This window comes from Falco biarmicus, chromosome W (genome assembly GCF_023638135.1).
Source record: "Falco biarmicus isolate bFalBia1 chromosome W, bFalBia1.pri, whole genome shotgun sequence".
In the NCBI taxonomy this organism is placed as follows: Eukaryota; Metazoa; Chordata; class Aves; order Falconiformes; family Falconidae; genus Falco; species Falco biarmicus.
Window position 1 is genome coordinate 21,344,394 of NC_079310.1, and position 122,727 is coordinate 21,467,120.

Genomic DNA, 122,727 nt, shown 5'->3' on the forward strand with positions numbered 1-122,727 from the left:
ACAAATAGTATGATGTGCAAGACAAGGTGATAGAGCTGAAGAATTTAAACCTAAAAGCCTGATTATGCTGTGCTGATTTTCAGGGCAGTACTTACTTATTCTGTTTTCAGTATGATGGTTCTGGTATTGACAGGTATTGAGAACCCTGTAATGATGTTGAAACTTGAATCAAAAAGGAAAACTACTACATGCAAAACTTAGCCTGCTGCTTAAGTGCGTGAGGATCACCAGAGCTGATCTGGCTTACTTCTGGCACCAGTTACATTTTGGAGAAGGAGGTGGAGCATGTAACATGTTCATGATTGAAAACAAGGAGGCAGGCAGTAAAAGTACCAAAAGTGATGGCCAAACACAATGTTGTACAACCCAATGCTCAGGCAAGGATATTTAATTCCCATCTACTCACCTAACAAATATTTTTGTCATTGCTTCCCTCAACTAACACAGTCTTTTCAAGGTGAAGAGTTCATCTTCGCAAGGCTCAGTGTTAGGCTTTACTCAATGACTAACAGATCTTCACTTCTCATTCAGCAAGATTAATGAGCAAAGACTGCCAGTAGTCTGAGAGATCACATCTAGATTGCTGGTTTGAAATACTCAAAATGAAATTCACTAAGGAGAACAGGTATAAGATAATTTTATCATATTGATGTTTTAATAATTATTAGTCTCAAACTCCCACCCAACTTGTCTGTCTCATGGCATATAGATAAAAATGAACAGAAACGAGTTAGGTCTCTCTGCTGATACACAAGACCATAATAAGATGGGGAGAATACTACCAGGGCAGGATAGGGCTGATCTGAGGATCTGTATAGCCATCCCACACTGCCTAGTCCCTGGTTCAAAAATGGAAAAATATTTGGGAGAAGACAAGACCTCAAAGTATGTCCCCAAATAAGCAAACATTAAGCTTTTGCTGAATAATCTTGAGATTATAAGCCTACATTGCTCATTTTGTTCTGTTTTGATGAAAGAGTAACCCAAGTCAGAGAAATTACACAGCAACTAAACTATCTGAGTTTGGCTGAGCAAAGATGATATCCACCTGTCACATGAAAGGGGGTGGGGGGAGAATTTCTCGACCCCTAGTGTTTGATCTGTCTATCAGCACCCCAGGAAAGCCAAGACCCTTGTGGTCAACCAGTCTGTCAGTGTCCCATTATAGGGACCCTTCACTGAACAGTCCCTGCTGGATCGGAGGACAATTCAACTGCCTTGTTCAGGGAAACGCACCAACAGCATAAGGGGGACCCCTCAGCGGGTTTGCCCACTTTATTCAAATATGTTACCCGCTGCAGGCGACTGCTAACGCCCACAAAGGACTAAAACTAACAACTTATAGAATAACACTCTTTATCAGTATAAAATCATGACAAATTAAGGTTTGTGAATGCCGGTGATAGGGATTGTCTGAAAAAACAAGCTTGAAGTGATATACGACCAAACTATAATCACTAATAACAGCTAGCATGAGTTAGTTATTTAGTGCTTATAAGATACATTTCTTACCCAATAGGCGTCCCTATGGGGGAGAAGACAGGTTCAGCCCGTTGACTGATCACAGAAGTTATGATAGAGTCTTCCCTGACTTCTCCCCTCATCTGTCCACTTTTTATACTTTGTATTACATTGCACATTCATTTGTCATACACAGGATTGGTTACAAGTTTCTCAATTCTAATGCAAATTAGTACGCATCCTCAGATAGCACTACTGAAGTTCTCTACTGACTACACATGCTCCTCAAGCGGGGTTTTGCCCTCTTTTGGGGGGCTATTTGAGTCGGAGGTTGTGATCTCCCACTACCACAATTATCTTTGTCCTATTTTCCACTAATTTTCTGTTGCTGTCAATGGACTGCAATACCTTATCATCCTGCTTCCTCTCATAGCCAGAACTTCTCTCACTTGAAGGCTTCTTTCTGTGTAACTTAGATAATGGTGTTCTTTTCACCATCTGTTCTTTGTTTCTCATCCTTCCCAAGGCTGGCTACCTTGATTAGAAGTCCCTTCATTCAGAATAACTTAGAGAGTGGGTCAGTTTGACCTAGCTTTGTGAACATTAAAGCAGAGTTGGGTAATCCGCGAGTTTAGACAACAATTCCCCCCTGTCTGGACTTATTTCAGTCCAGGACTAGTCCATTTCCATCACATTTAGGTGGAGCTTGAGTGATTCTAGTCATACCTATTGTTGTTACTAACTGGTATCGTGTGCCCAGTTGAGGTGTAGTAGTACCTTGGAGGCAGGTAACTTTGAGATGGAGGTGTGTGTTAGTATTACAATGAGTTTATTTCATCTGAGGAAAGTCATTTCGCCACAATGGTTGGCTCAGCCACGGACATCTCATGGATTCCTCATGTGACAAGTGGTATGCAGTTTATCAGCTGTGTGGTGCCATCAAGTTCCCATTCCTGCAGGGAGCACAACAGAGCATGGCTGTGGAGTGGGGTGTCTCCACTCTGCTCCATCCTCCGTTACTCCTATCACATTGTGCTGGGCTGGCAGGATGTGTTGCTTAGGGAACTGTGGTGATGTAGATTCCGTGCATGCCAACCATCCTGAAAGCGATAGCTGTATTTTACCCTAAAAAGCTTTTTGTAATACTATGCTTCTATTAGGCCCCAGTTTTCTCTAATCCCCCCCCCCCCCAAGTGATTTTCCCACACCACCTCTGAATTTCTTTCATAGTGTGCCCAGAGCAGCAAAGAACATGCCTGGGAAGGACGGGCCTGGTGTATTGGCTAGGGGAATAAAACTGCTTTCCCTTTTCCAGTGGAGGTACAGTGATCTGAAGAAGGGATGGAAGCTTCTTGTCTCAATTTTCTTGGCTCAGTTTTGGTGTAGCACGCAATTGATGTGTGTGAAACCTTGGCAGGTCATGAACTGCATACTGACACAGGTGGGAGCAAAACTTGCACTTGTCCTTGCATGCAAGGTGGCCATGGAGGCTGCGGGAGGAGGCGGGTGCTGGGAGCAGCCACAGGCAGGGGAATGGGAGAGCCAGCAGGCAGGTGCAGAGTTGCAGGTCTGTAAGTGACTGCGTCGGTGAGAACCACCATTGCCACAGCAGATGTTTGTCTCAACATTGTTATGGCAGGAAACCCACTGACTGACACCATGGAGCAACAGAGGGAGCTAATCCTGAGAAACTTAACTAAAGCCCTGTGCATGCACCCAAACCCAGGCTTGGGGGGATCGAGGGGCCTGGAGACCTCTGAGGACCACCTGATGGTATTGGGCATGCACACCACCGCCAGGTGGAAGGTGTGGTTAAGCAGAACAGCTCGTGAAAACCCTATAAAAGAACAGAACCAACCATAATCGGATGGAATGTTCCCCAACTGGACTTAGAAATGAATTGGACTGTCGGGATGCTGCAGCTCCGGGCTGGTAGCTATTGCTGTGAGCTCTTTCATTCTTTCCTTCTTTCTTTCCTTCCTTTCTGACTTTCTCTCTCGCTCTCTCCTTTGCATTTGCAAACCTGTTGTTGAGCAAATAAAGTTCCTTGGCTCTTGACTCCATTTTGAGTCTTAATTCTGTTCCCAAGAATACAAGCAGAACCTCACTCTGGTCTTGGACTGGCATGTGACAAGGGCCCTGCACCATCAGCAGCACGAGGCAAGAGCAAGCCCTTAATTCTTCGCTGGAAGAGACCAAACAATGTGGCCACATCACTCAGGTCTGTGTACGCATTCACAGTCCAGTCTGCAGCTGTATGACTCTGGCTGGCTTGGTCAAAAGGCACAACGTGGTTCATCTCATCACACTGAGTGATGAGAGGTTTTGCTTTTTACCAACAAGTTAACTTGCACTCAGTTTCAAATAGTTTCTCTGAGTGTGTCCATCAGTCGCTGGGGAAGAGCAGAAGTGTAGATGTGCCTCAGTGGCACTCCCCCACACTACCACTAACTGCCTTGGGAGTATTTTCAGGCAAGAGCCTTGTGGCTGCTTGGCAGGCACTCTGCCTCCTGCAGCACTGGGGGGGGGGGGCAGCATAGGCTCAAAACCTTAGAGGACAAACTGAGGGGTTTTCCTGGTAAAGGGATGTGCTGATTTTGGCTGGGATAGAGTTAATTTTCTTCACAGTAGCTGGTATGGGGCTATGTTTTGTATTTGTGCTGAAAACAGTGTTGATAACACAGGGATGTTTTCATTATTGCTGAGCAGTGCTTGCACAAAGTCAAGGCCTTTTCTGCTTCTCATACTACACCCCCAGTGAGTAGGCTGGGGGTGCACAAGAAGTTGGGAGGGGACACAGCTAGGACAGGTGACCCAAACTAGCCAAAGGGATATTCCGTACCATATGATGTCATGCTCAGTGCATATAAAGCTGGGGGAAGAAGGAAGGGGAGGACGTTCAGAGTAACGGCATTTGTCTTCCCAAGTAACTGTTACACGTGATGGAGCCCTGCTTTCCTGGAGATAGATGAACATCTGCCTGCCTGTGGAAAGTGGTGAATTAATTCCTTGTTTTGCTTTGCTTGAGTGCGTGGCTTTTGCTTTACCTATAAAACTGTCTTTATCTCAACCCATGATTTTTCTCACTTTTACTTTTCTGATTCCCTTCCCCATCCCACCGTAAAGGGAATGAGTTGCTGGCTGGGGATAAACTGCAACAAGGACCCACCTCCATATCTGAGAGAGCAGCACTCGGGTTGAATTCCTTCTTCACCCTGAAAAGCCTTATTTAAGCCTTATCTCCTAACCACTACAGACTCACCCTCTCTTCCGTAAATTCTTGGACTTAATTGTATTTTCAGCTCTTGGATCCAGCTTCAGCCAGAAAGCAGGACAATGTCTTCCTGCCCTCCAACGCTCTGGTGTTTGGGGCACTACTTAGGAAAACAGGAAACAGCCAGTAAACATCCCTGGGCTGAAGATGGAGCTGAAAATGTGTCTCCTATTTCAGGAGTTTTTAAATTAGAGAGGGAACATCTACCACCTGCACACAGAAGTAAGAGGGACTGCTTGATGTGTATCAGATCTGGACACCTGAAGGAGCAGAGTTTGAAATACCTTGGGAGAATAGGAACTTTTTGGATTGCAATTTTGTTCCAAGACATTGCAATTCCATTTAAGCCTTCCTTTAGGTGAGTCCTCCCCTTACTGAGACTTAAGCACCCTCCTTAATGGTAGATGACCATGGATGCCACAGCAGCAGACAGAGGGGAGTTCTGAAAGCTCTCACCCAGGGTCAGTTCTGAACTGTGTTGCAAACCCATTTGGTAGCTCTTGTGTGAATGGGCCCTTTGTTAGTGACTGATGAGTAGCATGTTCAGAGATCTTGGGAAAGTATGCTTGGCAAGTAAACTCACCTAACTAATAATAAAATGGTCTTCAAATTTGCCAGGCTTATTTGTCCAAGGTGAGCACAATTAAAGTCAATGAATTGTTTGATGTGAGGAAATAATGAGAGGGAAGAAAAAAAGCGTACTCTTCCCTGATGCTGTTTTGGAATTTCTCTTGCATAGATCCTTCTCTGGGTTTATGAAAAAAGCCTTTGGCATGCATCCTGAAGAGAAATCAAAAAGCATAACAGAGATGTGTATCTGTTGAGAGCTATATCCTACCTTAGCATGGAGACAGACTCTCTGATTTAAGGCATTTTTCATCTTTATCTGGGATGATCCTCTGTCTGGCAGACACATATTTAATTTTGGATGTTTTAACAAGCTAGAATACTTTTATGGGAGTGTTACCAAAAATCATAACCTCAAAAACTCTCCAAACCAAATTATAGTTTAGAAAGCTGACATTGATTTATTGCAGTGCTGGGTGCATGGGGGATTTTTCCTCCTAACACGCTCACCAAGTTACTCAAGGGTACACATTATATACAATAGAGTACTTGCATATTCATAGTACATTGAATATTCATTTTCATTCACACACAAGATTGGTTACAGGTTTCTCGATTCTAATGCAAATTAGTGTGTGCAATCTCATATAGCACTACTGAAGTTTTTTACTAACTATGCATGCTCCCCAAGCTGGGTTTTGCCCTCTTGGGTGTGTGTGTGGCTATTTGCATTGCAGGTTGCCATCTCCCATTACCACAATTACCTTTGTCCTACTTTCAACTAATTTTCTGTTGATTGCAACACCTTATCAGCCTGTCTCCTCTTGCAGTCAGAAGTTTCATACTTGGAGGCTTCTGTCTGCATAATTTAGACTAGGGGTCCTCAAACTTTTTAAACAGGGGGCCGGTGTGCGGATGAAGTGGCAGGAGGTCATCTGAGGCTGCTTGGTTTCCCCCCCCAACCCCCGGCGGGGGGGGTGGTGTCTGTAAATACAGGGGGCCGGATTGAGGACCCTGGGGGGCCATATCCGGCCCGTGGGCCATAGTTTGAGGACCCCTGATTTAAGTAATGATGTTCTTTTCCCCATCTCTTCTTTTTTTCCCAAGGTTGACTCCCTTCATTAGAAGTCCTTTCATTCATCAGTTTTGATGACGTTAGAGAGTGGGTCAGCTTCACTAAACTATGTGCACATATTTGTTTAACATAGTTAGACACTAAATCAGAGTTCTATAATTCAGGAGTTTAGACAACAGGAGCACTCCCAATGACATGGAGAGCTGTTTCAAATATGCTGGCAAACTGCAATCCTCCTCCAGAAGAGGCCCAGAGGAGGCACTAATTATGGGACATACCTGCCTCTGGTGGGAAAGTACCAAGCCTGAGAACTGCATCTCTGCAGATCCAACCAACGTTCTCTCTGTAAAACCAGGAGGGAGAAAATAATTTTGACACTTGAGAAGAGACATAATCTCTGCAGATAAGGCAGGAACTTGTTTTATAAACTGTCCTTCTGACCCAGACAACATTTCCACCATTTTTCCATCGCTTTTCACCATCTCCTATCATTTTAAGGCACAGCAGCCGTAAGCATTTTTAAGAGGCATATTATCCCAAATCTGGGTTCTTCACCCAGTGTGCAAGAGCTGATCCACACATAGAGCCCAGATATTTGTTTATTGCATGTCTGCACAGAGATGGGTGCTAGGTGGTAAATCCACAAAGCTAGCACACCTCTTAACACATGGTAAAATGTTCACAATTACGTTTAGTCACACTTAATTCTCATTTGGTCTTACAAGCCTTGTCTCCATTTAAAGGTACAGTGTTCTCTTTTTTCACTTTGTTAGTAGGGGGCTTTGAGGGTGGATCTTTTAGTATGCTAATTAGGATAGTTTACCCATAGTTCCAGTAATTTTCTGTTTGGTCTCATAAACCATTTGGTTTTCCTTGAGCTTATCTTGTTATTTCTTAGCTTGAGGTATTTATGGTATCTATTCCTTCTCCCAAGGCCATGTCTTGTTAACTGTTTGTAAGGATTGATTAACATCCTCTCTTTTACAAATTCTTTCTTGATAACTTTAAAGTAGATAATTCTTGTATCAAATTGCCCCTTTGAGACTGTATAAGGGAAGATGTCCTGGTTTCAGCTGGGATAGTTTTCTTTTCAGTAGCTAGTATGGTGCTGTGTTTTGGCTCTGATGTGAGAAAAATGTTGATAACCACACTGATGTTTTTAGTTGTTGCTGGGTAATGTTTATACTAAGAAAAGAACTTTTCAGTTTCTTGGGCCCTGCCAGCCAGAGGGCTGGAGGGGCACAGGAAATTGGGAGGGGACACAGCCAGGACAGGTGACCCAAGCTAGCCAAAGAGGTGTTCCATACCATATGACATCATGCTGAGTATATAAACTGGGGGAAGAAGGAAGGTGGGGACATTTGGCATTATGGCGTTTGTCTTCCCGAGTAATCATTATGTGTGATGGAGCCCTGCTTTCCTGGGGATGGCTGAACACCTGCCTGCCCATGGAAAGTAGTGAATGAATTTCTTGTTTGCTTTGCTTGCATGCGCAGCTTTTGCATTACCTATTAAATTGTTCTTATCTCAACCCTTGAGTTTTACATTCCTTTCTGATCCTCTTCCCCATCCCTCTGGGTGGGGGAGTGAGTGAGCAGCTGCATGGTGCTTGGCTGCCGGCCATGACAGAAGAATTTATATTTTCCCCTTGTATTAGTCTTTTTGCCATTGTCACCGAAATTGGGAATAAAACCTCTTAACACCAATGTAGTATTAAGAAGCAGGCACTCCTTTATTGCAGTGCTGGGTGCTCGGTGGAATCTCCACAAATCAAGCACACCTATGCTGATTTCACCATCACATTTATACAGAAAAATTACAAGGTGTACACTCCCAGTTACAATGATTGTTTGGTAATTTGCATATAATTATAATATCTGCTGTGTCATCCTCTTCTGTTACTACGCTTGTGCAGAGGAAGGGTCTTCACCTGGTCAAGGGTCTTCTTGACCTGTGGGTGTGATTTTTAGTATTATAATGAAGGTAGTTCACTTTGGGACACCTTAAAGGTAAAATTTGTTGCCAAGTTGGATGGCTGGATATCTGCCTTGCCAAGCTGTCCAATAACTCATCCTATATACAATAGAACCTAGGTGCTCTGGTTATGGTCTAGAGAATAAGGGCTTCAAGTAACACAGCTTCAAATGACAAGTAGCACAACAACCCATACATCATTGGTTAATAAGTGTTAATATAATGCTAACGCAGAGGCTGGCTTCTTAAAATCAAGATGTTCCTATAGTTAACTGTTTCACAAACAAACACAAAATACAGAAAGATTCAGTAAAACTTTAAGACAATCTGCAACACGATGTATTGTTTGTTTCAGTATAATCACTATGGAAAATTACCATCAAACAGTAGTTGTGCAACATTATATTGTTAAGGGAAGGTTAATCAATAATTCCAAGAAGGAACTAAAACAAAAGATCTTCTTGCAAAGCCGGATCTGAAACCAAACTTTCCAAAAGAAGTTGAACTGTGGTCAAGAGAAGTTCATATAGGGAAAGCAAACTGAGGTTCAATTCTTGGACAGCTGTAACTAGAGGGACAACTATTGTTTGAGACCCCCAGAAGTTGTCTTAAATACCTCTAAGGAGCATGGGTGATGCTTAATTCACATAGTACAACCTATTCTTGGGAAATTAATTAATATATATAACTCTTCCAAGAAATGTAACGAAGAGGGTCCCCCAGGGAGAGTTGGCCAAGTCACGACAAACACACCAATACGGCTACATGCCGTGCTCACTTTATTAAACAAACAGGTCATATTTATAACTTAAACCGACTGCTCACCCGACTCTACACACAGGTGATTGGATAAAAGTTTCTGGGCACGCGGGCTTCCGTGTCGCCGATTGGTGGGCATGCTGCAGGCGCCTGATCAGAGTGTGCTTATCAGAGTGTGTTGATTCCGTGGTTCCCAGGACTTGCTCTGCACCTGGCTTCTTGTTTGTGCATAGCTTGTTTTCTTTCTCACCCTGCTTGTTCCCTGGACAAGTTAAAGTTGCTCTGCAGCTTCAACTAACAGGCCTGGGTTGTCCAACCCGGACAATGGTAACATATGTCCTCGGTCCTTTAAAAATCCCTCTACATATCCCCCTTTTTCTTTTTGGACAACCCATATCTGTTTCACAATAGATGTTAAACCTTTCTTCAAACAAGAAAATAAACAGCCAAAAATTAAAAACATTACAGCAATGTTTATAACAAAGCGTATTCCTTCCATCAATAACGTCTTTAACCAACCTGTTATCCCCAATCCTCTCAACCATTCATCGAAGGGATTATCATCAGCAAGAATATGCTTCGTGTTTCCCTGCAGTTGTGACAACATCTTGTGCATCGATATGGAATGATCGGAAAGGTTCATACAACACATCCCTTCAAAATCCTCACGCCTGTGTCCATGTGCTAATAACAAAAAATCTATTGCAGCTCTATTTTGTAACGTAGCATGCCTAACACTACCTACATCAAGCAATAACGAACTTAAAATCTGCGATGTAAGATTAAATTGTTTCTCTCCCCAGCACGCTAACCTTCGTATATTCTTATTCATCAAGACCATAAACCAAGTCCACCACTCAAACATGTTTACTCCTGCAATTTCCACATATTTTTTTTTTTTTGGCTATACTCCACACCACATATCTGTGCTTTCACAGATTCTGATGATGTATACTGTCTCCAATCAGCATGGTATTGCACTAGCCGTATGCTTTCTCTTGCTTCATGCCCAGTTACTAATCAAACACATACACTTTTTACACCATTTACATTTTAGCTTTGGCTTACAGAACCATTTTACCCCACATAGCATACATTGGCACAATACCCGCGGGTTACATCCCTTACAACATAGACAGTTCATTCCGTCTGCTTGCTCTGAGTCTTCTCTTCTGTCTTCTGATCTTGACATACAGGTCGCACAAACTTGCTAGGGACCCATATAGGTCCTTTATCCGTGGAGATACAAAAATAACCTCTACCGATAAATAACACCGGATTAGGTCCTTCCCATACGCCTGAAGCCATATTTTTATACAAAACATTCAAACCAGGAACTGTAGTTGTTTGGTTCCCTCGTGCTGTTTGGTGATGTATAACAACAGGTGGTCCCTCTCTATCCTCCATAAGGGAGAGATAGTTTAAGGTAAACAACACCTTAGTCAAATGTTTAGTTACATCGATGTCGTGCGATACTTTCTGTCTCTGAAGATAATCCTTCAGGGTATGGTTTGCCCTTTCAACAACTGCTTGCCCCGTTGGGGAGTGAGGAATCCCTTTGACGTGTTTAATTCCCCATGTTGTCCTAAACCTAGCGACTCGTTGGCTACTATACGCTGGACCATTGTCTGTCTTTATTTCTACAGGTACTCCCATGACAGCAAAACAAGACATTAAGTGTCTCTCCACATGTAATGCCTTTTCACCGGTTTGTGCCGTGGCCCATATAAAATGAGAATAGGTGTCAATTGTGACATGCACATACTTAAGCTTCCCAAAGTCAGGTACATGTGTTACATCCATTTGCCAAACCTGAAGTGCCTTCAGACCTTTTGGGTTAGTGCCCACCCCTAAACCAGGTCCATGATGACTACATGGAGGACAGGAGCAGACAATACCCTTTGCATCTGCTATTAGTATTTGATACTGTCGATGTAAAGACTTTGCATTCTGATGAAACATCTCGTGGCTGTTACGAGCTTCTTCAAACTTCTTTGTTGGAGGAGTTATTGCCAGACAGCTGACTGCTTCATCAGCTCTAGCATAACCTTCTCCCAACCGAGTGGTCCACTGATGACTTCTAATATGCATAATACAAAATTCATGTTTTCTCTGTCAAAGAGTACTACGCAGTTGTATAAACATTTCACCAAGATGTTGGTTCTTTGTCTCTCTCAACAAGGCATCTTCTATGCGCTGTACTACACCAATTACGTACAATAAGTCTGATACTATGTTTACAGGTGTGTTGTTCCAGCTTCCCAATGCCCAACACGCTGCTTTCAGTTCTAAGGTCTGAAGGTTGTCCCGTGGTTGACCGGTGATCACGTGCGGCGAATGAAGAGACGGGACGCAGCTTGATGCAAGCAAATGTCAATTTATTGTACAGAAGCACGAGTTTTTATACACTTTCAGAAGCTGCGCGTTTTAAACAGATTGGTTCTTGAAGCTAAGCATTGCATACTAGGCAATCCCTGATTGGTGGTTAACTACCAGTAATTAACCGCAAGGTGTTACCTTTCCTTGGCGTCATCCTTGGCGCCATCCGTCTCCCACTCCCCTGTGCTCTGTAAACACGTCTGGTGTTAATTGTTGTCTAGACAAGCTGGAGCACATTCCCCTCAGCTAACTGATTGCCGCGCATGGTCCTAGTTTCCAGCCCGCTCCTACAATCACGTGTTTCTGCCACTGATTATTGGATTGCCATACACACGCAGCCTTCTTCATCTTTCGTCCTGCATCTGTGAACACCGCTGGCCCTTCAGCTGGTCTTTTTGAGCACAGCCGTCTTGCAATCCACTGGTAATGTTCTAACATCTTCCAGAGAGGTTCTTTTGGCCGGTTGTTGTGTACAACACCTGTATACCCCATCAAGGCTTCCTTTATGGCTGTTGAATGTCTCAGGAACCACTCATAATCATCCCCACGGACTGGAATACTGATATCTGCTGGTTCAGTCCCATCAATTCCAACAAACCTGTCTCTTCCTTTTCTCACCAAGGCCGCTACTGTTCAGGATGACTTAAAATACAATGTCTGGGTTGCAATGGCAAAAACAACCACTCTAAAACGATCGCTGTATTTTCCCCCTTTTTCTTTTGCCATTGCAAAATAAGGGCAAAAGGTGAAGTGGCAACATTACAAACCAAAAAGGATAACGGATGATTCGCCATTTCGCGACCACACCAGCCAGTCTGAATCTTGTGGGACGCAACTTCCAGGGCAGCCTGCTCTTCTGGTGAACAAGTTCGAGGACTGCTGGCTTCGGTGCCATGCAACCAGGATTGTAACAGTTGCAAATCATCATTTACACAGAATATAAGGAACATGTATTCGAGAAGGTGAGCATGTTAGGAGATATCTCCCATACTCCTGGCACCGTAATAAAGAATGCCTGCTTTCTAATCTTCAAAACAAGTCTTAGAAAGTTTCTTTGGCTGATCTTCCAGTAACATTTTGTCACCCCAGATGGGACCTCACTCCTAACAATTGGTGATTCAGGGAATCATGGACCCTCCAGCCGGCATCAAGATGCTTTCTCAAGGAGACTCCCTGTTTCCCAACCCAACCATCTCAGAGCCAAGCATATTGGTAAAATGTAAGGCATTCTTTTCCATATTTATTTTGGATTTATTCTGGTTCTGCCTGCCTGTAAGACTGTGGTGAAAGCCCTGCAAGGTTGGGCTAAAGAGTACCCAAGGGGTTAGATCCCTCCTGGCTGAATCACGTGGCAAAAGCCTGATGTTCTTTATTTGGTTTGAGGATTTTCAGATTATTGTTCTGGTTTTAAACCTTTAGCTCTGTTATTTTGTCTAAGATTAAGATTGTGTTCTCATATTAAACTTTTGGCTCTGTTATTTTGACTAAAGACTGTGCTAAATAATTTGGTAACATGGGGGTGGGCTCATCTCAAGGGAGTATTATGAAGTCACCTTTGGAAAGAAATTGGTGGGCCCCCAGGAGGGTCAGTAGATCGAGGAATGTTAATTAAGTATTGTAATCAGTGGTGGCCTCTATATAAACTGGATGATGGGGAGAAATGGCCCATGAATGGATCTTTAAAGTATAATACTTTGTTGCAATTAATGCTGGTTTTGATATGGAGAAATAATGTGAAATGGGGAAAATGGACATGGATTGTGATTGTATGTGTCTGCTTAAGGAATGTGGGTATGGTGACTAGTCATGGGTGCGGTGACAACTACAGTTTTGAGGAGAGGCCTGCCCCTCTTCCTCTAACAAAGGGGAGACGCCTGCCCTTCTTCCTCTAACAAAGGGGCTATTTAAAAGAGAATAAGAAAAGATGAGAGACAGTCAAATGCTATCTAGAGGGAGGGAGTGCTAAGTCTCCTTGCTGGAGAAGATTGGATGGTCACAAGGACATGAATCACCTGAAGAAGATCGAATGGTCACAAGGACATGAATCACCTACAAACCTGCAAGACCACCACATTCCAGGCAAAGGACTGATAAGCTAATTAACATACGAAGCGGGGTTTAGGTAACGAATATGTATAGGCGTTAATTGAATATTCATTTGTTCATTGTATAAATGTGAGATGGTTGGTCACTTCGGGCATGCACGCTTGTGGAGGAGCGATCCCCCGTGCATCTGCGCGCAATAAACATACCTACTTTATAACTTTCGAGTTATAGAGTCTAATTCCGCACGTCAGAGGGACTCCTGATGCTATACTATCGGTTGAAATTGAGGATTGAAAGGAACCGGAGTAATCCTTCCCAGCAGAACCTCTGGTCAAGGCAGAGCTGGGAAACAAGGAAATTAAATTTCTAGTAGATATTGGGGCTACATATTCTGTGTTAAATACATCGGAAGGGGAATTAACTACTAAAAGTGTAAATACTGTTGGTGCGAAAGGGTCAAGTGAATCTCTGCGGCGAATGAAGAGACGGGACGCAGCTTGATGCAAGCAAATGTCCATTTATTGTACAGAAACACGAGTTTATATATACTTTCAGAAGCTGCGCGTTTTAAACAGATTGGTTCTTTAAGCTAAGCTTTGCATACTAGGCAATCACTGATATATATTATCAATGTCAAAATAACCCACTGTCTCTGTTCCGTACAATTTTACAATTTCCCCTTTTTGTTTTTGAACACCTAGTACCAGGTTTGCCATGTTCTGCAGGGCCCTTGCAAACATGACAGCAACCAAGGCAATAGCAAACAAACAATACTGCCAATTGAGTGAATGGATGCCCAAATGGCTGACATTTTCTCAGATTTTGATAACATGTTGCTGCAATGGGGCGCCTAAAATCCACGCAGCACATACCATCAAAATCCTCACAGCCATGTCCTTGAACCAACAACAAAAGCAGTGGCAATTTTGACTCACATTCTTAACTGCCTACCAAACAAGGTGATTTAACTCTTTAATGCTTTCCTGCTGTTGCTCCAGATAAGAGAAGAACTGCTGCAATACGTTCCCATCATAGCCTCCTACTACATTAGCATCTACAGAAAGACAATTATCGACATTCAAAGTGTAAACAATATCAACTTCTTTTGGATTAACATTATACATAGGTGGAAGGTCACACCAAACAAGAACTGGTTCAGTCAAAAAGTTCGAAACATAGCATGCTTTCTCTGAACATACCTCTGGGGTCATTCCCTTCATTCCCTCTTTTTTTATGCAACCAGGCACATTTTACCATAACAGAGAAGCCCCTATTTACATCTCTGAGCCCGGACACAAACAGCAGCTGTACACACCACCAGGCTCAGGGCAAAAATCACTCCTGTAGTTACATAGCTATATATCTCTACGAGCATGCAGACACCTATTAAACACTAGATAACCATGTTTATCTTTCCTATTCTCCTTCACAATACCTAGTTGTTCTCTCATTATGAATCCTCCCTTCCCGCACTGCTTTGCTTAACTCTTTAACAGCCTCGTATTGCACAGGCTGCCACTCTGCAGGTTGATCTGTCTGACAAAATACTGAACATGCCATAGCGACTCCCCAAACCCATCACTTAAGTGCTTCCCACTTGCATTCCTGCCACCAATCCCTCAGACCCCCTTTCACCCTCCCCAAAAATACAATCAATGCATCGGGAGAGACGAGGGGGTGGGGTGGGGGAAAGGTCTAGCTTCTTTTCCAGATCTATAGGACCTGGATCAAAAGGTTTATCAGTGTCAATGGAATCATTGTCCGAGTTGTCCTGTTCCCGTGCTTGGTCCTGTGTTGTGAGGGTCGCTGCAGTCAGTGACAGAAGCTTTGGGGGCAGAGGAGGTGTGGAAGGAATCACCATCGCTGACGGTGTCTTGAGAAGAGTCGCGCTGTCGGTGGAATTTACAACTTCCTCTGGTTTAGCACCGTTAGTAGAATTAGTCCACACTTGGCAAAGAGTAGTCAGAATTTGCCACCAAGGTGCTAAATGCATTCCCGACACGGAGTTCCCCTCCGCGGTCTTTCAAAGTCTCAGGTTTCTTGGCTGCTCACCTGTCACCAGAAGGCAGAAAACGACCCCCTAACAACAACTGAAGCATGCGCAGAGTACCTCCACTACCTCATGAACACGGGAGTAAAGATGTATAAAAAGGGACTGTTTGAACTGCTCAGGACGGCAGTTGGCGGAGCGCAGACTCCCCTGTCGTCCAGCGCTGTTTTTGCTCATATTCTACTTGCTATAATTAATAAAATTTTAATTGGATTATGATCCGTTGTGGTCTCAATTTATAACAATTTCTGGTGCCGTGACTCGGATAAGGAACGGTGGGCTTTGGTCCTCCGGGGAGGCGCCCCGCGACATTTCGTGGCCCCGCGACCAACAGCTTACTCCAACCTTACCGACGAACCTAAATTCTAGAATAATGAGCAAAGGAGAAACCGGTAAAATCCCATAAAAATTCTGTGCACGGGAGTCTGGACGAAGACGCAGGACGCGTAAGTATATTGCGAATTTGTTCGCGGGTTTGCCGTTCGGGCGGGATTGGGTTTCCTGGGATATAACGAGTGAGAGGTTCGATATACTGAACCAAGCGAGTGTGGACTCTTAAGTACTGCGTTTCCCATCTCCCGCGAGGGACTGGGCCAGGAACAAGGGGAGCGAGTGAGTGTATGTTTGTGGATATTCCAGAAGATGGGGGTGAAGGGCAGCAAGCCTTCGACTCCCATGGGAAGGGTACCCACTGTACCTAAGAATACCCCTCTGGCATATATCTTAGACAATTGGAGATATTTCCCTGGAACCCTAGGGAAAGATAAGCAGAAGATGATAGAATATTGTACTAAGATATGGGGAGGGAAGAAGATTTCTAAAAATGTCTTTTGGCCAGTCTATGGGTCAGAAGAAGATTGGGTAAGACAGCAATTAAACCTCTGGGTTAATAATAAAAAACCCCTTAACCCGGAGGAGAGTCGATATGCGGAAGTGTGGCTAGAAAGACCGGGAGCTAGACTTTACCCGCTGAATGAAATGAAAACTAAACAAAAGAAAAAGCAGGAAGAGTTAGACGAAACCCTTCTAACCCCCCCTCCTTACATTCCTCCTCCTGCTCCCGCAGAGGTCCCCAGAGCGCCCACTCCCCCACCAGAGTCGGAACAAGGGTCTCCCCCTCTTCCTAGACGCATAACTAGAAGTCAGAAAGGGGCAGCTCAAATGTACCCCCTAAGGGAAATACCCATGGGGGGACCTCAACCTGTGATCGGATATATTTCCGTACCCCTAAACTCGGCTGACCTATGAGATTTTAAAAGAACCGAGATGGGAAACTTAATTGAAGACCCACTCGGAGTGGCAGAAAGATTAAATCAATTTTTGGGACCAAACCTTTATACTTGGGATGAGATGCAATCTATCCTTGGTCAATTATTTACTACCGAGGAAAGAGATATGATTAGACGAGCAGGAATGAGACTGTGGGATGCTCAGCATGCCCAGGGACCCCAAGCAGATATTAAATGGCCACTCCAAAGACCTAATTGGGATAATCAGGATCCAGTGCATAGAACTCATATGCAGGACCTGAGAACTATAGTAATTCAGGGGATTAGGGAAGCAGTACCCCGTGGCCAGAATATCAATAAAGCATTTAATGAAATGCAAAAGAAAGATGAAAGCCCTACTGAGTGGCTGGAACGACTGAGGAAAGCCCTTCAGCTGTACTCTGGGGTAAATCCAGACGACCCTTTAGGGCAAGCGCTCCTCAAAACTCAGTTTGTGGCAAAATCATGGGAAGATATCAGAAAGAAGATTGAAAAGTTAGAAGACTGGCAGAATAGAGGGTTGGATGAATTATTGAGGGAAGCTCAGAAAGTCTACGTAAGGCGGGAAGAAGAGAGCAGCAAGCGACAAGTAAAAATGATGGTAGCAGCGGTCAGAGAGGATCGCAAAGGGCGAACTGGTGAACACAGATCTGCTGGAATGAAACAAGGGAACGTAGTAGTAAAGAAGGAACAGAGATGTTGTTTTTACTGTGGAAAAAGGGGACATATAAAACAGAATTGCAGAGAAAGGATCAGGGATGAGGAAATATTGAAAACGGAATAGGAGAGTCAGGGGCTCTATATCTTAGGGGACCGGAGTCATCATGAGCCCTTGATAAAATTAAAAATAGGTCCCCATAAACAAGAGTTCACCTTTTTAGTAGACACTGGGGCTGAAAAATCAACTATTAAGCAAATACTTGAGGGATGTAAAGTTTCCCCTGAAAAAGTACGAGTAATTGGGGCAAAAGGAGAACCCTTTAAAGTAAGCAAAATCAAAAATGTGGTATTCGAAACTGAAAATAAATTTGGAATGGGTGAACTCTTGCTCGTCCCTGAAGCAGAATTTAATCTGTTAGGACGAGATTTAATTGTTGAATTGCAATTAGAAATTAAAGTAAAAAATCAAGAGCTAACAGTGTCTGCTTATCCTTTGACCGTGGATGATCAAAAACAAATTAACCCCGATGTCTGGTACTCTCCGAACACAATTAGTAGACTGGAAATCCCACCGATTAAAATCCAAATTTCCGAACCCCACATACCTGTGAGGGTAAGGCAATATCCCATATCCCTAGAAGGACGGAGGGGATTAAAACCAGAAATCGATCGATTGTTAGCACAAGGAATCTTAGAGCCTTGTATGTCACCCTTTAACACCCCCATTCTGCCTGTAAAGAAACCAAATGGGAAATATCGGCTCGTACATGATCTAAGGGAAATAAACAAAAGAACTATCACCCGGTTCCCTGTAGTAGCAAATCCATACACACTGCTAAGCAAGCTAGGACCCCATAACTCCTGGTATAGTGTGGCTGATTTAAAGGATGCCTTTTGGGCCTGTCCACTGGCAGAAGAATGCCATGATTATTTTGCCTTTGAATGGGAAGACATAGAGACAGGCCGTAGACAGCAATTGAGATGGACCGTGCTTCCTCAAGGGTTCACTGAGTCCCCTAATCTGTTTGGACAGGCCCTGGAAGAGCTCTTAAAAGAATACCAAGTACAAACAGGAAACGTACTGTTACAGTATGTAGATGATCTGCTCATAGCAGGGAATAATAAGGAGGATGTAAGAAAAGAAAGCATTCGACTCCTAAACTTTCTTGCACAAAAGGGACTACGGGTATCACAAGAAAAGTTACAATTTGTGGAGGAAAAAGTGAAATATTTGGGGCATTATTTGTTTAACGGCAAGAAGATATTGGATCCAGAGCGCATTAAAGGAATTCTGGAATTACCTATGCCTGTCACTAAGAGGCAAATTTGGCAGGCATTAGGGCTATTTGGGTATTGTAGGCAATGGATAGAGAACTACAGCTTTAAAGTTAAATTCTTATATGAACAACTGTCTAAAGACAAAATGCCCAAGTGGACCCCTCAGGATCAAGAGCAGTTTGCCAGTCTCAAAAGGGAGCTAAGCCAAGCACCGGTTTTAAGCCTACCAGATTTAAAGCGGCCATTCCATTTATTTGTTAACATATATGAAGGAACGGCATTCGGAGTATTAACTCAGGAATGGGCCGGACAAAAGAAACCGGTGGCATACTTATCAAAGCTGTTGGACCCTGTGAGCAGGGGTTGGCCGAGTTGTTTACAAATCATTGTTGCTGCTGCCTTATTACTTGAGAAAACGAATCGCATTACCTTTAATGGAGAAGTTGTCTTATATGCGCCTCATAATATCAGGGGAGTGTTACAACAAAAGGCAGAAAAATGGCTTACAGATAGCCGATTATTAAAGTATGAGGGAATGCTTATAGAATCCCCTAAACTATCTTTGAAAACTATTGGAGCAGTTAACCCCGCTGAATTTTTGTACCCAGGAGAAGGTAATGAACTATTGCACAATTGTTTTCAAACAATTGAACAGCAGACACGCATTAGGCCAGACTTAGAAGAAGAAGAACTACAATGTGGAGAAGTATTATTTATAGATGGGTCATCACGAATAGTGGAAGGTAAACGATTGTCCGGATATGCCATCGTTAAGTTGGAAAAAAGAGAATTTAAGACAATAGAATCAGGCCCCCTGAGTGCCAGCTGGTCGGCTCAAGCCTGTGAGCTGTATGCATTGTGGAAAGCATTAGTGTCACTGAAGGGAAAGGATGGAACTATATATACAGACTCACGCTATGCGTTCGGAGTAGTGCACACTTTTGGGAAAATATGGGAAGAAAGAGGATTCGTTAACTCACAGGGAAAAGAACTGATACACCTGGAATTAATTTGGCGAGTTCTGGAGGCATTAAAAATGCCGAATAAAATAGCAGTTGTACATATAAAGGGACACCAGCGAGGTACAAGTTACCAAGTTAGGGGAAATAATGCAGCTGATACAGAAGCAAAACGAGTGGCAGGCAATTATAGTATGATTTTAACTATACAACAAATACCTGTTAGTAAAAATTTGAGTTTTGAGTCTGCAGAAAAGGAAAAACTAGAACAAATGGGAGCTAAGGAACAGGATGGTAAGTACATATTGCCAGATGGGAGAGAAGTTTTGCCGAAGGGCATAGCACTTGAAATATTTTCAAAAATACATAGTAAAACACACTGGGGAACCCAGGCGTTAGTTGATCATTTCAATCAACAGTTTGCCTGTATAGGCGTATATAACATAGCAAAGACAGTCACGGCAGCCTGCGAGACCTGTAAAAAGGTTAATCGAAACAACATGAGACAAAAGCCTCTTGGAGGACGTTCCCCAGCATACAGACCTTTCTCACACATACAAGTGGATTTTACTGAACTACCCAGGGTAGGGCGTTACAAATATTTATTAGTAATGGTGGATCATTTAACACATTATGTTGAGGCTTTTCCTACCTCCAAGGCAACTGCTAACCAAGTTACTAAAGTGTTACTTGAACACATTATACCTCGATATGGAGTACCTGAAGTAATCGACTCGGACAGAGGAACACACTTTGTGTCAAAAATTGTTAGAGATCTAACAGAAAGCTTGGGTATTAAGTGGGAATACCATACGCCATGGCATCCACAAAGTTCGGGAAAAGTTGAAAGGATGAATGGAGAAATCAAAACTATTTTGACTAAATTAATGATAGAAACCAAATTATCATGGATTAAGTGCCTACCCATGGCGCTATTAATTCTCAGAACCAGACCCCGAGCAGATGTAGGAATATCAGCGTTTGAAATGGTGTATGGAATGTCCTATAGAATTGAAAGTCCACAAACAAATGTTTTAATTCGAGACCGTGTGATTAATGAATATGTTTCACAATTAGCAGAACATCGTAACAAGCTTTGGGAACATGGACTGATTGTACAACGACCACCGTTGGACTTAAAAATTCATAATCTTAAACCTGGGGACTGGGTATTGGTTAAAACGTGGAAAGAAGAAACCCTAAAACCCAATTGGGAGGGACCTTATCTTGTTCTGCTTACAACAGAAACGGCTGTCCGGACTGCTGAGCGTGGATGGACTCATGCTAGTCGCATTAAAGGCCCAGTGACGAGACCCCACTGGAAAGTAATCAGTACTCCAGGTGACACCAAGATAACCCTGAAAAGATAACATAATGATAGAGACTTTATTTGATTATTTTGCCGCATTACCTTTTGGTATAAAGTGTGTATTGTTGTTTATATTTGCTATAATTATTTCTTTTTTTATCTATTATATATGGAAGCGTACAAAGTGTGTTGAAGGAAATTGCTAAACTTATGCAACCACACAATATCAAGTATAAGAAGATATGCTGATGCAAATAATATATGCACTCTAGATATATGAATTAGATGTAATAATTTGAACTGCAATTGTTATCCATTTGCTTGTTTCAGGTGTAAGGTATGCCAGAATAAATGGTGGACACACTGTGAATGTGGATACCCTCCAATAGGAGTTTGCACACAGTGTTGGAAAATCCAAAGAACTCTTACTGAGTGGAAATTAAAACAATTAGAGTCTAAACAAGAAATTATTCGAGAATCCCATGAGTGGTGGGAAATTTTTGCCAAAGGAATAAACCCTCAATATTATTGTTACCACTCCACCGAACCAGTCCCCTTTGTAGCTGAAATCTTGGCTATAAAGTGCAGGAGGGAAGTACTAACCGTGTCTTGCTTGGCCCCATTAATTAAAGCTGCGAAGTAGGAAGCCTATGTAAACAGGCAAAAAGCCCGGAACAGCTATTCTCCTGAAGAATTCCCTTGCTGCCGAGAAGATGGTACACCCCGTGGCTCGAAGCAACCGAGTCGACGGGCGAGGCAGAGGAGAAACAAACCGTGGAGAAAAGAGCCAGAAAAATGGGATGCAAAAGCAGCCATGGCCGAACTTCCCCAGGACTGGTAAGAATATACTTAAATTAACAAAATTAACAAACACCCTTTTTCCTGGTATACCATTAATTGTGCTATTGATAATAACCCAAGCAAAAGGGGGAAACCCACATGAACCATTTAAGTGGGAACTAATATCTTGGGAAGGAACGAAAACAATAGCCACTTTTAGCAACCCAGGGCCACCTGAATTTGTAGTGAAACTTTGTAATTTAGTACCAATACCTTGTGAAAAAGGACCTCCATTTTATTTATGCCCGGCCTCTGGACAGCCTTACTGTAATTATCCCGGACACTATTATTGTGGTTATTGGGGATGTGAGACAATAGCCTCGGGCTGGACAGTAAAGGCTCCTGATAAATATATAAAAGCAACCTGGACTCCTAACGGATGTGTACCTGAACAAACGGGTGTAGATCTTACAGGTCTGCTTGACGTGGATTATGTAGCTCCACGTAACAAAAAAGTCTGTACCCACATCAAATTTCAAGTATTGCATCCCCTAGAAGACGAGTGGTTAGTAGGACGAACATGGGGAATACGTGTCTATGCAGGAATTCCTAAAGATTGGGGAGGGCACTTTCTCATAAGAAAAATTAAAATACCATATGATTCACTCCCTGTTGGGCCGAATAAAGTATTGAATTCACCCACTTTCCCTAAGAAAAAGATTGTCCCCACAAGTGTTACAACCACTCGTCCAAACTCCCTATCAGTAACAGATAAAACAACTAATGACACGGTGACTGAGTTCTCTTTAGTTAAGGATTCAGGAGTGTCAGAGTCTAAAGACCCCTTATGGGATTTAATGCAAGCCTCTTATCGTACCCTTAATGAAAGCAAACCAAATTTAACTAAGGAATGCTGGTTATGTTACAATGTTAGACCACCATATTTTGAGGCAATCGGAATACCAGATAGGATTCAATGGTCTAGTGGTTCAAACCCACAAGAATGCCCATGGGATGACCAGAGGAACCATACGCAAGGAATTACTATTCAATTGGTAACAGGTCAAGGAAAATGTATAGGTACAGTGCCCGAACAATATCAGCCCTTGTGTAATCAAACAATCACTAAAGCTAACATAAAGAAACACAAGAATCAAAATGACAAATGGGCTATCCCGACACCAGGAGCTAAATGGGTTTGTTCAGACTTCGGAGTAACGCCTTGCCTATCCCTAAACGTGTTTAATCAATCTCAGTTTTGTGTACAGGTGATTATTGTTCCTCGTCTGATCTATCACACCTCTGAGGAGGTGTTACGCCACTTTGAAGGAGACCTGAATAGGCAAAAACGAGAGCCAATTACAGTGGTAACCCTAGCTACACTGCTGATAGCGGGCGGAGTTGGAGCAGGTACAGGCATAGCCTCCCTAGTAAAAGGTCAGGAATTACAAAGTTTGCAGATGGCTGTAAATGAGGATTTAACAAGAATAGAACAATCTATCCAAAATTTAGCCACTTCAGTAAAGTCTCTATCAGAAGTAGTGCTGCAAAATAGAAGAGGATTAGATCTATTGTTCTTAAAAGAAGGAGGGTTATGTGTAGCTCTCAAAGAGGAATGTTGCTCTTTTGCTGATCATACGGGAGTAGTCCTGGATGCCATGTCTGAACTCCGGAAAAGGTTGGAACAACATAAAAAGAATCTTGAGGCGGGCAGGTCATGGTATGAAAACTGGTTTAATATTTCACCTTGGCTAACCACTTTGTTGTCTGCTTTAGCAGGACCACTTATTATGTTGATTCTAGGACTTATATTTGGGCCTTGTATATTACGCTATATTTTACATTTTATTAAAGAACGGTTTGACATAGCTAAATTGCTTATTTTAACTACGAGGTCTGGGGCAAAGTATAAGAGTGTATCTATTAATGAGGATGAAGATTGTTGCGAATGCGTTATGCCACGTGAGAACTATGCCTATTGTAATTGTGAGGTATTACCTTGTGAGTGTTATGATAAATGTTGGGATTGTGGAAAAAGGTTTGTTCGCAGTGCCGAGAATGAAAGTAGTGTTTAATAAACAATAATAGGATAAAAAGAAAAAGGGGGGATTGTGAGAAACTATGGACTAGAGTATTGTTTATTAAGATTTATGTTAAGCCCAATGTAAAGGTCAGACAGTGTGAGAAACTATGGACTAGGGTATTGTTTATAAAGATTTATGTTAGGCCCAATGTAAAGGTCAGACAGCAAAAGATATAAACAGCCACAAGATACCGCTTGTGCAAGATAAGATAACCACCAGATGTCCAGGAACCGACAGAAACAGGACAAACTACCCCATATAAGGACATATGAGTGAGGGGTCAACTATGGGACAAAGGAGGAAGACTTCTTACTTCGGCCTCAACGACCACCAGAAGGCAGAAAACGACCCCCTAACAACAACTGAAGCATGCGCAGAGTACCTCCACTACCTCATGAACACGGGAGTAAAGATGTATAAAAAGGGACTGTTTGAACTGCTCAGGACGGCAGTTGGCGGAGCGCAGACTCCCCTGTCGTCCAGCGCTGGTTTTGCTCATATTCTACTTGCTATAATTAATAAAATTTTAATTGGATTATGATCCGTTGTGGTCTCAATTTATAACAATCACTCATCAATTTCTATACTTGCCAAATTCACTCAAACCTCTATTAGGAAGAGAGATACTAGAAAGGCTGGGAGCAGAAATTAAATTTTAAAAAGGAGAAGTCAAAATCCTAATTCCTGAAACTAAAAGTGTTGAAGTGGCAGGCTTTTTATTACAGAATATAACCTCCAAGGAAATACCAATACCTTCCAAAGTAGAGGATGCTGTAATTCCCATTGTGTGGGCAGTATAAATTCCTGGAAGATCCAAGAGAGCAAAACTGGTGAGAATTTAATTGAAACCAGGATCGACTCCGGTCAGAATTAAACACTATCCCCTGAAAATAGAAGGAAAGCAAGGACTAGCACCTATAATACAAAAGTTCATAAAATACAAGTTACTGAAGGAATGTGAGTCAAAATATAATACCCCCACTTTGCCAGTTAGAAAGGCTGATGGCAAGAGCTTCCGGCTAGTTCAGGACTTAAGGGCAATAAATCAGATAGACCAAAATATTCACCCTATGGTGGCAAACCCATATACACATCTAAAGTCACTTACTGGAGAACAGGGTTGGTTTACAGTGTTAGATTTAAAAGATGCCTTTTTCTGCATTCCTCTTAATACTGAAAGTCAAGAGCTTTTTGCATTTGAATGGGAAAATCCTGAAACAGGAAGGAAAACACAATATACCTGGAAAGTTCTACCTCAGGGCTTTAAAAATAGCCAATAGCCCCACTATCCCCACTATTTTTGGAAACTAATTAGCAGAAGAATTAGAAATTTGGAGAAAAGAAAACAATCAAAGAATTGTGTTGCAATATGTAGATATTTTAATTGCAGCAGAGACTAAGAAGCAATGTACTGATTAGACCATAAGCCTTCTGAATTTTGGGGGAATTATTGGATATCAACAGGAAAAAAAAAAGGCTCAAATAATTCAAGAATCAGTTATTTATTTGGGATTCGAAATTTTAAAAGGTCAGAGACAATTAGGGTCCAAAAGAAAAGAAGCTATTTGCCGTCTCCCTGAACCAAAGATCATAAGGGAGCTGCAAGCCTTTCTGGGAATAACAGGATGGTGTCATTTATGGATTATGGATTATTGGTAAAGCCTCTATATGAGTTACTCAAGACCTCTCAGAATGGATATCTAAATTGGACTGAGGAAAACAGGACTGCATTCAAGCAACTGAAACAAGCTTTTATGAAAGCTCCTGCCCTGGGACTGCCCAATCTTATAAAACCTTTGAACTTTTTACACATGAGAGGAGAGGAGTAGCTCTTGGGGTATTGGCACAATATTTCAGACTTCAGCGGAGAGCAGTTGCTTATTTCTCTTAACAATTAGATAATGTAAGCCAAGGATGGCCAGGCTGTTTAAGAGCAGTAGCAGCAACAGTACTATTGATTGAAGAAGCCTGTAAATTCACTATGGGAAATAAAATTACTGTATATGTTCCACATATGGTAGCTACTGTTTTGGAGCAAAAAGGAAACCACTGGTTATCTCCTAGTCGTATGCTGAAGTATCAAGTAGCATTGTTGGAACATGATGATATACAACTTAAAACCACAACAGTTGTCAGTCCTGCTATGTTTCTTTCCACTGAACAAGTAGAAGGGACGCCTGAACACGACTGCTTACAGATGATTGAAGAAGTCTATTTTAGCAGGCCTGACCTCAAGGACACTCCCTTGGAGAACTCAGACTGGGAATTATACACAGATGGCAGCAGTTTTGTCCAGGACGGGAAGCGGATGTCTGGATATGCCGTAACTACCATTGACAAGGTATTTGAATCTCAGGCATTATCTTCAAAGGTATCTGCGTAGAAAGCTGAATTGATAGCTCTTACACAAGCCTTGGACTTGAGCAAAGGAAAACAGGTTAATATATGGACTGATTCAAAATACGCCTTTGGAATAGTCCGTGTCCATGGAGCCATTCGGAAAGAAAGAGGACTGTTGTCATCACAGGGGACTATGATCAAATGTGCCACACAGATACAAGAACTATTGGAGAGTATCCAGAAACCAGTGGAAGTTGCAGTAATGCACTGCAAAGCACATCAAACAGGTAAAACTGTTCCAGAATTGGGAAATAAGCTAGCAGAAAAAGTCACAAAAGAGACAGCAGAAAAAGGTCTCTTGACCCTAGTTCCTGAAAGAGAAATAATCTTGCCTGACAGATCACCAAAATATGATGAAAAGGATATTAAGCTAATTAAAAAATTACAAGCCAAAGAAGGAAACTGAGGATGGGCAGTCATGCCCACAGGCCAAATAATAATCGCACTGGTATTGATGAAGGAAATAGCCCAAAAGGAGCATAATAAGTCACAATGGGGAACAGAGAATTTAGTAAAGCCGTTATGAGAAGAGCAATGACTGAAGTTGTTGTCTGTCACAGGAAGGTGTGAAATTTGTCTCAGAAACAATCCAAATACTAACAATAGATTGGTTCTTGGAGTGACTAAAAGAGGAAATTCACCTGGGGACTATTGGCAAATAGATTTTACTGAGTTACCCAGAAAAGAAGGATTTAGATATATTCTGGTACTGGTCAATACCTTTTCTGGGTGGCCTGAAGCCACACCAACACCAACAAAGCGAGAGCAGTGCCTAAAATTTTATTGAAAGAGATAATTCCCCAGTATGGAATTCCTTTAGGTATGTCATCTGACAACGGACCACATTTTATTGCTAGAATTATAAAGCAATTGAGTAAAACTCTATCCATAACCTGGGATTGTCATACCTTGTACAGACCACAATCCAGTGGTAAGGTGGAACAGATTAATTATACACTCAAACAGCAACTTGACAAAATTTGTCAGGAGATGTCAATGACCTGGATATGGGTGTTGACTGTGGCATTATTAAGAAACAGCATTCAACCCAGAGGAAAAGGTAAATTAATCTCATAGGAATTAGTGTATGGGTGACCTTATCAGGTTCCACACATTCCATGTTCCACACATATAATTGGAGATTTGGATCTTAAAGCTAATCTTATTTCTTTAGAGAAACCTTTACAAGAACTGAAGAATGAAGATTTTACTGAATCTTTCTATATTTTGTGTTTATGTAACAGTTAGTTATAAGAACATTTTAATTCTAAGGAATTAACCTTCATGATGGAATTATGTTAGCACTTATTAACTAATGATGCATGAATCGCTGTACTGCTTGTTATCTGAGACTGTTACTTGAAGTCCCTATGCTATAGACCATAATACCCTTAGTCTTTACTCTCTAGACCATAACCAGAACACCTAGGTTCTATTGTGTATAGGATGAGTTATTGGACAACTTGGCAAGGCTGATATCCAGCCATCCAACTTGGCAACAAAACTTACTTTTAAGGTGTCCTGAAGTGAACTATCTTCTTTATAATACTAAAAATCACGCCCACAGGTCAAGAAGACCCTTGCCCGGATGAAGACCCTTCCCCTGCGCAAGCGTAGTAACAGAAAAGGACGACACAGCAAATATTACAATTATATGCAAATTTCTAACCAATCATTGTAATTGGGAGTGTACGACCTTGTAATTTAGTGTATAAATGTAACAGTAAAATCTACACAGGTGTGCTTGATTTGTGGAGATGCCACCGAGCAACCAGCACTGCAATAAAGGAGTGCCTGCTTCTTAATACTACATTGGTGTTAAGAGGTTTGATTCCTGATTTCAGTGACACAAACAGAAGACTGGATTTATATAAAATAATGGAATGCAGGATCTCTGACTGAAAAGTGGAAGGGACCTTTTCAAGAAATAATTGAATATATATGGAACTTTGGGGAAACAATGCATATATAGGATTATACAGAATATAAGGGACATGTATTCAAGGATAAGGTGAGCACGTTAGGAGGAGAAATCCCCTGTGCTCCTGGCTCTGAAATAAAGAACACCTGCTTTCTAAACTTCAAAACAAGTCTTAGAAAGTTTCTTTAGCTGATCTTTCAGTAACATTGCCAATACCTAAAATCCAGACTCCAGACATCCCCTTAATGGCATATGGGTTTACAGTTGTTCACTTCAAATATCCCGGTGGGACTCTAACTCTCAATGCCAATAGCTCAACAATGCATATATAATTTGGATATTCCAGGGAAACCCTAACCTGTAGAAGAATGGCTGCAGAAGCATGGCCACGGAACCCCTGAGGCTCTGCACAATCCAGGCCTGGAGTGCACAATCCAGGCCTGGAATTAGAATAGACCTGGAATTAGAATTGTGCTGAAGTTGTTGTGCTGAAGTTAACAAGAAAGTGGCCTTGATCTATTCTTGAATCCTGAGACCAAGTAACTTTGTTGTGCTAACAGGCCGTGGCTGTAACAAGCTGCAGCTGTTAGGGAAGACAGGCGCAAGGCCAAGGGAGATAGGGAGCGGAATGGGAATAAAGGGAGTAGCAAGCTGCAAGGCTAAAACATAGCTAACGCAAACAGCTGCATGGATAGAATGCTTGTTCCAATCATGATAAATAGTGGTGTGTGAGCAGCGTGTGCTTAGGGGCTAATAACCAATCATATGTTTGCTTTGGGAGCATGCTTGTGTATCGAGGCTATATAAGAAATGTTAGAAGCCAATAAAATTGAGCAAGATGCATAACTCATATTGAGTAATTTCTTGACTCCGGCGGAACCCCTCTCCCAACATCAAGAATTTTACTAACTTGATAATTCTACAAGAGCTCATCCATTCTCATGCTTTTTCAGATACTACAAGCCAATCCAAATGTAAGATCCATTGCATTCACATCATGTTTAAAATCACAGGACTGGTGAAATGCTGTTTGGGAGGGCTCTCTTGAGGTTATCTAGTCCAGTCTCCTGATCAAAGCAGGACTATTGCCAGCATTAATTTAGGTCAGTTGTGGTGGTGTCTAACTGAGCCTTGGAAACCTCCAAGGATGGAGATGTCACTACATCCCTTTAGTTATCTGTTCCAGTAGCAGCCCACGACCTGACAGCTCAGTGTTAGAACAGCTTCACTGGAAGCGTAAGCTAAGCTTATCTATGCATTCTGAAGGCTGGATGGAAAATGAGGTGATGTTTCAATACAATAATTTTTATTGCTCCTTGCTCCTTGTTAAGTTTGTTGTATGCTCATACTTTGGCTGATTTATATTCTGCTATAGCACTGTATTTTGGATGTTAGATCATTTATTTATCATCAGAACATAACTTTGGAGAGAATTTTCTGTGGCCTGACTGATGGGAGAAGAGAGACTCTAGACATTTTACAGGTGCTTCCAACATTTTTTGCATTGGCAAAAAGTAAGTTCTAAGAGATGAAGGCTCTGTTAGGAGCTAGCATTATATAAAACCCACTTTAAATTAGACCAAATAATTATTTTGTATTTTTTTCAAGTTGATTGTGATTATTATGAAATCACTGATACATCATTACAAGGTGTTGTGGTTTAACTCCAGTTTAACCACACAGCTCACTACCCCCTCATCCAGGGGAATGGGGAGAAGAATTGGAAAGGAATGTAAAACTCAAGGCTTGAGATAAGAACAATTTACTAACTGAGATAAAATAAAAACAAAAGAACAATAGTAATGATAACAATAACAGTTATAATGAAAAGGAGGGAGAAGGGAGAGGTATGAAATCCAAAGGGAAGGGAGGAAGGAAAACAAATAATGCACAATACAACTGCTCAGCACCCACTGACCAATGCCCAGCCAGTCCCCAAGCAATGATTGGCAGCTCCGGCCAACCTCTCCCAGTTTATCTAGCAAGCATGAAGTCCCATTTTTGTCTGGTTCAGGTCATCTGACCTGGATGTGTTCCCTCTCAATTTCCTGTGGCCCTCTAGTCCTCCTGCTGGCAAGGCCTCAGAAACCAAGAAGTCCCAGACCACACTGTTCCCACACCAAATCCAAAACACAGCACTGCACTAGCCACCAAGAAGAAAATTAACTCTATTCCAGCTGAAACCAGGACACAAAGTTAACAGAAATGTGATCCTCAAAGCACATTCATGGCAGGAAAACTTGGAAAACCTATGTGGGTTTGTGGCTGAAACACTGAATTGGGTAGATGCAGGTTTTTATTCCCAGCCTTCTACTGATACCAGTGAAGCCAGAAGTTTAATATCTAACCTTAGTATATATAAAGCCTTAGTATAATTATTAGATTGTAACCAAGAAGTCCTTGTATCAGTATAATTATTAGATTGTGATCAAGAAGAGCTGGTATTGTATGGACGAGATTTATGATCCAACTTGAAAGGAACAGCTGGGATGAAAGAGAATAACTAATTGAATCTCATGGAGACCTAGCAGGTTTTGCCAAGAAAACATCGTAAGAGAGGACTAAGATGATTGGGTCGGGTCATGAAGTATCTAGAAATGGATTTGGGTCAGTGGTTGCAAAAGCAGCCTTTTGACTCAATTCAGAAGAAAACTATTCATATGCAAAAGAAGGAGGGAGTAATGTAAATGAATTATGGAAAATAATCAAATATGTATGGGAATTTGGAGAAACAATGCATATGTATGATTATGCAGAATGTAAGGGACATGTATTCAAGGATAAGGTGAGTACGAGGAGATATCCCCTGTGCTCCCGACACCATAATAAAGAATGCCTGGTTTCTAAACTTCAAAACAAGTCTTAGAAAGTTTCTTCGACCAATCTTTCGGTAACACTACTTGCCCACAGTAGGCAAATCATTTAATCTGTTCCCCATCTGCAAAACAGTAAATGGCAGTGACCTACTTTATAAAGTACTTTGAGGTCTATTAATGGAAAAAATTAAACAAGATACTTTGCTGATATTAAATAAAAGGTCTTATCTCTGGGAATTATTTGGGGTGCTCCGAGTGTTCATACAAGAGAATTGCTCTGATTTAAATATGTACCTTTAGAAACTGATTCAGTTAAATCATTGCAACTTCTGTCATACATACAAGACCAAAGAAAAAGCCTGAAGCAATAAGCATGTGGAAAGGGAATGTATTTGCAGGTCAAGCAGTTCAGAGCAAATTTCTCTGAAGTGAGCACTTCAGTCACAACCAGTTCCCACTGGCTTTCACCTCCTTCTGTTTTAACTTGGGATCATGCTATACAAATGCATGTAATAGCAAATGAGATTCAGCCTTTTTACCTAAAGTTCAACCACATGTTATTCTGTGCTGCAATATTAACCATACTTGCAACTTTCAAGTTTCAAGATCATATAGCCATGGAGGACAATTAAAAAGAACTAAGGAACAATCTGTGTCAGGCATGGATTTCCTAGTATATTTAAAAATAGAGATGATTAATTTTGACAGCAGTCCAAAGCCTGTGGGAGGACTTAGCCTGAAGGATAGATGGTGGTGTTGTCCTTCCTCATAGTTTTGTCTGGAAGAGCTTAAGAGCCTTTTCATCAGAGCATGCTGAATCAACTTATTCTTGGCCAGCTCAGTTTGCTTTTTGCTGAGCCCAGCACAGGCAAAGAGGAGGGCATGACCACTGCAGTCTCTTTATTCTGCAGACTTCCTAGCCCCTTTGTCATGGTTTCTGCTACCTGGACCTAGTGAAAATTGAATTGTGACCATTGTCCAATATGTATTGTGACAGGAGTTGTAATTTTTGTGCGTGTTCTTGAAGTGCAAAAAAGCTATGTGATTCTTTATGACACTGTCACAAACCCCCTGATCTGACTCATGTTATCAAAAGATTTTTAGAGCTTAAAAATATTAATGTGTTTTTTTCTGACTGTAACAAGAACATTGAGTAAATGAAATAGAATGCAATGGTCTAGATGAATTAATTTAATCCTGGATGATTTTTTTTAATTTTTTGGGGAAGTACATGTGTTTACAGCAAAGAGAGTTAAACATATTCTGCTTTACATGAGTCTGTAAGGATTCCAGTATGAGTATGTTGATGCTTGAATCCAAGAGAAACAGTATCTAGCCAACCTGCTATTTTAACTGCAGTCAATAGCATTTTGACTAAGAAGCATTGAACAGCACTAGATCTCTCTCTTCAAAACACTCATTGCTGAGGCAGAGAGGCAGCCCAAGCCATGACATGGAAGCCCCATAACTCTTTTCTCTGCCCACAAGGAGATTAGCCTGTGCCTGGTGACCAGAGTAGATGGTCTCATCCAATTTAAGTTCCAGCTTAGGTCATGATTTTTCTGTGTGATGGTAAGTTGTTTCACTTGTCTATGCTTTAGGAATTGCTATTGTAGAAATAAAGCCTGGATATTCAGAGAATGACAGTGTTAAAGGTGTGGGGCAACCTTAATACTTTCCCTTGCAATTAATGCTTTGCTTAAGTAGATCTTCATATCAGTATTATTACAATATGGCTCACACCTTTCATTAGACCCATGGGATGACACATAATAATTTGATTTATCTTTACTTCATTTGGAAAAATACCTTCCATTTTAAAAAATATTCTTCTAAGCTTGAACTTCTTAATAGGGACAAGATCCAGAACCCTTAAAGTTGGGTTCTGGGCAAAAGAGGACTTTTGGCAGATGTTGCCTTCACTGGACCAAGAGACCTTAGCAGGAAAGGTAACAAGATACTTCCCTGGTTACTAGAGTTGAACCACCTGGACCATGACTGGTGCCCTACAAAAGCTTAGTTGAGATTGAAGTGCTAAAGAGAAGTAGACAGATTTTGTCTTCTCTGTAATTTCAGAGCCTCCATATATCCTCTTCTAGACCAATGAATGCCAAAATACTCAGTAAATCATATGGTAAGCTTGGGCTTACTAGTAAAATTTTCATTCATACTTTCCCATCTTCTGCAGAAAGACTAGAATGCAAGAAATCAGTGGAATTCAGACCTATGACCTTCTGAATGTTCACAATAAATTAACTTTGAAAGCATCATACACTTCAATCTCAAGACAGCTTTTATTGTCTTTGGTGTGGTACAATTACAAAAATAAAATGGTTGGAATGCCTTTCCATGTACCAACATAGACTACAAACACCCTCACGCAGTTCTGTAACATGCATCTGACATCAAATCCACTTTTGGTTATGGTTTTAAACAAATTAATTTGCAGGGTTATAAAGCTAGTTGTCATGGTTTCACCCCAGCTGCAACTAAGTACCATGCAGCCACTGACTCACTCCTCCCCCCCCCCCCCCCCCATGGGATGGGGAGGATAATCAGAAAAAGCTAAAAGCCATAGGTTGAGATAAGAAGAGTTTAATAATTGAAATAAAGTAAAATATACTACTACAACTAATAATAATTGTAATGAAAAGAGAGATAACAAAAAGAGAAAGATAAATAAAACTCAAGGAAAAAAAACCAAAACAAGTGGAGCACAATGCGATTGCCCAGCCAGTCCCTGAGCAGTGTTCTACCCCATCCCCCTGTCCAACTCGCCCCAGTTTATATACTGAACATGATGTCATATACTATGGAATATCCCGTAGGCCAGTTTGGGTCAGCTGCCCTGGCTGTGTTCCCTACCAACTTCTTGTGCCCCTCTATCACAGTTTAACTCCAGCTGGTAACTAAAGTACCACGCAGATGCTCATTCACTCCCCCCTCACCCAGAGGGATGGGGGAGGGGAATCAGAAAAGAATGTAAAACTCAAGAGTTGAGACAAGAACAATTTAAGAAGTAAAGCAAAAGCCATGCATGCAAGCAAAGCAGAACAAGGAATTCATTCACAACTTCCTCTCAGCAGGCAGGTGCTCAGCCATCTCCAGAAAAGCAGGGCTCCATCATGCATAACAGTTACTTGGGAAGACAAATGCCATAATGCCAAATGTCCCTCCCTTCCTCCTCCTTCCCCCAGCTTATACACTCAGCATGACAGCCTATGGTATGGAATATCCCTTGGGGTAGTTTGGGTCACCTGTCCTGGCTGTGTCCCCTCCCAATTTCCTGTGCCCCTCCAGCCCTCTGGCTGGCAGGGCCCAAGAAACCAAAAAATACTTGACTTAGTATAAACATTACCTAGCAACAACTAAAAACATCAGTGTCCTATCAACATTGTTCTCACATCAGAGCCAAAACACAGCACTGTACCAGCTACTAAGAAGAAAATTAATTCTATCCCAGCTGAAACCAGGACACCCTCCACCCTTCTCACTGGCAAGGCCTAAGAAACTGAAAAATACTTGACTTAGTATAAACACTGTCGACAACAACTAAAAACATCAGTGTGTTATCAACATTATTCTCATACTAAATCCAAAACGCAGCACTGCACCAGCTAGTAGGAAGAAAATTAACTCTATTCCAGCCGAAACCAGGACACTAGGTCTCATATATGAGTATTTTTCCAAATAGTAGGTATTTATCTCATGCTTTTTTGGGGGCAGGGGAAATAGAAATGTTTTCTTTTTATAACTACAACTTTGGCTTTCATGACATCATCAAAATGCATTGGAATTTAGCTTCTCTTCTTTCAGTAATTAAAAAAAAGAGGGAAGGAGACAGGAGTTTATGTTATATATCTTTTTAATATGCTGCCATTAGTAATAGTTTTAGAATGAAAAAAATTGAACAAAATATAGTTTTAAGGGGAACATAATTATGTACAATGAACTTTGCATTTATTGACTGATTAACACACATGTTCACATGAATTAGGGAAATACTCCTGATTTATTTCAGACATAAATAAGTTGTTTTATACCACTCATATTAGGGGAAATGTTGGGTTTATAAAAATAGGATTTTTGTTTTCCTGCTGGCATTCCCAGTTGGTTACATTCTTCCTTCATAATTTTCTGAAGTGATACTTTTCTGATGCTTTTCAGCTTCCTTCAAACTTTTGAGAATTTAGAATAGTGAAAAGGTGATCTGTGATGTTCTTTTATATCTAGATTCTCATGTAGTAATGCATGCACTACCCCAAATCTTTCAAAATCTTAAAGATAATCTTCTGGTGGACATGTATAGTGCTCTATAGAAGTATATATCTGACCATTGCGTTGAGACTGAAGATTCCCAAAAGGAAAGTTGAGTTTTACAAATTTGTGAGGATTTTTGGAAATATGGAAAAGAACAGGGACCCTATTAGTCTGGGAGAGAAAATGATTATCTACTGATTAATGATGCAGTGAATGGCAATCTGCTCTATTAAAATCTAATTGGCGAGATAAAATAATAAAGGATTAATCTGAACTATGAAGCTGTTTTAATATATGAAAGATACCTTTTCTTAGGGTTTAAGGAGTCTAATGTCTGCCCGTGACTTAGCTGACATGGATAGTTGGGCTTTCCTCATACTTAAAAATGTTGCTGCAATTATGTGTAAGTGCTTTCACTGAACTAAAATCAAAGAAATCTGTTCTCTGTGAAAAAGGAGAAGGAATATATATTGTCACAATTCATAGTAAACATGGGGAGTTAGAATATGCAAAGGAATTTGGGAATAACTCAGAAACTTTTGCGTTTAGAAATTTAAAAATAAGAGGAGGTGCTATTTTCTTTATTTAGCTTCTTCATCACACATTTTATTTTTACATTTGGTATCTCTCCATACTTAAAATATACATGGGTATGATCCACAAGGTGCAAGAAGTTATTAGAAAGGGGTCTACAGTAGTTCTTACTGTAGACTGAAAGGTATGTTACTGCCCTAAGAAGGATCCTTTGTTCTGATTATACAGAACAAACAAATAGCTATAATCTCAAGACTTGTGTGCCTAGTATGTAAATATGTCAATACACATTCTTATCTTGGATAGAAATTAAAAGGAAGATTGTTCTTTTCAACATAAAGCAGACAGTTCATGCAGTTTTATGATTAAGATGTTGGAGACTATCTAATGTAGTTAATATGATGAAATTGGTGTTGACATCTGTAATTAAAATCACCTCCAGATCTTGTGTCTAGAGGACAGGAAACTAACAGCAGCAGTTCAGTGGTGTTCATCTGTTAATGAAATTCAAGAAAAAATGACATGTATTTTTGAAGTGATCTGACTGTTAGTACCGTGCACAATAAACTCAATTAAGGCACCGTCCTTGAAAAGCAGTTACACAACTCACAGGAAGTGGTTTGCATGGTCAATACCTTCAACAGTAAGTGGTCATTTATGCTCTTAAGACTTGCAAGCCTTTGTTCAAAATCTGAAAAGTTTTGGTTTAAACCACAAAGAATGAGGAAGATAGGCAATCTGTCAAAATAATGTATCCTACCTTGGCAAGCATTACATTAATTCCCTCCCCCAAATCCACACAAACATTATCTGTCAAGGTCATTTTTTGCTTCTCAAGGCCTTTCATAGAGAAAACACATAGAGCATGTGAAGTCAGCTCACTTTTGTACCCTGGCAATGTTTTTAGGTTACATCAGCAGTATGAAATGAAAACTTAAATTAAAATTGCAATATATAAACCAAATCTATTAGAGAAGCAGCATATATATGTTATACATATATTTATAGTATATACATGTATTCATATTACATGTAAATTAACTTTGTAGATGTCAAAGATGACCAACTAATACATCTATTTTCTGTGATTTCAGTATCCAAGAGAAGAAATGTAAGTATGCAGGAAGCAGAGGATTTATTTACTGATGATTTATTGATAGGTGAGATTCATTAATCTCTACAAACTTCATAAAAAAAAGTAAATTAACTGGGTGTAGCAAAGGAAGCTATGATATAGAGCAGCAAGAGCCCTATGAATGATAAATAAACCCCAGGAGTAGCAACCAAGTTCAAGAAGTAGATTTATACTGTGGAATAGATAGAATATTTTTTTAAATATCTTTTTATCAGTAAATCAGATCTCAAGAAAGACAAGAAATTTATTTTGCAAAGATATATTTTATTTAATTATGTTTCTTTTGGAGCCAGCTGCTCATGCAATATAAAGGTAAGATGTTTGGTTTTAATGCCAACTAAACACTAAGACTGAAAAGTTACTTTCCTCAGAATTCTCTGGTGCAATCTTTCTTCTTCCAGAAACTGCCTGGGAAACGTTTTTATGACTCCTGGGTTCTTATTAAATGTACTTATACATGCATAGAAGATAAAACTGTTGAAGCAATATAATGTTGGAAACATTTTGTTTCAGGATAGGCAAATGCCTTCTACTCATGTCCAGATCATCTGGCTTTGGAGGATGTTTAGTTTAGATGGCAGTTTGGGACACTGTGATTAAATGGCTTTGGAAACACCATTCTCATGGACTGTCACTAGCACACAAGCAATAAAGTACTGTTGGACCTGCTATAATTGCTGGAGGGAATAACTTATATTTAAGAGCTTGGGAAAAATATGATTTGGACTTTTGAGGTCTGCAGCGGGTCTGCAGACAAGTTAGTTGACTTCAAAGACTTAGTCATGTACCTTTAAGACAGCCACAAATTGTCAGGTATGTAAACAGGATGTGAAGAACTGGAACTTAGAACCGCAGCATACAGGCACCTACAGCAACAGCAAATAGCAAGCAAGAAGAAGAACACAAAAACCTATCAGGGTCTGACACCTGCACTGTCTAAGATATATAAATAGTTTGTATAAACAATAAAGGCCATTTTGTCCGAACCCAGCCATAAAGACATAGTGTTTTTTCAGTCCACCTTGACCTGCATCACCACAATTGGTGACCCCGACGTGCCGATGTGATCCCAGTAAAGGATATCAAAAAGAGACCCTGAGACTGTGCCGACGTGACCCCAGTAAGGGGTGTCAGGAGCAGATCCTGAGACTGTGACCAGCGGGTTTCTGGGGAGGCGGAGCCTGATGAAGTGGAATAGCGCAGCGAGCAGCTGCAAGATCCCGGGAGAACGTGACGCTGGTAAGGTGAGCCACCAGGGACAACATGGGGACTTAGTTGTCTAAAGAAGATATTGTGAAATGTGTTCATTTGATTTGTGTCAATATAGAACAATGCTAGGACTGCATGATGAAATGTAACCTTCTGTCTTACATACCCTTGTATAACCACACGCTTAAGAAAAGCAGAGTGATCAATGTATATAGTTCCTGTATCTCACAAAGAATATCTGGTTACACACCCTGATATGCTGGCTAAAACTGGCTTGGCTGCTAACCGCATAGTGTTAAGTAAGAGAAGTTTACAGGGCGCATGCGTAAAATCTAGGGTCATCCTAAGGGTGAGCCGAGGAAGACTGCTGACTTCATCCACCGACCACCAGATAGGAGTTAAGAAGACCCTCGGAGATAGAAAGAGCATGCACCACGAAGTACACGCCTATTCCAAGGATCCATTTACATAAACCAACCCTTTCTTAGAAATAGCTATGAATATGTATTAGTTTAGGTATTATAAACCAAAAATAAATCTTGTACGGTGCGCGTCTTGGTGGAGCAGAGACTCCCAGTGCACCCAGCGCTGTTTGCTTGCCTCTATTCACTTAATAAATTGCAAACTTTGATTGTAATCCTATTTGGGGACTAAATCATTTATCAAAATACCATGGTGCTATCAATGTGGAAATTAGTATTAGAGAAGCGTGGAATTACTTTAGATGGGCTTCGGTTAAAAAATATGTTATTGTGGGCGAAAACACATGGAGTGGAATCATCCCCAGCAACTGCTCTTAGTGTGTGGATCTGGGACAATTTAGGATCAACACTGTCAGAAGCTCTGAAGAAAGGGGACAAAGAAGCTTTGGGGCTTATGCTTACATGGGGTCTGCTTACACATGCTGTAGGGGGCTTCAAAAATCATCCAGGTGTGAGTGGGGGCTTGCAAAATCCGCAAGACGCAAATGGGAGCCTGCAAAATCATCAAGACGCAAATGGGGGCTTGCAAAATCAGCAATATGTGAATGGAGGCTTGCAAAGTCCGCAAGACGCTAGTGGGGGCTTGCAAAATCAGCAAAATGTGAGTGGGGGCTTGCGAAGTCTGCAAGACGCAAGTGGGAGCTTGCAAAATCATCAAAATGGGAGTAGGGGCATAAAAAGTCAGCAAAATGCGAATGAGGGTACATTGTTCAAACCTCCCCTGTATCCCCCTCCAGAATACAGACAAGAGGATGAGGGGGTGGGGGAGGGGGAGAGTCTGTGTCCCTTACCAGACGGCACTCCCCAATGCCCCGAATCCCCTAAATCTCTCCAACTGCATCGACTTATACTTGATACCGATTCCAAGGACAACAAGCAGAAACCTCGGTGGACCGACCCCAGCCACCCTGACCCCCCCAACATTTGTGCCAGCCCACACTCCTTCCTCCCTCGGCTCCGGCTCCGGCCCTCCCCCCCACCCTGTTGGCTCCGGCCCTGCCTGAGCAGGATGGAAATGCCGAAAACCTGGATTCGGGTCCAACTACGACAACGTTATCAGTCACAGGCAATGAAGAAGTTGGAGGTGGTAAAAATTCTGTTTCCAGTGGTACAGTAATGCCGCACGACCCTCTGCGATTTTGGCAGGCTGTAAGAGATGGGGCATTAAGAGAGGGAAACTGGGATTTAGTAGAACTGATAGGCGGACCACTCCTTGATCTTCCTACTCCTTCCACCGATGAACCGCTTGCATATCCTATTGTATTGGGAGATGCGGCTGCTGGTAATCCTCATGTTCACACACCATTTGCTTGGAAAGTAGTACAGGACTTGCAAAAGCTGTTTCACAGTGTGGGGTGACTGTGTTCTGTCACGCAGAAAAGCTGTTTATAATCTACTGTATTACAGCAGTTGAAATGTATTTTGCTATTAAAAAAAAAAAGGGGGGGGGGGGGGGGGAATGAAGGGAATGACCCCAGAGGCATGATTAGAGAAAGCATGTTATGTTATGAACTTTCTGAAAAGCTCTGCCGACCATGTGGTGCCTCCCATTGTATGACATTTTGTGTCAATTGGTGACAAGCAGCAAAAGCACAAAGGTGTCTTAGTACACATGAAAGACCCTCGTACTGGGCATTGGCCGGGACCACATGAATTGTTAACTTGGGGGAGAGGTTATGCTTGTGTTTCTACAGATGAAGGTCTGCGATGGATACCTGCTGGCTGTGTGCAGCCTGAGCTTAGCGTGCCGGATCGTGGGAGCGCTGCTGCCGCCAGTCAACCCAACAACTAATGTGTGGTCTCCTTACTGAACCAGTCCTTGTTTGGTGTGCCCTTCCTTGAAACTGACTTTCAGACATTGTTGCAAAAAAGTGAATGTATGCGGGGAATGAAGAATCTTACTGAAAGTCTTGATATTTGGGATAATTGATTAGCTCTGTATAATGTTAACGCAACAGAAGTTGATACTGTTTGCACTTTGAATGTCGCTAGTTGTCTTTAAGTAGATGCTAATGTAGTAGGAGGCTATGATGGGACCATGACACCCACATAAATCAACACGTGAACATGCTAATAAGCATAATGCATTTAAACACAATATAACTTTGGATGAAGCATGTAATGATGTAGTTGATTCATGGAACTGATGGGAACATATTGCAGTGGTTCTTCTCTTATCCGGAGTAACAGCAGGGAAAGCATTAAAGAGTTAAATCACCTTGTTTGGTAGGCAGTTAAGAATGTGAGTCAAAATTGCCACTATTACATAGAAAACAGAGCAACTATTGGCTTTTTGTTGTTGGCTCAAGGACATGGCTGTGAGGATTTTGATGATATGTGCTGCATGGATTTTAGGTTATCATAATCTGAGAAAATATCAGCCATTTGGGCATCCATTCACTCAGTTGGCAGTATTGTTTGTTTGCTATTGCCTTGGTTGCCGTAGTGTTTGCAAGGGCCCTGCAGAACATGACAAACCTGGTACTAGCTGTTCAAAAACAAAAAGAGGGAATTGTTGGGGTGTGCAACAGGTCTGCAGACAAGTTAGTTGACTTCAAAGACTTAGTCATGTATCTTTAAGACAGCCACAAATTGTCAGGTATGTAAACAGGATGTGAAGAACTGGAACTTAGAACCGCAGCATATGGGCACCTACAGCAACAGCAAATAGCAAGCAAGAAGAAGGACACAAAAACCTATCAGGGTCTAACACCTGCACTGTCTAAGATATATAAATAGTTTGTATAAACAATAAAGGCCATTTTGTCCGAACCCAGCCATAAAGACATAGTGTTTTTTCAGTCCACCTTGACCTGCGTCACCACAGTGGACTTTTCTAAAAAGGTGGGTATAATAAAGATCTTTCTGTTTGGACATAAAAGATCCCATAACTATTTTTGAGATCTGTGAACTCCTTGTCATCATTACAGCAAAAAGCTATTTTATTTGCTTCTGCCATGGTGCCAGAAAACTGACAGTCTTGGCATAAAGGGATCACATGATGAACTAGGCACTAATGTTACTGCTGAGTTTTCTTATTCTCTGACAGCTGTGAGGGCCTTGGCAGAGTGTGCCTGCTGAATTTAAGAAGAGGAACAGCACTGCCACCACTGCTAGCTATCATGAATGAAACCATACAGACAGTATTACTAGAGGGGCAGGGTGGGATTAACAGAAATAAAAAGGAGGGAAAGAATGATTAATCACATATGCACTGGCTCTGGAGAAAGTAAGAAGGGTGCTCTTTGGAGGGTGTTCTTGCCAGTTCCTTTCTCATCTGGTAATTATTTAGGGAGGCAGTTATCCAGAGGTAACTGTCAAACCGTATTACTTGTCTGCTCCTCTTCTACAGGATCCTCATACAGCTTGTGTGGTATGTGCTGAGTATACCCATCACATGAGACTTGGTTCACAGCCCACAGCCATACTGAGACACACCAAGGCTTTGCCTTGTTTTTGTGTTTGGTGATGGTTGGATGTTTATGCTGTTGTCATGTTACTGTCCTCTGGTAACTGCAGTTTATTGTTGGCACTGCATAATTATGCTGCTGGCAGAAGAAGGATGACAGAGCAGCAGGCAGAGGAAAAGAATAACTGCGAGGTCCTGTTCAGTGAGGAAATGGTCCTTCTTCCATCCTGACCCTTCACGCTTCCTTTCAGTAAGTTGTCATATTGTCCTTAGAGACAAAAATAAGAGCGAGACTCTTGCATCTGTTCCCTTGTAATTTGGAAATCTATAGCTTCCAGTGGAGAAAAGCTTCCACAGTTTATTAACAGCTGCACTTATTCCTTGTGTCTTTGTCTCACAGAGCAGAAGGAATAATAAGTGCCTATGCTGAAAGAAACAACAATCAGTGGTAGAGCAGTATTAAGCTATTGCTAGTCTCCTGGGTCTGAAATGGTACAGTTGCTTTCTCCTGGAGAGTGAACTGATAGTGGTGCTTACAACAGATGTAACTGCTGATCTGGATGAGAGCTATGTTGTCAATTTAGTAGTCTGGAAGAATGTAAGAAAAAGAGCTGACGGCTGCTATAATTTTGGTAGCAGTTCCCAAGTGATATACGAGAAAAGGCTTAACAGGTCTTCCTCACTTCATTATTGTTCCTCTTTTGAGCAATGGATCACCTAGAAACTCAATAATATTAAATCTCTCAGGCTTTTGTCAGGCCTGAGGTAGGTAAATATATTTGTTACCCTGTTATGGCTGGGGAAAATTGAGTCCCAAAAGGATAGTGACTTATTCAAGGTCAAAAAAAATCCTCTGTAGCACAGCCAGGAAGAATATCCAAATTATTGATATTTTAAAAACTATCTGAGGTCACGAATTTAACTGATTTTAGTAGCTAATGCAAGATGTACAAATTATTGACAAAAAAGTCAAGGCAGGACTGTAGTCTAGCTTGCTGATTTCTCCAATCCTTGCCTGTCTTTCATACTTAAATTGCAAATTCTTTAGGAACAAATCACCTTTTTACTTTAGACCATATGGTGGATAGACCAAAAGGTTCCCCAGTTCATGAACAGATGTTACAGGAAGAAAATAGATAACTGTGATGAATGTGATTAGACAGTACAGGGCTGTTAGAAGAAACATCAGTATTAGTTCTTAAAAAAAACGGAGAACTGTGATTATGTGCTTTGGCAGAAAAAGCAGGCTTTATGTACTGCTCTTTTCTTATATAATGTGTCTGACACCTAGATCAAGACGTAATCTTAAGTTTTGTGGATCCAAAACACATTTTTTTAACAGGAGTTCAGTTCTGTGTGAACTGAAATGCAAGGGAAGAAATCTTTAAACACATTTTCCATGGAAATCCACGCTGAAATTAATAGGCAAACCAGTAAGAAAAATACTTAAATAACAGTAAGACTAGACATTCCACATGTCTGAACTAAATGCAGCGACTTCCCTGTAACAGATTATATTTTTACCTGGCTTTCTTTCTCCTGAAAAGTGATACAGAATCTTGAATATGAGCTGGAATTGCTTCTAATAAGCGCACCTCTTATGCTACAAAGTAATAACTGAGCATCAGCAAGATGGCAAAGCATTTCTATAGGCAACAGAGACGTCAGCAGATTCTCAGCAAGTCCTAAGAAACAAGAATGAAAAGGACCTCAGACTCTAACACCTCATTTAGTTGCTTCACTTCTCCATTACACAGAGTAATAGACAGGAAAGAATTATTGCTTAGGAGCAGGTTTGCTTTCCTTTTCTCACAATGGAAAGAATGAATGGAAGATCAAGGTGGGGGTAAGTCTTTCTACAGAGATGAACAAGGCAAGGAAAATCCGGTTTGTATACAGTATTTAAACACTTTTTGCATGTTTGGTCAAAATCAGAAGCTATGGACTGCATGTGCTGGTTTTGGCTGGGATAGAGTTAATTTTCCTTCATAGTACCTAGTATGGGGCTATTTGGGATTTGTGCTGGAGACAGTGTTGATAATACAGGGATGTTTTAGTTATTGCTGAGCAGTGCTTACACAGAGTCAAGGCCTTTTCTGCTTCTCATACCACCCCACTAGCAAGTAGGCTGAGGGTGCTCAAGAAGTTGGGAGGAGACACAGCCAGGACAGCTGATCCCAACTGACCAAAGGAATGTTTCATATCATATGATGTTATGCTCAGTAATAAAAAACTGATGGAAGAAGAAGGAAGGGGGTATGTTCAGAGTTATGGCATTTGTCTTCCCAAGCAATCATTACACATGATGAAGCCCTGCTTTCCTAGAGATGGCTCTAAACACCTGCCTGCCTATGGGAAGTGGTGAATTGTAGAGTAATGAAGCTGGGTTAATTAGCACTGATAATATACAACTGTGGGTTGGCTTCAGGGGTGGTGGGTTGACCAATGTAGATAAGGTGCAGGTGTGACTGGTTAAGTGGTTGAGAGCCAATGAAGAGAGAGCAGCTGAGGAAGAGAAGGTGAGAGAGGAAGAAGTAGAGAGAGAGAACACATGCCCTGGATGAGGTGAGATGAGGAGAAAGCAGTAGAGGGATTGGCATGAAGAATATGTTGGTATGAGATGGTAAAAGACCTTGTTGCACCTTGATAGTTTGGAGAGTGCTGTGACAGTGAATGAATTCCTTGTTTTGCTTTGCTTGTGTGTGGCTTTTGCTTTACCTTTTAAACTGTCTTTATTTCAACTCATGATTTTTCTCACTTTTACCCTTCTGATTCTCTTCTTCTATCCCATTGTAGGGGGAGTGAGTGAGTAGCTGTGTGGTGCTTAGTTGCCAGCTGGGGTTAAATCACAACACTGTTATCTTTCGTATATATTGTGTTTGTGGATGATGGTGTCTATGTTATATATTCAGAGGCACAACAGATTCCTATCTCTAGTGTGTTGAAAATTGTTGGCTATTCATGATACTGTTACAGGTTTTGTGCAACAAGGAAATTCCTTGGCTTGCAAAAACTTAGTGTGTTCCCAAACAGAACTTTGTGTAAAACAGTTGATGTTCCAAATGTTGTATGTTGGTAACTTGAGGCCAAAGGCTTCTGTTTCATAACAAACCCTGGGTGCTACTGGTTATGACTTATGGGAAATGGGGTTACTGAAAACTGCTAAGAGTCTCATATTACCCTCCAGAGCTGTATTTTAAATTGGCCCATTGGAACTCAACAGTTTGATAGACTGAGAAAGAATATGTGTAAGAGATAACTCGGTATCTTTTTAAGTCTTTCAGTAAGTTTTATGCTTTTTGCAATTAGGTCAACTCATTGATTAAGCACAAAATAATTTTTAAGAGCAGATCACAAGAAAACACAGACATCGATCAGCATGTTCAATTAATGGTTTTAGAAGTTAGTACTTCTAGTAGAGCCTCTACTATACAGTGCTTCTGTTCTATTCAGAAATCTATGTTGCATACAGGTATTACATTACCTAGTATTCTGGAATGAGGCATGGCAGGTATTTTCTCATCTGCCACTGTGCTCCCCCGGTCAAGGCAAAGTGGAGAAACATCCATTCAAAACAATAGGTTGAATATAAGGCTCAAAGACAGAATGTAATTTATTAGATGGGTTTCAACCAATAATCAGGCGATAAATAGCTCTTATAAGGCTTGCTATGTATTTTTAAATGACTAAATGGTGAGTCCTTTCCACTTCCCATCTTATGCGAAAAGTAACTCAACCTTAATAGTGCTGGCCTTACTCAAATGGCAAAATCATGGCTTAACAGGGATGCTGACAGCACTTGTCTACACTTAATTATTTCTTACACTGGTGTCTCCTGCTGTCTGTGGATTTCATGTTTTGCTCTGTTCTTAGCTACTTTCCAGAAACGATTTCACCTCGACACACATGCACATTCCTCAGTACCCCATTGCCACTCTGACATTTTGCCTCTAGTTTCCTGTTTCCTTGTCCTTTAAGCCTTGTTGGAGCCTTGGCACAATGGGAGAGGTGTCCCCTAGGACTCTGCCATACTAAAAGGACATTTATGCGCTCTTATTTCTTAGATTTAGTTTTATTAGATTTGCTCTTTTTCTTCTCTGTATCCCTTTATAATCAATTGTCATTCAAAGCTGTATTCCTTTTCCACATAAGTGTTTAGTAAATTCCTAAAGTTGGGGTTTTTCTGTTTAGAGTGCTTTAAAAGTGTAGGTTTCTTTCTGTGAATGGGATGTTATGGCAGAGAGGAATATTTGAAAAGGTATAATTGTGCAGTTTGGGTTTTGTGTTTTTGTTTATTGAAGACTAGAGGATGCTGTGTACATGCAGTTACACTGCCAACAACTGGTAATAATTTGAGTTCACTTTAGCCATCTGCTTCAGAATTTGCACACAGCTAATCTCATCCTGCTTCTACAAAGCCCATACTTTTGTCTGTTCTTCCCTGCATTTAGTAACTTTGACAAGAAGGCTTGGTTTAGGAATCTTCCAGAAAACTGTCCCTAATTTACTGTACAGTTGAGATTTCAAATAAGAAGTCTCAAATACTGGATCTAAGAAATTCAGAACTTATCTTTAAATGTACATTCCTGAGTTCTACATTACTAGAGGATATTTAGATGACCTGCTTATCCCAAAGATGACAATGAACACAACTGACTTTCTCAGTGTCCTTCACTGAAAAACCTTCATAAGAGTAGTTAGAACATGGCATCTTAAGAGACCATTTAAGTGATTCATTTAGTGTGACCTTAAGGCAATGTGCATTGTCCCGGTTTCAGTTGGGATGGAGTTAACTTTCTTCTTAGTAGCTGGTGCAGTGCTGTGTTTTAGATTTAGTGTGAGAATAATGTTAATAACACACCGATGTTTTAATTTGTTGCTAGGTAATGTTTGTCCTAAGTCAAGGACTTTTCAGTTTCTCAGGCCATGCCAGCAAGAAGGCTGGAGGGGCACAGGAAATTGGGAGGGGACACAGCCAGGACAGCTGACTGGAACTAGCCAAAGAGGTATTCCATACGACATCATGCTGAGTATATAAACTGGGGGAAGAAGAGGGAAGAGGGGGACATTTGGCATTACGGCATTTGTCTTCCTGAAAGCATGATGGAGCCCTGCTTTCTGGAGATGGCTGAACACCTGCCTGCCGAGAGGAAGTTGTGAATGAATTCTTTATTTTGCTTTGCTTGTATGTGTGGCTTTTGCTTTACCTAACAAACTGTCTTTATCTCAACCCACGATTTTTCTCACTTTTACTCTTCTGATTCTCTCCCCCATCCTACTGTGGGGTGAGCGAGCAAATGGCTGGTGGTGCTTAGTTGCTGGCCGGGGTTAAACCACAACATAAATACTGATACTATTTTGCGTTTATATCGAGTACCATTTGAAACAGTCTCCTCAAGCTTTTGCTCTTGCAAGTCTAGAGGAAAGATCGTCTTCTAATCTGCTCATCACATCCTTCAGCAAAGACGCTACATCTAGGTTAGCATCACGTATGTAAGACTAGAAAGAATATGCTTTTGTTAGTTGGATGAGAAGTACCTCCTAGTGCTTCAGATCAAAGCAAGTGACCATACTAAAAATAATTTTCAAGATGCTTAGCTAACATTAGACTTGGGGGATACATATCAAATTCTGAGAAATAAGCTTAAGATATTCAGCTAAAGTGCTTTGAACTGTTTTCTACTGTATCCAATGTCACACCAATCTGAAAACAACCTGGTATGCATAGTGACAGTCAGTTTTTCTTTCCTAGTTTCAGATTAAATCAGCATTCAAATAAGTAATTTGTTTAATGGCAGCAGAACAGCACTTTTCTGATAACAATGTATATCCTTCTGTTCTTGCAAAATTAAGTCCCTTCTCCACAGCTTGGAGGCTGAAAGCAAAACCACCCAATTGTGGTCAAGTAGAAATCTAGACCAAAAGTAAATTTTACTTGGATGTCCCCAATGTTCTGGTCACGTGATGTCTCCTGCTTTTCTTCTCTCTCCCGGTCTCTTGGGAAACAGTTGCAGTGATAGGTATGTGGCAGGCTATAATCTAAACTAAATGTGCATGCATATGCACACAGGTGTACTCTGAGACATTAACACTTCTAAGTAGTTACGGACATAGAAAAGTATCAGAGGACAGGTGAAACAGCATCTGCCAAGTGAGGGTGACTCAGAGAAGAACACGTGAAGGCTGCCAAGAAAGAACATGTATTGAATTTCATACTAATTCCCAGAGACAAATGAGCAGGTAAGTCTGGGCATAGCAGCAATTTCAAGGTGGCTCACCGCAGTACTGGAAGGCACTACAGGGATTTTGCTCCTTTCTCACCTGGCTCCTAGGGAGGACATGGCCTGAGGAGGTTTTGGGAGTGCTAGGGAGAGGGAGCACATAGACGTGGTGTTGCGAGCTGGAGCGAGGGGCCACCAGGAGCCGGCCCACATTTTGAGAAGGGCTTCCCTACAGCGCCGGTTCCTCACAGGGAGGCGGCTGACCCACACGCCCCGGTTTTAGGCCTCGAGGCTGCCAGAGTACCCGCCGCTGTCCTGCACATAGGAAGGGTCACGTGGGGACGGGGACACCCTCCCCATCCAACACCGCCAGCTCCCGATCGCGGCCCGAGCGAGTCCGCCTGCGACGCGACCCGCCGCGGCACGGCCCCTGGCGAGCAAGCGCGACACCAACACCTGCATGGGGGCGGACGAGATGCTGCTGCGGGTCGCCGCACCTACAGGCGGCCGCCCCGCCCCGCGCTGCCTGCTGCCACCAATCCGCGCTCGCCTCCCACCCTCTCCCTACGCTGTTTCCGTAGTGGGTTGGTGCAGTAGCTTTCTCTGAGCCTCGGGAGCCTTATGTGACTTGCTAGAGAAAATGGCGGCGGCGAATTGTACTTCGTCGTCGGGGTTAGCCTTAGGCAGCACTGCGGTGGCTGTCGCCGCCGCCGGGAGCCTGAAGGGCAGCATAGGCACGGAAAGTGTCGTCGGGAGCGGTGGGGGGCTTCTGCGGGAGGCGGGCGGCAGTGGCTGCCGCGAGCAGTGCTCTGACTGGAGACGAAAGCAGCCGCGCAAAGTGCGGAGTGTGGAGCTGGACCGGCTGCCTGAGGCGCCTCTCTTCCTCGCCGCCTTCTTGTCGTCCTCTTCACCGGAACCTCCCGAGACGCTGCTGCTCCACTACCTGCCTGGGCCACGCTCCAGCCTCGTCAGCCCAACTGCCTCCCCCAGCCGCTGCGTCGAGTTCCTGGAGCCGCCGCCGGGGACCTACCCCTCCGCGGAGCGAAGGATAGAGCCGTGTCCCCCCGCGAGGTGAGGGGAAGCGGTGGGGCTGTTCCCACTCTTCCGCGGGCGTCTGGCTGGGAGTGGATGTGAGGGTAACGGGAGCTGCCCGCGGAGTGCTGGGGCGCAGTGTGCAGCTCGTCCGTCGCATTCCCCTGGGGGCGTGGAGCCACCTGGTGCGTACTTGAGGGAGTGCTGGATGCTGGGCTGTTTCGCGGGTCGCCCGCAGCTGTCAGCGGCGCGGGGCTGCGCGGAGCCCAGCAGCCGGCGCTGGAGAAGCGGGTCGGGGCGGCGCGTCCCTGCACTGTGGGCGATTAGCTGTTAAGTAGCCGGGCCGTGTGTGTGTGCTTCTATGTTTAACTTTTGCCGGAGTCCCAAAAGGTTTTGGAGTTTGAGTTTGTGATGGTGGTGGCGGGGACCGGGGTCGGATGTGTCAACCTTTGGATCTCGGCGTGAGTAGAGCCTGTTAACTCTTTCTACAGCTCTGTCGCCTCGGTGCCAGAGCAGGGCGCGGCGTGGTTCAAGCGTCAACTGTGCTTCTGCTTCGGGTGCTCACCTGGTACCTGACCGCTTTCTGCGCTTTCCTAGCAATTTGCTGCACAAAATTGAGTAATTTTATTTTTTTTTTTCTTGGGGGACGACGACAACTTAAATGAAGTCTAATTCTGACTTGTAGCATCGTGATATTGTGGAACTTTTGGTTTTTTGGGTGTGGTTTTTTTTTTTTTTTATCCTTAGTAAAGGCCGTGGGGGAAGGAAAGCTTTCAAACATGTGTCCCCTCTTTTTCAGAGAGAAAGTAATTTTATGGTGGTTCAGTCCAGGTGATACATTTGAGTGGTTTAATTTAGTGCCCTTCTGTTTGTAGTCCATGTTTGCCTTCCATGTTTTATTTGATAAGCCCAGTTTCTTGAGGTTTTATAAAACTGCCCATACTATGCCTATTTGATATATGTGGAAGTATTCAGGGTGAAAGTGAACATGTCCATGGTGAAGCAGTTTAAGTATTTCAGAGCATGTTTCAACTTTAATATGTACTTGCTAGGTCTAACTGGTATGTGTATGGTAAGGCACTGAAGTAACGGTGTAATTTTGATGTGAAACTGATAATTTCACATGGATTTCTTGTAGGGTTTTATATGATATGGACTGTGTAGTTTAAGGAGTTAGTATTAACATCAAAAGATCTATTTTAGTGCTGCCTTACAGTTTTTCTGGCTAATTATTTAAACCTCATGAAAAATCTAGTTCCAGTTTGAACAGATGGCTTATGTGTTCTTTTTAGTTGTCTTATTGCAGTTAAACCACAAGGATATTTTTTTTAAAGTTTGACTTGACTTGGAACTACAGTACAAAAAAAATGGTTTATAGACCAGTGTCCTGTTTACGTGAATTTTCAGCAATTCTGATGGATTTTGGCCTATTTCTAGGACAATGTAAAAATACTTGTGGTGTGGTCCTAACATATAAGAAATGTCTCTGTATTTAAAGAAGGATTCATAGGAAATCAAGTGTTTCAGGAGGCGGGGGAAAAATCACGTATGAATTTTAGCAGGTATCTTGAGCTTTTTTTATAACTCCTGGCGCTATCTTTGAGTCATGAATTTATAATGTACTGTATCTTATAATATGGCTGTATCCAGTTTTATGGCTTTCAAGGAAAATAAAAATCTGGGTTGGAACATGTTTAAAATGCCTCTGTCTCCTGGTGATAGTAAGAGGGAGTTGGCTTGATAGAGGTTCGGGAAGGTCACTACAAGTCACATTGCTGAAACATTGAGTCCATCCTTGCTAGTCAGTCCCACAGCAGCAATAACAGAGCAGCTGTGTATTTTTTCCTTTCACATGGACAATTTTGCTTATAATAAGTACTTGTTTTTGGACAAGTCAGTGTTTTGAGTGTGTGTGTGATTTAAAACCCTTCTCCCTGAATGCTTTGGCATTCAACTAGGAGTGTTAACAAATCATAGAAAATGCTAAATGCCAAGTGCTTTTCTCTTTAGTGTTTTAGTGAGATAATCTACTTCTCAACTGTCTTCATGATAAATTTAAATGCATAGCAGCATTAATAGTGATTTTTCTTCAGAAATAGCCTATAAATGCTCATGTAGAGTATCTCGGTAATTCTGTATGTTGTGTTACCAGTAAATAGATGTTAGACAAAGTACTACTTTGTCAGGCCATATAAAGAATTTAAAAGATCTCTATGTACTTATTATAATATTAACTTGCTCTAGCTGAAGGAAGACTAATTTGTATGCGAGTAGCAGTTTATTACATACTGAACTTGTGCATGCAGCTGTTGCCCAGACATTTAAGAGGTGAACTGAAGGGCATAATCAAAAAAATATATGTTATTGTATCTTTAAAAGTATACAATGTTACTACTCCTAATAACACAGAGTATAATAAAATTGCTCCCTGTATACAATCTAAATGAACTACTGATTCCCAATTCATCCAGGTGCAGTTCACTGATTCTGTGTTAATTTCAGTTTCAAAGGTCGGGTCTCTTTTCACTCCCCTTCTTCCAGAGGGGCGCACTCTTCACTCAGTATAGTGAATCCTAGAGTCTATTCCCTTGTGGTTCCAGCTAGGATGGAGTTAACTTTCTTCTTAGTAGCTAGTACAGGACTGTGTTTTGGCTATGATGTGAGAACAATGTTGCTAGGACACTGATGGTTTTAGTTGTTGCTGGGTAATGTTTATATTAAATCAAGGACTCTTCAGTTTCTCAGGCCTTGCCATGCTTGAGGGGCACAAGAAATTGGGAGGGGACACAGCCAGGACAGCTGACTGGAACTAGCCAAAGAGGTATCCCATACCATAGGACGTCATGGGTGGTTTATATACTTAAGGGGTTAGCTGGGACCTGGGGATCATTGCTCGGAGACTGGCTGGGCGTCGGTCAGCGGATGATGAGCAGTTGTACTGTGAATCACTTGTTTTCCTTTCTCCCTTTTCCTTTGGATTTTATCCTTTCCCCCACCTTTCCATTATAACTTGTAGTTATTATTGTGCTTTCCTTTTTTATTCTATTTAAATTATTAAATTGTTCTTATCTTAACCCTTGAGCTTTACATTCCAATTTTCCTCTCCACCCCTCTGGGTGGGGGAGTGAGCGGCTGCATGGTGATTGGTTGCTGGCTGGGGTTAAGCCATGACAGTCCTTTTTGGCACCCAATGTGGGGCTGGAAGGGCTGAGATGACGACAGGTCTAATCAGACTGTGTTAATTGTTTTAAGTATTCATTGTTCTAGATTAACAATCGTTGGCTACAGTGCTGGCTTTTCTGCTTTTGAATTTGCTGCCCATGGTCCCAAGGTTGAATTGTCTTGATTATTTACAGTATGTGTTCCCTGTTGTGTTGTTTGTTATCATTGGGACCTGGGATAAAGTTGTTATAGTGTTGTACTATATAATACTGGCTTATAATATGATGGACTCATTGGCTATGAAACTAATCTGGTCTGAGTGCTTGGTGTTGTCGCTTCTGTGTGTCTGGTGGCCCCTGCTGGGGAACGCCAACAACTGTACCTTTGGCTTTGTTTTCCCAGAGAGTCAGCCTATGGGTGGGGTCCACGCCTCCCCCAGTAGCCTCAGGGCTAATTAATGAAACATTTAGGATTTTAGGAGAGACTGAGTATCTTTGGTCGGCTGGAAGCCCCGTAGTGCAGGTCTTGAACCTGGTGATGGGAATCCTGAATGTGGTTTTCATGTCCTGGAACTGGTGGAATTCTAAGCGACAAACTGTAGCTACTGCTCCATCCCCTGCAGTGGTTGTTCCAGCTACTTTGACCCCTGAAACAAGTGATGCAGAAGACAAACTGGTGTCAGTGTTAGTGGCACCTGTAGATAAGAAGAAACAGAAAGCAGCTAGTTTGGTAAAGGATGAAGAACCAGGGCCATCATGGGAACAAGATGAAGAAAGCGAACAAGAGGTAACCTCCTGATCCCTATCTCTGAGTGAACTGCGGGATATGCGGAAAGATTATGCCTGTCAACCAGGTGAACACATTATCACCTGGTTGCTTCAATGCTGGGATAAATGGGGCTCATAGTATAGATTTGGAGGGTAGGGAAGCCAAGCAGCTGGGATCACTTTCAAGGCAAAGGGGCATTGACAGGGAAACTGGAAAAGGAGCACAAATCATCAGCCTCTGGAAGTGACTTCTGTCAAGTGTGAAGGAAAGGTATCTCTACGAGGATATTACATGTCGCTCAAGCAAGCGGTATGCCATTATTGATATTGTGAATGTGTTTTTCTCGATTGCTTTGGCTGTGGAGTGCAGGCCACAGTTTGCCTTCACTTGGAAGAGTGTCCAATATACCTGGAATTGACTCTCCCAGGGATGGAAACGCAGCCCTACCATATGCCATGGACTGATCCAGGCTGCACTAGAAAAGGGTGGAGCTCCAGAACATCTGCAATACATTGATGACTACATCGTATGGGGCAATACACCAGAAGTTGTTTTTGAGAAAGGGGAGGAAAATTATACAAATCCTCCTGAAAACCAGTTTTGCCATAAAACAAAAGTAAAGTCAAGGGACCCGCACAGGAGACCCAAGTTTTGGGAATAAAATGGCAAGATGGACATAGTGAGATCCCAGTGGATGTGATCAACAAAATAACAGCTATGTCTCCACCAACTCATAAGAAAGAAACTCAGGCTTTCTTAGGTGTTGTCAGCTTTTGGAGAATGCACATTCCAAACTACAGTGTGACTGTAAGCCCTCTTGATCACGTGACCTAAAAGAACAATGAATATAAATGGGGCCCTGAGCAACAAGCCTTTGAACAAATAAAACGGGAGATAGTTCAAGCAGTAGCCTTTGGACCTGTCCAGATTGGGCAAGATGTAAGGGATGTGCTCTATGCTGCAGCCAGGGAGAATGGCCTTACCTGGAGCCTCTGGTAGAAGGCACCAGGGGATACTCGAGGTCAACCCTTCAGATCTTGGAGTCGGGACTATAGAAGATCTGAGGCCCATACATTCCAAATGAAAGAAAGATATTGGCAGCTTATGAAGGGGTTCAAGCTGCTTTGGAAGTAACAGTTGTACTGTGCATCACTTGTTTTCCTTTCTCCCTTTGGATTTTATCCTTTCCCCCACCTTTCCATTATAACTGTTATTATTGTTTTTATTATTGTTTCCTTTTTATTCTGTTTAATTTTTTTCTGTTTTATTCTGTTTAAATTATTAAATGGCTCTTATTTCAACCCTTGAGTTTTACATTCCTGATTCTCCTCCCCATCCCTTTGGGTGGTGGTGGGGGAGTGAGTGAGCAGCTGGCTGGGGTTAAACCACGACATCCCTTTACCTTGATTGCTGTGGGTATGTCGCATACTGGTCTGAGACCGGAGCGTGGTTCTGTTTGTATTCTCAGGAACAGAATTAAGACTCAAAACTGAGTCAAGAGCTAAGGAACTTTATTTGCCCAACAATAAATCTGTGAATGCAAAGGGAGAGAGAGCGCAAGAGATCAAGGGAGGAAGGAAGGAAGGAAAGAAGGAAAGGGTTCACAGCAATAGCTACCACCCTGGAGCTGCGGTGTCCCGACAGTCAGATTCATTTCCAACTCCGGTGGGGGAATGTTCTGTCCAATGTTAGTTGGTTCTGTTTTTTATAGAGTTGTTACAAGCTGTTCTGCTTTAACCACACCTTCCACCTGACAATGGTGTACATGCCCAACATTCTTCAGGGGCCTCCAGGTACCTTGACCCCCCTGACCCCATGTCTGGGCACGTGCACAGGGGTTTGGTTAAGTTTTGCAGGATCAGCCTCCCCCGTTGCTCTGTGGCGTCAGTCGGTTTCCTCCTTTAACAATGTATACATAAATCTTTTCTGTGGCAGTGGTGTTATCTTCCTGCCTTAACAATGTATAGATCCTTCACTGTGGTGATGGCATGAGTTTCCTGCCATAGCAATGTTGAGACAACACATCTGCTGTGGCAATGGTGGGTCTCACAGGCGCAGTCTCTTACAGGGTGTGGTTAATAATACCAAATATGGTACCTTCCAGCTTTCTTTCAGAGGTTCATCTTTCTGGGTTCTGATATAGACTAGATCTCCTGGTTGGAAGGTATGTACTGGGGTGTCCAGAGGTATGAGTGTTCTTTTGTTTGGGTACCTATGAGGTGAAGATAGAGTACACTCAAATGATAACATGTATTCATTAGGTATCTGATTTCCACTTATATGCATCTGATCACCTTTCCCTGTTAAGCTATTTACTGGGTATGGTTTGCCATATAAATTTTCAAAAGGACTAATTCCTTCTCAAACCCTGGGGGTAATTCAGTTTCATAATAAATCTATGGGTAAGACATCTATCAGTTTCATTTGTTTCCTGGCATAATTTTGAGATTTGTCTTTTCAGAGTCTGATTCATTCTACTTTCCCATTAGACTGTGGTCTTCAGGGTGTATGTAAGTCTCAATCAAACTGTAAAAACTTGGCAATTTCCTACACTACCTTGGTAATAAAATGAGGCCCATTATCTGATGCTATCCCCTCAGGTATTTCAAACCTAGGGATGATTTCTTTCAATAACACACTGATTACTTCTCTTGCCTTGTTGGTTCCACATGGGAAAGCTTCTACCTATCTAGAAAATGTGTCTAGAAGTATTAGCAGATATTTATACCTCTTACATCTTGGTAACTTGGAGAAATCTATTTGGCAGTGTTTCCCTGGAGCACGTCCCCTCTTATCTTGTCCTGGAGGGGGTCTTTTCTTTATTTTTGGATTATTTCTGCAACAAATCAGGCATTGTTTCACAATAATATTAGCGTGTTGTTGCATTTTCAACCCTACAGCGTAACAACTCTTATGCTTGCCACTATTGCTTCAGCTCCCATATGGGTTTCCTGGTGAGTTCTCTTTATTAATTCCCTCATTAATGGAGCTGTAACTATAATCTGTCCAGTGTCCATTGTCCACCATACATTTTCAGTTTTGGTACAATTCAGAAGTTTTGCCAATTGATCATCCCTTTCAGAGTAATTTGGAATCTCTCTTGATTCCTATTGAGAAGTTAGTATTAAAGCTCTCATTATAGAATTTGATAGAGCTATTTGTTTTGCAGCTTCATCTGCTTTTCGATTACCCTTAATTACATCCATTTTTCCCTTCTGGTGAGCCTTGCAGTGAATCACAGATACATGCAGTTCAAAAACCAAAAGAAGTAAGAGTCTTAAAATTTCTTTCCCATGTTTGATTGTAGTTCCTTGTGAGGATGAAAGTCCTCATTCTTTCCAAATGACCCCATGAGTATGTACTACCCCAAATGCATGTTTTGAATCTGTACAAATATTTAGTTGTTTATCTTCAGGCAGTTCTCGGGCTCGAGTCAATGCAATAACAGCTTAATTTCTATTTCATCTTTCAAAGTTACCACAGCATATCCTCCTTTTCACTGTCTGTTGTCCATAAAGCTGCTTCCATCAGTGAATAACTCCCAGTCCAGATTCTCTTAAGGGTATTTTTTTGAGATCTGGTTGGCTGGAAGTATACTTGTTCTTGCCAGTCTTCCAGTTCTTTGGCCATACATTACCAAACAAAGTAGGACTATTCTTGAATCTCTGGGGTAACAGTTCAGTGGAGTTTAACTTTTCATCCAGTTGTTGAGTTTTCCCATTCAAATGTAGAGGAATTTTTAAAAGACCAAGGACATGTGTTACCATTGTCTGGGTTGGACAACCCAGGCCTGTTAATTGTAACTGCAGAGCAACTTTAAATTGTCCTTGAACCAAGCAGTTTGAGGAAGAAAACTAGCTATGCACAAAGAAGCCAGGTGCTGAACAGGACTTGGAAACCACAGTCAGCACACCCTGATCAGGTTCCTGCAGCATGCTCACCAATCAGTGATACAGACGTTCGTGTGATCAGAGGCTTTTATCCAATCACCTGTATGTAGAATCGCGTGGACAGTTAGTTTTACTTATAAATATAGCCTGAATGTTAAATAAAGGGAGGACAACATGTAGCCATATTAGTGTGATTGTCGTTACTCGGCCGACCCTCCACAGGGACCCTCTTCATTCAAATGCAAAAAACTTTTGGCTCACATCCTCCAGGGTTATGCAAAAGAAGGCATCTTTCAAATTCAATACAGTTGCACTCTGGGTTTGAATTCAGCCTTTACCAGTACTGCGTTCTTTGCTCTTCCAGGTCTGTTGGTTGCCTGTATGGTGGTGCCCAAAATTTCCTCTGGGGTGTTTGCATCTCTCCATTGTTTCTCCATTAATAAACAGATTTGACCCTTTCAAGCTGTTTCCTTTGGCAGGTGTATTTGTACTGTCTTATCAGAGAATGTTATCTGTGCTTTTAATTTACACGACAGATCTTGCCCTAAGAGGGGTAAGGGACATTCTAGCATATAGAGGAATTAGTGAGCTAGTTTTACTACCAATTTTGCATTCCATTGGTTTTAAAAATGGTTTCAAAGCTCACTTTCTTGTGACCTTTTAGTATGCTAATTAGTTCACTCATAGTTCAGGTAATTTTCTGTTTGTTCTCATTAACTATTTGGTTCTCCTTGAGTTTATCTTGTTATGCCCCAGCTTGATGTCTATGGTGTCTATCCCTTCTCCCAAGGCCATGTTCTGCCAACTATCTGTAACATCTTCTGTCTTTCAGACTCTCTTCTGTTCTTCACTATAGATATTTACATATTTTGTCTAAATTTCAAGTTAAATAACAGACTGGTCTTCTATTAATCATGTATCTGCAAGCTGGTAGACTACAATTTGAGATATAACTTCCGATTTGGGGCAAATCCCTGTAGGCAAAATGTACTTCCTTTTCTCTGATCTTTACAATGTTCTCTTAAAATGTTCAAACCATTTAAGTGATGTTTATTTGTGTCTGAAATTGGTGTAGCTGACTTATTACATCACCAAGTACAGAATTAGTTATACTTCCATAACCCTGTCTTTATAAAAATGAAAAACAAGAAACGCTGCAATTAGTCTCCTCAGTAACCATGTAATGTGTGAATTGGGTGAAAATGAAGTGTTTGAATTTGAAAATGCATATACTAGCTATGGCAGACTTGTCAGTTCAGTTGCAAGACAACCTTTGTAGATATTTATGCTATATTTTCTGCAATCACTGCTTGTATTGATGCCTGCTGGAGGTACCAGAGACACACTGTGAAACAAGTTTTGACTGTATGTACAGGTGTACTATTAAAAACTTGTCAGTTTTAGTTCTGCCTATCGATTTGTAGCATCTTTGGTGACTTTCAAAGGAGAGCATGAATGTATTAACAGAGCACTGGACTGGGCAGGGGAGTTGGAACAGAGAGAGCACAAGTACAGTGAAAGCACAGTGTGACCAAGGTTTGATGTGCTCTTCTACTGTTCATGTTGTCATAATGTAGCTAAGGTAAAAACTATAGCTTATATTTACCTTGGCTAAGAATAGCTAAGGTAAAATATAATTTTGCGTTTTAACCAAGTCCATAATACTTAATATTTTTCACTGTCTGCTTAAATAAACCACCAAATTTTCTGCTTCCAGTTTATGCTGAATACTACTGTGAGAGTAGTATTCACCTCCTACCTCTTCTGTGCTCTGTGGCTTGAGAGCGGGCTTTTTGGATTTTTTTATTTTTTTGGAAGAGCCCTCTACCATGTCTGATTTTTATCACTATTAGTTATTGTAAGTGGTAGGGTTCTGCTTAAATGGTTTGATCTGGTATGGCAGTTTTCTTTGTTCCTATGCAAAGTAAATAGATTATAACTAATCTGGAACTTTCTGTCTTGTTGGATTTAGTGATACTAAAGGGTCAGTCTTCACTGTCACTCAGTGGAGTCTTGGTACTGCTCAGTGTGATACCCATGCGTAGACGTGTGCAATTTTGCCTTACCCAAAGCTCAAACACGTAGAGTACAAGATACTTTTAAAGATCAGTTTTTCCTTCTGTATGATGGATTTGAACTTCATGAGATCTTTTACTGTGCTAATGCATTTGTTATTGTTTGAAGTTGGAGTAAAAGTAATGGTGCAGCTGTGCAAAAGCTTATTCCAGTGCAGGAAAGGATGAGGTGGGAGTGGAAACAAGCAGCTGGGGGTGGGATGACTGTGGGAATGCTCCTGTGGCTTTTGCTGGCTGCCAGTATTAGTGAAATTTGGCTTAAGCTTGTATAAAATAGAAATTATATGTTGCTGTATAGCTGTTCTTTAAAAAAACTTGTAAAGCTAGTTTTTAGCAGCAGTGGTGATAAGAGAATGGATGTGGTTTGAGTTCTGGAGTTTCTAATGCTCATTTCTGTGTTCTTGTCAGATTCTCTGTGAAGACCCAAGGGTTGTCTTATTTTACTTTTTATCTGCTCTCACTTAAAACTCTAGAATTACAGTTCATTCTTTTGCTCGAGGCAAAGAGGACAGAAAGCCTTTGAGAGCTTCATTACTTGCCTTTAGGTGACTAGGAGAATGTGGTTAAGTGGAAAGCTGCTTTCTGTTGCTTCCCTCCCTTTTGTCACAGTTTAACCCCTGCTGGTAACTAAGTACCATGAAGCCCTTGCTCATTCACCCCTCACCCAGAGGGATGGGGAGGAGAATTGGAAAGGAATGTAAAACTTGAGGGTTGAGATTGTTGCAGAATGGCTGTGTGATCATGGCCATGACTCCCTTAAAGATCTTTGTGAAACAAAGTTAGCGTAAGTTAGCTGAAGCAGGCCTTGCAGCTATGCTGAGGCATGCTGATAAGGAAGCTGAGAAAAACACACTGATCTTGTGCCTAATGTTGTAAATAACTTTGAGGAATTCGCGTAGACAAGAGAGGAAAAAAAAATATGTAGCTAGCTATCCGCAGAAACTGCAAGTAGGAGGACATATGAAAATGTAACCCTTTAGATCTTAGCCAATCAGCAGATGACTTGTAGGCATAATTAACAGGAACTGTATATAAGACATAATCGCGCCATAATAAATCGAAGCTTGCTCTATCACTCATATTGAGTCGGCTGCTTGCTTCCCCTCGCTCGTCAAAGTGGCGCCCGAACAAGGGACCCCTAACCTTGTTCTTCACCGGACAGCGAGGATGGAGAAGCACTGGTAGCAGCGACCAGAGAGCAGAAGATCGGCTGATGCTGGCATCGTACCCGATCCGTGCTTGAGCCCAGGATAATTCAAGAAGGGGTTCGCCGTCCATGAGCTGCTACCCAAGGGAAAAGGCTGCAACAAAGAGGACTTTAATGAGTGCACAATGGAAAAAGAGGTAGCGCTAGCACTTTTACAATGCTTTTTAGAAAAGCGGGGAGTAGGCCCTTTAAAAGATCTGGCTGGGTTAATTACTATGGGTAAAGCAAAAGGATATTTTGCAGATCCTGAGCATATGTTTGAAGTAGAAGAATGGCGTAATTATGGGGATTGTTTATGGGATTTAGTAATAGATGATGATAAGGCAGCAAAAAAATTGATGAAATCATGGCATGAAGTAACTAATTGTATAAAAAGATATCAAGCAGAAAAGCGCCTTGCTGCAGCAGTAACAAGCCGACTTGCAAGCGCAGATCCTAATGCAGGAAAAATTATGCCATGTGAAAATTACATTCCAATACCCCCTTTATCACAAACAGTGCTCTCTGTACCACCTATAGAGCCCACTGTACCACCTATAGACCCTTCGTGTCCTCCGTCCCCCCCTCCGGCGAAGTAGCCTCGGGGGGGCCAGAGGGCAGGGACACATCGGACGAAAGTGCTGCTAAGGAAGAAAATAGCAGTGGGCAGTCAATACAAAATTTTTAAAAAAAAAAAAAAAAAAAAGGAACAAAAAAATACAGTAAACAAACTGGTGCGTTCTACGTGCATTAATTGGCAAAAAATAGCACAAGAAGCAGCTGCTCAGGGAATATTTAATATTGCTGAGCAAGTCAACCCCCCACAAGCTTTCCCTGTAACGTATCAGATGAATGCCGCTAACCAAAGACAGGGAACCTGGGAGGCTTTGATTGGAAAATATTAAGTCAGTTACGTAGTACAGTGAATGAGTCAGGCCTCCACAGTGAGCCCACCAGATATACCTAACTTTATGAAAGGGCCGTTATTGTGCCAGTGTATTCTGGAGAATAGTAACAGTTACACCAAAGGCATTTTAGTAACCCTGCCCTTAGATTCTTCTGTAGAAACAATGCTAGAGCGAATGAGTCGGGTGCCGGTAGGTCAGCAAGCCTTGCTAGTGGAAGCAATCCAAGCAGTAGGGAGAGATTTAGTGCAAGCCCAAAGTCAGGCTTTTGCAGCGCTTGCGCCTCTGTGCCCCCCTGGGGCTACTGCGCCCCCAAAGCCAGCGACCACCAAGCACCTAGACTTCCTCCGCTATCGATGCGGGAAGCCAGGACATACCCGTGACCGATGTCGACAACGTCAAGTGTGGTGCCAAAATTGTCAGCGAGGGACCCACAGCACCAATGTCTGTCGGCAGATGGGAAACGAGAAACCGAGCGCGAGGAGCCGCAGCGCGTCGACCCCAATCGCGACTCCTGTCACCTTCACGACACCACCTCCAGGAGACATGACCAACTCTTATCGGCAGACACCGTGTTACAACCCACCACCCGAAGGAGCCTCGGCCTGGACCTGGCAACAGCAGTAGATACAACATTAATTGACAACCGACCACAAAAAATCGCAACTCGTGTCCGAGGACCTCTGATAATTAATGGACAAAGTTATGGTGCTCTATTATTAGGGCGGTCTTCTGGTATTTTGAAAGGGCTGTTGTAAAGTGTGTTGCTTATAGTAATAATTGTTATCATTGCACTCGTATGTTTAAGCTGTGCTCTCTCTTGTATTCAAAAATTACTCGAGCGTGTAACTGCACAAGTTTTGCTTGCACAAAGAGAAAAAGGGGGAAATGTTGCAGAATGGCTGTGTGATCATGGCCATGACTCCCTTAAAGATCTTTGTGAAACAAAGTTAGCGTAAGTTAGCTGAAGCAGGCCTTGCAGCTATGCTGAGGCATGCTGATAAGGAAGCTGAGAAAAACACACTGACCTTGTGCCTAATGTTGTAAATAACTTTGAGGAACTCGCGTAGACAAGAGAGGAAAAAAAAAAATGTAGCTAGCTATCCGCAGAAACCGCAAGTAGGAGGACGTATGAAAATGTAACCCTTTAGAGCTTAGCCAATCAGCAGATGACTTGTAGGCATAATTAACTGGAACTGTATATAAGACATAATTGCGCCGTAATAAATCGAAGCTTGCTCTATCACTCATATTGAGTCGGCTGCTTGCTTCCCCTCGCTCGTCATGAGATAAGAACAATTATTGTTCTTTCATTTTTATTTTATTTTCAATTATAATAACAACAATAGGTTAGAATAGAAAAGAGGGAGGGGGGGAGAAATGAAATCCAGAGGGAAGGGAGGAAGAAAAACAAGTGATACACAATATAATTGCTCACCACTTACTGACTGATGCCCAGCCAGTCCCCGAGTAATGATCGGCAGCCCCAGCCTCAGACAGTGGTGCAGACAGAGACACATACACCCCAGTTTATATACAGAGTGTGACGTCCCATGGTGTGGAATACCTCTTTGGCTGGTTTGGGTCAGCTGTCCTGGCTGTCTCCTCCCAATTTATTGCAGCCTTCCAGCCTTCTGGCTGGCAAGGCCTGAGAAACTGAAAAGTCCTTGACTTAGTATAAACATCACCTTACCTAGTAACAACTAAAACCATCAGTGTGTTATTAACATTGTTCTCACACCAAAGCAAAAATGCATCACTGTACTAGCCACTAAAGAAGAAAATTAACTCCATCCCAGCTGAAACCAGGACACTTTACCTGAAGGCTGAGCATGTTGCCTGTAGGACACTTAAGATTTTCTGTCTTACCACCCTGCAGAACTGGAGAATCATGTTTGGTGAATAGTCTTGATTATTTTTTCCTGTAAGGTGGGTTTGGGGTGTATGTGTGTTTTGGTGGGGGTTTTTTCTTGTTTTTTTGGAAGATCAGTTTTGTTGGATTTTGACTGAAAAATGTCCTGAAAAAAAACAAAACAGAAACAACCCTACCCAAACAAAAAAATCCCCAACCAAAACCCCAAAATAGCAGCTCTATTTACTTGATACTTAAGAATTATTTGAAATTGTTAATTGTTTACTTTCTGTCTGGGAACTGATAAAATACTTATCAAATTGTCTTAAAAGCTTATACAGCCATCATTCCCTCTTAATTTTGCTCAGAAATGTCCAGCTTCTTGATAGTGCTCAGCATCTGATGACCCAGAGACAGCTCCACCACTTTTCAAACTTTGTCATTGAGTATTCTGGTTTCTCTGCTATGGGATGAAACTGGAATTCAGTCAATCTACCCTTGTTTCACACTGTCTCAGTATATTTCTTCTGTATCCCTAAAGTGTAAACTGTTCTCATAATTTATGGAAATATTACATAATACTGTTTGTTTTCATCTCTCTTGTCCTAATCTAATTTGTAGTGGAATGGCTGCTAATGTACCTTATTACACCAGGTGATTTTGATTCTTCCCTAGTATTTCTCATCAATAGATTTCACAGTATTTATTGCTGACACACTGCTGTTGATACTGTAACTCCTTGTAACTTAGGGTTACTGTGGGAGTGCTGGAGAAATGGGTTCTGTCTGCTAGAACATGCTGACATCTGACTACACCTGACATCTTGTGTTCTGAGCTCTTTTCCATGCTCTTCTTGAGTATCCTGTCATCTTGCTTTTGGGCAAACTGAAATGAGTCTTTGCTTAGCTGTCAGCAATGGTGATCAGGTCCTTTTGTGAGCTGCTAGTTAACTCTCAAAGGTATGCAATTAATTGTCATTGTTTTGACCCATGGATATGCATTTCATTTCACTAGTTATTTCTACCAAATACACTCTGAGGATTTTTTTGACCATCATGCTTGTATCTTCAGAATTGTTCTTTTCAGATACTGAAAGGGCTTGGTGTTGAAGGAAATCTAATTTGTGATAATGCTAATTTACGAGTTTTGTTTTTTAAACAAATCAGTGTTATCTCCCATTCTGCTACTAATAAATGCTTTCAGAGCTTTATTTTGGTAATCCTTTGTATTCTTCAAAAGGGAAGCTTCAAAGCTTAGTGGATAATAGGGTCTCCCCATTACCTTCAGATAATATTTACTTCTTTTCTATCTGAAGAAGCATTCAAAATTCAAATATCTGAAATGTGTGGTGAAACTTGCAGTGACCTCCAGTTTGCAGTTAATGTAGAGTTTATTGACCTTGTCAGATTAATGTACTCTAGCAGGCAAGTGTTTGTCTACCGCTATGGTTAAGTGTCGTGGATGTGAGTGGTTTAGGTTGCCTAAAGCATCACCATCAAAGATATTAGTGAAATAGTTCTAATATGAATTTGTGAGTGCAACTTTGTGAAGCTTGATGGCAAGGTTTACTCTATTACATGGATGAAATATACAAAGGAAAATTGAATTAAAATAGAGTTGAAATTATTTACACAGACCAAAGACATAAAAGGATATAGGAGGCCTTCCTTGTTGAGTCATGAGGTTCAGAGTAGACACCCTTGTTGTCTAAACTCTTGACAGAGCTTGGATATGGCTAGGTCCAATCTTAGTTTCAGACTTGGACAATGGTTTTATATCTAAAGGATGTCTAAGGTTTGCTCACAGTTTAAGGTTGATCACAAGAGTTTTAGCAGCACTTAATCACCGATTGATTCACTTTAAGTGTTAAATTAATAGGATATATTTAAACTACAACAGTGACTTAACTACGGATCTGAGATGGTAACACTTATACTATACTTGCTATGAGGTACCTAAATCTATTCATACACAAATGTGAAGGAATAGATGTATAGAGATATATGTATAAATGTACAAAGGTATATACCTATTAAAAGTTCCCCTTGTTCAATGAAATATGTAGAATATCTTTTGCATTTCTCAGCAGGTGAAGGGGTTGAGCTTCGTGGAACAGGAGTATCAGCCCAGGCTCAGTCATTAGCTTTCGGTGATGGTCCTCCTAGCTTCACAGACTTGGGAGTTTGTGAGCTCTGAGCAGCATTCCGCTCAGAGGAAGATGCTGGTTGCAGCTAGCTGCAGTCCAGGAGAACTCAAAAGGGTCTCACTTTGGGACTGCTGTTTATAAGGTCACGAGATGATTGGCTTTAGTCATCTGTAAATTCCCATCCTGGCTGTAATCTGAGCTGGTAATATTTCAGAATTCCAGTAACAATGGTACCATTCCACTCAGGCTACTATCTGGGTCAGGAATGTATCAGGGCTATCAGGGAATAACTAATTGTCCCTGCTCTTGTTCCCTACCTTGACCAGGCAACAGGAGTTCCTGTTATGGACAGTGTTGTTCCCCATCTTAGCCATGCAAGAGTTTTTGGTATGGTCAAGGGGTGCTTAACTGCCCAACTCATTACACTAACGCTAAGGCCTAATGGAGATTCCTGAGGTTGTAGAGTGGCACAGGGGAGGAGGTGAGATGCACCACCACGTTAAGACAATATTTGAATTGTTTTGATTTATGACTCTAGTTTCTGGCTGCTGAATATGTACTTGGAAAATTCATGTGTAGTCAGTGACAGTTTTCTCAGTTTATCAATATTTTACACCTTTTAAACTTTTTCCATGTTTTTAGACTGCAGAGTTGCCAGGTATGATACTAATATTACTTTCATTTTTTTCTCTTGTTGCAAGCTTTAACTTTACCACCACATATGTAATCAGTATCTTAAATGTTCCCATAAAATACGTCTGAAATTTGTTTTTTTTCACTGAAGCAAATATCTTTATGGATGCCTATCCTATGACTAAAGACTTGTAAGAGAATATTGCAGTTGTGATTAGCATGGAAGCTCACTGAAACAGTGTTAATGTGTTCTTAAAAACTTGGAAAAGTTCTCCTTTATTAAGGATCCATATTGCCTATTTTGTTGGACTATTTATATAAATAAAACATAGGTGATGGTTCCTGAGGTTGTGTAAAATGTGTTGTCAGGAAGTTCAAACTTGAAATGGAAATGTGAACAGCTGTTTTTTTAAAACAGTGGGGCTGGATGGAGTTTCTCTTAAAACTATATTAATATGCATAAGTTTATCTTAAAAAAGTTATTTCGATAACATCTGCATATAGTTCTGGAAAACAAGCTCTTATGTAAATATAGAACAAATATGAATTTGTCTTTTAACTATAAGTTCTCCTTTTATTTGTAATGAACAGTTCAATACAATAGGTTTCCTGTCCTGTGCAGATGCATCAGATGCCCCAGCCAGTAGGAAGCACAGGGGCACTTGAGTTTCTGTTAGGTTTTCAGTCATAAGTGTGGAAACTAGTTCTTCCATACTGCCAAGCAAACACAGCCACGCTCTTTACTGCCTGCCCTTCAGTTGTGACTGCTGGCTTCTGGCAAGGTCACTGTAACAAACAGAATTAGCTTTCTCTTTGAACCTCCAAGGTTAGGGCCAGGATCTCCTGCACTGGTACCTTCTGCTCCACACAGGCTTGTTCATGCCTTCTTCAAACATCTTCCTAAAAATACCTGAGAGTTTCAGTTTCTTCCCCTGACAAGAACTTGCTCTGAGTTGCAACTGCATGTTTCTTATCTTTCCTGGAGGCTCTTGGGAGGAAGAGCAGGGGTACGTCCAGAAGAGGTCTTGAAGACATGCAGATTGTTCTCTCTATTTGTTTTAAGCCAGTGTTACGGGAGGAGAGAGGAGAAGGAGCTTCACCCCCTGCTTTGTGTACAAGAAGGCATGAAATGAAACTCCTTAAGCTATGCAGATCTCTGGCAGAGTGCATTGCAGATAGTCTTTGGGGTTTTCATTTTAGGAGCGCATTGTGCCAAACTAATATAGAAAAGATTGGATGACTGATCTATTTGGCTTTTCTCACTGAAGATTGACATGCAGACCGATGCTCAAATTACCTTTTTTTTCTCTTGTGGGAAGAAGGCAGATAATCCCCAACATGGAACTGAGTAATAAAATATTTTGGATTAAACTAAGTTGTCTTAATCTGTGCATAGTAGGAAGGTGCTTTCATGTAAAGATGTGTGAAGTATTGTAAACTGACATACACTGATACCCTCAGCAAGTTGAGTGAGGAGAAATATTAATAACGGGCAAAGTATTTGGTTTAGATGATGATATGGGGCAATCTAGAATTGTTGCAGTGGGTTACAGTGGTGCAATGCCTGGCTATTGCTTTTGGCTTCTGCTGTAGGTCAGCATGCCTTTATTCAAAATTGTTACTGTTGTCGCTCATGTTGGCCTTATTGTTGGTAGTGAAGGATTCAGTTCTTAAAAGAAAGCTTTTTTTCTTGTAGGTACTTCAGAGGCAGATGGGCCCAAGTGACTCTCTTGGGAAAACATGGAGGAAAGGGTTAGAAAGCAACAGATCAGTAGAATACTGTAGAAGAATGAAGCTGGGTTAATTAGCATTGATAATATACAACTGTGGGTTGGCTTCAGGGGCGGTGGGTTGGCCGATGTAGATAAGGTGCAGCTGTGGCTGGTTCTGTTAAGTGGTTGAGAGCCAATGAAGAGAGAGCAGCCGAGGAAGAGAAAAGAAGAGAATGCATTTCCTGAATGAGGAGAAATTAGCAGAAGGTAGCAGAGGGACTAGTGTGAAGAGTATGTTGGTATAAATGGTAAAAAAAAACCTTGTTGCAGTCAGCTAGTTTGGAGAGTGCTGTGACAGAATATGAACTGTTGTATCTGGGATGTACATTTCATCCCAAAAGAATTTCTCAGGCCGTGCTTTTATCTATCCAAGATGAGAGAAGTCAGGGTTTGCAGACTGCATTCTAAAACTTTTCTACAACAGAAGCTGGACCTGCCTTTCTGAATAGGAAAAAAAAAATAATTGCTGGAAGGCTTTGAGCTGAAAGCTGTCCTGTGAGATGTCTGTGAGGTAGATTTTGATGTCTCATTCAAATGTTTATTGTCTGTACTAAAGAGATTAACATCAGTAACTTTTCTTGGCTGTTGCTCTTGGAATATTCTATGTAAGTTAAGTTTACTAATAACATCACAAACCTTTATGAAAACTCCGGCCTTCCTCAGAAAAGTACTGTCTTTAATAATACTAGAGAAAATAGGGGAAAGATTTGGTTAAACTAATGAAACTGTTTAATGTTCATCTTTTTAAGCTCATTTAGAGTATACATGGTCTTGAAATTGTTGTTTATATTGAAAACTTTGATAGATTAGCTCTTCAGACAATTATACGTGTGTATGGTAAAGAGGAACAGTGCTACTATATCTTCAGTTCTATCTCTTAAGCGTGTGGTTAAGTTCCAGCATGTTCAGGTACAATGGTAAGCCATCTTGTCCTGAAAAACATGCCGAAGCATATAATTCCTTTCAGCAGAAAATTAGTATGCTCTACTGTTTGTTTGTTCTGAGCTGCATGTTTGCGGCAATATTTTACAGTCCTGCCACTAGTGAGAATGCTAAGCAAAGCCAAGTGGGGAAGGACAGTGGCTTCGGTATTTTGAAATCAGTTATGTATGAATTGCATTATTATATTTTAAAAATTGATGGCAAATGGGAATAGAGGCCTGCCAGGGCAGACTGCTTATAGACCTTAGGAATCAAGATTGCAAGGGCGAGTGCAGCCAGAACTTCTATGCTTTTTGTCTTCCTTTCATCCCACAGGGTGGACTGCTGAAGAGCTAGAAAGGGGAACTCATAAGAAATCTGCCAGCTTCTACTGTCTAGACAGAGTTCCATAGGAGCTTCATCAAAATGGGTGTCTGACTTTTTCTGAATTGACAAATAATTAAAAAAAGCATACATTTTTCCAGGCAGCAGTTGACCTGTACACCTAAGAAGTTCCATTGTCTTTAACAGTACTCACATATGCAATAAATATTTGAGACCTAAATAACCATAAATAGCTGGGACACAAACACACAGGTTTTAACCTTGTGAATGAACCTCTAGTAAAACCCTTATGCAATGGTGGAGCCTTATAGGCTTTATTGGTGTTTTTTAGAGCAAGTGTTCACTTCTTGTGTATCTATCAGATTTGTGCTATTGGTGACTTAGGCTGAGGTGAAACTTCTCTGATCTGGGTTTCATTTAAAACCTGAATCCCAATACAGAGGAAAATCAGGACCCAAATTACCACTATGACCACCTTGGTGTTACATGTAACCGTTGCAAGGTTCTGACTGAAGCTTCTCTGCTCATCAACTCTATCAAGCTACTGGCAGCAGGGTGATGCTAGCATGAAGCCTGTTATACTCGCAATGACTAGGTAAGTGTTGTCAATCTTCTGACCCTCTGCTACATAAAAACTTGGTATGGAGCTCATAAGATTAGTGAGGCAGGCAATCTCTGATGCTTTAGGCAGGAGGTGCCCATGGAGTTTGGTGAAAAGAATGATGCAATATCTGGTAGTGTAGCATGCGTTACAAATGGCAAAACCTACTGGGTCTAAAAATTTCCACATATTTGTGTTTAAATTTACATATATTTAGCATTCTTAGGTGGCTTCTGCCTAGGCCATGCTAATAGTATATTGGTATATGCTGATTTGTGAAATATCTAAAAAGGGTAAGTTTTTAATGATTAATTCTGTGTTGTGGTTTAACCCCAGCCAGCAATTAAGTACTGTGCAGCTCCTTGTTCACTTCCCTGCCTCTCCTCCCCAAGTGGGATGGGAAGGAGAATCAGGAAAAAAGGTAGAACTCAAGAGTTAAGAACAATTTAATTGAAATATAATAATATTGTAATAAAAAGGGGAAAAAAACTCCAAAACCTAGTGATGCACAATACAGTTGCTCACCACCCACTGATTGATGCCCAGCCACTCCCTGAGCAGTGGTTGCCCAGCCCTGGCCCCCTCATCTCCCCAGTTAATATACTCAGGATGATAGTCTATGGTATCGAATATCCAGTCAGTTGTCCTGGCAGTGTCCTCTCCCAATTTCTTGTGCCCCTCCAGCCTTCTTGTTGGCAGGGCCCAAAAACTGAAAAGTCCTTGGCTTAGTACAAACATTACATAACACACCAATGTTTTTAGTTGTTGCTATCAACATTATTCTCATACTAAATCCAAAACACCACATTGTACTAGCTACTGAAAATTAACTCTATCCCAGCTGAAACCAGGACAGTATCCACCCCTTAATCCATACTGTTTGTCATGCCATGCTTTCCAATGTGCTATCATTTCCTCTGTCTTTTGATATAAACATGCAGATATTGATTGTAGAGGAATGAAGCTGGGTTAATTAACACTGATAATATACAGCTGTGGGCTTGCTTCAGGGGTGGTGGGTGTGCAGCTGTGGCTGGTTCCTGCTAAGTAGTTAAATAGCTCTAATAGGGATGGAAGAGGAGCACTGGATGAAGAGAGAGATGGAAAAAGTAGAGGGAGGAGAGAGAGAGTATGCCCCAGATGTAGAAGAGGCTTTGGGAGAAGAAGGGGACCTGGATGAGGTGAGGCTGGCTGGAAGAGGAGCCTGGAGAAGGAAGAATCTGGACATAGCAGAGGCAAGAAGCAGGGTGGACTGGCCTGAAGAGGCTGAAGAAACAGCACAGACAGTAGATGAACTTTTGAAACCTTGTGGGGGATTGGTGGCTGTGCTGGGGCAAGATGCGGGAACTACTTAATGAATTTAACCTGGCATGTGATGGTAAAAGCCTTGTTGTAGCCAGCTAGTTTGGATAGTGCTGTGACAATTGGTGCCCTTGGTCTACAGATCATCACTCTAAAGTCTGTTGAGTTCATTTAGTCCATTATGTTTGGCTCAGTCTATCATAAGTCTTCCAAGACAGGAAAGATGGTGTGAAGCGTTGGATTCTTGCATGTTGAAGCCAGTTCTGATTCTATCTGCACTGGTCTTGGTGTCATCGGAGTTCAATTCCTCAATAATGTGGCAGTCGGAAGGAACTTGAGTTCAGATTTCCAAATCTGGAATGGCAGAGATGTGTGCCACAAGCATATAAAAGTTACAACATACAGTGTGGTAAAGCAATTAAAATCTATTTGTTTTATTGGCTCTTTTCACCCAAAATCGAATTCCCTTGAGGCACCCATCAAACTCCCCATCCTTTCATGTTACCTATCTAGTGCACCCAGGCATTTGAGGAAAACCAATCCCACAAATGGGTTATCCTTTGCCTGAGGCAGGAACAGCCCAGATTTTCCTCAGCATGTTTTTAAGGTGCACTACAGGAACTTTATCCCCTTCTACAGTACATAAAATCTTTGCTTGGGCAGGGCCAGCTTGCTTTTCAGATCCTCTTGTGTTGACTAACCAGGTGGCTTTGGCTAGGTGTGTATCCCAATGTTTGAAGGTCCTACCACCCCTTAGTTTCAGTGTAGTCTTGTAACAGTCCATTGTAGCATTCAATTTTCCCAGAGGCTGGTGTGTGATAGGGAATGTGATATACCCACTCAGTACCATGTTTCTTGAAACAATCTCATAGACATGTGTCAGAAATGACATCCCATTGTTTGATTCAATTCTTTCTGGGGTGCATGTTGCCACAAGACTTCCTTTTCAAGGCCTGGGATAGTGTTCTGGGCTGTGGCATAGGGCATGTTTTCAGACATCTGGTGGTTGCTTCCACCATTGTAAGCACATGGCACTTGCCTTGGCAGGTCTGTGGGAGTGTGATGTAGTCAATCTGCCAAGCCTCCACATATTTATATTTCAGCCATCGTCCTCATTACCAGAGAAGCTTGTAACGGCTTGGCTTGCTTAATTGCAGTACATTTCACGTTCATGGATTACCTGTGCAATAGGGTCCACGGTTATGTTCACCCCTTGATCTCGGGCCCATCTATATGTTGCATCTCTTCCTTGATGGCCTGAGATGTCATGCAATAAATAATTCACCCTTATGTTGCCAGTCCAAAAACTACCTGAGCCACTTCGGTCTTGCCTGATGGTTGTTTAAATGTTCCTCAGTGGCCCGACTCTTGGGTACATGAGCATCTACGTGATGCACCTTCACAACCAGGTTCTCCACCTTGGCAGTGATATCTTGCCATAATGCGGCAGCCCAGATGGCTCTACCTCTGCACTGCCAGTTTCTCTGCTTCCATTGCTGCAGCCACCCCCACAGGGCATTGGGCACCATCCATGAGTCAGTATAGAAGTAAAATATCTGCCATTTTTCTCAATCAGCAATGTCTAAAGCCAGCTGGATAGCTTTCACCTCTGCAAACTGACTTGATTCACCTTCTCCTTCAGCATTTTCTGCAACTTGTCATAGGGGATTCCATACAGCTGCCTTCCACCTCCGATGCTTTCCTACAATAAGGCAGGACCTATCAGTAAACAAGGCATATTACTTCTCATGTTCTGGCAGTTTGTTATACAATGGGGCTTCTTCAGCATGTGTCTCCTCTTCCTCTGGTGACATCCCAAAATCTTTACCCTCTGGCCAATCCTTAATAATTTCCAAGACTCCTAGATGATTGGGATTTCCTTTTTGAGCTCATTGTGTAAACAGTACGACCCACTTTCTCCGTGTAGCATCAGTTATGTGATGTGTAGAGGAAACCCTCCCTTTAAACATCCATCTCAGCACTGGTAACCAGGGCACCAGGAGGAGCTATGCTTCAATGCCAATCACTTCCAAAGCTGCACAAACCCCTTCATAAGCTGCCAATATCTTTTTCAGTTGGCATATAGCCTCTATATCCCTGACTCCAAAATCTGAAGAGTTGACCCCGAGTTTCCCCTGGTGCTTTCTACCAGGGGCTTCATTAGCACCATTCTCCCTGGCTGTGGTTTAAAGCACGTTTTTTACATTTTGCCCAATTCAGAGTGGTCCAAGGGCTACTGCTTGAACTATCTCCTGTTTTATTTGTTCAAAAGCTTGTCTTTGCTCAGGGCCCCATTTATATTCATTGTTCTTTTAGGTCACGTGATCAAGAGGGCTTACAGTCACACTGTAGTTTGGAATGTGCATTCTCCAAAAGCTGACAACACCTAAGAAAGCCTGAGTTTCTTTCTTATGAGTTGGTGGAGACATAGCTGTTATTTTGTTGATCACATCCACTGGGATCTCACTATGTCCATCTTGCCATTTTATTCCCAAAACTTGGGTCTCCTGTGCGGGTCCCTTGACTTTACTTTTGTTTTATGGCAAAACTGGTTTTCAGGAGGATTTGTATAATTTTCCTCCCCTTTCTCAAAAACAACTTCTGGTGTATTGCCCCATACGATGTAGTCATCAATGTATTGCAGATGTTCTGGAGCTCCACCCTTTTCTAGTGCAGCCTGGATCAGTCCATGGCATATGGTAGGGCTGCGTTTCCATCCCTGGGAGAGTCAATTCCAGGTGTATTGGACACTCTTCCAAGTGAAGGCAAACTGTGGCCTGCATTCTGCAGCCAAAGGGACTGAGAAAAATGCATTTGCGATATCAATATTGTCATACTACTTGGCTGCCTTTGGTTCCAGTTCATATTGAAGTTCTAGCATGTCTGGTATGGCAGCGCTCAATGACAGCGTGACTTCATTCAGGCCATGATAGTCTACTGTTATTTTGTGTTTTCCATTAGACTTTTGCACTGGTCATATGGGGCTATTGAAGGGTGAATGGGTCTTGCTGATCACTCCTTGGCTCTCTAGTTGGCAAATCAGCTTATATATGGGAATCAGGGAGTCTCGATTGGTACGGTATTTCCACCAGTGCACCATAGTAGTAGCAATAGGTACCTGCTGTTCCTCAACTTTCAGTAACACCACCACAAATGGGCCTTCTAAAAGACCAGGCAAAGTAGACAGCTGCTTAATTTCCTTTGTTTCCAAGGCAGCTATATCAAAAGCCCACCAATACCCTTTCAGATTCTTGAAATTCCCTCTCCTTAGATGGTCTATGCCAAGGATACATGGAGCTTCTGGGCCAGTCACAATGGGATTTTTTTGCCACTCATTCTCAGTCAGGCTTATTTCAGCCTCCGAGACAGCTGTTGCGATCCTCCTGTTACTCCAGAAATACTTATGGGAATTGCCCCTTCATAGCTTGATGGCATTAGGGTGTACTGTGCACCTGTATCTACTAGAGCTTTATATTCCTGTGGGTCTGATGTGCCAGGACATCGGGTCCACACAGTACAGTAAACCCAGTCATCCCCATCCTGCTCCTGTCTGGAGGCAGGGTCCCCCTAACCCTGGTCGTAGGATTCCCCACTAGGATGACAAGTGGTGTGAGGCGGATGTAGCATGGAGTAGTTCTGCTCACTTGTGTCTTGCCAGAATGGATTAGAATTCCTTTTCACAGGATCAAGAGTAAAGTCAGCCCTATCAGTCTGTCTTGGGAAACTGTCCTCTGGAGACTGGAGCAGCAACCTTCCTGGAAGACTCCTTATTTGTGATTGTTTTTCCTCGTAATTCATGCACTCGTGCCTCCAGGACTGAGGTAGGTTTTCCATCCCACCTCCTCATGCCTTCTCTGTGGTCTTGCAGGTAAAACCACAAGGTACCCCGTGGTGTGTATTTGCTATATTCTCCCTCCCAAACAGAAGGGTGTCTAGAGTTGATAGCTGAGATCTGGGTCCGTACAGGTGGAGATTGTTATAGATCCTCATAAAGTCCCTGGACCAGCCTCTCCACAGCTGAGATGGAGGTAGAGACACTGTCTTCATAGTCCCAGAGATGGCAAACCACTTTGTCTGCCATTGGTGGTGTGTTGTCTCTCCAACCCATTATTGCCAGTGAGTTGGCATATGCTGATGGTGCACTCTGTACCAATTTCCACCACATGGGTCATGCATAGAACTTCATCAGGATCTGTGGGTGACCGTGGATCGTCCTGGTCATAATAAATTTTTTCTTTAACAGCTAATTCCCTTGAGTACTGGATACCTTTCTCTATTGCAGTCCACTTGCCTGGGTGACGCGTAATATCCTCCTTGAAGTGATACCTTTCTTTAATGCTTGACAGGAGTCACCTCCAGAGGCTGAGATCTTGTGTTCTTTTCCAATTGCCTTGTTAATGCCCCCTTTAGAAAGTGATCCCAGCTGCTTGGCTTCCCTACCCTCTAATTTTAGGCCACTAGCCCCATTATCCCAGCACAGAAGCAACCAGGTTCACCTGATTGACAGGCATAATCTTTCCACATATCCCACAGTTCATTCAGAGATAGGGATCAAGAGGTTACCTCTTGTTTGCTGCCTTCATCCTGATCCTGTGGTGGCCCTGCTTCATCCTCCTCCTTTACCAAACAAGTTCTTTCTGTTTCCGTTTCTTCTTCTGTACAGGGGCCACTGACACAGATTGGTCTTCTGCATCACTCGGCATGGGGGCCAAGGTAGCTACAGTACTTGCCACAGGGGCTGGAGCAGCTGCAGGGCCTGCTGCGGGGGCTGGGGCAGCCACTGGGGCTGGAGCAGCTGTTGTTTCTGCCACAGAGGCTAAAGCAGTTACAATTAGTCACTTAGTTCTCCACCAGGTCCAGGAGGTGAAAACCACATTTGGTATTCCTAGCCCTAGGGTCAGGACCTGTGCTATGGTGCTTCCAGTGGACCAAAGATAATCAGAATTTCCAAAAATCCTAAATGCTTCAGTAATTATCCCTGGGGAGAAGAAGGAGGTGTGGACCTCACCCATAGGCTGACTCTCCAGGAAAACAAAACTTCGGCTAAAGTTTAGCTTTATGTATACCTTAATTTTTGTTAGTAAAGTTACTGTTAAAAGTATTAGTACATTCTGTTTTTTCTGGTCTCAGGGAAGCAATACATTGCTTTCACCTCACTGTAATGCTCAGGTAAGCATTAATATTTCATTTTAACCTGACCACATGTTTGATACCAGGTTTTTTTATTTGTTTCCTTTTGGAGGGGACAGGGATAAGTCAAGGAAACCTTGTCATTGCTCTATGTGAATACTTAAGCATTGTGAACTAAATGTAGGAGCATCTCAGCATTTTTCCTTAAATTAGGAATACTTGTCTAAAGACATTGCTAAAATTTCTTAATGCAAAGTTACTGATAGTGTCATAATTTTAGAGAACTGCTCCATTAAATTTCAGACAATCTATAGATGGGGAACACAATTGTAGACAGAAGATTGTTGTTTGAGAACTGCATTGATGAGCTTACACGAGTAGTCTACAAAAGCCTAGTGTATAGTATTGCAGAACAAACACAGTCTTGTCTTTTGGGCTATGTGGGAGAGGAATTTAAAAATCCAAAAGCTTCTTTGAAGCTGCGGACTTCACTGAGTGCTGCTATTTCAGCTGAAGCAATGTTTGAGGATATTGTACAAATGGTTAATAACTACTTCCTATCTAGACCTTTCTGAGTCTTTTACCATGGCTGGACTACATGACAGTTCTTAAAACCAAATTTTCCCTGATGATTGCTGGTTCATAGCTTGGAGTCTCGCAGTTCTGCTTTGACTATCTTAATTGAAAGACTGAGTGGCCCCAGCCTTATTCTATCAGCTACCTGAAAAATGGCCTGAGTAGTTGTAGACTGTATGTCATTGAAGACAAATTAATATCGCTGGTCTTAAATAGTAACTGATATCTTAATTAGCCAACAATGTATAGGAAATCAGAACCTATTAGCTTGAATGCTGACAGTCAATTTCTGACAAAGTCTTAATTTTGCAATATATTTTTTCAGCATCAAAAAATTTCTCAATTCAGTGTGAAGCTTGGAGGGTGTGTTCACAGAACTAAACTGTTGAACTGCATGCATAAAGCCTGGGACCACTGAATAGCTGACAATATTGGCAATACTTTAAAATGAGAAAAAGATTCTGGAAAGAAGACTTGTACTGTAAATATGTAAGCAATAATTTGAGACTTTGTTTTGATGCCATACCAGAAGTCTGGGGTTTCATCCTTTTCTGGTTTTGTGGAAGTTTATATTCTTTGCCTATGGACTCTGGTAGGCAAAATCTTGTAGAGTTAGGTTGCAGCAGCTTAAAAAGTCACTGTTTGCATATGTGTATTCCAGTGCCAAGAGCTGTTATCAACTGTGGCAGAGCAGATGCAAAGGAAAACATCCTTGCTCAGTTTGTCCCAGTTTATCCCAGTTTAAATATACTACCTTTACCTGCCAGTTAAAATTCATTTCGTATCATTACTTGTCCAAAATAAAATAACTGTTCTTTTGAAGTAACATGACAGTATCATATAAAATATCAAATGCTGTGAGAAGATAGTTGTAACGAAAAGCTGAAAAAGACAATTTTAAGGGACTATTGCTGCATTGGAAATGAAAGCTAGAGAAAACTAACTAGACAGCAGCAAAATGGAAACCAATAATGCTAGGGACAGTATATATATACTAACTGCTTGCCCTGAGCATCTTTTCCAGCACTAATCACAGAATGGTTAGGGTTGGAAGGGACCCCTGGAGATCATCTAGTCCAACCCCCTGCTAAAGCAGGTTCTCCTAGAGCAGGTTGCACAGGATTGCATCCAGGTGGGTTTTGAATGTCTCCAGAGGAGGAGACTCCACAACCTTTCTGGGCAGACTGTTCCAGTGCTCTGTCACCCTCAAGGTAAAGAAGTGCTTCCTCATATTCGGAAGGAACTTCCTGTGTTTCAGTTTGTGCCCTTTGCCCCTTGTCCTGTTGTTTGGCACTACTGAAAATTGCCTGGCCCCACCCTCTTGACATTCTCACCCTTAAGATATTTATATGTATTGATAAAGATCCCCTCTCAGTCTTCTCCTCCCCAGGCTAAATGGGTCCAGCTCTCTCAGCCTTTCCTCACAAGGGAGATGCTTCAGTCCCCTAATCATCTTCATAGCCCTCCACTGGACCCTCTCCAATAGTTCCCTGTCTCTCTTGAACTGGGGAGCCCAGAACTGCCAAGTGTTCCACTGTGCCTCCATTCTAAAGCATGGAAGTGGAAATTGTGTAGAACAAAGTTTTACTTTAAATAATTGTTCAGTTGTTATTGCTGCTTTTCAAAGAACCTGAAAGCATACAATGAAAACTTAGAACTAAACAAACAGCTGAACAGACACTTTAGATCGTTACTGGAATTAAATGCAGAAGTTAACTACAAAAGTTTCTCAAAATGTTCTGGTTGCTTTGTGGATTTTTTTATTTTTTTTTAAATTGCAAATAAACTGTTAGATGAACACGCAGTACATCCACAACTCTGAATGAATACCTTTTTCGCAGTGTAATAGTCTAGTACGACTTTACGTTAAATCACTCTTCTCCATCACTGTTATCACTATCTTTGAGCTTTGTAACAATGCCTAGGTCACGATCCTTTAGCTTAGGCAACTTCATCAGGTGAAAATACAAACATTTATTTCTCATACAAATTTGCAGAATGTATTCTATCCACAAGACACTTTATGGAGAGATATTATGCTGCATTGTGTATGATCTATTAGAAGTGAAAAAATGGTGTTCTTGAAAGACAATACTTCTTTAGATCATTACTTTAGAACTGTTTTTGCACCTGCTATATTGCAAGAATACCCTAAGCAGTAATGCATCTTTGTGGACTGCGAGATATCTTTGTGATTACATTTAAACTTAACATGCAAACTGATTTCAAGTATAACTCTAGGTACAAGTGTGGGAAACGGCACGCTGTTGGGACACAATCTTTCTCACTTACAAGGTATCAAATGGTATGTTACTTGGGTTAAAGTCTAACTTCTATGACAACTTCATTTTCACCAAAGGAGTTGCAGTTAAGTTCACAAACTAATGCAGCTCAGCTGAAATTTCACTGCTATAACAGAGTACAGAATACTTTTCCCACTGACCTTAAAGTTTGTGGTGGTGGTGGTGACGGTGTGACAGATATTTGACTTTTAACCCAATACATATTTTTAGCTGTGTTAAATCCACCTGTACACAAAGAACACTTATTCCTTCTGAAGCAACAGCTGAGGATTTGAACAGTCTTTTCACCTTGAGCTGTTCCCAATTTAGAGGCTAAAAAAAAAGGAAATAATTCAAAAGGTATTCTGTCAATATGCTGATGCAGTTTTATGTTAAATTCTGGTCACACTGAAATAGGGTTATGTTCTAGCATTTATATATATGTAGCACTCAATTATAATTTATGAAAAAAATTCAGAATTTCATTTTATCTCAAATTGCTTGGAATTAGATTAGGTTGCAGTTGTCATCCTAACAACTAGTTTCCACATTTTACCCCTTAACTGAAAAACACACATGATGAAAAAGCGTATTTCTAGAAACAGAAGAGTAATTGAAAAAAAAATCTTATGTTCACAATTGTTTTTCTAAGTCTTATTAAAGTAACTTTTTTTTTACTTTTTTTATTTTTAATGCAACCAGAGGCACTTTATTGTACAGAGAAGCTCATATTTATATCTCTGAGCCTGGATTCAAATTCCAGCTGTATGTACCACCAGGCTCAGGGCAGAAACCATTCATGCGGTTACATAGCTATATATCACTACAAGCATGCAGACACCTTTTTGCTACTAGATAACCATATTTATCTTTCTTACTTTCCTTCACAATACCCAGCTGTTCTCTCATCTCCTGCCAGGTCAGACATTCTCCATCCTCCTCTCCTATATCTCTCTTTAGACCAGGGGTCCTCAAACTTTTTAAACAGGGGGCCGGCGCGCGGATGAAGTGGCAGGAGGTCATCTGCGGCTGCTTGGTTTCCCCCCCCAACCCCCGGTGGGGTGGGGGTGTTCTGTAAATATCAGGGGCCAGACTGAGGACCCTGGGGGGCCGTATCCGGCCTGTGGGCCGTAGTTTGAGGACCCCTGCTCTCTGTCCCCCTCTCTCTTATTTCCCATCAGTAATGGTCAGATGATCTCAATACTCCTCTCACACATCTCTCTTCAGACATTCTCTGTCCTACTCTTCTTTTTTGCTTGTTAGTTGCAACGAGGCAAAGGCTGTGTGTAGCTGGGTGACCATGACCTGATTTATGTTACGATCAACTAAGCACTGAATACAGGAAAAAAGGCATGGGAGACATAAGGCAAACATCAATAAGGTGGTTAAAGTAATTATAATAAATCCTGTAATACTTTTGATCCACAGCCCAAAGTTTCCTAGCCGTGAGAAGAGACCAAAGGCATCCCACCCCTGGCTCTGCTGCAGATCTTTGTTTAAGGCTTTTAAGTTTTGTATTCTTTTGTCATTTGATTCAGAGTGGTCACTCAGATTCATGCAACACAACCCATCAAAGTCTTCACACCCATGTCCCTCTGCTAACAATAAAAAATCAATAGCAGATCGGTTCTGTAGCGACGCATGACAGACAGAATCGACATCTGCTAATAAGCCTTTTTTTTTTTAATAATCATACTTATTTGTAGCTTCAACAGTATAAAACAATTTCCTCTTCTAGGGCAGAGTGGTCGTTTCTTTTGTGTGCTTGTGGGTTAGGATAAATGAAAAAGCTTTCTTAGAATTTACTTTCATGTGGTACCAATCCATGGCAATAAATAAAACTACTTAAGTGTTTCTGTTGATATTTTTGAAGTTTCTGAGGTTTCTGTCGGTTTATTGTTTGACTTTTTTTCCAATTTTATAGTCTTTTGAACTGCCTTGTTATGTCCGCAAAACTTATCTTCCATTGTTGTCAATGCTTATTCATGTTTATATATTCCATGTTTTAACAACATTTTTCTCCTTCCCTGATATTTTTTTGATCAATAAAAAGATGTTATTGGCAAATTAGGCTACTCCAATTTTGTTTAACAATAGTATATGAAAGCTCGAATAACTGTTGTAACTTAATCCTAGCCAAAACCTATACAGTTACTTTGGGGAGGAGATCTTGTAATGGATTTATGAACTAGAATTACTCCATTATTTGGTTGTTGCTGATTAGAAAGCACAATGAAAGATTAACTCTCCAGTTCTGGAAAACTCTCAGTTTCTGTTCAAAGAGGTTTTTTAGCAGCAATAAGAAAATTCATTACATTTCTGCTAAACATAGATGCAGTTGGGATGATTTAGAGTTCAGTGCTTATTTTAAAATCTTACTAATTATTTTCAATATATTTTGTGGTCTCAAAGTCCCATGTGAGGTTAGAAACAGATTTTTTCTAACTACCCTATAAGTACATATACCAGAATGTTTGGATAATGCAATAGTGGGTGAATATTAGTGTAGGTTTGGGGTTGTTCCCCAATGTGGTTTATTTTATATCTTTTAATCTTTCTGTACTTCCTTAGATACTTTGAACACTGAAAGCAATTCTGCATTCTGGTGGTGTAATCAGTACAGTGATGATATTTTACATGTTTGTACAAAACAATTGCTTACACACAGTCTTGATGGAAGTAAAAGATTTTTTTGTAGCTGAAAAGCATGAGAATCCTAAAAAATTCTGTCTTTGAGTAAAAAAATTGTTAATTTCAAAAAGACATGCAAGAAATGAGAAGTAGCTAAAGCTTTTCCTGGTAGACTGCTGAAAGACAGAAGAAAGACAGACAGACATCACCCCCTGCTCCCCCATAGCATTTACTTGATTCAAATTAAGAATGTTATCTGACTTTTTGCAGCACATCTAGGTTTGCTATTTTTTAATTTTATTTTTCACATATTATTTTCCCTGTAATGGTTACTGAAGCCATTGGCCTAGAGAACTCAAGAGTGTGGTCAAAGTGGGATGCAGGAGCTAGCATGTAGAGCTATATGTACTGAGCAGTGATTTCACTAAGTTTAATGGCCCGCAAAACCTGCTGAAGGTTGGCAGTAGTCCACTGGAAGTCAGTGTCCTAACCAAAAATCTGAAGGTGATGTCAGATACTGCTACTCTTTCATGAATCTGGAGTTAGTAGGACCACATATATTTCACTAGATAAAAATAAATACATTTTTTGCTTACTTCATTTATTAAGATTGTTTCACAGCTAGGAAAAAAATATAGTGACTGACTCAATAGATTTTACTTCTTCCATTCTTCTTCAAATACTGTATCAGTGTTTAATACTGCTTCTAGTTGCTCTTGCACAGTATGGATTTAGACTATTCCTTTTCCAAAAAGCATATTTTGCATAATTTTAGCGTCTATCTAAGTTTTATGCTCATGCATCTTTCTAGATACATATAACACTATCTTTTATGGTGAGGTGCCCGTCATTTGTGAAACTTTCTCCCAGGTGCTTGCTTACAGGAGAATATATTGTACCTAGGAGCCTGGGAGGGAATGACTGTACTGAAACTTGAATGTAAAGCATTTCTGATCAAATTCCATTTACATGGAACGTTGTGTCCTTCCTCAAATCACTGGTGACAAGCTGGAGCTCTTGTAAAGTAATGCTTCTCTAGTGTTATGCTTTCACACTACTATGTGAATGTGTCTGCAATTTTTATGTCGATTTTTAAGCAAATACTGATTATATCTCTCTTCCTTTATCCAGGCCGATACAAAAGGGATGTGAGCTCACTGCATTTTTACTGACAGTATGTTGTTGTTATTTTTTAAAAAATTAATATCAAGACTTATATTTCTAAAGTAGTATATGTTACTACAAGTTAAAAGCTTAAGTACATTGTTACAAGTAGGATATGAATGCAGCAAAGTCTTTACAATCTCAGTCAGGAATATGCTGAGAATAAGAAAAAATGGTATATTTTTGTTAAGGAGTAGTCTGTATACTTGCTGTCCTGTAATCAGCTTCCTTACTTTATCACAGACCTATTTGGTTATTATGGATTTTTTTAAATGGCTTTCTAACTACACTGATTATTTTTTTTAAAGTTACCTCACTAAATACTCCCCTCCTTATTAGATAAGATTGCTGCACTTAATTACTCTTTATATTCTGGATTTTAAAGAAGCTGAAATAGGAGTTATTGAAACCATAACCATTTTTAGCTATATGCTTGCAGAAGTTTTGAATGCCTTTTCTTGGAAGTTAGTTGGTTTTTTTTCATGGTAGCTTGTTTTTATCTCTACAAAAATATTTGTAACAGTAGCTGCCACTGTTAGAATGGGTATAGTTGCTGTATGCCTGGCCTGTGGCTAGACTAGTTGACAGACATCACCAAAAGGTCCCTCCTTGTTGCACAGGGAGACATACTCTCCCTGTACAGCACAGTGCACTCTGTATTGCATGCGAGGGTGTTTTACTGAAAATCCTAAGTCTTGGGTTTTCATTGTAAGAGCATGGTTCACCTGTGATTTTCTGCTGATAGAAAATATGCTGTCCACTATAAATCTACCATAGGTGGGTGAAGGGTTCTAATACGTTGCTATAGGGTGGTGTTTTTTCACCTAGAAGTTACTCAAAATAGGCTTGCGAGGAATTTTTTAATTTATTTCTGCACCTCAGGAAAGCTTTTTATGCCAGAGCTAGAAACGTATGTGGAAATGTTTACTCCCCTTTGGCTTTTGGAGCTAAGCTCAGTGTGTGCATAAATCTTTGCAGGATAAGGAGACATTTTGAATGGGTCTCTGAGTGTCAGTGAGCAAAACAGACATCTCTTTAGCAAGTTTTAGTGCTTCTTTAATACAGTTTATTATTGAATTCCTAAATCTTAGGAAATCAAATTAATAATTGCCAGTGTAACTCAGACTGTTCTGTTTTTTCTTCTCTTTTCATGTAAGTTTGTCCATATATTTATCAAATTAGAGCATAAGCTTAAAGATGAATACCAAATAACAAAACCAGATACAGACAAGATATGTAAATAAGAAAAATTGGGATCATTAGCATACTGGGGTTCTGCTTCATGACTTCTAGTTTTACTGAAGTAGCATTTAGTAGATGACGATAATAATTTATAATTGTCAGCAGTGTACACTAAGAAACAAATATAATCCTGATGAGAAATAGAATTTTTTTTTTTTTTTTACCATGGAAACATGGTATTAAAATCATTCTTCAGAAAAGAACAAGAGCAAATCTGTTAAATGTCTTTCTGGGTCTCTAGTCTCCTTCTGTAAGGCCAGAGCTTGTTGAGGTTTATAACTTTTTTAAAATTTATCTTTAAATATTTTAAAGACTTATTTGTTTTGAAAAGAGTAAGTCTGGTTCTCCGTTTGCATTACATACCATTTACTGCCTAACCAGTCATTAAGACTTAAATTTAGATTGTTATGCTTCTTTGCTAGAAAGAAGAAAATAAAGGCTTATAAATGTTATTTGCTTTGTGATTTATGATTGTCTTTTTGCCGAGAGAACTTTAAAATTCCCTTTACACCAGCAATCTCGGAACATTTGATATCTGCTGATAATTCTGCAGTCTTGAACAGTGCCAGAATGGTCTAAATTCCCTTTCTTGTTTATAACTCCTCACAAAATTATTTAATAGGTTGTAGCTTTGGAAAATCTATGTAGCTAATTCCTGTCCAAGTTACTTGTTTACATGCTAATCCCCTTTCTCTAATAGCTATGCTTGTGATCCTATAACCTGGTGCAGATGAAATAATCATAGTTGACTGTAAGTGAGCACTTGTATTGCTATCTTTTTCTTTTTAATGACATCACTGCAGTTCTTGGAGTAATGCCCATTAGTATGTCACACTGGGATGGGGGCAGGACGTGCTTTTTCTCCTCAGTTGCCCCAATGTGAGCTGGGCATACTGGATTCCGTTCTCTGTTGGGATACTGAAGAAACTGACTGAATCTTGTGTAAGCTGTATTGTCACATTTCAGATATTAGTCCAAATACATAAAATTATGAAAATAATTAGGCTGCACAATTATTAGTGGCTTTGGGTCTCCATGTATCAATGTAAATTATCTACTTCCTGTAACTTTGAGAAATTTTGCTCAATAATGGAATAAACTTGGTTTTATAGAGATAAGATACCAGACTCCCTCTGCAAACCTTTTAGTATGAAAGTAAAGAGTTTGAGAGATCATGTAATGAACTGCTATTTTAAAATCTTGAAAATATCACAGTATATGTATATCTTGATGCATCAGAGTTGGTACTGGGAGACTGTTGTGGTTTAACTCCGGCCTGCAACCAAGCACCACGAAGCCACTTGCTCACTCCCCCTCACCCAGAGGGACGGGGAGGAGAACCAGAAAGGAATGTAAAACTCAAGGGTTGAGATAAGAACAATTTAATAGGTAAAGCAAAAGCCGTGCACGCAAGCAAAGCAAAGCAAAGAATTCATTCACCACTTCCCATGGGCAGGCAGATGTTCAGCCATCTCCAGGAAAGCAGGGCTCCATCATGCATAACGGTCACTCAGGAAGACAAGCACCATAATGTCAGATGTCCCCTTCCTTCTTCTTCCCCCAGTTTATATACTCAGCATGACATAATATGGTATGGAATACCTCTTTGGCTAATTTGGGTCACCTGTCCTGGCTGTGTCCCCTCCCAATTTCCCATGCCCCTCCAGCCCTCTGGCTGGCAGGGCCCAAGGAACTGAAAAGTCCTTGATTCAGTATAAACATTACCCAGCAACAACTAAAACCATCAGTGTCCTATCAACATTGTTCTCACATCACGTCCAAAACACAGCACTGTACTAGCTATCAAGAAGAAAATTAACTCTATCCCAGCTGAAACCAGGACAGAGACTAAATAACAGCAGGAATGATTAGAGAGACCTAGGAGCTTTTGTAATATTTGCTTCAGATGTCTGATAGCTTCCTTAGGAAGCATGCAGAAGAGAAGCCCATTTCATTAGCTTTGTGGCAAACATCTGTTGTAAATAGAGACTGATATTTCTTGTCTTGTTCTGTAGGAGGACTCCTTTTCAGTGGCTACTGAATATTGCCACAATCTCAAAGTATGACTAGGTGGCTTCACAGCAAACAATTCAACCAATTTTTTTACATATTTCAAGTAGGTGGATTTGACTAAATAGGAGCTAGAAAATCCAGGCAGGTAATTTACCTCTAACTTTAGACATCTATCTTTGAAGATCTGTGTCTTCATCACTGAAGGGGTGATCCTTCTTGACCAGGGCCTGTGAGGTTCCACTGAAGGTGATGGCTCAGTCTTGTGCTTCAGTTATGAATGTTGTCCTATTAGCAGTGAAATGTTCTTTGACAAATGCATCTTTTTGACCTGTCAGTCTTCCAGAGATACACTTGATTATCATGGTCTTTGAGACCAAATGACTTTATAGGGAGAGAAGACAAGGGATGTATCAAACTGAGTAAATAACAATTACTACTAAACTAGTAAAGGTGTAGGCTCAGTAGGTTCGGGTTTAGAGCCAAATAACAGAAAGGGTTTTCTTCAATGTTTTCACATTCTAAATGGATTTGTTAGCCTTTTATAGAAAAATGCTGGAAGAAATAGGATAAGCTTTAACTTTTAAAACTACTTTGTAAAGATGTGGCTGTCACCTGATGGTGGTTTCCAGCAGGGATGCTTGCACTGCAGCCTGGGATCCCCAGGGCAGTGGAGGTTCCACAGAAACCTGCTGGGTGTTACGTTTCTCTGTTTAATTACACCTTGTCACGTGAAAAGGGTGGGGGGAAATCCTCTCAACCCCAGGTGTTTGATCTGTCTATCAGTACCCCAGGAAAGCCAAGACCCTTGTGCCCGACCAGTCTGTCAGTGTCCCATTATAGGGACCCTTCACTGAACAGTCCCACTGGATTGGAGGGCAATGCAACTGCCTTGTTCAGGGAAACATGCCAACAGCATAAGGGGGACCCCTCAGCAGGTCTTCCCACTTTATTTAAATGTGTTACCCACTGCCAGCAACTGTTAGCGCCCACAAAGGACTAACACTAACAGTTTACAGAATAACACTATTATAAAATCATGACAAGTTAAGTTTCGTGATTGCCAGTGATAGGGACTGTCTGCAAAAAACAAGCTTGAAATGATACACAACCAAACTATATACAACCAAAACCATAATTACTAATGACAGCTAGAATTAGTTAGTTATTTAGCATGCATAAGTCAAAGTTCTTACCCAATAGGCATCCCTATGGGGGAGAAGACAGGTTCAGCCCATCAACTGATCCCAGAAGTTACAATAGAGTCTTCCTTAACTTCCACCTTCATTCATTCAATTTTATACTTTTCTTTACTCTCAGGTGGAGCTTGAGTGACTCTAGTCATACATTCTTTCATTATTGATTGGTGTAAACTTCTCTCACTTTCATTTAAAGACATAGTTTATAAGAAATACAAAGTGCATGCTCGGTGAGGGGTGGTCGTGCCTTACAGATGGGTAACTTTGGGATGGAGGTGTGTGTTAGTATTATAATGAGCAAGGTTCATCTAAGGAGAATAGTTTCACCACAGTTGTTGGTCCAGCAACAGACATCTCATATATTTTCCATTTGGCAGCTGCTATGCAGTTTATCGGCTGTATGGTACCATCAAGTTCCCAATCCTGCAGGGAGTACAGCAGAGCCTGGCTGCGTGTGTCTCCACTCCACCCTCCACTGCTCCTCTAGGATAGCAGGTTGTGTTGCCTAGGGAACCATGGTGGAGTAGATTCCATGCATGCCAACTGTCAGAAAGTGGCAACTGTATTTTTCTCTTAAAAAGTTGTTATAATACTACAACTTCTATTAGGTCTGTAATTTCCCCCCTCCAAGCAATTTTCCCACACACCTGGGCATCACTTATGCTTTTCCTGTAGTTTTGTAACATGTTTTATACTTTATAAGTAAGTTTTAAAATATATGTAGAAAATAAAAGTTTATTTGAGGTAAATTGAAAGGTGTTTCTAATGCAAAATGCTTGTTAGTGATTCATCTAAATGACATTAAGTAGCAGTTTTTTAATGTGAGTGAAAGGCAAACAGTGGGTGCAGAGTTCCACTCAATATATACTCCTTGTGAGCTTTAGTGGGAAGCGTATTGGTCAAATGAAGGCAGTCTAGTTATTCTCAAGGAAAGATGATGAGCTATTGGAGAAGCTGAGGCAGCTAGAAAAAAAATAGGACTGTTTTCGCTTTTGTATTTGTCAGCTACTCTAACAGAAGAATAGAACTTAATTTCACACTTACAACATTTGGCTAAAATTCCTATAACTGTTTTAGGAAGCTAGATTCATTAGTCTCTGTGAAGTAGTGTGTTCAGTGCTGTCTTTAAGTGACAGTTGCTGCCATTAGTACCAGGTTGAGAAAGTTCCCTGTTAATTTTTTAATTTTAATGAAATGTGTCATACTTTATCTTTTCCTTTGTTAGGATGGACACAAATGATTAGATAACAGCAGTAGTGGGTCAGGAAGAGGAGAAATGGGAGACTGGCAGGAGGACAGACCATGTCTTGCTCATCTTGATCCGATTTTTTTTTAAACTGATCTTGATATCATTAAAAATACTTAATGGCAAAAGAAAAAACTGTGAACACTGCTGGAACTGTTAGTGGTCAGAAGTTATCTGAAACACTAGTAGCTGACCTTTTCAGGGAATGGCTAACTTTGTTTGTTTGAATTTTGTTTTTTGTCACTGCTCCCCATGCTGAGCTCTGCTCCTAGCATTCCTCCAGGCCAGATGGACTAGCCCAAAGTTCTTGGGACCTGTTGAGGGTTGGGTTGTAGGTAGCTGGCTGTCAATATTCTTAATTCTTGCTTACTGTCTCCAAAATGAGCTCTCTACATCCTGTCTAAGCTTGCCCCCAGTATTGATTGTCACCATATATGGCACTTGCACTGAGCAAAATATATAACTTCTCCCATATTCTTTTCTTCTCATTCAGTGCTGCTTCATTAAACCCATGGCTGCTCCTTCTCACAATCTGTTAAGCACATTGTTCTGACAGAGCTTCTGTGTGACCACTTGTTCATGAGTATCTTCTGTGGTCACCCATGGTTTGACCACTGTTACCTTTGCTAACTTGCTTCAGACAAATGTTTTTAAAAAAATAATAAAATTACTCAGCAGCTAATATTTTTTTTCCTCCCTGCGATTGAGTATTTGTAGATTAAAAGTTAAATTTTATCTGGAAAAAATCCTTGTATCCTCCTTTTTCTTTTTTTGGCCTGCTCCTTAGCTGTGTCATTGCTGTTCAAATAAAGTACTACATAGCAGTCACTTAAGCACATTGTTACCTTGACTCAGGAATAGCTTTTGCTGTATGAAGATCAGGATCAAGTCCTCAGTGGAGTACACTCTGGGTTTTTTGAGGGGTTGTTTTTGTTTTGGGGGGTTTTTTTGTGCTGTGGTACAGTGATATGGGGACTGGCAACCCACCTGTTGTCATGTAGATGACAAACTTCAGCTTGACTAGAACAGATGAGTTTTGCTTTAGACTAAAAAATAAACAAAACCTGTAGGTTTAGGCTACAAAATTAGGATGTCCTGCAGTATGCAGGAAAATTTGAGCATTCACAGGAAAAATATTTTTTCCACAGATCCAACAGTATAAGACTATTTAGTAAACTATAGTCTTAGCCAAGCTTGAGTTAAAATAGGAAGGTTTTGGGATTTTGAATACTTCAGAAACTGTGTTCTGTAAAAATACACACAATAATTAAATTCTGCAAAAAGATAACTGATTTACTGAGCAAAAGCTTTCAGACTCAGTTGGTCTTTCCCACCTGCATGGAGGAAAAGCACAAGAGTTCTTTGTGCAGGCAAGAATAGATCAGTTTAGCTGTCACGTGAGCGGAAGATAGTTGCCTCTGCTTTTTAGAAAACAAGTACAGATTGTGAAGCCTCCACTGTCATATTGCATTGTTCATGAATTCAAGTCCAGGGGCCTCTAAAAGACTTTTTTTATATCAGTTGAGAAGTTAATCATGGTTATATGAACAAATGAAATACTGTATCATTCTTTCACTGCTGGGATAGTGTTTTCTGTCTTGTATACAAAGTATTTATGCAACTGAGATGGTTCATGCCATGGAATAACTAATATAAAAACCATAGTAACTCTATTTTTAACCTGCACCTATATTATTTTGAAGCTGTACCGTTCTTATGCAGACAAAGATTTTTGTCTTTGAACTGATTTTTTTTGACTGAGGAAAAAATGTAAAATCAGCCCTTTTTAGACAATACAGGTTTTTTTCTCCTACTTTAAGCTTTTAGGCACATTCTTCATTTGTACTCTACCTGCTTCTGTAATGTCTTTGTTTTTCATGAAGAATTGCTAGGTTTTGTCTCTTTCTAGAAAGCAATAGTATGAAATTCAGTGCTGGGACAAAAATAACTTTTCACTTGCATTAGATTTGAAGTTAAGCAAACATTAACGCTTAACCTCTGAAAAAATATTAATTTTTCGACTGATTGTTTTTCTATTTATAAACATTTAAGTCTTTAATGGCTAGACAGTTCTGAGTGTCTAAATTTGGTTATTAACAGTAGGTTTAGATATTGCTTGAAAGAAAATGAAGTTTGTTTACAGTATCCATCTGTTTATCACTTCAGCACTGAACAGGAAGAGTTATTTCCTGTCTCAGAATACTTTGTTTCCTTTGTGTCTATTAAAAAAAAAATGACTACTCCTTCTGACCAGTGAAAACTTCTCATTTTTCAAAGTAGGGATTTGTGATAAATTAACTTTAGTAATACATTGCTGATAAGCATTGTAATTTTAACATCTTATTGCAGTGAATGTTGTAGGGAATATGTTGTAATCATCATATGGTGCATAAATGTAGTTTTAACTGAATAGCTAGAAGTTTTAGAAGTTGAAGACTGCATACATGAAAGCAGTAATGTAAATATGCAACTGTTTCTCATTGTAACTATTATATAGCCTTAAATTGTGATTTTATTTTTGAAACAAAATTTTATTCTGAAAGTTAGCTTAAGCTTGCTTATTTTTAAAGATGGCTAACTTCAAGAAGATGGAAGGGGATCATGTACTGCTGCTTAAGAATGTGGTTTTCTTGGTGATTTAGCTGATAATTCAACAGAATCAGGAAATCTTCCAGACCATTCATATTTGTTTTTCAGTGTCTGACAGTATTTTTTGCTGCTTTGTTGTTGCCAGCAATCACAGGCAATTACTTTGCTGTAGGTCAAAAAAGCACAATCCTAGATGAATTATACTTTCACTTTACAGATATGAACTTGCTGTGAGTTTTGCTACAATTGTAGCTGACTTGAAGTGCTCTTGAGTCATCAGTCACTCAGAAAGCAATTCTCAAGGACACTAGCCTTACTTTCATTATTTCTGTGTCTGGTTTAAACATACTGTGTATTAGTTTACAAGTCCTCTTTTTTTGCGGAAGTGTTCATGTATAGGAAGAGGCACTACATACATAGCTTCATGATTGTGAATCCCTTGAAGATGGAAACTTTTCACCATTTATATTAATTTTATAATTTTTTCTTTAAATAGATTGCAAGCTTTGAATTGCCAATGCATGCATGAACGATCACAACACTTCTGAAACTTTTGGTGAATGACATGACATACAGGGTAATTATTGTATTGGTTTAATATTTGCCAAGACATTCCTCTTTACTGGGTGTCCAACATTACAAGCAATACACACATTTTAAAGAAATACCCCTCAAAACAGGTATAGTGCAAACTGCAGACTAGCAAATTAGTCATAACTTGAAAGGCTTGCTGCAGTCAGTTGAAAATAATGTTTTAGTAGCTGCATTTTAAGGAGAGGAAGAACAGGATGGCACAAAGCTTAAGAACGCTATATTATTATACCTTAACTAAAAATAACTGCATCTATGACTACAATATATTTTTCTTTGCTGTAGTTGTGACATGGAGAATAGAGAAACCCTCAGGGGGTTGCAGAAGATGGATGACCGCCCAGAAGAGCGTATGATCAGGGAGAAACTCAAGGCAATGTGTATGCCAGCCTGGAAGCATGAATGGCTGGAAAGAAGAAGCAGGAGAGGTCCTATGGTAAGTGGCACGGAAATAAGGGCAATATCTGTGACAACTATTACAAATAAAAATCCCTTAAACTTCTTTCTTTTAGAAACCTTTTTAATCATTAACAGTGTGCAGACTCTTAATTGTGATACTTTTTGTTCATTTTTTATGAGCTGTTTAACAAGAAATTGTGGCTGACTTTCTGAAATGTATGCATTTATTAAGCTTTATTTTTAAAAAAGTATATTGCTGTGCTGCTGATTGTGCTGTGGCAACACTGCCCTCTAATGTCAACAGCAAAAGTAGCTCTTGTTCATTAGATAAAGACTATTTGAGTGTAAAACTGCACTGTAGTGCTTTGTACTCCATTCTCTAGGGTTTCATGACTTCGTATTTCCTTTGTTTGAAAATGTTAACATTTTCTATATGTTTAATGTGTGTGGATTTTTTTTTTTGCTAGATTAATATACAAACTGCAAGCTTATTAGAACCAGAGAAATCAAATCTGAGTAACTCCTTCACATAAGTCTCAACTCTACTAAAACTTGGATGCCAGAATATTCCTATTAGCCTTTTTGGGTAATGCTTTTGTATAAATGGCTCAGAAGTAGTAATAAGAAATTTCAGACAGATCAAACCAAAAACTTATTAAACACAGTTAAGATTCTAACACTAGCATATTCAGTATAATGCTGGTTAATTAATAGCAATTATGTTTAAGTGTAGTTGCATTGGTCAGTATGACTCCTGTGTAACATTTGATGGGAGTGCTAATTTAAAGGTGAGATCATCTGATGCAGTAAACGAGTGTTTGGGGGCAGCTTTTCTAGAACAGAAATAAGGGTTATGTTGGTAACTTTCTGTCATAGGAACATTGAAAATGCTTCAAGTACACCAAAAAAGAAATACCTTGAATAACACAAACCAGTTCTTAATTGAAAAAAAATTTAAATGCATCTTGGTTACTGCATAGCTTGAAATTATGGTTCCTTGTTCAGCCCACTTCCCTTGAGGTTTCTGGGTATTTAAATACAAATTTTGATGCTCCAGTTTCTCAATTACTACCATTTCACATTTAAACTTTTTCAAGCACTAGCAACTGATAACTGTAACTTGTCAAAATGCAAATTCATGTGCCTATGGGCTGTCCAGGAAAGAAAAAAAGCATTACAGTAATCAGTAGGAAGAAAAAAACCACAACAGCCTGCATTGCTTTTCATACTTTTCCTTTATCCTGTTTGTCTTCATAATCAGATAGCAATATATTTTAAAACAACAACAACAAAGGTTTCTGAAAAGTTCAGGTTTGTAAGAAGAATACATTCAGTATGGTGACTTTTTAAGGTAAAACAAGCAGTGCTTGGCTCAAGGCTGTAAAAACAGGCCTTTCCTCTCTTAGGCAATGCCTAACTGCTAGGCTACAGCCTCCTCATTGTCCTCTTCTTCCTGTAGCCTGCTGAAATTTAAATGCATTTTTGGATAGTGGAACAGCTTCAGCTGGATGAGTTAAATGCTTCAGTTTAAAATAGTATTTTGACCTTGTGGATGCAGTTCAAATCATCAGGTAGAAAGGCATTGAGGCTGGATGTCTCTTCTGCATACCCTGAGCAGGGAAAGCTCCTTCCATTAATTAATTAATTAATTAATCGATCTATCTATCTATTCATTCATTTATTTATTTATTTCCTAAATTTGAGACCTCTGCAGCTTTCTAGGAGAGATCTGCTCTGTTAATCTGAAGTGTTACTTGGAGCTTCCCTCCAACTTAGAGTCAAGCCTCTAAGACATGGGGAAATGTAGAACTAAAACTGCCTGCCTGCTGTGACTGCTTTTAATTTGATTCCATGGGGCCTTACTCTTCTCATGTATTATGTAGGTCTGAGGGGCAAGCAGCTGAAAGTTGTCTTGAAATATTCCATATCTTAGTGTCAAAATTCAGTGTTTATGCAACAAAGCACTGTATTAGAAGTGTATGTGCTCACTCTTCTTGAGCACATGTGTCTGTTCACGTAGTGCAGCAATGTGTTAAATGATTAGCTCAGATACCAGATGCAGTGTAGCTGTTTTACTTGTATTGCAGGCAGAAAAGCTGCCCATGGTTCTTATAGGGCACAGCACACCTTAATTTTGCTGTATTGCCTCCAGGTTTAAAGTAATTTTACTTTGCAGCAAGTGTTCATATTGTGCTGTAGAAATGGCAATCCTGCTATATATCAACTGATACTTACTGTATGTAACAGATGGATCCAAGGTTATAGCTCTTAAATAAGCAGACAACACCTGTAGAAAAAAAATATTCTTTTGGCTCCTACTATCCAAATGGGAGAATTGCTGTCCTCTGAGATACCATGAATGACAATTACAGAAGCACTTTGACAATCAAATCAGTCGCTGCCACAAGTCTAATAGGTGGCACAAATGGACAAGAAAAAGGTTCTTGCTTGTGTTGTGTATAGATTAACAAGATAGCCCCTATTAGATGTTAATGTTAGAACCTGGGGAATATGCAAACTTTGAATGTCTAAATAATGGCTTAATTATAATGCTAGCTAAACAAGTTTTGATGAATTTGTTTTGCTTTAATGTAAAATTATCAAATTGTAGTTTTAACATATGGTTTAATTGCTGCAAGGTGGTGAAACCTATCCCTAGGAAAGGAGATGGATTGGAAATGAACAAACTCTCTCTGGAGCCTCGGGCTGAAGGACAAAGCACTGCTTTTTCACCTACACAGAAAGGAAGACGTAGTCCTTCTCCTAGTAGCTTTTCATCATCCTCTAGGACACTTAAATCTGAATCACCAGGTGTTAGAAGAAAAAGGGTATCTCCAGTGCCTGTAAGTTGTAAGCTGTGATGTAATTTTTAATTTGGCTATATACCGCAATATTTGCTTAGAGAACAATTGGTATCTAATCCTTTCTGGGTAGGCAAAATGCTGATATAAAGGGGTTATGACAGGGTATCACTTGATATGCTCTGCATATCTCATGTTATACTTCTTGTATGGAATTTTGTTCTTTCCTCTTAGGTATGACTTTTCTTCTTAATTTAGTCCTGCTTTCAATTTTTATTTGTAGGAAATAAATGAAGAAATATAGGTACTCAGTTGTGAAGATGTATGTTCTCTTAGCTTGATTTTTGCATGAAGAGGTGCCAGGAGTTTGATTTGTGCTTTTTTGATTGTTTTTTGGTTTTTTTGGGTTGTGGTGCCCGTGTCCCCCTGTAGTTTTTTGCATGTCAGTTCTCCAGGCAGGTATATTCCCTTGGGGATAGGATTGTTGACTGGATGGACACACCCCAACTCACCCCACCTCTCTTCTGCCCTTGAATTGCCCTTGAATTCTGGGCATGAAAGAAAATTAATAATTTTACATTCATATAGTCTAAGCAGGTTATAGTTTCTTCAGATTTTGGGGACTCTCTCATTCTATGTCATGGGGGGGGGGATGATGGACAGACAGACAACCCATAGTTAAACTTACTGTTGTCCTGGAAATGCTCATGATGGAACTGCTTATGTAGTTTCAGAGTGGACGAATAACACCACCTCGAGGAGCCCCATCTCCAGATGGCTCCTCTCCATACAGCCCTGAGGAAACAAATCGTCGTGTCAACAAAGTTATGCGAGCCAGGCTGTACCTGCTGCAGCAGATAGGACCCAACTCTTTCTTAATTGGAGGAGACAGCCCTGATAATAAATACAGAGTGTTTATTGGGCCTCAGGTAGAGAACATTTTTGTGTTGTTTGTAGCTTTTATTAATTTATAGTTAATCTTGGAAAACTGTACAAAACCAAATTAGACCAAGTTAGTCGCAACCCTTGCAAATAGTTCTATAAAGTAATGTTTAAAAGATATAATCTGTGATTGTTTAATATAATGATCAGCTTGTATTTTTTCAAATATGTAGCAAGTATTACTTTTGTCTAGTTTATCTTTAAAAAGAAAAATACTCTTGGAAGTAATTACTAATATTCTGTATATTTCTCATTCCTAGCAGTGGCTTCTAATTGTATATCTTAAGTATTTTTGGCCACTTCATTTTCCTAGTTTCTCACTCTGAAATGCTATGTTTTCTCTATTCATGGGATATATAAATGACGAGCACATGACACAATTCTTTTTAATGCTGTGATAATTTCATTAATACCCATAGTGAAGTTGTTTTCAGAGACTTCCATAGTACTGCTGTGATGGTGTATTGGGGAACATTTAGGTTTCTGAATAAACAGAAACATTTAAGTTTGATTGTTGTCATGTTATGGGTATATGATGATTGTATGCATAAATTCCTTCTAGTATGAAGCATAGCAATAACTTCAGCTGATTTTAAAAAATAAAAAAAGGGGGTGTGTGTGTATCAAGAGAACTGGTGTTATAATTGTCTACTTTTCCATACATATTCCTGAATAATATTTTTGGGATTCACATTTTATGTAAGGCCATGCAAGAAGATATGACTATCTATATATGAAATATTTTGCATTAACTAGCTTTGGGTTTCTAATAAAAAAGGGGGGGAGGGGGCTAGTATATGTCTTCATGATGAACTTAATGATCTATGTAATTATCAATTCAGTAGAGCCCTAGCATATACTTTTCTTTGCAGACTTGTAGCTGTGGTCGTGGGATGTTCTGTATTCATCTGCTGTTTGTTATGTTGCGAGTCTTCCAGCTTGAACCCTCAGACCCAATGCTCTGGAGAAAGATGCTGAAGAACTTTGAGGTGATAGATTTCTAATAGATCTAATGGCAGACCTAAAATAGACTCCATGTAAAAGTCTTTAGAACATTATCTTAAAAATGCTGAGAACTACTGCATTTCAAAGCAGCAAGAATATATGTTTTTAATTATATCTTTAATTTGGGTTCAAGAGCCCTGCAAGTAGGAAAAAAATCTGCAAATAAAAGGCATAGCTAAAAGAATTAGTAGAGAGCTGTAGTTTAGCAAGTGATTCAAATCTTGGATTTTCTACTCAAATTTGTTTATGTGTCTCACTGATTAGCTGAAAGGTAAACAGAACAAGGATCTTCAGAAGTAACTGTGTGTATACTTAAAGCTATTTTTAATAAGTAAATAGGTTTTTGTTGTAAAGTTTCTTGTGATCTATTTATTAGTAAGACTTCTGAAATTCCTGCTATACTGCTAATGCATTATTGTGAAGGTAAACAGGTCTTTCTTAGCAGTAGTTAAGCTTCAGTAATATTACCTTCTAAATACAAGCTATTCATAGCACAAATATGACTGTTGCCATCTTTTTCTGATGTTAGGTTGAGAGTTTGTTCCAGAAATATCACAGTAGGCGTAGCTCGAGGATCAAAGCTCCATCTCGTAACACCATCCAGAAGTTTGTCTCACGCATGTCAAATTCTCATACATTGTCATCATCTAGTACTTCTACATCTAGTTCAGAAAACAGGTCAGTATTTCTTTAAAGGAATTAAAAACTTTATTGTGTATTTTTTTCTAATTTTTGAGGCTTAGAATCACCTACATTCTTTTTTTTCAAAGCTGCTTTCGTTTCAAGCCATGTTAAGTCTCTGTATTTGCAAACAAATCAAGAGTCAAGCATACATTATTCACAGTCATACCAAGTGGGCATTATACTTTCTGTTTGTAAAAAGTTAAGTAGAGCTGTGAAAAGAATTTTTTTGACTCTTATGAATTTGGGAAACAAACTCTAGAAATGAAAATTATCATCTTCAAGACTGAAACGTATACATTAACTTTGGAAACTTGTTTGTTTGTGAGCATTTGTTCAAATATAGTACTTGTGCAAATGCTGACAAATGAAGAAACAGAATTTCATTTTTTTCCTCTTGTCCTAATAAATTTGTACTACTTTGGAGAAATGCTTGGGCCTATGACAATATACTGAAAATTTCTGGGTAAATGTACTGTTTGTGTAAACATATATAAAAACCATGGGGTTTATATATCTATATCTAATTAAGAATATATTTTAAAAACCACTTAATGCAAAATGAGTGGGTAAACTATAAGGGAGTTGTTAAACGATTATGGTTTTTCATAGTTTATACCATATTAAAAGATGCCTTATTTATCAGTCTTAAGTGGTTTGATTCTTTGATAGCACTTGAGTGCTTTTTCTTTTATATTGAAAAGATATTGGTTAACTTTTTAAACAAGTGATTTGTGCATGCATTAATTAGCAGACTGAGTGAACTAGACATCCTATAGAGAGATCAAACCACAGAAGGCAACCAAAACCGAGGCTTGCTTTTGTGTAAAGCAAAACTTAAGGAGGACCTTGATATGTTACTTTGTGATAATAAGCATATAGTTAGATTAATATATTCAGACAGGTTTATAATTCTGATATACATATTGTAACCTTAATTTCCCATAGTCTTTTAATTACTTTTCCAAATTGTCAAATTGCATCATTGTAAATAAATTACATAAGTAGTTCTAGAGTATATTATGTATTTAACTAATTGGTTTATTTGGCAAGTCAGTTCCTTTAATTATATACCTTGCATAGGAAGATTATTTTTTTTTAATAGGAATGACTTTATTGGACTGTGAACTTTGCTGCATTAGTTCTCATTTTTGACAGGATGAAAGATTCTTTCAGTTGTTTGCCAGTACACCTGATGATTAGTTCCCTGCGTTACTGGTTCAATGAGATAAGTTATCATTCTGTGTGAGTCTAATCTTGCATGATATAAGTATTGGAGAACACTGAGCATCAGATTAATTTGAGATAAAAGCTTACTCAGTTCTGATAATTACTGTGACTTGCAGTTATTTTTGTTTTACTATTAATTCTTAAAAAATAAATTTTAATTTAAAACTCGTGTTTCTATACATGCCGTGGAACTGAATTTTTACACTGTAAGCTTATTTTTGTGGATTTTTAAAAGATAAAGAAAATTAGCGTCAATCACTTGCAAAAAGCTAGAAGCTAATATATATGTATAGAGACAATGTATACACAAATTATTTTTAGAATATACGGTTGATGAGCAAATACAGGGTTCCTGCAAACTTTTAAACATGAACCAGCTATAACTTACATTTTTAGTAGGAGTACTAAGTTTTACACATTTAAACAATAATGCAGAAGTTTAAATTGTGTTTTTTATTACATGTTGTTTAAGCTTAGAATAATTTTTCTGGTGAAATCTCTGGTTATAGCCATTTAAAAATTAAGGTAAGGTAAATAAAATGGAACCAACATGTAAAACAGAAATGTGGTGGTTTGTTTTTTTTTAAAAAAATCTACATGTGATATGTAGATATATTAGTGTTTATGTGAATCGATTACATCTGTTTCTCAGTGGCAGAAAATTATTGAGTGGCTGTTCTCTTCTGTTGAATTTTTGAGTTTTACATACATTCATCAAATAGTATTTACAGTTTTCTGTACTGGGCTGAAGACTATCTTGTGACTCTATTCTGAAAGAGTGTGGAAAAAAACCTGCATGTAGCTGTCATGGTTTAACCCTGGCTGGCAACTAAGCCCCATGCAGCCACTTGCTCACTCCCTCCACAGTGGGACGGAGGAGAGAATCAGAAGAGAAAAAAGTGAGAGAAATCATGGGTTGAAATAAAGACAGTTTAATAGGTAAAGCAAAAGCCGGACATGCAAGCAAAGCAAAACAAGGAATTCATTCACCACTTCCCATGGGCAGGCAGGTGTTCAGCCATCTCCAGGAAAGCAGGGCTCCATCGTGTGTAACAGCTACTTGGGAAGACAAACACCATCATTCTGAACATCCTCCCCTTCCTTCTTATATACCCAGCATGACGTCATATGGTATGGAATACCTCTTTGGCTAATTTGGGTCACCTGTCCTGTCTGTGTCCCCTCCCAATTTCCCATGCCCCTCCAGCCCTCTGGCTGGCAGGGCCCAAGGAACTGATAAGTCCTTGATTCAGTATAAACATTACCCAGCAACAACTAAAAACATCAGCGTTCTATCAACATTGTTCTCACATCAGAGCCAAAACACGGCACTGCACCAGCTACAAAGAAGAAAATTAACTATCCCAGCTGAAACCAGGACAATAACTTTCAAAATCTAAAAATGTCTTAGTTTTTCAAAAGCAAAGGAAAAGTAAAAAAAGCAAAGATTGGTTTGTTTCAAGAAGCTGGGGGGGAGAGGGAGGGGAGGGGAGGGGGGGGAATAAGTGCCCGAGGCTAGTCCTTTCAATCTCCAATTGGTGTCTGACCTAGTTTGAAAAGATGTCATGCATTTTGTGATGTTCTCTTTCATTTCAACAAAGTGTTGTCTGTAAGTGCTTCTAAAAATTTGGTTGCTCAGTTATTCAGACCAAGGTTTAGGAGAATCATCATCATCATAAAATGAGTAATGAATAGCATATTCAGAAGTGACTGTTCAAAATAAAGTTAATCTTTTTCACTGTTAAACCTGTTCTGAATTCTGATATGCCATTTTGCAATCAAAAGTATTTCTTTTTATAGTATGAAGGATGAAGAAGAACAGATGTGCCCCATTTGTTTGTTAGGCATGCTGGATGAAGAGAGCCTAACTGTGTGTGAAGATGGCTGCAGGAACAAGTTACACCACCACTGCATGTCAATATGTACATTGTCATCTTTGTCTCATTAAGTTCTGGTGACTAAATATGCAGAAGTATTATAATTTTGTGTGTTGGTAGGGTTTTTTGTTTGTTTTAAAAGTTACAGAAACATGCTCTTAAGTGATGACTATAGCTCTTTGAGAGTTTGGTATCATTCATTGGTATCAATATATACCTTATTATCAGTTATCAAATTACAGCTTGCTTTGTGAATGCTTTGAGAAAGAAGTTAACTGCAGGGCTAGAGGTTTGAGCCTTTTACCTGAGTGAGAAGATCATGTCCAATTAGAGCAAGGCTAGGAACAGATTTTACCCCTCTGTGACTTGTCATTAGAATGCATGAAAGTATTCTACTAGGATTATATAGTGAATTATGGAGTATGTTTTTATATATTGCATTAAATAAAGTATTTTAATTAGATTGCTTTAACAAATAAAATTCTATCTCCCATGTTTTAATACTTTTGAAAAAGTATTACTTATGTTTGAGGCATAAAACCAAACCCCTGCATTTCAATTCATAACTTTTAATATTAAATTGTAGTGCTAAGCTGAAGTGTTTCTGCATGTAAAAACATTTAAATGCACAGGCTTCTGCACATGGTTCAGTTCAGAAGTGTTTATCCTGAAACTGGCATTTCTCAGTAAAAATTAAAAATAATAATGCCATCCTCTGGTTTTATGCAATGTAAAACTGAAATACATATTATCCTGTTGCTGTGTTCCAGGGGCAGAAGAATGCAGAAGAAACAGAGAGCAACTTATATGTCCTCTTTGTAGATCTAAATGGAGATCTCATGATTTCTATAGGTAGGGATTCAGTCTGAGTATAACAAACTATCTGCTTCTGGATCCTAAGTTGATGTTCATAAATATGCTAAAGTATTTACTTTGGTAAATGTTTTATTTGCTAATGCATGCTATTTGTTGTTAATCTGTAGTCATGAATTGCCAAGCCCTGTGGATTCTTCTGTTCTCCATGTGGTTCATCAACAAATTCAGCAGCAATCTACAGCTGGATCACAGAGAAGAACCCAAGATAGCAATTTTAACCTTACTCATCATGGGGTCCAGCAGATCCCTTCTGCCTATAAAAATTTAGCTGAGCCATGGATTCAGGTATTTTTACTTTGTAAAAGAAGCTTCAAATGTAAAAACTGATATTTTTTTTTAAACTGTTTTGCTAGATTTTTCAAATCAACAATTCAAAAATTTATTCTGAATCCCATCAGCTTTATGGTTGATTATTATTGGAAAGAATTATATTTAACTTGCATCAGAAGAAAAGGTTTTTCAGTCTTGTTTTCACTGGGGTATTCAGTTTTAGACTTCATCTCAGGCTTCATATTAAAGGTCCGTGTAATAAAATGTAGTATTCTTAATTCTAATTTTGGTTATGCAAGTGTCACATAAATACAAATTTGGCATTTGCTGTTACCCAAGTTGGGTTGCAGGAGCCGAATGATCAAAATAACCTCTACTCTAGAGGTGGGTTCAACTGAGAAGGGATCACATACTTAAAAGAAATGGGAGAACTTGTATTACCTGTATGTCTGCTGTAATTTTTGTCTGGTATAGCCAGACCTTGCTTTCAGGGTTGTTTATATCAGTGTATAGAAACGAACTCCATACTGAATAATTAAAAATCAGAGTGAATGAAACCATCCATAAAGCCATTCCCCCACTTCTCTTAGCAGAGTTTTTGGAGAACTGAACACTTAGAAATGAAACATCATAAATGATATCACAGAATCTTTTTTAACACGCTGCCTTCTGGCACATTTTTGCTGTCAAGCTTCTTAAGGTGATCTTTCACCAGAAACATTTATTTGATCTTTTTGAGTGCTCTTCTTAAGTACTTAAGTTGCAGTTTTATTCAATCTGACTCCTGTAATGCTGCTTTTTTCTTTGGCAGGTGTTTGGAATGGAGTTAGTTGGCTGCTTGTTTTCTCACAACTGGAATATACGTGAGATGGCACTTAGACGTCTTTCCCATGATGTTAGTGGTGCTCTATTATTGGCTAATGGTGAAAGCACTGGAAATTCTGGAAGTAGCAATGGAAACAACACAAGTGCTGGAGCTTTGGGAGCAGTTAGTGGGTCATCCCAGACCAGTATCTCAGGAGATGTGGTGGTAGAATCCTGCTGCAGTGTGCTGTCCATGGTCTGTGCCGACCCTGTCTACAAAGTATATGTTGCTGCTTTAGTAAGTAGCTGTTTACTCATATTCTAGTAATTTCCAAATTACTTAATTTTTGAATGGGAAGAGATATATGAGTCAGGAATCCTAATAATTGAGCACTACTGATAACTTTTAACCATCATCTGAAAGCGGGTTGAACAAAATAGCAAGAGTGAAATGGCATGAGTCTACTGGTCAAATATAAGGAAATGCTTGCTACAGCACTAAGTGTTAACAGTACTTGTATGATGAGATTCTTTCCAATCTCAAAGAATACATGACTAATTCTAATGGTGAATATATAGTAAGCTGTTTATTCTTTGAAAATTTTGCTGATATTTTGAATGCAATTTATATAGAATTATTTACAACTCTTAAAATAAATTTGTGTGGCTAATTTGATTTCATATGTATTATTTTTTTTTCTCTTAGAAAACCTTAAGAGCCATGCTATTATATACTCCTTGTCATACTTTAGCAGAGAGGACTAAACTACAGCAACTTCTCAAACCAGTTGTAGAGATGGTATTAGTTAAATGTGCAGATGCCAACAGGTATGGTGTCTCATGAACTTCAAATTCATTTTGGATTGTTACTGAAATGTCTTGAAGTTTCATTTGTTGCTATTTTATATGGAACTAGGAGATCATTTATAGGTGGCAGTGAAATAAAATGTATGGATCATATGTATAAATGTTTTTGTTAAAGTCTAGTTGCTACCAACCAACTTCTGTCTTGAAAGATGTAGGTTTTGGAGGCACCTGTTTATATTTTTCCAGCACTTATGGTTCTTAAATGATGTTTTGCTTGCATAAGGTCTTTTTTCCCCTTAAAATAAAGGAAGATATGTTGGGTGCAGTCATCAACCATCGCCTCCATCTCAGTTAATATTGCTTTGGTTTAATTCTCATGACTCCCCTTTAAGCAGTCAGCAAGTACCAATCATCAAATTTTGTATCTTTAATATATATATATATGTTTCCTACTTCAACAAAAGCTGTTGTACATCTATGTCATGAAGTGTTAACATAACACTGCTACTTTTTACTTCATAGTGTAATGTTAGTATATGGCTATTCTGAGTGAATGCATTTGGCAGTTCTGGCTTGAATAAGCCTTTTCTTCCTCTCCCAAGCTACTCTGTCTGCTCTGCCAGACCAACCATTTCTTCAGCTGTAGATGCAGAAGTCCACCAGACTGCTATTTTTTTTGTTCGGTTGGTTTTTGTCTCTTTTGGTTTAGTTCCTAAGCAGCGTTGTTTCTGAAACTGCAACTAGAGGTTCACTGGCAATAGTTTAGCAATGGAAAATCTAAAATTAAAGGTATAAGTGAAATAGAACTGTTCCTTATGGTGCTGGATTCCTGTATTTGGCCTGTTTGTGCAAGAGGATGAGATCGTAATGTGCAGTTGAATTAATTTCTTTTAGTAAAGAGATTATTGCCTGAAAGTCTCAAAGAATTTGAGAAATGGGGAAGCTGATTTCTATTTGGGTTTTTTATTTATTAGTGATAGACATTACATTTCTGGAAGTTTTCTTATAAAAAATGTCACAATATTGGTAGCTTACAGATAGAGGATTACAGAAGTGTATTGGAATAAAATGATGTTAAATAATTTTCCAAACACAATTCTAAGGTAATGATTATTGAAATGTAATGGTTAAAATGTTTTTTCTTCAAAGCATCTGCTCAAAGTTGGTTGTTTTTTTTGGTTTAATTTCTTATAGTCGAACAAGTCAACTTTCAGTCTCAACGCTATTGGAGATGTGTAAAGACCAAGCAGGAGAGCTGGCAGTTGGGAGAGAAATACTTAAATCTGGTAATAATATCTCTTCATATATAATTGAATTATTATTGCAAGCAAATATACTGAATTGTTTAAAATCTAATACAGGTTTTATCCAATATTTGCCAGCATGGCAAAGAGAACAGTGTTGCTCTCAGCAGTTTGGGGAGGAGGGTGGTGTTAATTTGGGCGCACACTGTATATTTCTGTATGATATAGTTCTGATCTTTATTTAGATTGTGAACATGTCTAATACCTATTTTATCAACTTTTTTTATAGGCTCTGTTGGTATTGGTGGTGTTGATTATGTCTTAAACTGTATTCTTGGAACCCAAACTGAGTCTAGCAACTGGCAAGCGCTACTGGGGCGACTTTGTCTAATAGATAGACTTCTGTTGGAAATTCCTGGTGAATTTTATCCCCACATTGTCTGTGGAGGTGTTTTACAGGCTGATACTGTAGTAGACAGGTACTTACACTATGTGACTATTACTCTTTGTAGTTGAATGTGGTGTTGGTGATTTCTTCAAAAATTGGTTGTTTTGAATCCTGTAAACAAATAGTGTATATTTATATGCAAAAGTGCACCTACTTTACAGAGTAAATGGTTGCATTTCTTAACTTCTGACCTGTGAAACAATTTTAAAGCACCAGCGCAGCAGTAAGTCTGCTTTCTACTGCAGAACTGACAGCTAAATAGGTTATCTTGTAATGGCTTTCTTGGCACTATTTAACTAGAGCATATCAGTTTATAAGACACTTCTTTTTTTTTCTTTTTTAACTTTCAGGTATAAGAAACTTCTCTCCCTCTTAAATTTTGCCTTGCAGTCAATTGACAGTTCCCACTCAATGGTTGGAAAACTATCGCGCAGAGTATTTTTGAGTGCAGCAAGAATGGTGGCAAGAGTGCCCCATGTTTTTTTAAAGCTGTTAGAAATGTTGAGTATGACAAGCTCAACTCATTATGCAAGGATGCGTCGACGTCTGATGGCAATAGCAGATGAAATGGAAATTGCAGATGCCATCCAGCTAGGCATGGAAGAAATGCACTCTGGGGAATGTCAACATGAAAAAATTTTGCAGCTACCTGTACCAGATAACTCTTCAGAAGCTACAGAAAGTAATACTCCTAACAATACTGTCCAGTTATCAAGGAAAGATGAGAAAAGTTTAAGTGATAAAAAACTGAGTGCCAGTCCAGAGGACACTTCTGAGATGCTGGCTAGCCTTGCTGTGGGACTTTCATCTGTAACCACTGAGCAACCAAAGCCAGCCATTCAAGCAAAAGGAAAAACCCCCAATCAGTGTTTGAACTCTTCTCCCTCATCCAGTCATTCTCAGTCACTATTCCCAATGCTTCTGTCTCCTTCAAACCCATCTGTACTAGCTGGCACTGTAACAGATGTCTCTAAACTCAGACCTCAGGGATTTGTTCCCTGCCAAATCCCCTCACCTTCTCCTCAAACACAGCAGAAACTTTCTCTCTGGTTTCAGAGAAACTGTTCTGAAAATAAAGAACTGGATAAACTTTCTCAAGTCCTTACCCAAGCCAGGCCATTGCCATCCAGTCACATACACAGGCCAAAGCCATCACGACCCACCCCAAGTAATGTGAACAAGCAGGGAGAAACCTCAAACAACAGTATGACACTTGACCTGAATGATATTTTGCAGTGTGATGGCAATAGTAGTAGCAGTGCGGTTATACCAAGTGAAGAGACAGTGTTCACACCAGTAGATGAGAAATGTCAATTGGATGTTAATGCAGAGCTCAATTCCAGTATTGAGGACCTGCTCAAGGCCTCTGTGCCAAGAAGTGATGGCACAGTTACATTCAAGTCTGAAGTTGCAGTTCTTTCTCTTGAGCAGGCAGAAAATTATGATACTTACAAAGATGATGTAAATCATAATCAAAAATGCGAGGAAAAGATGGAAGCTGAAGAAGAGGAAGCTTTAGCTATTGCTATGGCAATGTCAGCATCTCAAGATGCCCTGCCAATAATTCCCCAACTACATGTTGAAAATGGTGAAGATATCATAATCATTCAGCAGGATGTAAGTATGCATATGGTAATTTAGCATGTCTCAACTGAGGCTCACTGAATTTATAAAGCAGTGCTGTTTTATTCCCAAAGTTATATAAAGCACAAAGGGACTCAATACTCTTTCATAGAAGTTGGAGTATAAACAGTTTTCCAGTTGAGAGTGCTAACAGGATCTTTCCGTGTTTATTAAGTTTAGAGACAGTATTTGGAAGAGAGACATCATGTTGTATACCTTTTAAAATGGGAAAGAAGAAAGTGTAAAAGTGGGGAAACAAGAAATGAGAACAAAGGTTTTAAGCAGGAGTAGAACTGTACTGAGTCTTAATGCTGATTTACTTTGAAGGCAATTATGCAAAACCAAATCAGTTTCTGAAAGAAGAGGCAGATAGAGTAGGAAGAGATCTTACCATCAGCACATCCTGAGAGAGAAGGTGTGAGATACTTTAGAAATCAGGAAAAATGTTTGTTTGCAAATAGACAAAAGTATAAGAAATAAGAATAGAGAAAGAAAGGAGTATTTTACAAAAGTTCACAAAATGGTTGAGTGTATTGACTTTAGAGTAAGACAGGTGCTGGAAGTTTGTGAGGTTGCAGGTAAGAGACTTGGTAGAGTTACTGGAAAGAGGAATGAAATGTTGGGTTTTGTGATCCCTTTGCATGAGGTAACAACATGTGAAGCATAAAATGACAGAAATAAATTAAGTAGAAAACATGATTTTGTTTGTGTTTACTATAGGTGCTGACTAAAACCTTGACTAGACATGAAATCAAGAATAGAAAAAAAGTCTTGCTCCTATTTGTGTCCTTACATCTTGCCTTTCACCTTCAGGTAGTAACACAGAGAAGGCCCTCTGTTCTTTACATACAGTAGGAATATGTGGATTAAGGAATACACTGGTGTTCTGGTCTCAACTGAAACATGTATAACATACAGTACAAATAACTGTAAGGGAGAAGAGAGGCATATAAACTTGGATATTTCATAACCTTCCAGAATATCTACATTTTAGGTGCATGTTAGTAAACATGGGATTGATTTGGAATTTAATTCACAGACACCAGAAACCCTGCCTGGACATACCAAAGCAAAACACCATTACAGAGAAGATGCAGAATGGCTTAAAGGTCAGCAAATTGGTCTTGGAGCTTTCTCTTCCTGTTACCAAGCTCAAGATGTAGGAACAGGGACATTAATGGCTATAAAACAGGTAAATACTTCACTTTTTTGAATATATTGTTTGTTTTTCAATATTTATTTGAAATATTAAATATAAAAGCTTTCTGACTTCTGTTCCCTAATTCCTCTTCTCCCTGTTGCGTGTGCTCACATGATACATAATACAGTCTTTATGTGTATGGGATTAACATGTTTTCAGTTTCTTTTACTTCTCCTTAAAAGGGGGGGACGACATACTTTTTTATACACCCCTTTTCTTTCATAGTTCTTCAAATGCATTTTTGTTTTTATCAAGTTCAAAAATCAGTGACAGTGACAGGAATAGAGTCCAGGTCCCTTGATTCCAAATTGATGCTCTATTTGAAAGATAGCTATTAAAAGTAATTTTCCCTTGTCAAGATTTTTTTCCTAAAAGAGTTTAAGCACAGGAAATGTAGTTTAATGCTTCTTTCCTCTGATCCAACAGCTGACTTTGAAGCAAGTATTTTTAATATTTAAATTATTCAATACAAAAATATGACTGAGAGGCCCAAATGCACATGATTTGCTTAAGATTTGGTAAGGTTCTAGATGTGAGTAAATCTTCCACATTTAAGGTGCCTTAGGTATGAATCAGTGATATCAACACAGAGGGAATCTTGGACCTAACATTTTCTTATTAATTCTAAAATGAACTTATGTCTATGGAATTGGGCAATTTCCAAACATTTAATTAGGGAAAGAATATCTGTCATCAGGTATTTCTCCTTTGAAGCTCTCTTGCTTGTGAAAGAGTAGGACTGTCCATGTGGTCCTTGAGGCTCCTCCTGAAGAGATGATGACAATTCTGAGGCCTGGGGAAATTCTCTGCAACATACTATTATTTCAGATTTACTATGAGTCAGAGCTGGGGTTGGCTCCAGTTCCATTTCTGGACTTCTGATTGGCTATTTTATTAATTTTTTTTGCCCATTGACTTTCTGGGATAAGCAGTTTAGTTATGAAACAGATAGTATGGTTAATCTGGTAAAAAGTCTTACATATAACATCATTGTCAGAATCCTGTTTTAAGCCTTATCTATCTTCCTTTTCTTCAACACCTGGAGAAAATTATTAAAAAAAAAAAATAATTCCTAGTTTAAGCAGAGGAGAGTGAAGAGGGAAGTTTCCCCACCCCACCCTTGGAGAGATTTTTGTTGGCATTTCTCCAGAAAAAACACTCTTAATTTTCTATGACTTTCTCAAATGAAGATATAGGGTCTCAGCTGAAGGGACTTGAGATAAAAGAATACTTGCTGTTTCCAGATGGTGAAAAGGGACAGAAACCCATTCATTCTTTTTACTGTACTGAAGGGGGATGGTTACAGGACTGGTAATTATGTAAGATAAATCTGAATACCATATTTCAAAACAGGTAACATATGTTAGGAACACATCATCTGAGCAAGAAGAGGTAGTTGAAGCACTGAGAGAAGAAATAAGGATGATGAGTCATCTGAACCATCCTAACATTATTCGAATGTTGGGTGCTACCTGTGAGAAGAGTAACTATAACCTCTTTATTGAATGGATGGCAGGTAAACAACTGTATGCCAAAGAAAATGAAAGTATCAAATTAGTCTTGAACTATGTAGTTTCGTACTGCAAATTATTCCATTCATCACTTCAGTTTGCAAACTTAGATTTTTATTGCTGTTGGTAACCGGTAGAAAAGTTACTTCCAGAACAGCTTAAGTGAGTTTTTTGTTTTTTTTAAAAAGGAACTTCATTAATTTTATGAATGGGATTATATGTTGTTGCAGTCCAGTTACCAAGACTAGATTTGGTGTTTTATACATCCTTATTTCTTATAAAGAAAATATTGCAACGTAACTTACATTCTTTGGCAGAAATTACTTAGCAATACCAAAGTGCTAACAAGCAAAGCCCAAGTATGTGTTATTACAAACAATAGTACAGAAAATATTTTCTCAGAACTAAGGGTGTTTAACTCTTAAGTATAATTTTTCTGAAATACTACTAATTTAGATAATGAAATGTCAGGAATTTTCTTTACCTCATTCAAGCCCAAATTATATTAGAATACTTTGAGGCACAATGGAAATCCAAAATTTGAGGATCTAGATATCGCTTTTGGAAAACAGAGGAAGATACTGCTTTTCCTTGCTTGTATACTTGCTTCTATATATTTGTACTTAGATGATAACAAAAGTAAATTAAGATCCTCAGAGGGAACACTTACTGGAGGCTGCACATACTTATTGCCCCAAAGAAAGCTAGTGTTCTACTACTTGAAAACCTTAGTGCAAAATGTAGATATAAATATATGTAGTTCTTTATCAACAACAGTACTTTGTACGCTAAGGGATTTGTACATTCTTTTAAGGACAGATGAAAATATTAGGAAGCATAAAGACTTATGTCTTTGTAATGTGTACAGTTCCAAGTAAAAAGTAATTAAGTAACCAAGTATATTACTTTTTGCCTATAGAACTTTAACTTTATTGGGGGGGGGGGGTGGGGAGGAAAGGAAAGGAAAGGAAGGGAATTAGGAATATCAATATCAAGTTCCAATTTTAGGAGGCAGTGCTTCATTCTACTAATATGAAATATAAGTGGTCATAAATTGTATTTTTTTTTTATCTTCTAGGGGGTTCAGTTGCTCATTTGTTAAGTAAATATGGAGCCTTCAAAGAATCTGTTATTATTAATTACACAGATCAACTGTTACGTGGCCTTTCTTACCTCCATGAGAATCAGATAATCCATAGAGATGTTAAAGGTGAGAATTATTTAGAATGTCTTTGGAAAAGGACTATTCAGAAAGCAGCACCTATTTTGGCTTGAGACCCATTGCTTCTCTTGGATACCATCTCAAGAGTGTTATTTCTGTTGGGTTTGTCTTGATTATACTTAAGAATCTTTAATTACTGAAAAGAATCAGAACATTCATACTATGCTTGGGGATACTTACTACCTGTGCCGATGGCTTAGAAAAATTAGTTTTCTGAATTTGTTCAAATAAAATACGAATTTGCCATATAGCTTTGAAGATTGTTAGTTAATTTAATGTAAATACCCTGAAATGACAGTAAAATCTGTGAATAAGCCAAAATAAAGAGGTCAGGTTTCTAATGTATAGGAATATTATGATGGGTTTTCTTCCTTCATCCTAATTGAATATAAACACAGTTGTACTGTTTGACAAACAAAATGTGGACTTTCTTTGAAAATACCAGTCTTACTAAACTTCTCCCTGTAATGTCACTATAGCTGTCCATAAACTGGAGAGATATCAAGATAAGTAGCAACATAGCAATGGCAAATGTCTTTTAATATTTCTTCTTAAAATAGGAAAAACTTTCAGTTGCTCTGTAATTCTCTTCAAGACAACTCAAAGTTGCTTAAGGATGAAATAAGTTTAAATTTCACGGGGAGCCTGCAGGCAATGAAAAACTCCAGGATTTTAGGTCACCACTTTCTTTCATTATTCCATCTCCAGGTATTGTTCCAGAATCCTGTGTTTGCCCTACTTTGAAAGTGTGATTGCTTCTCTAAATCTCTCTGACAGCCTCAAGCTGTGTGCAGTATCATTCAGGCATAAGGGAAAAGTGACGTTATATAGACTTTATCCTTGATTTTTTACATTTCCTTGACATTGTGGGTGGGGATTATCAACCTATTTATAGCTTTGAAACAGAGGGAGGAAAAGTGTTCATCCTTTTGCCTTTAATAAAAAGCCAACTAGCAATATTTTTATTATGCTGTTGACAGGTGCCAATTTGCTAATTGACAGCACAGGTCATAGATTACGAATTGCTGATTTTGGAGCTGCAGCCAGGTTGGCATCAAAAGGAACTGGTGCTGGGGAGTTTCAGGGACAGTTGTTGGGAACTATTGCGTTTATGGCACCAGAGGTAAGAAACCAGTTTTGGGAGTTACTTCAAAAAGTTTGTTTGTACTCTTTAAGCTAATTCATGCAGCCAAATAACAGAAAATTGCTGTAAATTCTTCAAATGTGTTTTAAATGTACTTGTTCTAGAAAATAGGAATGATTCCAAAATGGCAATAATGACATTTGTTTCTTGCTGTCAAAGTTGTTCTGAGTAGTTTGTTGCAAGACACATAATAAGTATTGTTATTAAAGCTCAAATGACCATTTGGTCAAAAGCTATTTCAAGATACTTTGCCCCTTGATCAGGCATTTTATTTACTAGCTTTCTACAATGTATAAATCTTATGTCACTTACATCACTGATCACGCTCTCAAACTGAAATGATGATCAGAATGCGCTTGACTGATGTTTTATTAGTTGTTGGTTTGTTTTTTAAAATCTAAATTACTTAGAATTAAGAGACTTTGAAGTGGATAATCTGAGCTTTGATCTATCTATTCAGGTTCTGAGAGGTCAGCAATATGGTAGGAGTTGTGATGTGTGGAGTGTTGGCTGTGTTGTTATAGAAATGGCTTGTGCTAAACCTCCCTGGAATGCAGAGAAACACTCCAATCATCTTGCTCTGATATTTAAGGTGAGGTACTTTGTTACTATAACTATACTACAAAAGTCACTGACTAATTTCATACACAGCAATGTGAATTTTAGAAAAGTATATGAGTAGTAGGGTTTGTTGCAGTGGCTTTTCTTTATTTTGCAGGTGTTAGTACAAAATCAATATTGATACCAACATAATAATCATACTTGCTAGTTTAAAAAAATTTAAAAGGCTACCAACACAATAATATGCAGAGAAAGCTCTGTTCTAAGATATAAATACATAATGTAACAGGCTAAAAAGTTTTTTTCGGAATACAGTTGATCTTGACTCTAGGCAGAAGATTGGTATTTGAACTCTTTCTTTACAATCCTGTAAAATACAGAAGCAAAAGAAGTTTTTTTTCTACCATAAAGCATTTATGTGTGTATTCATATAAGGAACCTTAACAGGTTTGAGAAGTGGACCCATATGAACCTCATGAAGTTCAACAAGGCCAAGCGCAAGGTCCTGCACGTGGGTCAGGGCAATCCCAAACACAAATACAGGCTGGGCAGAGAATGGATTGAGAGCAGCTCTGAGAAGGCCTTGAGGGTGCTGGTGGACGAGAAGCTCAACACAAGCCAGCAAAATGCGCTTGCAGCCCAGGAAGCCAACCAAATCCTGGGCTGCATCAGAAGAAGCATGGCCAGCAGGTCGAGGGAGGTAATGCTCCCCCTCTACTCCACTCTCACGAGACCCCCCCCCACCTGGAGTACTGCATTCAGCTCTGGGGCCCCCAGCATGAGGAGGACATGGACCTGTTGGACCGAGTCCAGAGGAGGGCCATGAAGATGATCAGAGGGCTGGATCACCTCTCCTATGAAGAAAGGCTGAGAGAGGTGGGGTTGCTCAGCCTCGAGAAGAGAAGGCTCTGAGGAGACCTTATAGCAGCCTTCCAGTACCTAAAGGGGGCCTACAAGAAAGCTGGAGAGGGACTTTTTTACAAGGGCATGTAGCCATAGGACAGAGGGTAATGGCTTTAAGCCGAAAGAGAGTAGGGTTTAGATTAGACATTAGGAAGAACTTCTTTACTGTGAGGCTGGTGAGGCACTGGAACAGGTTGCCCAGAGAAGCCTGTGGATGCCTCATCCCTGGGAGTGTTCAAGGCCAGGCTGGATGGGGCTTTGAGCAGCCTAGTCTAGTGGAAGGTGTCCCTGCCCATGGCAGGGGGGTTGGAACTACATGGTCTTTAAGGTCCCTTCCAACCCAAACCATTCTATATTTCATAGTGGGGAATGTCCTTTGGTAAAAACATGATGTTCCATGTTTAGATTTTGCTGAATGCTATTTACTTCTGCTATGTTCTATATTAATATTATTCCTCCCCCTTCTAGGTCATCTATTTTGGCATTCATGTTTCTTGCTAAAATCAATTTAGTATATTTAATTCTAACAAGTATAGTTGGACTACAGGCATGAATAATGAAAATACTGCCACAAGTGAAGAAAGTGATTAGCATCTTCACTAGTATGAGTGAAGAAAGTGTTTCCATAAAACAGTACTAGCACAGCAGTATTCAAGTATGTTCTAATTAAATACAAATCACTTATAAGGGATGCAATTGTTTTGGTTCTTTGTGTGAATCTGGTGGTGCCACCCTAGTGTTCTCAGTCTTGCTTAATTTGATCTAGAGAAGATCAACATTAATTTGATTGGGACTGACCTGCTTCATTGTGAGAAAGATTGCCCTTTGGTGGTGGTAGCAGAAATACAGTAAGACAATGCAAGAGCATACCCAGTTTAACATATAATAATGTAAAATTGCTCATCCTAATATATCTCAGTGTTTGCTTACACTATGCCTGTTAAGAGTGATGGCAAGTATTAGACTAAAAGATACCTGTAAGTGTGACATGAGAGTTTTTCTTATGGCCTGCTTAGCAGATGGTTATTGCAGAATCTTTCTGTCAGAGGAAAACTTGGAGAGAAGTGTAAGGAGAGAGGTAGACTGTGAAAAGTAATAAAGCATGTGTTATTGGGGAAAGAAGCATAAAGGGAACTTAAGACCCATTCTATAAATGGAAGCAGCAATGTAATCCTCAAACTGCAGTAGGAAATATGCTAAGTGGATAAAAGCTCATATATATAACTATATATATATATAAAACTAGTCAGCTGAAAATTATTTGCTTGTTGAAGGTTTTTGGGTAGGAGAGGGGGCTTAAGAATCACTGACTTCTAAACAAGGTTTTTTCCCTTTGTTCAGATTGCTAGTGCAACTACTGCTCCATCAATCCCTTCACATCTGTCTCCTGGTTTGAGAGATGTGACTCTTCGGTGTTTAGAACTTCAACCTCAGGACAGACCCCCATCAAGGGAGCTGCTGAAACACCCAGTCTTCCGTACTACGTGGTAGCTACTTATGTGTAAGGCTGATTTACTGAAGATGTTACTGAATATACAATAACTGTCTTGCAGTGCAGTTAAGCACAGCAGCTTGTATTATTCTACTGGCCTTAATGATAGATACATCAAGGACATAAGGCCAGTGGAGGACCCTGCCTAAGTATGTGATTGACAAATTGAGATCTTTACCTAAGCTCAGTATGCAACATTTCACAATTTGCGCAGAGATTTGTAAACTGTGCCTTTTCAAACATCTGGCTCTATGTGAACACAAAAGCATTTTTCCTTAAATCTGCATGATTATTTAGCAGATAAGTGATTTTTATTTTATTTGGAGCACTTTTTCAGCAATATTAGCAGCTGAAGAGTTCAGGATCTCTTTTAATATAGCAATTGCTGTTCCATTTCACATCATGTAGACGTAAGCAGAGGATTCTGCAATTATTTTTCAGCACTGTTTAAAAGGATGTTCTGTATCTATCTCTCTTAATTATACAAAGTTTTTTGAGTAAGAAATCCAAACATTGATGGATACTTTAAAATAACATTTTGCATGCCTTAAAGTAAGAGCAGGCAGTTGTGGTTCACTATGCATTTACTGCTTGGTCATGTAATTTCTTTTGAAATTTAAGTTTGTTTTCATTGTATTTTTAACTTTCAGGGAAAGGTGATCTTATTTTAAAATAGTCTTTAGAAAAAGCTGTAAACTGTGTCATGGAACACCTTGCTGACACGAGTTTTAAAAACAGATTTGCTGGAAATCCAGAATAAAATAAAATGCCATCTTCAAGTCAGTGTTTCAGCTTCTGACAGTATAGGCTATTTAAAAAAATATGTATGTCTTGCATAAGGCAACTCGGTCTGAATTGTGCTGAAAGTTGAGCCTTCTTTTCATATAGCAGTTTTTTCTGGCAAATCATGTAGAGAAATTTCATGTTGAAGGCCCCAAAACCAGCTCCCATTAAAGTTTATGGGAGACATTGTCCTGTACTTCACTGGGAGCAGGTGCCACCTACAAGCAAATCTCATTCTTTGTGTAACAAAACTGAGGTCACATTCTCCACTGATAACAAGTTTTACCTGCTGTTTTTGTTCTGCTGTACATATCTATATACTGTAGCCATTAGTGATAATTTAATTTGAAAATGTTAAAAATATTACCACAAGAAAGGTATTTATTTTAAGAAGAAACAAACTTGGACTTGAAAAACAAGGTTAAGTAAAATGTAAAGCTTCACCTGTAGTGCAAAACTTGTGCTTTTAGCAGGTGTGTTTTAAAAATTATTTTAAAGGCAGGTTTTTAATTTCTGATGCATGTAATGCCGAAGGAAAATGGCAGCTTTTCTTTTGCCTTTTTAAGAGAGGGGGGGTCTTTTTAAATCAACTACTCATTGTGTTTAATCAATTTTGGGGAAAAAAAATATTACTGTTCATTTTTTAACTCTTCAGAAGCCAGTTGAATTGTTGGACTGAAATAAATTGGTTATTTTCAAGGACTCGGGGCAAACTAAATAAGCTATAGTACATTAAAAATGTACAATACAAATTGGAAGTAAAACATCTTAAAGATAAGTTTACAGGGATGATAGTGCTCGTGCTAATATAAAGCAGCGTCATTAGTTGTGAATGTGTTTCTTTTGGAATCTTTACATTCCTTTGTTTTGAAAGATTGGCAGACTTTGAAGAGTTAAAGATAATACAGAAATGTGAAGTTTGGTAGTTTGAACTGGTTTGTACTTGGCTTTTTTTGACCACCTTAGAATTTCTCATTCTAATAAGATTGTTTCCAAGTCTTTATGTGCAAGCTTTAAAGGATGCCCTCTTGCCAATTCGTGTACTGGAAGATCAGTTTTCAGATTAATACTGTTTCTAGCAGAAATGTAAACTGTATAAACTGATGAATTTCAGCTAATCAGTATTACTTTGTAGATCACCATGCCTACCACATTTCAAACTCAAACTGCCTCTAGATGTATTTGAGTTTGTGTTTCCCTCAGCTTGCTGGTAATTGTGGTGTTTTTAAAATACAGATGTGATGCAATATTTTTATTTTCTTTGGATCAAAGCTGGAATGAAAATTTTATTGTGTAATTATTTTTTGTATGTTCTTAATGTTATTTAGTACTTAAGTTGTAAATAATGTCTACTGCTGTTTGTTCCAGTTTCTACTACCTCAGGTGTCCTATGGAGTTTCTTCTACCAAAGTTCACTTTCACAATGAAATTATATTTGCTATGTGACAGATTCCCAAGACTTACAGGCTTAAGGGCTAACTTCTATTAGCACCTTATTGTGCAAGCAAATTTTACAGAAATCTCTGGGTTAAGAAATTTTAATTAAGTTTTTATCCCACTGAACCAATTTTATATAGTATAATTTGTACCAAAGTTGATGTTTTTTCTTAATAGTAAATAAAAGGTTTTGAAAAAATTTTGTCCTTTGCTTATTTTAATGACAGTATTTTCAATTTAATGATGTGAATAAAAGACTTCTGGTATACTTCACTATTTATACACAATTTCATATGCAACACAATATAGTAAGACTTTGTTTCTAATATTAAATGACATACGAATATCAGCTGATATAAATATATCTTAGGTATATCAATGAGAAATGCTTAGATAAAGGGCAGTAACAAACACTAAATATTTTTTTAATTGATAATAAAGCTAGGAACTGCTCTGTATCTGTGAACCTCATTTTGCTTATGCCCTTAGATCTAACATGAATTGTCTAAATTTTATATTACTACAGAAATGTAACTATTAATTGCCAAGTCAAGCAAGTTGATCTGGTTAGATAAGTTCTGGAGCTATTGAGCTGTACCTTGTGTCCTGGTTTCAGCTGGGATAGAGTTAATTTTCTTCTTAGTAGCTGGTGCAGTGCTGTATTTTGGATTTGGTGTGACAACAATGTTGATAGGACACTGATGTTTTCAGTTGTTACTGAGTGATGTTTATACTTAAATCAAGGACTTTTCAGTTTCTTGGGCCCTGCCATCGAGAGGGCTGGAGGGGCACAGAAAATTGGGAGGGGACACAGCCAGGACAGGTGACCCAAACTAGCCATAGGGATATTCCATACCATATGACGTCATGCTGGATATATAAGCTGGGGGAAGAAGAAGGAAGGGGAGGGGGACATCTGACATTATGATGCTTGTCTTCCTGAGTAACCGTTATGCGTGATGGAGCCCTGCTTTTCTGGGGATGGCTGAACACCTGCCTGCTGATGGGAAGTAGTGAATGAATTTCCTTGCTTTGCTTTGCTTGTGTGTGCGGCTTTTGCTTTACTACTTTAATTGTTCTTATTTCAACCCTGGAGTTTTACATTCCTTTCCGATTCCCCCATCCCTCTGGGTGAGGGGGAGTGAGCAAGCGGCTGCGTGGTGCTTGGTTGCCGGCTGGGGTTAAACCATGACACCTTGGAAGTTAATCTGCTATTTTATGTGTTTTTTTGTGAAATGATTCTGTTGTTTCTGATTTAAGTAGGAAACAAATGTTTCCTTATATAGGCAATCTGAATATGCATTGCAAAACTAGGGCTTGTTTCAGTTGTTTCTCTTTCTCCTGATTTTTCTGGATAATTTTAAAATTAATTGATTTTTGGGTAGTTGAAAATTAAGTTCAAGTCTTCTGTAGCCTCTTTTGTGACTACTAAATTCTACTTTTTTAAGTATCGGTCTTTATATTCTCCATTACTTATATGATTTTTTTTGCAAATAGGTGTGAACATATCAATTCACCAGCAAAACTTGGCAGCAGCAATCTTAAGTTAAATTCTAATATCTAACTTTTAAAATCAGAAAAATATATTAACTGAAACGTCAAGGAGAACATATGGTGAGGGTTAAATAAAAGATAAATTGAATGTAAGGTATTTTTCCTTCATTTGATTTACTATAAATCTCCTGAGTTTTTCAGTACTGTGTGATAGTTATAATGTTGCAGTCTCCTTTTTAGGAACAAGGGATGGCAGAGATCACCTGTCTCCAGCAGTTGGCAGTAAATGTCAAAGACACCTACTTATGGAACTGAATGTCTTCATTTGCAAGGGGCGTATTCAGTTCTTCCACAGGCAAATAATAAGTTACGCCCATTTTGGTTTCTCTGGTGGGAATAAGATTATGTTGTATTCTACATGACCGTCATAGGTTGAAGTTTGACAGTGTTTCATCTTTGCAAGTTCTTGTTGAAAGGTAATGATTGCTTTCAGAGCATGTTGGAATGTCATGAGCATCATGTATTTCCTCTTCATCATCTGAGTGGGTAAACTCATGCATGGCTGTTCTGCACCGACTGTGCCCACCTCCTGGGACGCTATTTCCCTTACTAACTTTTCTCTCATTGCTTAGTGTTCCTTGCTGAGCTATCATGAATGTGAAGTAAAACAAAGGTGCCCTGCTCAGCTGCAAAAGCATCTAGTCTCCTTTTCAGAACTCAGAGCTTTTTGGTATCTGTGTTACTTGGTCTCCTTCCAAGCCTGAACCTTGTCTTTCATATTCATCTGAAAGTTCTTCTCAGGTTTGATTTAAACAGCAGAGCTATGAGACAGTGGCATATGGCTCAGCATGGGTTGTACATGCTTTATGAAGATATTGGGGACAGCTTCTAGTGGCAGTCCTTGTTGTGTCTTCACTGTGGTCAGTGCAGATCAGAGCAGGCAGTGATCTCCAGTCTACTGAAGAGGATGCTCCTCCTCCATCATCACCCTGAAGATCTCTCCTCTCCTGAGCTGGGCCTTTTCCCCAGCTCTCTCTGGGAGGAGGTTATTGGGGATCTCTGAAGAGGAGGCTGGTTGTCAGGGGGGCTGTAGTGTTCTTTAGCTCAACAGGTCAGGGTTTATGGGTAGGTGGGGAATACTAGTCTCAGCATGCCAGAAAAGGCAGGTGCTGTTTTGTGTTTCTCCAGGCTGAGATGCTGTCATGCAAAGGCATATCTTCAGTTGTCTCATTATACACTTGTTAGTAATTATTAAATGACCAGATTTGAAAGTATATGCCTGTCTAACAACTGTGGAAATTAGGTTTACAACTTTTTTATTGAGAATGGTTTACTTTACTGCACTTGCTGCCTCCTGGATGTGAAAGTTGCACAGTAGTGGAGGATTGCAGTGCTGAAGTACAGACTGCATATTATCAACAGGACTCGTGGGACTGGTTTCTCCTTGCTGAAATACTGAAACTTGACAGTCTGCTTCAGGGACTACTCATACATGATGGAAAGCAAGACCTGGCCTGCAATCAACAGCAGCAATTTATTATTTTTTATTTTTTTGTCTGACAGTGGCTATAGAAAGCCAAAAACCAGCAGGAGGAGGAGGTGCAGTCAGGTAGTACTGAGCAAGAAGCAGGGCAACATAGTGACTCAGCAGGAAATATGAAAATGTAAGTGTCGCCTGGTTAGAGTTTATTTTCTTCCTGGTACAGAGCTGTATTTTGGATTTAATATGAGAACAACGCTGATAACACACTGATGGTTTTAGTTGTTGCTAAGTAGTGCTTACCCTAAGTCAAGGACTTTTCAGTTTCTCAGGCCCTGCCAGCCAGAATGCTGGAAGGGCACAAGAAACAGGGAAGGAACACAGCCAAGTCAGCTGACCTGAACTAGCCAAATAGGTATTCCATACTATGGGACAGCGTGCTCAGTATATAAACTGTATGTGTGTATATGTGTGTTTGCTGGAGCCTAACGATCATTGCTCAGGGACTGGCTGGGCATCGGTCAGCAGGTGGTGAGCAGTTGTATATCACTTGCTTGCTTTCTTCCTTTCCCCTCTGGATTTTATTCTCACTCCCCTTCCATTATAACTTATTGTCGTTATTGTTCTTTCCTTTTTATTCTATTTCAATTATTTTGTTCTTATCTCAACTCTCAAGTTTCACATTCCTTTCCAATCCTCCACCCTATCCCTCTGGGTGAGGAGGTAGTGAGTGAGCAGCTGCGTGGTACTTTACCAGCTAAGGTTCAACCATGACATTTATCCCTTCTGTACCCTTAGTGGTAGAAGGAAAGGAAGAGCAAACTAAAATGTAAGGTAGTCTCAACTTAAAGGCCTAGTTATAGGCCTTGTCTGCAAAGTCCTTCTCCCAGATGCAGACCTATAGCCCGCACATATTAAAATATTGTACTAATTCAGGAGATAATTTGTGTGTTTAAATCTGTTGCCAGCTGTGATGCTCTGGCTTGGATCCAACATAAGAGCAAAACCAGGAATGTGTTAAGAAAAAGGAAAGACTCACTATTACATGGAGATTTTTAGGCTTATTTTTCCTGGATTTGTCTGAACTCACTCCTCACCCCTGTGGTAAATGTTCTGGCAGTCCTGATGCTGCCAGGGAGGGAGTCCCCTGATTGCAGGGTCCAGGGCTCAAATGCAGCTTGCCAACTTAGGGGTGTGAGAGGCTGAGAAGCTTAGCAAGTTGGGCTGAATCCATGTGCCTCCTCAGAAGGAGGATGGAGGCTTTGACACTACAGTATTGATTTGGAAACTGTGAGGGGCTGCTGCTGCTGTTCAGATGGTGAAATGAGATTGCAGCAAGAGACATGCAGCTGCTCTTACCAAGCTCTTCTGAAGAAAATGGGTGTGCAAGGCTCTGGCTTTTAACCACTTAGTTCAAAAGGTGAAGCTAGTGATAAGAACCTTCTGGAGAATTACAAACAGCTGTTAAGTAGAATCCCTGTGATTCAGGATGGCAGGAAAACAGAGGTGCTTGAAAGATCAGGAGATGAGCTAAAAAACTTTGCAGAGGTTTATATTGTATATACATATACTCAATATACTAATACTATTTTTATGACTCCAGCATTGCATGGTTAACAATTGTGTCAAAACAAGAAAAGACTAGATGGGGCTGGTCATTATGAATTGTTTTGTCTAACAGCATTGATCTTTATGCTAAACAACTGGAAAAAGGGAGGTGTAGGTATTTTGGATAGGTATTTTGTTTTGTACCTAGTATCAACCATCACTGAAGACATCTTGCATACCTTTGTCTTCCCTTTCTTCAGGAGCTAAGCAATGCTCATTTAAATTACTTGGCAAATTACTGCTCCTGTTGTTCAGATTTATATCAGCTTGCACTCCTATCTATTTAAAAAGAAACATAAATCCTTTCTTTCCCTGAAGTGTTATTGTGTCAACCATTGCAAGAACATGCATGCTCAGCCTAGGAAACCACAGCACTAAATTCTGGTATTTGACAGAAGTGGATTGTAAGATTTTACAAATAACATAGTGTTTTTCAGGGTCAAAGATTAGCATTCTTTTTCTTAAAGAGAAAAAAAAAAAAAGATGACACAAAAAACGTTTCAAATAGTATAATTTAACCTGACAGATTTAAGAATTTGGGCAGGTTTTCTTACGTAAGAGAATAGGAACTTATTCCCCACAGCTTACTATCTAGTTTGAATACTGGGTTATACTGCTGTGATATGTTACTCTAGATCTATTTAAGTCCCATCAAAGATTTTACTATGCTAAAGCCATAATGTTTTAGTGTTTGAGGGAAATTATTACTACTGTACCTGCATCTCCACATATTACTTTTTCCACTCTTCCTGTTAATAAAATCATTTAGGTTGGAAAAGACCCTCAAAAGATCACTGACTCCAACTGTTAACCTAACACTACTAAGTCCACCACTAAACCATGTCCCTAAGCACCACATCTCCACATCTTTTAAATACCTCCAGGGATGGCGACTCAACTGCTTTCCTGGGCAGCCTGTTCCAATGCATGACAGCCCTTTCGGTGAAGAAATATTTCCTAATATCCAATCTAAACCTCCCCTTGCACAACTTGAGGCCATTCCTCTTGTCCTAGCACTTGGTACTTGGGAAAACAGACTGACACCTGCTTTGCTACAACCTCCTTTCAGGTAGTTGTAGAAGGCAATAAGGTGTCCCCTGTGGCTCCTTTTACCTAGATTAAACCACCCCAGTTCCTTCAGCCACTCCTAAGACTTGTGCTCTAGACCCTTCACCGGCTTCATTGCCCTTCTTTGAACACACTCCAGCACTTCAATGTCTTTCTTGTAGTGAGGGGCCCAAAACTGAACACAGTATTCACAGTGCCAAATATAAGGGGACAATCATTTCCCGAGTCCTGCTGGCCATGCTATTTCCTGATACAA

General features: G+C 39.9%; 1 protein-coding gene across 2 annotated transcripts; it reads left to right on the top strand.

Annotated features, from left to right (window-relative positions):
* Window positions 1–48,198: 48,198 nt before the first annotated feature.
* On the top strand, window positions 48,199–117,020 carry LOC130142014 (mitogen-activated protein kinase kinase kinase 1-like). Of its 2 annotated transcripts, XR_008819260.1 has the most exons (21): window positions 48,199–49,381; window positions 91,846–91,996; window positions 94,599–94,802; window positions 95,489–95,689; window positions 96,575–96,691; window positions 97,237–97,385; window positions 100,419–100,540; window positions 101,266–101,347; window positions 101,479–101,656; window positions 102,453–102,743; window positions 103,152–103,273; window positions 104,447–104,538; window positions 104,786–104,975; window positions 105,295–106,561; window positions 107,607–107,759; window positions 109,122–109,284; window positions 110,358–110,489; window positions 111,482–111,624; window positions 112,106–112,237; window positions 112,654–113,082; window positions 114,451–114,587. XR_008819260.1 is itself a non-coding variant. In XM_056323405.1 (20 exons), the coding sequence occupies exons 1-20, from the start codon at window positions 48,951–48,953 to the stop codon at window positions 114,598–114,600; spliced, it is 4,470 nt and encodes a 1,489-aa protein (XP_056179380.1). In that variant the 5' UTR covers window positions 48,200–48,950; the 3' UTR covers window positions 114,601–117,020. The 2 variants fall into 2 exon arrangements, 1 of the variants encoding a protein (XP_056179380.1); XM_056323405.1 differs by lacking the exon at window positions 112,654–113,082 and having other exon boundaries at window positions 48,200–49,381; window positions 114,451–117,020.
* The last annotated feature ends 5,707 nt before the right edge of the window (window positions 117,021–122,727 follow it).

What these genes read in the sequence shown, in the direction of transcription:
- LOC130142014 (XM_056323405.1), top strand. Translation starts at nt 48,951, where the DNA reads ATGGCGGCGGCGAATTGTACTTCGTCGTCGGGGTTAGCCTTAGGCAGC. An exon ending in GAGTGTTTATTGGGCCTCAG is followed by an intron (nt 95,690 to 96,574) that starts GTAGAGAACATT and finishes TTTTCTTTGCAG; the next exon opens with ACTTGTAGCTGTGGTCGTGG. An exon ending in CATTAATGGCTATAAAACAG is followed by an intron (nt 107,760 to 109,121) that starts GTAAATACTTCA and finishes ATTTCAAAACAG; the next exon opens with GTAACATATGTTAGGAACAC.